Source organism: Leucoraja erinacea, chromosome 29, assembly GCF_028641065.1.
Source record: "Leucoraja erinacea ecotype New England chromosome 29, Leri_hhj_1, whole genome shotgun sequence".
NCBI classification, from domain to species: domain Eukaryota; kingdom Metazoa; phylum Chordata; class Chondrichthyes; order Rajiformes; family Rajidae; genus Leucoraja; species Leucoraja erinaceus.
This window is the reverse complement of record NC_073405.1, coordinates 4,705,020-4,848,766: the sequence shown is the minus strand read 5'-3', so window position 1 is coordinate 4,848,766 and position 143,747 is coordinate 4,705,020. Positions and strand designations below refer to the sequence as shown.

Genomic DNA, 143,747 nt, shown 5'->3' with positions numbered 1-143,747 from the left:
TCCTCCTCATCTCCATGCTACAGGTACATCCTTTAATCCTGAGGCTGTGGCGTCTGATCCAAGACATGCCGGTGAGTTTGTCAGGCGAGTGGCTGTATCTCACTCTCACCTGTGGGAAAACATCCTCACCTATTGGAAACATCCTCTCTATCCAAGCCTTTCACTACTCTGTATGTTTCAATGAGGTCACCCCTCCCCCCCTTCCCCCACTCTTCTAAACTCCAGCGAGTAGAGGCCCAGTGCCCTCAAACGCTCCTCATACATCAATCCAATCATTCCCGTAAATCTCCACTGGACCCTCTCCTCCAGTGCCAGCACATCCTTCCTCACCTACGTACGTGGAGCAATGCCACTCCTATCATTAAACAGTTTGATGGGCCAATGTAGAGGGAGCATAACTCAGTATCTACCTTGCCTAGGGAGAGTTTATTGAACACTGAACATTAAAATGGATGCCGTCCATGTTTCCTGGGTCAACAATATGAGGTCAGTGTGCAGAGATGCCATACCTCCATGGTCTTCACCACAGGGTGGCCCAGCTCGTGCCGGTAGTAACCCACTCCGTTCACCGTCATGTTCACCGTCAGCCTCCCCGACACTGGTTTACCAAACGTGTACCTAAAGAGAACACGAGAGAGGGAAGGTGCACGGTGAGGGAGGCGTGGTTTGATGCAGCCACACGCGGTGGAACACTTCCAGCCTCTCTTCTCGCCCAATGCAGGCGGCACAATGATAGAAACATAGAAAATAGGTGCAAGTGTAGAGGCCATTCGGCCCTTCGAGCCCGCACCGCCATTCAATATGATCATGGCTGATCATCCAACTCAGTATCCTGTACCTGCCTTCTCTCCATACCCCCTGATCCCTTTAGCCACAAGGGCCACATCCAACTCCCTCTTAAATATAGCCAATGAACTGTGGCCTCAACTACTTTCTGTGGCAGAGAATTCCAAAGATTCACCACTCTCTGTGTGGAAAAAAAAAAAAATCTCATCTCGGTCCTAAAAGACTTCCCCTTTATCCTTAAACTGTGACCCCTTGTTCTGGACTTCCCCAACATCGGGAACAATCTTCCTGCATCTAGCCTGTCCAACCCCTGAAGAATGTTGTAAGTTTCTATAAGATCCCCCCTCAATCTTCTAAATTCTAGCGAGTACAAGCTGAGTGTATCCAGTCTTTCTTCATATGAAAGTCCTGCCATCCCAGGAATCAGTCTGGTGAACCTTCTCTGTACTCCCTCTATGGCAATGATGACAAAGCGCCAGTGCTCACTGTCCTGCCCGTTCCCCTGTACACCGGAGAGCCGATGAGGTGGGAGCCGCTGGAGACGTCGGACACGAGGAGCAAGAGGGTCATATGAGGGCGGACCGGATCCTGCGCCTTCAGGGTCGGCTGCAGTAGGCGCCCCCGGGACACTAATGAGGCCGGGCGAGGAGAGGAGAGGGACTTCAGTTCGCGGGCCGTTCCTGTCAAAGGCGACGGGGGAAGGCCGTGCAGGAGCCTGGGGCTCGCCTGGATCGGGAGCCGCTCCAGTAGACCAAGCGCGCGGGCCGACCGGACTTGTGAAACGGCACCAAAACATGGCGGTGCACGCACGTGTAAATATGCAAAGAGAATTTCACTCTGCAGTTACACATGTAACAAATAACTATCTTTGGAGGTGTCGAGGTTCATAAGTGATTGAAGCAGAATTAGGCCATTCGGCCCATCAAGTCTATGCCGCCATTCAATCATGGCTAATCTCATTCCATCTCAACCCCATTCTCCTGCCTTCTCCCCATAACCCCCAACACCTGTATTAATCAACAATCTGTCTATCTCTGCCTTAGAAATATCCATTTTTGACCGCCTCCACAGCCTTCTGTGGCAATGAATTCCACAGATTCACCACCCTCTGACTAAAGACATTTCTCCTCATCTCCTTCGTCCATTAAATTCTGAGGCTTTAACCTCTGGTCACAGACTCTCCCACTGGTGGAAGAGTCTAGTGGAGGAGTGGAAGAGGTCAGAGTGTTGGGGAGGCCTTTGCCTCGTGCTCTGTGCTGAGAGGCTCTAGATTGGGCAGCCATTTAACGGGAGGAAGTGTAGCTTACCTGGCATGGACAGTTCCCTCCTCACACTTGCTCAGATCCTGGATGTACCTGGGAGGATCGATAGTGAGCTCGAACTTTGGTAACACTATACGCAAGAATGAAAACGTTCAACGTTACAAAACATAAATATTCCCACATTAGTAAAATTGTTTTTTTGGAGACACAGCGCAGAAACAGGCCCTTGGGCCCACCCAGTCCGCGCCGACCAGCGATCCCCGTACGTCAGCAGTATCCTCCACGCTAAAGGGACAAGTTACAATTTTACCGAAGCTAGTTAACCTACACACCAGTACGCCTTTGGAGTGTGGGAGGAAACCGGAGCGCCTGGAGAAAACCCACGTGGTCACAGGATGAATGTATAAACTCCGTAGAGGCAGTACCCATTAGTCAGGATCAAACCCGGGTCTCTGGCGCTGTGAGGCAGCAACTCTTTCGATGGGCCACTGTGCCACCCTATTGTCAATTAAAATTGGGCGACAGAGTCTACACACAAGCTGGGATGGAACAGCCTGGGGCACGGCTGGACCGGGCGTCGCACCAAGAGGCCGAACACGTGGACCTCACATGGTTTACAGCAGTGGAGGAGCAACCGAGGCCACCATGGTTATACTTTTAAAAACAATCAAAAAAATCAAGTATTAAAAATAATATTTACTATACAATAAAACAAAACAGAACCCACCGCCATAGTACAAGGCAAACAAATATACTAAATAAACTGCTATATAACTACTATGTTACAATCCTTGTCAAGGATTCATTCGACGTAACCCTGGAAAAGGGGCAGGCAGCTGGCTCGGTCAGAGCCCGCTTCCGCCTGGTGCTGTGATTCGCGGATGGCCAGCTTGGCCAGGCCCAGGAACAACCCAACCAGGACATCTGCAGCCCTACCCTCTCCCCTACGCACACAGGGTGTCCAAAGAACGGTTACACTTGGCCAGGCTGACCCTGCAACGCCGCCAGGGCTCAAAGGGCCAAATGGCCTACTCCTGCACCTATTGCCTATTGACAATGGGCCTTCATGGTCAGGCCAAGAATCCTGCACAGACAACAACTGGGGCTTGAAAGTGGCGCCTAACTAGCGACTCTGTATACTGTCTCTCGTATACTGTATACTTCAGCACTGTAGTCTTTGTATACTGTGGTACTGTCTATACTATTGTATTGTAGCTGAGATGCTTATCTAATATGTATCGAAGTAACTCAGCGGATCAGACAGCATCTCTAGAGAAAAAGGCAGCATAATGGTGACATTCTTAAGACTAAAGAAGGGTCTCGACCCGAAATGTCACCTATTCCTTTTCTCCAGAGATGCTGCCAGACCTGCTGAGTCACTCCAGATTTTTTGTGTCTACCTTTGGTTTAAACCGGCATCTGCAGTTCCTTCCTACACATCCTGCTCATGTGTACTGATACTTGGAGGGAACTGTCTATAAAATGTCACTGTACCACCGTACGTATGACCAATAAAGTACCATGCCAATATTCACTAGAAATAACAGAATGAGACAGGATAGGAGGCCACTCAGCCCATCGTGTCTGTGCTGGCCCTTTGATAGAATTATCTCTCGCTCCTCTGTTCTTCCCCCATCAACTCTGCAAAATAGTTTCCTCTTCCAGTTATTTGTTCAATATCCTGTCGAACGTTTCTGTCAAATCTGTTTCCACGTCTCCTTCAGACATTGCGTTTCACATCACGGCAACCAAACGGCAAAGAAATATTTCTCATCCCCTGTGATCTGGCGCCAATTCTGTGAAGTCTGGTTACCAACCTCCCGCCAGTGGAAAACATTTCTGCTCCATGTACACTGCCAGGAAACGCTCAAAATTGCCAACGCTCCTGGATGAATGATACACGTTGACCCAACCACCTCTGGCACATGGGACCCACAACCGGCCCAGGAGGACATTTTGCCAGCTGCTAAATACTTGGGGAGCTGGTTGATTCTCAGCCAAGAGCCACATAACACAGGGCAGCCACGGTGGCTCAGCGGTAGAGTTGCTGCCTTACATAGAAACATAGAAAATAGGTGCAGGAGTAGAGGCCATTCGGCCCTTCGAGCCTGCACCGCCATTCAATATGATCATGGCTGATCATACAACTCAGTATCCCATCCCTGCCTTCTCTCCATACATCCTGATCCCTTTAAAAAAAAAAATCTCATCTCGGTCCTAAAAGACTTCCCCCTTATCCTTAAACTGTGACCCCTTGTTCTGGACTTCCCCAACATCGGCTAAAGGGATCAGGGGGTATGGAGAGAAGGCAGGGATGGGATACTGAGTTGGATGATCAGCCATGATCATATCGAATGGCGGTGCCGGCTCGAAGGGCCGAATGGCCTCTACTCCTGCACCTATTTTCTATGTTTCTATGTTTTCTATCTCGGGGAAAACCCAAGCGGTCACGGGGAGAACGGACAAACTCCGCACAGACAGCACCGTAGTCAGGATCGAACCCGGGTCTCTGGTGCTGTAAGGCAACAAATCTACCGCTGCCCCACCGTGCCACACTTATAAGATCACCCCTCATCCTCCTTGGGTTCCTTGAGAGCGCACCAAGGATGAAGGTCCCAGCATGCTTAACCTCTCCCTAAAGCCCAGACCCTCGAGTCCTGGCAACATCTTCTCTTCTCCCCCCCCCCAAAGTCAAATACTTCTTTGGTTTTCCTCTTTTAAGCTCCCCCCCTCTTTGGCCACAGTTTCAATGTCCCTCACACTCAATTTCTGACTTTAACTAAGATCGCTAAAGGTTCTTCCTTTATCCTGCACCTGTACACTGCGAATGACTCAATTGCAATCATGTATTGTCTTTGCGCTGACTGGTTTGCACGCTACAAAAGCTTTTCACTGCCCCTCGGTACACGTGACAATAAACTAAACGGAACTGGACTGAGTTTGAATGAGCTGATGAAGTGGGTGACAGAGGAGATAACGGGGTGGGGAGCAGTGGTCGGGAGATGTCGTTTGGATATGTACAGGGAAGGAGATGCCTAAGAGAACAAGCACCCCTGAACCGAAGCGAGGGGGGGTGACTCCTGCAGCTATCTCCAGCGGTCCCGGCCCTAAACCATTCCCAGCTGGATACGAGCAAAGGGATTAGGACTCCTCCCCCACCTCACGGCAACCACCCACTCAATCTGGAATCATTCCTCAAGGAATCTTTTCAATTCCCTGGCCCAAATTCCTGACATAGCTTGCATGCCGTGCAGAGAGAAAGGGAGAGAGAGAGAGAGAGAGAGAGAGAGACAGGAGGCGAGAGTCAACCTGTGGGGCAGAGAGGCAACAAAAGCACGTGAGGTCAAAATGGTGCGGATCAAGGGTGAAAGAAAAGAGAAGAGTGATAGACTGAGAGTGGGAATAGAAGGAAAACAGAGAAACAATGGGAGAGGGGAGTGGGGGAAAAGAGGGGGGTGAGTGGGGGCGGGGAAAGAGAGGGAAGGAGAGAAGGGGGGAGAGAAAGAGAGGGAAGGAGAGAGAGGGAAAGAGAGTGGGGGAAGGAGAGAGGGGAGGAGAGAGAGGGGGGGAGGAGGGGGGAGAGAGAGGGAGGAGAGAGATGGGGGGGAGAGGGGGAGGAGAGAGATAGGGAGAAAGAGGGAAAGAGAGAGAGGGAAAGAGAGAGAGGGGAAAGAGAGAGAGGGGAGAGAGAGGGGGGAGAGAGAAAGAGAGAGGGGAGAGAGAAAGAGAGAAAGAGAGAGAGAGAGAAAGAGGAAAGAGAAAGAGAGAGAGAGAGAGAGAGAAAGAGGGGGGGGAGAGAGAGGGAGAGAGAGGGAGAGGGAGAGAGGGAGAGAGAGGAGAGAGAGGGGGAGAGAGAGAGAGAGAGAGAGAGAGAGAGAGAGAGAGAGAGAGAGAGGGAGGAGAGGGAGAGAGAGAGGAGAGAGAGAGAGAGAGAAGAGAGGGAGAGAGAGAAGAGAGAGAGGGAGAGAGAGGGAGAGAGAGGGAGGGAGAGGGAGAGGGAGAGAGAGAGAGAGAGGGAGAGAGAGAGAGAGAGAGAGAGAGAGAGAGAGAGAGAGAGGGAGGGAGAGAGAGAGAGAGAGAGAGAGAAAGGCAGCACAGGAAGGGAAGAGAAGGCAAAGTGTTTCGGGAGAACATTTCAAGTATTATGTTGGCATGTGAAGATACAATTTTGAATTTATCATGATTGAATTTGTGGAGGCCGGTATTGGAGCAGCACAGGCACTACATGTATGTGCAGGTGAGGTTAGATGGAGTCGGGTGAGGAATGGCAACGTTTCAGCACAAGGTGGGGACGTTTGAGGTGGATGATGCAGCATGAGCTGGGCCCATGCTTGACACAGCAGCAAAGGCCATGTGTGTGAGCTTGGACTGTGACAGGAGCTAAGGCTGTGAGCATCTTGTGTAGAGAAGCAGGCGGTCAGAGTTGGTGTGCGGGCAACTCTGCTCCTCACCAGCAACCTGCCCGCGGTCCCTGTGTGGGTAACAGCCAACATCTTTCTCCCCTCCCCAGCACCATCTGGCCACCAGAGCAACACGCTTTTCATGAATAAAAAACAGATCCTGCCTCTTGAGTAAAAAAAAAAAACGTGCTAAAATAACTGGAACCTGATAGAAACCCATCAGCGTTTGTCTCTGTACTGTGTTCCAGCCAGGGACTGTTGGCAGCTCCGGTCCTAGACAGCAGCTATACGCAGCCAGTCCGCATGTGAGGCCGTGTGGATGCATGCAGCCCACGTGTGGGGTTGTGTATAAGCACTGGCAGTCTGCGTGTGGGGTTGTGTACAAGCCCTGACAGTCCAAGTGTAGTGTTGCGAATAAGCGCTAGCAGTCAGCGGGTGCAGCAATATCCTCTCTCGCTGCTCCCCCTCTGTGATTACATTTTCCTTGATCTCCATCCCCTTTTCCCCATTTTCACACCTCATTCATCCTTATCTATGTATCTCCCTCTCCCCCAACATTCAACATTCTGACGTCCCGAAACGTCACCCATTCCTTCTCTCCAGAGGTGCTGCCTGTCCCGCTGAGTGACTCCAGCGTTTTGTGCCCATCTTCCGTACAAGCACTGGCAGCTACTGTGTGTGGGGTTGTGTAAGCTCCTATGATCTGCACAGGGGACTGTGTATGGACAACCAGTCCTTGCATCGGGCTGTGTAGCTGCCTGCAGTCTGTGTTGAGCTTTGTGCAAGTGCTGGCAATCTGCTTCGGGGATTGTACTTAGCGCTGCAGGTTTGCTCGTACGACAGCGTGTCAGTGCTGCCAGGCCTCACGTCGGGCCGTGAAACATCTACCGGTCTGCGTGTGGGTCTGCTGAATTGCTGGTAGTGTACGAGTGGCGCAGCTTAAGTGCCGGCCATCTGCATCTGGGGTGGTGTCGAGCTGGCGTTCCAGGGACAGTGAACAGTGAGGGTGCCACACTCACCGTATTTCTGCACCTCAAACGTTTTGTTGTACGTGTACCCTTGAAGCTCCACAAAGATTAACCATTCTCCAATCACAGGTTGGTCCGATAGAGGGAAGCTCATATTTACAATGCCTGAAATGAAACAAAATGGGTGTCAGGGATTATGGGGAGAAGGCAGGAGAATGGGGTTAGGAGGGAGAGATAGATCAGCCCTGATTGAATGGCGGAGTAGACTCGATCGGCCGAATGGTCTCATTCTTCTCCGAATGGTCTAATTCTTATGAAAGGCTGGCTGATGCTTTATGAAGCTCTATGCAGAGCGGGCGGGGGGCAGTGCTGGACACAGGAGCCCATTAGATTTACTTTCAACCACTTAGATACACCGCAGAGACAGGCCCTTCGGCCCACCAAGCCCGCGTCGACCAGCGATCACCCCCATGCATAAACAATATCGTACACACCGGGGACAATTTACAGAAGCCAATTAACCTACAAACCTGTACGTGGGAGGAAACCAGAGCACCCGGAGAAAAACCCACGCCGTCCAGACAACATTGTAAGGCGGCAACTCTGCTGAACCTGCCGATCATTTTACGGGAATTTCAGGGAATGGGTGACACGACTTACCGCAACACACCGGCTTCAACTCGTTCCACTGGATCATCCGTGACCCTCGGGGGTCCTGAGGGAGAGAGAGCAGCGGTGAGAGAGATGTTGAGGCTCAGGGCAGCTCAAGCGACAACGGAACCGACATTGGCCCAAATAACATCCGCTCTTCACTAAACACATTGAAGGGAGAGGGTGTGTGATTCCCCCCACCCCACATGCTGATGGGACAGGATTCACCATCAGCCCAACACAAGGAACTGCAGATGCTGGTTGACACAAAAATGCTGGAGCAACTCAGGCAGCATCTCTGGGGAGGAAGAATGGGGGGCGCTCCGGGTCGAGACCCTACTTCAGATTGAGAATGAGGGGAAGGAGAGAGACTAGAGATATGGAAGGGTAAGGTGTGAAAAAAGACATATCAAAGCAGAAGGTGATAAGGAAATGTAGGAGGGTTCATCATTGGCTGAGGGGAAGGTGACAACGAGGCACACGAACAGTGAAACTAATCAGGAGGACAGCGAAACTGGCCGGTGAACTAGGGTGGGGGAGGGACGGAGAGAGAGGGTACTTGCAGTTAGAGAAATCAAGAATCATGCCAATGGGTTGTAAGCTGCTCAAACGAAATGCGAACTGCAGTTCCTCCAATTTGTTTCTTAGCCCCCACAAGCTCTCTTGATTTCAACCAAAATTAAGATTAATTTTCTGTTATCAATCTTAAACGTGTAATCCCTCACAGAGACCGGGACAGACACTGCTGACCATCGATTTCCTTCCAGTGGAACAATCCATGCTGGGTGCAGTGTAGCCCAGTCAACGTCTCCATGCTGCTGCAGTAGGGAACATCGAAAGTGGGTGCTAGCCACTCGGCCTCAGAGATGGCAGCAACACTCCTGGAGCCATTATGTGTACTGGAATCTTGCATGTTTGGGAACGACCCCATTCCAAGGCCGCAGGAAATTGCACAGCCACAGACATTGCCCAGACCATCACGCAAACCAACCTCCCTCCCATTGACTCCATCCACACTTCACGCTGCCTCGGCAGGGCCACCAGCATAATCAAGGACTAGACCCACCCTGGTCACTCCCTCTTCTCCCCTCTCCCATCAGGCAAGGAGTGTGAAAACGCACATCTCCAGATTCAGGGACAGTTTCTTCCCCGCTGTTATCAGGCAGCTGATCCATCCTCTCATCAGTTAGAGTGCGGACCTCCCATCTATCTCATTGGAGACTTGAATTCTCTTTCATCTGACTTTATTTTGCACCAAATGTTGTACCTTTTATCCTTCACTGTTTATTAAAAGCATGCAACAAAAGCTTTCCCCTGTACCTCAGCACACATGAAAAGAATTAACTCAAACGGTTTAGTTTAGCTTAAGGATGAACAGGCAGAGGAAAGAGGCAGAGCGCTGGGAAGACAGAGGACAAGGACGGAGAAAGTGTACACAGAATCAAGAGTGGAATCCCCGTGTCAAACTGTACAGGTAAATTGATAGTGGGAGATGGCAGCACAATTGTTACACAGTGCCTCGAGAGAACTCAAGTAGACTTGATGGGCTGAATGGCCTAATTCTGCTCCTATCACTTATGGACAATTAGCTGCGGAACTCACCACGATGTAGGCCTCGACCTGAAAGAGAGAGGGAGAGAGAGTGGTGTCTGGAGAGAGAGAGGGAGGAGAATGTGGATTTAGACAATATACAATAGACAATAGGTGCAGGAGTCGGCCATATGGCCCTTCCAGCCAGCACCGCCATTCAATGTGATCATGGCTGATCATCCCCAACCAGTACCCCGTTCCTGCCGTCTCCCCATATCCCCTGACTCCGCTATTTTTAAGAGCCCTATCTAGCTCTCTCTTGAAAGCATCCAGAGAACCGGCCTCCACCAGAGAATTCCACAGACTCACCAATCTCTGTGACAAAAAGTGTTTCCTCGTCTCCGTTCTAAATGGCTTACTCCTTATTCTTAAACTGTGGCCCCTGGTTCTGGACTCCCCCAACATCGGGAACATGTTTCCTGCCTCTAGCGTGTCCAAGCCCTTAACAATCTTATATGTTTCAATAAGATCCCCTCTCATCCTTCTAAACTCCAGAGTGTGCAAGCCCAGCTGCTCAATTCTCTCAGCTCACTTTGACTCACTTTAGCAACATTCTTGAATTATTAAGGGTCAATCCCTGATATACATACAAAATTGGGAACGATTGTAAGAGCCATGGAGCCGTGGTGTAGTTCTACAGAACTCAGCTGTTGTACCCAGTTTTCCCATTTACTTTAGCCCCAACAGACCTCAACACAGCAATGAATAACAGGCATATGTGAACAGCACGCAGTAGCAACTGAGACAAACAGCAAAAGCATTGTGATACTTTAGTTACATTAGGCTGCTGTCTGTACGGAGTTTGCACGTTCTCCCTGTGACCGCGTGTGTTTTCTCCGGGTGCTCCAATTTCCTCCCACACTCCAAAGACGTACAGGTCTGTGGGTTAATTGGCTTCAGTTAAAAAAAAAAATCATAAATTGTCCCTAATATGTAGGTTAGCACTTGAGTACGGAGTGATCACTGGCCGGCACAGACTCGTTGGGCCGAAGGGTCTGTTTCCGCACTGTATCTCTAAAGTCTAAGGTAAATCTCTAAAGGGTAAATCAAAGACCACTATGGTGTGGAATTGTAAAAAAAAAAAAACATCTCTCACTATTGTTCTGTAGGATAGGAAAGGTACCATCTTACCAACAAATCAGCCATGAGAGAGTGGCAGAGTAGACTCAATGGGCTGAATGGCCTAATTCTGCTCCAATGTCTTATGGTATTTACCTCTATGTGGCTGAATGCTCCAGACCCACAACATAGAAACATAGAAAATAGGTGCAGGAGTAGGCCATTCGGCCCTTTGACCCTGCACCGCCATTCAATATGATCATGGCTAATCATCCAACTCGGTATCCTGTACCTGCCTTCTCTCCATACCCCCTGATCCCTTTAGCCACAAGGGCCACATCTAACTCCCTCTTAAATATAGCCAACAAACTGGCCTCAACTACCTTCTGTGGCAGAGAATTCCAGAGATTCACCACTCTCTGTGTGAAAAATGTTTTCCTCATCTCGGGTCCTAAAAGATTTCCCCCTTATCCTTAAACTGTGACCCCTTGTTCTGGACTTCCCCAACATCGGAAACAATCTTCCTGCATCTAGCCTGCCCAACCCCTTAAGATCAACCTGGCATTAAAATGAACAGGCTTTGCAAAGCCCTCAATTGTCTCAAAACTGTTTTACATTTATACCAAACCAATGAACCTACAACCCTGTACGTCAAGGATCAACACACAAATGAAGGACCATCACCAGCTTCCCAGAGTAGCGTGGACGTGGCCAAACATGTTGGTTTTGCCAGCTGTGCCCACAGGCAGAGAGAAAGAGAAAAACACCACCGCCTTTTTAAGAGGTACAAGGAACTGCAGATGCTAGAATCTTGATCAAAACACAAAGTGCTGGAGTAACTCAACAGGCCAGCAGCATCTGGGAAGGGGAATGACAGGCGACGTTTTGTGTCAGGACCTTTCTTCATACTCAAGAAAGGTCCTGACCTGAACCCTTGCCTATCCATTCCCGCTATAGATTGCTGCCTGACCAGCTGAGTTACTCCAGCACTTTGTGTTCTGTTCCATGGATTTGTATACTGTGGACGGTTTGATTGCAATCATGTATGGTATTTCTGCTGCCTGGATAGCACGCAGCAAAAAAAGCTTTTCACTGCACCTTGAAACACGTGATAATAAACCAAACTAAACTAAGCAAAGGTCTGAAGAAGGGTTTCGGCCCGAAACGTCGCCTATTTCCTTCGCTCCATAGATGCTGCTGCACCCTCTGAGTTTCTCCAGCAATTTTGTATACCTTCGATCTTCCAGCATCTGCAGTTCCTTCTTAAACTAAGCAATGTTTAGTTTAGTCTACTTTAGAGATACAGCGTGGAAACAGGCCCTTCAGCCCACCGAGTCCGTGCTGGCCAGCGATCCCCACACAATAACACTATCCTACACACTAGGGACAAGTTTTCGTTGAAACCAAGCCAATTAACCTAAGTACGTCTTTGGAGTGTGGGAGGAAAACGAAGATCTCGGAGAAAACCCACGCAGGTCACGGGCAGAACGTACAAACTCCGTACAGACAGCACCAGTAGTCAGGATCGAAGCTGGGCCTCCGGCTAGTTTAGTCTACCGCTGCACCACCGTGCCGCCCCAGTGGCTTTTTAAACCATGGCAGCAAATCAATAAAATTATTGATGAGGTCCAAGATCAATACGGATTGTTAACGAGGATGTGGCTGACAATGGCAGCATTTGTTCATCATCCCTACTCACCCCTAAACTGAGGAAACAGTCGAGAATCAACCACATTTGTAGATCTGGAGTCAGATTTGGGAAGGCTGACAGATTTCCTCCCCTGAAGGAGGATATTATTGGACCAGATGTGTTTTTTAAACAATTTGGCAGTATCATGGCCATCTTCAATTCCTTCAGACCAGATTAATTTAATCATTTGAAGTTGCATTCCACAGCTGCCAGGATGAGACTCAAACTGGCATCTCTGGAGCAATGATCAAAATCATGGCCTGCTGGCCCAGTAACTTAACCATCGCGATGCTATAGAAAGATAGAAAATAGGTGCAGCAGTAGAGGCCATTCGGCCCTTCGAGCCTTCACCGCCATTCAATATGATCATGGCTGATCATGCAACTTAGTATCCTGTACCTGCCTTCTCTCCATACCCCCTGATCCCTTTAGCCACAAGGGCCACATCTAACTCCCTCTTAAATATAGCCAATGAACTGGCCTCAACTACCTTCTGTGGCAGAGAATTCCACAGATTCACCACTCTCTATTTGAAAATTGTTTTTCTCATCTCGGTCCTAAAAGATGTCCCCCTTATCCTTAAACTGCGACCCCCTTGTTCTGGACTTCCCAACATCGGAAACAATCTTCCTGCATCTAGCCTGTCCAACTCCTTAAGAATTTTGTAAGTTTCTATAAGATCCCCCCTCACTCTTCTAAATTCTAGCGAGTACAAGCCGAGTCTATCCAGTCTTTCTTCATATGAAAGTCCTGACATCCCAGGAATCAGTCATGCCAGTCTAGTTTAGTTTAGAGATACAGCATGGAAGCAGGCCCTTCGGCCCACCTAGTCCATGCCGGCCAACGATCATCTGTGCACTCGTTCTATCCCACGCGCTGGGGACAATTTCACAGACGCCAATTTACCTGCAAACCCGCACGTCTTTGGGATGTGGGAGGAAACCGGAGCATCCGGAGAAAATCTATGTTGTCATATAAACTTAGGAAATAGGTGCGGGAGTGGGCCATTCGGCCCTTTGAGTCAGCACTGCCATTCAATATGATCATGGCTGATCATCCAAAATCAGTACCCCGTTCCAGCTTTTTCCCCCCATATCCCTTGATTCCGTTAGCCACTGGGAGAATGGGGTCACAATGAAAATGTGCTGGCTCCATACAGACAGTATCCGAGGTCAGGATCGAATCCGGGACTCTGGCGTTGTGAGGCAGCGGTTCTACCCGAGGGTTCAGCGACGGGGCCAGAGAAGGGCCCGAATGCCTTGTTGCCGACACTACTCCTCATGTTCGGCGGGACAACGTCATTCTTTCCTTTCATCGTTTTGGGCAAAAACAAACAGAAAGAAACTGGCAGCAACAGACTGAGGAATCCTACCTTCTGATTGGTGGGTCGCAGGTCGGGGGTGACGGTGAACACATTAATCAGCACTGTGTGAGGGAGAGAGAGAGAGGGAGAGAGAGAGAAAGCAGCAGTGAATATGTTGAACAGTTGATACTTAAACCAAACAAGTACTGAATGTTACCCTGATCCCAGGGAGAGATAGGTTGAATGGTGGGGTAGACTTGATGGGCCAAATGGCCTAATTAAACTCCTATTCCTTATGACCTGATGACTTTATGACCTTCCATTCAACCCTGTGAGCTTAACGTGCTCCTTCAATTCTTGCACCTCGATTAGATTCAAGATTCAAGAGAGTTTATAGCCATAGGGGACAATGAAATTCTTCCTTTGCTTCAGCACAACAGAATATAGAAGGCACGAATACAGAACAGATCAGTGTGTCCATATACCATTGTATAAATATATATTATCCCCAATTTAATTGATTAGTGCAGGTGTCAGAGGTTATGGGGAGAAGGCAGGAGAATGGGGTTAGGAGGGAGAGATAGGTTGAATGGTGGTGTGGGCTTGATGGGCCAAATGGCCTAATTATACTCCTATTCCTTTATGACCTGATGACTTTATGACTTTCTATTCATCTCCACCCCCCTTCCCCACCCTTTCTTCCTCCTGGTGTCTAAGACAAGGTGATGCAACAGGTGAGGGGGGTTGCAAAGGTGGGTGTGGTGGGCCCACCTTTCTGCTTTGGTTTATAGACGGGCTTGTCCGTCTGGATGAACACTGAAGATCCCTTGGAGTCGATGGTGACGGTTGTGAAGTTGTGGAAGATGTATCCATTGTCGGTGAGATGCCGGTTGCCCCACACCTTTAGCTGAGCCTGTCCACTGAAACCTTGCGGTACCTGGAAGACAAAGGAAAGAGGTTGAGTGGGGACATTGGGAGGGAAGTGATTGCATGGATGGTGGCGCAGCGGTAGATTTGCTCATCACAACGCCGGGTTCGATCCTGACCTCAGGTGCTGTCTGTATGGAGTTTGCATGTCCTCCCTCTGACCACGTGGGTTTTCTCTGGGTGCACAGGTTTTCTCCCACACTCCAAAAACATGCAGCTTTGCAGGTTAATTGGCTTCTGCGAAATCGTCCTACTTGTGTGGGATAGTACGCATGATTGCTGGTCAGCGCCGACTCGGTGGGCTGAAGGGCCTGAGTCCGTGCTGCATCTCTAAACTAAACTATATGACTTTACAGCACCCGACAATGAAGGGTCCATCAGATATCCAGACCCAACCCACCAGATACCTGTACCAGCCTCAGATCAACATTTGTAAGAAGGAACTGCAGATGCAGGTTTATACCGAAGATAGACAAAATGCTGGAGTAACTCAGCAGGCAGCATCTCTAAAGAAAAGGAATGGGGACTGTTGCCTGAGGAAGGGTCCCGACCCAAAACGTTACCTATTCCTTTTCTCCGGAGATGCTGCCTGACCCACTGAGGCACTCCAGCATTTTGCGTCTATCTTCAATGTAAACCAGCATCTGCATCTCTTTCATACGCACTTCATTAACAGTCTATTAATGGTGGCAATAAAGTGATTGCACACCACAAGTAGCCATAAATTACAACATGATTTGCCTTTTAATGGTGAGTGTGAGGAGATAACCGCTCGCAGGGCGGCACGGTGGCGCAGCGGTAGAGTTGCCGCCTCACAGCGCCGGAGACCCGGGTTCGATCCCGACCACGTGTGCCGTCTGTACGGAGTTTGTACGTTCTCCCCGTGGGTTTCTTCCGAGATCTCCACGCTGTATCTCTAAAACTAAAAACTAAAACTGAGTGTCACGGCCTCGTCTATAGCCCGCAGGGAGCGTAGTTCACTCAGCTGAGTGGTAACCAGCTTGTCGAGGGTTGTTAGACCTGTACTCATCCAGGCAAGTCGTGTGTTCCATCATACTGCTGGCCTCTGCTTTGTAGACAGTGGAAAGACGAACAGGAGCCAGACCGTGACTCACCCACTGAAAGGACACCCAGTCTCCCCTGTGTTCTCGTCTGTTCTCATTCCCACTGGTCCAGACGAGAACCTTGGGCGGGCGGCAGCATCTCCAGGATGTTGACGATGGGGGAACAGGCCCTTCGGTCCATGCAGTCCGCGCTGACCAGCGATCACCCCGCCCGTTAGTACTGCCGTACACACTTGGCACATAGTTTACAGTTTACAGAAGCCAAAGCTGTACGTCTGTAACATTGTTCCCGATGTTAGGGAAGTCCAGGACAAGGGGTCACAGCTTAAGGATAAAGGGGAAATCCTTTAAAACCGAGATGAAAAGAACTTTTTTCACACAGAGAGTGGTGAATCTATGGGATTCTCTGCCACAGAAGGTAGTTGAGGCCACAGTTCGTTGGCTATATTTAAGAGGGAGTTAGATGTGGCCCTTGTGGCTAAGGGGATCAGGGGGTATGGAGAGAAGGCAGGTACGGGATACTGAGTTGGATGATCAGCCATGATCATATTGAATGGCGGTGCAGGCTCGAAGGGCCGAATGGCCTCTACTCCTGCACCTAATTTCTATGTTTCTATGTCTATGTTTCTATGTCTTTGTGGAGTGTGGGAAGGAAACAGGAGCACCCGGAGAAAACCCACGCGGTCACGGTGAGCACGTGCAAACTCCACACAGACACAGCGACCGAGGTCAGGATCGAACCCGGGCCCCTGGCGCTGTAAGGCAGCAACTCGACCGCTGCCCCACCGTGTGCCGCCCTCTGCAAAAGTCAGGCCTTTGATCGCCAGATCTCCCTGAAATAGTAAAACTGACAAGGCCCCCCATGGCAACCAGCGATGGCCATCAAAGGTGGAGGGTGGTTGCCATGCAGATCCCAGCTGTGGCGCCACCATTGGTGGGAGGAATCAACCGCAACACCACATGTGTACATACAACTTCCAGCACAGCTACTCCTGCAGGGGATGTGTACACACACACACACCAGAAAGTAATGCAAACTTAACACAATCTTGTTTTCTTTGGGCATCCACTCTGTCTGTGCAGTTATTGCAGTGCTGTCATTAACTGCCTCACTGGCAACCTCTGTTGACAGAAATTAGTACCACAGGCACATTCCATCAATGCACCCAGTGTAGCTCCATCTGTTCAAGAGTCAAGAGTGTTTTATTGTCATATGTCCCAGATAGAATAATTAAATTCTTGCTTGCAGCAGCACAACAGAATATGTAAACATAGAACACTGTAAACAATATGATAAACGAGAGAATTAAAAAAAAAAAAATTCAGTGTGTGTGAGTATATATCCCCACAATCCTGTTTATATCAGAGGGTCAAAAACTTCAAATTCCTGGGCGTGCATATTTCCGAAGATTTTTCCGGGACCCAGCACACTGATGCAATTATATAGAAGGCACATCAGCGCCTCTACTTCCTGAGAAGTTTACGGAGAGTCAGTATGTCAAAGAGGATTCTCCTGGGCTTCTACATGTTCACGGTAGAGAGCATTCTGACTGGTTGCATCGTGGCCTGGTTCGGCAACTTGAACGTCCAGGATCGGAAAAGACCGCAAATAGTTGTGACCACAGCCCAGTCCACCATCGTCTCTGAGATCCCCACTATCGAAGGGGTCTATCGAAGTCGCTGCCTCAAAAAGGCAGCCAACATCATCAAAGACCCACACCATCCTGGCCACACACTCATTTCACCATCGCCATCGGGGAGAAGGTACAGGAGCCTGAAAACTGTAACGTCCAGGTTCAGGAACAGCTTCTTCCCTCCAGCCATCAGGCTATTAAACACGACAACAAATAAGCTCTGAACTACAACAGACTATTATTATTATTGCACTATATTTGTTTATTTATTGAGTATGTGCGAATATGTGTATACACACACTGAACTTTTTTTCTCCCGTTAAGTACTGTGTTTACATATTCTGTTGTGCTGCAGCAAGCAAGAATTTAATTGTCCTGTCTAGGACATATACAATAAAACATTCTTGACTCTTAACTCTTGATATACATATACTCACAAATACACATATATACAGTAGATAAATCATATATAGTGGGAAGATGCTGGTTTCAACCGAAGATAGACACAAAATGCTGGGGTAACTCCAGAATACTGCTCAGAGAATCACCTGAAATTTTTCTTATTTTAAATAACCCCGTTAGAAGCAAAATATAATGTCAGACACAGGAAATTGCAGATTCTGGAATCTTGAGCAAGAAGACAAGCAGCCGGAGAAACTCAGCGTGTCGGTCAGCATGCATTGAGGGAAATGGATAGGCAATGTTTCGGGACCTGAAAGACTATCTGTTCGTTTCACTCCACAGACGCTGCCTGACCCGCTAGGTTCCAAAATGCAATGTCAAACTATGAGAAATGTTATGTCAGCCTCAGATTGTGTATGGTTTATAGAATCATAGGTATTTCAGTACATTGGCTCATCGTATCCAACATAAGCAGAGTTTAGTGAATTCCACTTCCCAGCTTTAGGTCTGTTAAGGGCCTGTCCTACGAGCTTGCGACCTGCGTGCGGCAAGCTCGACCAAACCGGAAGGGGGGACCGCGTGGAGGCCGAGTGAGTGACGTGAAGTTCGAGCAAAGTCCGCGGGAAGTTCACGCGTGACGTACGCCGTCAAGATGGCTGCGGGCCGTTGCCGCGCGGAATTTTTGAACACGGTCAGTTTTTCGGAGCCCCGCGAGATGTCGGGACCAGCTCCGCACAACTCCATACGGCTCCGGCGATCGAAGTGGGACCGGCCCCGCGAGGCCGTACGGCTCAAGCGACCACGTTAGGTCGCGCTCGCCGCCTGGAGTCGCATGCTCGTGGGACAGGCCCTTAAGTCTGCAGGTCATCGCTCAGTTTACCTTAATATTACTTTAGTTTAGAGATGCATTGCAGAAACAGAAATAGATGGAGAGTGGGAAGATGAGTTGAGTTTATTGTCTCGTGTACAAAAGTACAGTGAAAAGATTTTGTTGCGTGCTGACCATTCATCGGCCTCTACTCCTGCACCTGTTTTCTATGTTTCTAAATAGGTAGACAGAAAAGGATGAATTGGAGAAATGTGAGGTAACGTATTAGTGGGGGCCATGCTGTTCTCGGAGTGCAAGCGAAGAAATTGTTGACAGGAACATTACGTGTCAATAAGTTAGGAAGGGTTAGGGACGGGGACTTGCTTTTATTAGCTGAGGCTTGTAATGCCAGAGTAGGAAGACCTTGTTAGAATAGAATAAAACTAGTTTGGCCACAGCTAGAGCAATTTTATTGTTCTGGTCACCACATTACAGAAGGACATATAAAATGATGAGAGGCCTAGGCAGGGTAAACAGGACATTTCCCTTAGCAGTGAGATGAGTAACTTGGAGGCATAGACTTCATGTTTAAGAAGGAACTGCAGATGCTGGATAATCGAAGGTAGACAAAAGTGCTGGAGAAACTCAGCGGGTGCAGCAGCATCTATGGAGCGAAGGAAATAGGCAACATTTCGGGCTGAAACCCTTCTTCAGACTCCTGAACTGCCATCTACCTCATTGGAGACCCTCGAACTATCTTTGTTCGGACTTTATCTTGCACTGAACGTCTTTCACTTTATTCCCTTTGTAATGTACCTGTAAACTGTGCATGGCTCGATTATAATCACGTGTTTTTTTCCGATGTTGGGGAAGTCCAGAACAAGGGGGTCACAGTTTAAGGATAAGGGGGAAGTCTTTTAGGACCGAGATGAGAAAAAAATTTTCACACAGAGAGTGGTGAATCTGTGGAATTCTCTGCCACAGAAAGTAGTTGAGGCCACAGTTCATTGGTTATTTAAGAGGGAGTTAGATGTGGCCCTTGTGGCTAAAGGGATCAGGGGGTATGGAGAGAAGGCAGGTACAGGATACTGAGTTGGATGATCAGCCATGATCATATTGAATGGCGGTGCAGGCTCGAAGGGCCGAATGGCCTACTCCTGCACCTATTTTCTATGTTTCTATGTTTCTTCCCCATTTTGAGCAGACATGGGCCAGGGAGCTCCAGGAATGTGTGAGGTCAGTTATTCCCCCCCCCCCCCCAGTCTATATTGAAACTTGAAGGACATGGCTGAAGTGTTTTCTCCTTCATCCTAGTAGTCTCCTGGTGTGACAGAGTTTGGCGAAGAGTGGAGGCATGTTGAGAAGATCACTTGTCTACTGGGGCTCCTTGTGGTTGATCGGAGCCCAAACGCTGAGGATATTGGCCCAGAGAGGGTGTCAACTTTGGTTTTGCCACTCCACAATGGCACTTGAAACGACTTATCCGGTCGCTTGCGATGCCTTTGCAGGCAAGAGGGTGGGGATCACTACTGCTCTACAGGCCACAAGATCAATGCCAGTTTTAAGCACTCTTTCCCCTGGTTGACCCAAAGTCGTGCTTGCACGCTGGAGGCGAAAGTGAGTTTCCTCATCGATATCTGCCTTCAACCACAGATCCTTCCTGAGATATGGAAAGTGATCCGCATTTTCCGAGGACTAGTCTTGGACCTTGGTCATCGGTGGCGGGCAGTGGTGGTGGCTGGTGGATCAGCTTGGCAGAGGATCTTTGTCTTCCAGTGGTCTAATGCAAGGCCCGTTGATTCATAGGAATCTTGGAACTAGGTCTCTGAATGAACACATACACACATACACACGTCATCTGTAATTCAATGATTGATGTAGGTTGGGCAATTTCTTGTTCGTTTGTAAATTAACTCCAAGTCAGCATCAACCATCTATACTTACCAAGAAAAATAAAGAACTGATCCCTATGGGGCTCCACTATAGTCATTAAAACTCTCAACTATAGCCCCGTGCTTTGTTGTTGAGCCAATATTAATAAAAGATGCAAACTTTCCCTTAGACTCTGTGGGGATTAAACTTTGTGAACAATCCGTCAAGTGGAAAAGGCCAAGCACTTGCTAAGAGTTACTGTACAGCCGTCCACCATTGCCCTTCAGTTTTGTTTAGTTTAGTTTGGAGATACAGCACATAAACAGGCCCTTTGGCCCACCGAGCCCGTGCCAACCAGTGATCTAGCACTATCCTACACACTAGCGATCATTTACAATTTTACCGAAGCCAATTAACCTGTAAACCTGCACGTCTTTGGAGTGTGGGAGGAAACCAGAGCACCCTTCCACACAAGAGCCGTCGTCTGGTTAGAACGCAACAAAGGCTTTTCACTGTAACTCGAGACATGTGACAATAAACTAAAACTGGACTGGTCAATGGCTGTCAAATGGCTTCTGCCACAGCTAAGTAAGTATGTGTGTGTGTGTGTGTGTGTGTGTGTGTGTGCATGTGTATGTGTATGTGTATGTGTATGTATGTGTGTGTGCGTGTGTGCGCGTGTGTGTGTGTGTGTGTGTGTGTGTGTGTGTGTGCTTGTGTGTGTGTGTGTGTGTGTGTGTGTGTGTGTGTGTGTGTGTGTGTGTGTGTGTGTGTATGTGTGTGTGTGTGTGTGTGTGTGTGTGTATGTGTGTGTGTGTGTGTGTGTGTGTGTGTGTGTGTGTGTGTACGTGTGTGTGTGTGTGCGTATATATGTGTGTGTGTGTGTGTGTGTGTGTGTGTGTGTGTGTGTGTGTACATGTGTGTGTGTGTGTGTGTGTGTGTATGTGCGTGTGTGTATGTGTGTGTGTGCATGTGTGTGTATATGTACGTGTGTGTGTGCATATGCATGTGTGTGTATATGTACGTGTGTGTGTGTGTGCATATGTGTGTGTTTGCATATGCGTGCGTGTGTGTGTGTGTGTTTATATGTGTATATATGTGTGTGTGTGTATATATGTGTGTGTGTGTGTGTGTGTGTGTGTGTGTGTGTGTGTGTACATATATAAATTTCTTGTTTATTGTATTTCTGACACAGGACCACATTTACTGTTGTGCTGCTGGGAGTAAGAATGTCATTGTTCTGTCGGGGACAAATGGCAATAAAACATTATTGACTCTTGACTCAATAGTGAGAAGACAAAGTTAATCTTTTCTTGGGTTCCAAATTGGTTTCAAGTGATCTCCATGAAAACACTTTGCAGGGAGTCTGAATATCACAAGACCATGATCAAAAGGAATAGCCGTGAATATGTTTGGGATTACAGGAGCCATTAGGGCCTGACCTGAAGGAATTCAGGCTGTGCTACTTGTCACAAAGCATCTGAGATGAACAGGCTCCGTTTAGTATACAGGTTGGTGCACAACGTTAGGTTGAGGTTTGTCTGTTTGGGGTTGGCAGTGACGTTCATGAAGCTGTGATTACACTCACAGTGGTCAGTAATTCATGCCTTGGACACAATCAGCCGTGACATGCGGTCAAAGTCAAACCCAACCCGTAAACAAGCAAGCTTGCGATCTAGCATCTAACAGGCACCGACACTCCCTGCAACAGATACCACCTCTACCCTGGGACGGGGGTCCACAGACCCTGACACTCCCTCTGACAGACCCCAACTCTACACTGGGACAAATCCCAACTCTCTTCTGGAACAAGGAATGCACAAACCAACTGCCTGAGGTGCAAGTACCTAACGTTCACGAGATTGATCCCTGGGATGGTGGGACTGTCATATGAGGAAAGATTGAAAAGACTAGGCTTGTATTCACTGGAGTTTAGAAGGATGAGGGGGTGATCTTATAGAAACATATAAATTTATAAAAGGACTGGACCAGCTAGAAAAATGCAGGAAAAATGTTCCCAATGTTGGGCGAGTCCAGAACCAGGGATCACACACGGTCTTAGAATAAAGGGGAGGTCTTTAAGTCTGAGGTGCGTAAAAACCTTTTCACCCAGAGAGATGCGAATTTGTGGAATTCCCTGCCACAGTGGGCAGTGGAGGCCAAGTCACTGGATGGATTTCCGAGAGAGTTAGATAGAGCTCTAGGGGCTAGTGGAGTCAAGGGATATGGGGAGAAGGCAGGCACGGGTTATTAGAAACATAGACATAGAAACATAGAAAATAGGTGCAGGAGTAGGCCATTCGGCCCTTCAAGCCTGCACCGCCATTCAATATGATCATGGCTGATCATCCACTTCAGTATCCTGTTCCTGCCTTCTCTCCATACCCCCGGATCCCTTTAGCCACAAGGGCCACATCTAACATCTGAGTGTAATCACTGTGAGTGTAATCTATTGATAGGGGACGATCAGCCATGATCACAATGAATGGCGGTGCTGGCTCGAAGGGCCGAATGGCCTCCTCCTGCATCTATTTTCTATGTTTCTATGTTTTTATGTTCTCCTTCCCTGGCCACGGATCCCACCCACACTCCATTTGCATTAACCAAGCGATCACCAGTCTGTAATGAGGAAGGATCTTGCCCAGCCCAATTAGGACATCCATTATTACCCAGGCTTCAGCTACGAGCCATTGTGCAAATGCAGTCTCTCCACGGCTTCAGCAAGGTGATTACTATTGCACTGGCTGCCACACACACCTCCTACAATAACCATATAACATATAACAATTACAGCACGGAAACAGGCCATCTCGACCCTTCTAGTCCGTGCCGAATCTACAATCACTGTACAAACAGCCACGGGGGAATCAGGCCTCCTATGCTGCCCTGTCTGTGCTCCTCACTTTCTCCGGCCCACTCCCCATCTCCAACCCACCTGGTGCAACATATTTGGGATCAGAGGAAAATGTTCCATGACCCAGGCTATTGGAGAGGAATAGATCGGATAAACGCGCAGAGTCTTTTGGTCAGAGAATGGAATCGAGAACCAGAGGAGATAGGGGAAAGATTTAATAGAAACCTGAGGGCCAACTTTTTTTTTTTTTTACACAAAGGGTGGTGGGTGTACGGAACAAGCTGCCAGAGGAGGCAATTGAGGCAGCTACGTTTAAGAAACATTGAGACAGGTACATGGATAAGGCAGGTTTAGAGGGATATGAGTTAAATGCAGGCGGGACTAGTGTAGACGGGACATGTTGGTCGGCGTGGGCATGTTGGGCCGAAGGGCCTGTTTCCACACTGTATCACTCTATGAGAGATCGCAGGCACAGCTCGGCTGATGGATGGAAGAATAGAAGCCTCGGCTTCAATTTCACCTTTAGCTTTCTTCTCCAGATGCCGCTGAAGTCGCATGAAAGTGGCCAACAATCTCAGACCAGCTGCACTCTGGGGGGGGGGGGGGGGGGGGGGGGGGGGGGGGGGGAACAATGAAAGGATGGTAGATGCTACAGTGAGCGCCGGTGTCAATCCGTGCCTCTCTCCACAGGAGGAAGATAGAGACACAAAATCCTGGAGGAACCCGGCACCTTAGACGGTGGCGCAGCGGTAGAGTTGCTGCCTTACAGCGGCTTGTAGCGCCGAAGACCCAGGTTCGATCCCGACTACGGGTGCTGCCTGTACGGAGTTTGCACGCACTCTCTCCGTGACCTGCGTTGGGGTTTTCTCCGAGATCTTCGGTTTCCACCCACATTCCAAAAGATGTACAGGTTGTAATTGGCTGGGTAAATTGTCCCTAGTGTGTGTTAATGTGCGGGGATTGTTGGTCCGTGCCGACTCAGTGGGCCAAAGGACCTGTTTCCGTGCCGTATCTCTAAACTAATCTAAACTAAGCTGTTAGGAAAAGTGATCAGCAGGGAGGTATAGAGGGAGTAAGACTGAGAATAGACACAAAAAAGCTGGAGTAACCCAGCGGGTCAGGCAGCATCTCTGGAGCGAAGGAATTGGTGACGTTTCGGGTCAAGACCCTTCTTCAGACCGAGAGTCAGGGGGAAAGGAAATTAGATATGGACGGTGATTATGGAGAGATGTAGATCAAATGAATGAAAGATATGCTAAAACGTATCAACGAAAACGGAACCAGGCCATTGTTAGCCGAGGGCTTGGTGAAAACTGAGAAACAGACAATGAAACTCAACAGGACAACTTTGAACCTCGTAGAACAACTTGGGTGGGGGAGAGAGGTTGGGAGGGAGGGAGGGGCGGAGAGAGAGAGAGAGGGGATGCAATGGTTACTTGAAGTTAGAGAAACCAATATTCATGCCACTGTAAGCTGCCTGAGACTGAGATGGTGAGATTGACAATAAACTAAACAGAGAATGAGAGGACAAGATACTAGAATGTTGCCTGGGGTTTCAACATAACAACTAAGTTACAGAGAAAGGTTGAATAAGTTAGGTCTTTATTCTCTGGAGCGCAGAAGGTTAAGGGGGGACTTGATAAAGGTCTTTAAAATGATGAGAGGGATAGACAGAGTTGACGTGGACAAGCTTTTCCCATTGAGAATAGGGAAGATTCAAACAAGAGGACATGACTTCAGAATTAAGGGACAGAAGTTTAGGGGTAACATGAGGGGGGACTTCTTTACTCAGAGGGTGGTAGCGGTGTGGAATGAGCTTCCAGTGGAACTGGTGGAGGCAGGTTCATTGGTATCATTTAAAAATAAATTGGATAGGCATATGGATGAGAAGGGAATGGAGGGTTATGGTATGAGTGCAGACAGGTGGGACTAAGGGAAAAAAGTTGTTCGGCACGGACTTGTAGGGCCGAGATGGCCTGTTTCCATGCTGTAATTGTTATATGGGTATAAGATGGTGAGGCCAGAGAGAGCAGGGATGAATCAAGAGGCGGGGGGGGGGGGTCTTCGTGAATTACAGGGAAAGATACTGCAGATGCTGCAATCCTGAGCAAAAATAAATGTGTTGGAGTAAACTCAGCGGGTCAGCCAGCATCTGCAGAGGGAAATTGATAGACGGTGTTTCGGGTCGGGACCCTTCTTGAGACTGATGAGAAACTTTGGAAGTAATGGGATAATCTGAGGGTGGAAAAAAAAGGTATTCTTGGAGAGAAACATAGAAAATAGGTGCAGGAGTAGAGGCCATTCGGCCCTTCGAGCCTGCACCGCCATTCAATATGATCATGGCTGATCATCCAACTCAGTAACCTGTACCTGCCTTCTCTCCATACCCCGTGATCCCATATATTCACAAGGGCCACATCTAACTCCCTCTTAAATATAGCCAATGAACTGTGGCCTCAACTATCTTCTGTGGCAGAGGATTCCACAGATTCACCACGCTCTGTGTGAAAAATGTTTTTCTCATCTCGGTCCTAAAAGATTTCCCCCTTATCCTGAAACTGTGACCCCTTGTTCTGGAGCGAGGGACAACAAACGTCACACCCAGAATAATCAGCACGGATCTGCATTGTTGCCAATTTCACCACAAAAAAACCTCTGGCCAAAGCCTCTAGGCTCCTTCTCCCAACACCAATCTGTCTGTAAATAACTGCAGCCTTACCTTTAATGTGACCGTCCCCTTTTCTGCAAAAGAAGAACAAACAAATATGTGTTTTGATTACCCGAATACTCCACAAATACAGAAACACCCTTCATTAAAGTTGGGGATGAAGCAAACTTTCTGTAATCCAAACTCACCATAGACGGAGCCCTGACTATGAGCCACAGTTTCTCCTTTCACCACCAGTTGGACATGGACATTGGTTTCTGATAAAGGCTTGAATATTGTAAAACTGATGATGGCATCGACCCCTGCCCTGAGGACTGAGGGAGCAGTTACCAGGTAACCCCTAGAACAGAGCAGCAGAAATCCGGGTCAAACTCTGCCGTGCACACACACACACATGCGCAAGCACACACACACACATTCACACGCACACACATACATGGGCATACGCACACACACACACACGGGCACACACATGCGCACGAACATTCGCATGCACACACATACATGGGCATATGCACACACACACGGGCACACACATGTGCACGCACATTCGCATGCACACACATACATGGGCATATGCACACACACACACACACACCAGAACGTGCCCCAATGCAAACTTCCCTTTCTCTCTCTCTCACTTTCTCTCAGCATGCACGAGTGCACACACACACACCAGAACGTGCACCAATGCAAACTTCCCTTTCTCTCTCTCTCTCTCACACACACACACACACACTTTCTCTCAACATGCACACACTTTCACATTCACATTTTTTGTCACAAGACACACTCATTCTCAAACACACCCACAATATCTCACTCAAGCGCTAATTCCACACCTTTCCTTACACACACACGCACACACTCATATGCACGCGCTCACTTTCTCTTGCACACTTCTCTTCATGTGCACATACATGTTGTCTTGCATGCACACGGTCTTTCACACGCACACTCTCACGTGCACTCACTTTCTGTCACACACGTTCTCCTGCACACACACACACACACACACACACTTCACACTTTCTCTTGGACAGGCACACACACCACACACACCTCACACACACACATGCATTTTCTCAGGCACATGCACACACACACACAGACAAACCTTACAGACACTCACTTTCATCTGCACATGTACAGCTTATGCAAACTTTCTCCTAAACTGCCTCACACTCACCCTTTCTCACACACAAGCCTTCTTGCACACACACATCTTATGATGCACACCAGCATTTTTGCATGTGCACAAACTGTCTTGTACACATTCTCACACACATTCTCACTATTTGCCCACAATCGCACAGCCATTTCCCCACACATGCACACGTTCCCACACGCATTCACTCACATATGCACACACATGTTTGCACACACACTGGCACTCACACTTTCCCACATAAGCACCCACTCTCACGTTTTAACACACGTTCCCACTCAGGGTCGCATTTCTCACACACATGTACACATTCGCACATTTTCTCACATGCATTCACACTTTTACTCTAAAACACTCAGACTCACATATACTCACAATTGCACAGAATCACTTTCACTCACACACATTCTCTCATAGGCCTCCCCACCACTCTCTTACACACATTCCTACACTCTCCCCCATACATCCACTCATTCACGTGAACTCGTACACACTCACACATTTGCACTAACTCTCTCACACACACGTGTTCACACTTACTCTTTCGCACCCATTCACACTTACTCTTCCATACACACTTATTATCTCACACCCATTCACACTTATTATCTCACACCCATTCACACTTATTATCTCACACCCATTCACACTTATTGTCTCACATCCATACACACTTACTATCTCACGCCCATTCACACTTACTCTCACACGCCCATTCACACTTTCTCACACCCATTCACACTTATTCTCTCACGTCCATTCACACTTTCTCACATCCATTCATACTTATTCTCTCACACGTATTCACACTTACTCTCTCGCACACACGCGTTCCCAAACACGCGTACATTCTCTGTCTCTCTCACACACACAGACACACACACACACACAGAAACACTCACTGTTTCTGTTGGCACCAGGAGAGGCAACAGTAGCCCACGAGATTGGCTAAAATCCACCAGCAGCGGCTGAGGCGCCTCATTTCCAGAGCTGGGAATGAAACGCGTTTCCAACGCCGTCGCTCAGCGAGTGCCGAGGGCCATGGAGAGCGGACAAGCCGCAGCCCAGAGCCACCTCGGCTTTAGCTCCGCGGCTTCAGCTGCTCGCTGCGGGAACCAGCGAGGAGGGGAGGGGGGGGGGAGGGAGGGGGGGGAGAGGGGGGAGAAGGGGAAGGGGGAAAGAGAGAGAAGGAGGGGGGCGAAGGGGAAGGGGAAAGAGAGAGAAGGAGGGGGGGGGGGGGGAGGGGAAAGAGAGAGAAGGAGGGGGGGGGAGAAAGGGAAGGGGGGAAAGAGAGAGAGGGGGGGGGGAGAGAAGGGGAAGGGGAAAGAGAGAGAAGGAGGGGGGTGGTGGAGAGAGAAAGAATGGGGGGGGGGGGTAGAGAGAGGGAGAGAGAAAGAAAGAATGGGAGGGAGAGGGAGGGGGAGAGGGAAGGAGAATGAGAGGGAGAGAGGGGGTGGAGAGGGAGAAGGAGAGAGAGGTGAGAGAGGGATAGATAGCTAGAGAGAGTGAGATAGAGAGAGAGAGAGAGAGAAGAGAGAGAGAGAGAGAGTGGGAGATAGATAGAGAGGGGGAGTTATTTTTCGCGCAGAGTCCCGGCCTGTCTAGATGCTACTCGCGAGGCTGCCCGCAGTCGCTGTGTGTGTGCGGGACAGAGGAACCGCTCGCCGGCGCAAAGTTGCAGTCTGGGCTCAGTCCGCTTTGGGATGGGGGGAAAGGGCTATTGTTTCTGCGGATGTCTCTGAGCTTCCGTGCGGTTGGTTGGCTGCCTGTCCCCGGGACCGATCCTTCTGCCCGGCCACACACGTCCCATTGGCTCTGGCCCGTCCCTTTACGCCAATCCCAGCCCCACTGGCTCCAGTTGTCTGCCCGCCCCCGTAGCCGGCAACTTTTACTCAAGTGGAAACTGACCAGTAACTGACAGGCGGCGCCGCCGGGGAACCCCGAGCCCCTCACCGCCCCGGGACAACCCCGAGCCCCTCATCGCCCCGGGACAACCCCAAGCACAAGGCTCCCGTCTGTGGAGCTGTTCATCTTTCCCCAGAAAAAAAAGGGGGGATCTTATAGAAACTTACAACATTCTTAAGGGGTTGGACAGGCTAGATGCAGGAAGATTGTTCCCGATGTTGGGGAAGTCCAGGACAAGGGGCCACACACAGTTTAAGGATAAGGGGGAAATCTTTTAGGACCGAGATGAGAAAAACATTTTTTTTTCACACACAGAGTGGTGAATCTGTGGAATTATCTGCCACAGTTCATTGGCTCTATTTAAGAGGGGGTTAGTTGTGGCCCTTGTGGCTAAAGGGATCAGGGGGTATGGAGAGAAGGCAGGTACAGGATACTGAGTTGGATGATCAGCCATGATCATATTGAATGGCTGTGCAGGCTCGAAGGGCCGAATGGCCTCTACTCCTGCACCTATTTTCTATGTTTCTATGTCTAAGAAGGGTCTCAGGTCAAGTCAAGAGAGTTTTTAGGAAGGAACTGCAGAAGGTACACAAAACTGCTGGAGAAACTCAGTGGGTGCAGCAGCATCTATGGAGCAAAGGAAATTTATTGTCATGTGTCCCAGATAGGACAATGAAATTCCGCAGCACAACAGAATATAGTAGGCATGAATACAGAACAGATCAGTGTGTCCATATACCATTGTATAAATATATACACACACATATGGATAAAGCCGAAACGTCACCCATTTCCTTCCCTCCAGAGGTGCTGGACAAAAATGCTGGAGAAACTCAGCGGGTGAGGCAGCATCTAAGGAGCGAAGGAAATAGGCAACGTTTCAGGACAAAACCCAGTTCTTCAGACTGAGTAACTCGGCGGATCGAACACCACTGATTTCTCTAACTTCAAGTAACCCTTGCATTCTCTCTCTCTCTCTCCCTCTCTCTTATCTCTCCCCCAGCCTAGTCCATGTACAAGTTTCAATGTCGCCCTGTTTAGTTTCATTGTCTGTAACTCATTTTCACCTCCTCTCCCACAGCCAACAATGACCTGCTTGTGTTTCCTTGATCATCATCACTTTTTTTTTGCATATCTTTCATTCATTTGTTCTCTCTCTCTCTCCCTTTCTATCTCTAGTTTCCCCTTTCCCCTCGACTCTCAGTCTGAAGAAGGGTCTCGACCTGAAACGTCACCTATTCCTTTTCTCCAAAGATGCTGCCTGACCCGCTGAGTTACTCCAGCATTTTTGTGTCAAGAGTTTTATTTATCATGTGTCCCAGATAGGATAATGAAATTCTTGCTTGCTGCAGCACACACAGAATATGTAAACATAATACAGAACAGGAGATAAAAGTTCAGTGTGTCTATATACTATGCTAGCTTCCTTAGAAGACTTGGGAAGTTTGACATACCTCCCCCACCCCCCCCCAAAAAAAAACCCTCTACAGATACACCCTGGAAATAAAACATGCTATTGGAGAGAGACACAAAGTGCTGGAGTAACTCAGCGGGTTCAAGCAGCATCTCTGGAGAGAAAGAACAGTTGACATATCGGGTCAAGACGTCACCCGTTCCTTTTTCTCCAGAGATAGACAATAGACAATAGGTGCAGGAGTAGGCCATTCGGCCCTTCGAGCCAGCACCGCCATTCAATGTGATCATGGCTGATCATCCCCAGTCAGTATCCCGTTCCTGACTTCTCCCCATATCCCCTGACTCCGCTATCTCTAAGAGCCCTATCTAACTCTGTCTTGAAAGCATCCAGAGAACCCGCCTCCACCGCCCTCTGAGGCAGAGAATTCAGACATGCTGCCTGTCCTTCTGAATTACTCCAGCATTTTGTGTCTTTATATTCGGTAAAAACTAGCATCTGCAGTTCTTTTCGAAGCGATTTATCAGGCTGCATCGCCCGGGAACAGCTCCTTCCCAGAAATTGAAGAGAGCTGTGGACGCAGCCCAAACCATCACAAAAACATGTCTGAAGTCTGGTTTTCTCCAGGGATGCTGCCTGACCTGCTGAGTTACTCCAGCACTTTGTGTCTATCTTTGGTATAAACCAGCAGCTGCAGTTCCTTTCCACACACAAGCCAACCTCCATTCCATTGACTCCATCTACACTTCACTCTGCCTCGGCAAGGCCAGCAGCATCATCAAGGACCAGTCTCGCCCCGGACACTGCCTCTTCTCCCCTCACCCAACAGAAGTGTGAAAACGCACACCTCCAGATTCAGGGGCAGTTTCTTCCCGGCTGTAAATCGGGCAACTGAACCAACTGTGGGATTCTCTGCCACAGAAGGTAGTTGAGGCCACAGTTCATTGGCTATATTTAAGAGGGAGTTAGATGTGGCCCTTGTGGCTAAAGGGATCAGGGGGTATGGAGAGAAGGCAGGTACAGGATACTGAGTTGGATGATCAGCCATGATCATATTGAATGGCGGTGCAGGCTCGAAGGGCCGAACGGCCTACTCCTGCACCTATTTTCTATGTTTCTATGTTTCTATCCTATCACCAAATAGAGAGCGGTCCTGACCCACTATCTACCTAGACAAAATTGCTGGAGAAACTCAGCGGGTGCGGCAGCATCTGTGAATCGTGGCCTCTTTCCTTTGCTCCATAGATGCTGCCTCACCCACTGAGATTCTCCAGCAATTCTGTCTACCTTCGATTCTCCAGAATCTGCAGTTCCTTCTTGAACACCACTATCTACCTCATTGGAGACCCTCGGACTACCTTGCACTAAATATCATGTATCTGTACACTGTGGACGACTCGATTGTAATCATGTACAGTGTTTCCGCTGAGCGGTTGGCACACAACAAAAAGCGATTCTCTGTAACTTGGGTACACTGGGTGATTAAAAAAACTAAACTAAACTAAACCCCTCTGCTCCTTTTACCAGGGCTGGACCAAACAACCGAATCTCCTCCACGCAAAATAAAGGACACAAAATGCTGGAGTAACTCAGCGGGTCACACAGCTTCTCTGGAGAACATGGATAGGTGACGTTTCGGGTCGGGACTTGGACAATCAGTCTGAATTAAAGTCCCAGCTTTACCTGCCTGTGTTTGACCCTCATCTCTTTGTCTGTATCCGTGTATCTGTCGCAATGTTTCTTAGTCACTGCCTCAACTACCTCTTCTGGCAGCTGGTTCCATTCACCCACCACCCTTTGTGTAAAAATGACACCCCCTCAGGTTCAGTATTAAATGATGGGTCTTTGTCTGGAGATGAGGAAAAGCCTTTTTTACCCAGAGAGTTGTGAATCTGTGGAAATTCTCTGCCTCAGAAGGCAGTGGAGGCCGATTCTCTGGATGCATTCAAGAGAGAGCTAGATAGAGCGCTTAAAGATAGCAGAGTCAGGGGATATGGGTGAGAAGGCAGGAACCGGGTACTGATTGGGGATGATCAGCCATGATCACATTGAATGGCAGTGCTGGCTCGGAGGGCCGAATGGCCTCCTCCTGCACCTATTGACTATTGTCTATTATGGAGGGCACTGTATAATAAAATGAAGACAATAATTTACTTGCATCTTCGTTGATCTCTATGGCACAGTCTGGGACCTTTCTCCATTGTCAAAAGTGTTTTATTGCCATTATGTCCCAGATACAACAATGAAGTTTTTCCTTGCAGCAACACACTGCAAACAATATAATAAATGAGGGGGAAAACAGATGCAAGCAGCGGGACTAATGCATCATATCGCTGCTGGAGTATCTCGAGTGAGCCTCCTACTTGCCCGATTGCTCAGACTGAACATGGCACCCACTCACCTCCCTCCCTACCCCACGACCTGTTCTGGTTTTGTTTCAGCTCCACTGCCCTGTGTACAAGTTGAACATTTAAACAAGCAAACTTCAAGCTCCAGCAGTGCCACAGTCTCCCCCTGCTGCCCAACTGCTGTAACAACGAGCGGCAATCCGCCCCTCTGCTCTGTGCTGGCCCTGACACTCTACACAGCCACCTGGGAGGGAGGGAGGGAGGGAGCGGCTGGAGATGTCGGGCAGGAGGAGCAAGGAGCCGGGTGGGAGGGTGAACCAGGGTGAAGCCTCCAGCGCCTTCAAGTTCGACTGCGGGAGCCGCCCCCGGGAGACTGAGATGGCCGGGCGAGGAGAGGAGAGAGGAAGGGACGTGGGTTCGCAGGCCGAGCCGGCCAAAGGCGACGGAGCCTGGGGCTCGCCTGGACCGAGCGGGCGGACGTTGGAAACGGCGCCAAAACATGGCGGCGTAAATATGCGGTAGAACTGCTGCCTCACGGTGGATCTGCAATCATTCATTACAATTGCTCCACTGTGGTGAAAGGAAGAGCATTCACGTCGTGGTCCTGTTTTCACCAATCTTTCCATCACCACGCACAAGAAACACAGACAATAGGTGTAGGAGTAGAGGCCATTCGGCCCTTCGAGCCTGCACCGCCATTCAATATGATCATGGCTGATCATCCAACTCGGTATCCTGTACCTGCCTTCTCTCCATACCCCCATACAAGAAGCGACAAGACAGGCACCATTGTACGCAGATGCCGAGAAGTGCGTTCAGCTCTGACTGAACAACCTCTAACCGTGTGCGTGTACTCGATAAGAAGAAGATTGCTCCACTCTTGTATGCATCTCCTCCAAAAGCAGCATTTCCTACTCTAACTATGCTCTCCTTTATCCCTGTATCTGCAGACTATGGACTGTTTGATTGTGATTATGTACAGTATTTCCGCTGACTGGATAGCACGCAACAAAAGAGCTTCTTTCCACTCTACCTCGGCACACATGACACGAAACTAAACCCCGGGTGCCGTCTGTAGGGAGTTTGCACGTTCTCTCTCGGTGACCACGTGGGTTTTCTTCAGGCGCTCCGGTTTCCTCCCACAACCCAAAAGCGTGCAGGTTTGTAGGTTAATTGGCTTTGGTAAATTGTCCCTAGTGTGTAAGATAGAATCAGTGTAGGGGTGATTGCTGGTCGGCATGGACTCGGTGGGCCAAAGGGTCTATTTCCGTAGTGTATCCCTGAATAAAAACACCTCCAATCACCCTCTCCCACCATTCCCTTTCTCAAGTTTTTGCATCTTTGCTTCAAACATCCCTCTGTTCACCTCAACCCCTCCTTACACATCCACAATGAGTGTGCAAGCAAAGAATTGTACTGTGCCTTGTCACATGTGAAAATAAAGTGTTCCATTCAATAAAGTATTCCATTCAATAGACAATAGACAATAGGTGCAGGAGTAGGCCATTTGACCCTTCAAGCCAGCACCGCCATTCAATGTGATCATGGCTGATCATCCCCAATCAGTACCCCGTTCCTGCCTTCTCCCCAAATCCCCTGACACTGCTATATTTAAGAGCCCTATCCAGCTCTCTCTTGAAAGCATCCAGAGAACCTGCCTCCTCCGCCCTCTGAGGCAGAGAATTCCACACTCACAACTCTCTGAGAAAAAGTGTTTCCTCGTCTCCGTTCTAAATGGCTCACTCCTTATTCTTAAACTGTGGCCCCTGGTTTTGGTCTCCCCCAACATCGGGAACATGTTTCCTGCTTCCAGCGTGTTCAAACCCAGTGTGTCCATCCATCCTTCCTGCTCCCTGGGTAAACTTCTTCTTGCGAATGAAACATTAATAAACCAAAGGAATAGTTAGATCTCTAGCCGGGTGTTGTCCCTGGGTAAAGTAAATTCCCCATTGGACATCCTGATTGATTTAGACAGCATTGAGTCCAGATCTTCCTGAATCTTTACTGAACTATCCGACCAACAACTAGAGAGCAGTGTTTAAGAAGGAACTGCAGATGCTGGAAAATCGAAGGTACACAAAAATGCTGGAGAGACTCAGCGGGTGAGGCAGCATCTATGGAGCGAAGGAAATAGGCAACGTTTTGGGCTGAAACCCTTCTTCAGACTCCTGAACTGCCATCTACTTCATTGGAGACCCCCCGAACTATCTTTGTTCAGACTTTATCTTGCACTAAACGTCTTTCACTTTATTCCCTTTGTAATGTACCTGTAAACTGTGCATGGCTCGATTATAATCACGTGTTGTCTTTCCGATGACTGGTCAGCACGCAACGAAACCTTTTCACTGTACTTTTGTACACGAGACAATCAACTCAACTCATCTTCCCACTCTCCATCTATTTAATTTATTCAATCACATCAATTGGACGTTCTACCAAGATCACCATCTATTGTCCATCACTAACAAGGCTGGTTGTTTCGTTCAGTGTTGTTCATTATTGTCATGTGTACCGAGGTACAGTGAAAAGCCTCTTTGTTGCGTGCTAACCAGTCAGCGGAAAGACTATCATAATTACAATCAAGCCGTGTACCGTTTAGTGCAAGATAAAGTCTGATTTAAGATAGTCCAAAGATCTCCAATGAGGAAGATGGGAGGTCAGGACCGCTCTCTAGTTGGTGAGAGGACGGTTCAGTTGCCCTGATAACAGCTGGGAAGAATCTGTCCCTGAATCTGGAGGTGTGCTTTTTCTTGGCTGATGGGAGAAGGGAGAAGAGGGAGTGACCGGGGTGGGTCTGGTCCTTGTTCATTGTTTATCACCTGCTCAGTTTTACAGCACTTTGTGTTTTTATAGTAAACCAGTGTCTACAGCAATGTTCAGTGCAAGGTAAAGCAACTTCCTTGTGTCTCTTATTCAATTCCTGGTGTGACAGCTCCACCTACTGTTGACTACAGGCAAGGCAGTATAGAGGGCAGGATTACTGGCACACTTTGTTGGCAATCCAATTTATTTAAAAATATCCAGATATAATAATAATAATAATAATATATTTTATTGTCATTGCACGTCAGTGCAACGAGATTTAGTATGCAGCTTCCAACCGATGTAAAAGAAAAGTAAAATAAATAAATAAGCTGTGTGCCGTGACCATCCGAGGGAGACAGTCCAGGGGGGATGGGGGCCACTCAGCAGGGCCGGTTCAGAGCCGCTATAGCTCTGGGAATGAAGCTGTTTCTGAGTCTGGAGGTTCGGGCGTAGAAGGTCTTGTAACGTCTGCCGGAGGGAAGTAGTTCGAACAGACCGTTACAAGGGTGCGATGTGTCTTTATGGATGCTGACTGCCTTCCTGAGGCACCGTGTGTGGTAGATGCCCTCCAAGGCTGGTAGCTGTGTCCCAATAATCCTCTTTCCCCACACATCCCTGTTAAACTTTCCCTCCTCGCATCTTATAGCCATGCCCTCTAGTGTTGGACGTTTCCAACCAGGGAAAAAGCTTCTGACTGTCTACACTATCTACTTACTTTGTTGGCTGCCAAATACACAGTTTCTCTGCGGGTGTTAAAATATTTTCAGTTATAGGGAGATACCACATGGAAACAGGCTCATCATATTTACACCACCCATACATTTTTACACCAATACTACCCTAACTCATTTCATTCTCCCCACAGTTTTAAATTAGAGATTAAGTGTGGAAACAGGCCCTGCAGCCCAGAGTCTGCACAGACTATTGATCGCCAGCTCCACTTTCTCATCCACTCCCTACACACTAACGACAATTTACAGAGGCCAATTAACCTACAAACCCACACAAAGTCTTTGTGATGTGGGAAGAAACTGCAGCATCCGGAGAAAACTCGGGCCTGTTCACAGGGAGATCATGGAAACTCCACACAAACAGCACCCGATGGTCAGGATTGAACCTGGGTCTCTACCTGCTGCACCTCTCTGCTGCCCAAATTCACCCTGTCACTGACGCATTTGGGGTAATTTTCAGTGGCAAATGGACCTACACAACCTGTACCATTTTGGAGGGTGAGAGACATTCAGACAGCACCAGAGATGGTGCAGCTCCACTAGCTGCGCCACTGTGACACCCACTGTGCCATTTTTCATCTCAATGGCCATTTTCCAGGAGGGAGCATTGGCGTGCAGGGTGGTCCGTTTTATTAACATCACGCAACAAACATTAAAAGAAACAATAAAAGTTTACCTTAAAATATTTTTAACAAAACAATTTTTGTACAAAGAGAAGAAAGTACTGAGAAATCAAAAATTATGGGGAGAGCCATTTAAATTGACCTCTCCAGTCTCGGGGCTATCTGGATGGTGTTTAGGGCAGTAGGTGAGGAGAGCCCGTTCAGCGGTCGATTGATGGCATCTTGCACCCCTGGATGATGCTTGACCTCGTCCTGCCTCTCTGTTTTATCGTCACCAGTTCCAGCAATTCCGGTGCGGGCTGGATGTCGGGGTCGGGCTCCACGTAACTGCTCTTCTGGAAACACACCGAGTCCCCGTTCACCTGCTGCCCATGCCGCCGGCAGAGGTCGGCCGCTGTGTCCCCGGTGTCCACGGCCAGGATCTCTGCCAGGGCCTGCAGCGGGAAGCGGCAGTTGCAGCAGCTGTAACCGTGGCTGAAGGCGCGGAGGAGCCTGTGCCGCAGGGTGGCGATGTGCCGGTACACCGCGCAGCTCTCCACGAAGGGCAGGCTGCGCACCGCACGCAGGCAGCGCACGTAGTTGCCCTCTGTCAGCGCACGGTTAATGCCCAGTGCCGTCTGCATCTCCGGCGAGTCTTTGATGTGGGAGGGCAGCTGCAAGGCGTGATGGAGGGCTTGATCCGAACCTGTGGGGGGGACAGGCAGAGTCTGTGCTAACTGCATACAGAGGTAGCCAGGATACACATTCCCACTAACACCCTCTCCCTTTACCCCACACCTCCACCTCCACCCCTCCCACCCTATCCCCCTCTCCCTCACCTCTCCATCCCCACCCTACACACCCTTCCCTCCTCTCTCCCTTACCCCACCCCTCCCTCTCATTCTCTCTCTTCACAGATGCTGCCTGACCCACTGAGCATTTCCTGTTTTTATTTCAGTTGCCAACATTTGTAGATTTTTTTTATTTTTCACTTTCCACTGTCCCTGTGTTCCCCTCACTCCCCCCTTCACCGCACTCTTCCACCCCCACCTGCCTCCTCCACCACTTCCCTTCTCATCTACCCCTTCCACCCATCTCCATCTTGCTTGCCCACCGCCCACTCCCACATCCACCTCACACTCTCACCCCTCCCCATCAACTCCTCCATCCCATCACTCTCTCCAATCTACTCCCCACCCATTTTCCACCCCCATCCCTCCCCACCTCCCTCACCCACTCCATTCTATAGACTATAGGTGCAGGAGTAGGCCATTCGTCCTTTCGAGCCAGCACCGCCATTCAATGTGATCATGGCTGATCATCCCCAATCGGTACCCCGTTCCTGCCTTCTCCCCATATCCCCTCTCAGCTATTTTTAAGAGCCCTATCAAGCTCTCTCTTGAAAGCATCCAGAGAACCCGCCTCCACCGCCCTCTGAGGCAGAGAATTCCACAGGCTCACCACTCTCTGTGAGAAAAAGTGTTTCCTCGTCACCGTTCTAAATGGCTTACCCCTTATTCTTAAACCGTGACCCCTGGTTCTGGACTCCCCCAATATCGGGAACATGTTTCCTGCCTCTAGTGTGTCCAAACCCTTAACAATCTTATATGTTTCAATGAGATACCCTCTCATCCTTCTAAACTCCATAGTGTACAAGCTCAGCTGCTCCATTCTCTCAGCACATGACAGTCCCGCCATCCTGGGAATTAACCTTGTAAACCTACGCTGCACTCCCTCAAGCAAGAATGTCCTTCCTCAAATTAGGGGGCAAAAACTGTACACAATGCTCCAGGTGTGGTCTCACTAGGGCTCTGTGCAACTGCAGAAGGACCTCTTTGCTCCTATATTCGATCCTCTTGTTATAAAAGGCCAACAAACCATTCGCTTTCTTCACTGCCTGCTGTACCTGCATGCTTACTTTCATAGACTGATGAACAAGGACCTCCAGATCCCGTTGTACTTCCCCTTTTCCCAACTTGATGCCATTTAGATAGTAATCTGCCTTCCTGTTTTTGATACCAAAGTGGATAACCTCACATTTGTCCGCATTAAACTTCATCTGCCATTCATCTCCCTCCTCCACCCTCTCCCCCCCTACCATAGAAACATCGAAAATAGGTGCAGTAGGCCATTCGGCCCTTCGAGCCTGCACTGCCATTCAATATGATCATGGCTGATCATCCAACTCAGTATCCCGTACCTGCCTTCTCTCCATACCCCCTGATCCCTTTAGCCACAGGGGCCACATCTAACTCCCTCTTAAATATAGCCAATGAACTGGCCTCAACTACCTTCTGTGGCAGAGAATTCCAGAGACTCACTACTCTCTGTGTGAAAAATGTTTTCCTCATCTCGGTCCTAAAAGATTTTCCCCTTGCCCCTTATCCTTAAACTGTGACCCAGGAAGATTGTCCTGGACTTCCCCAACATCAGCTTAAGGAACAATCTTTCCTGCTTTTTCTAGCCTGAATCCAACCCCAGAGGGTAGTTAAGAATTTTGTAAGTTTCTATAAGATCCCCCCTCAATCTTCTAAATTCTAGCGAATACAAGCCGAGTCTATCCAGTCTTTCTTCATATGAAAGTCCTGACATCCCAGGAATCAGTCTGGTGAACCTTCTCTGTACTCCCTCTATGGCAAGAATGTCTTTCCTCAGATTAGGAGACCAAAACTGTCCCAGTCCCATATTTCTCCCCCACCCTCACCCCATCTCCCCCTCACTCCCAGTCCCTGCCCCATCACATACCCAGGTCGTAGAGCAGCGCCAGGGCCTGGAACTCGGCCTGGTTCTCGTACACGTCCCGGCCCTGGCTGTAGGCGGCCAGCAGGCGGCTGAAGCACTCGCGGACCTGGGCCTCGACGGAGCCGGGCTGGCTGTGCCGGGGACGGGGTGAGGGCGGCGGGCGTCCGAGCCAGAGTTGCCCGCAGAGCAGGAAGCGGAGGCTGTGCTCCAGGATGGTGGCGGCCGGGCGGCCCCCGAGGCGCTGGGACACCATGTCCTGGCGGACGCTGCGCAGCCGGTCCATCACGAACTCGTGGACAAGGGGCCAGGGCTCGGGCAGAACTCCAGCCCCCGGCTCGGCTGCGGCCTTGACCCAGGCCCCGACCTCATCCCCGGGCTCGTCCCTGACTCCAGCCCAGGCTCGGCTCCTCCGACCTCATCCCCGGGCTCGGCCCCGACTCCAGCCCCAGGCTCGGCCCCGACCTCATCCCCGGGCTCGTCCCTGACTCCAGTCCAGGCCCCGACCTCATCCCCGGGCTCGGCCCCGACTCCAGCCTCGGGCTCGGCCCCGACCTCATCCTCGGGCTCGGCCCCGACCTCATCCCCGGGCTCGGCCCCGACCTCATCCCCGGGCTCGGCCCCGGCTCCAGCCCAGGCCCCGACCTCATCCCCGGGCTCGGCCCCGACTCCAGCCCGGGGCTCGGCTCCAGTCCAGGCCCCGACCTCATCCCCGGGCTCGGTCCCGACTCCAGCCCAGGCCCCGACCTCATCCCCGGGCTCGGCCCCGACTCCAGCCCGGGGCTCGGCCCGCGGCACCACCCTCGCCACCAGGTGCCGCACGGTCCGCAGCAACACGTCTGGCGGCCTCAGCTGGTCTGGAGCCGCCGCCTCGCTGCCCGCCGCCGGCCGCCGCCACTCCTTGACCGCGGCGCCGGTAGCGACCTCCAGCCGGTGTAGCCGCGCCTGGCCCTGCCGCTCACAGCGCTCCCTCTCCGGGCACATCCCGGGGCAACGCGCGGCCCGCATCCCCCTTCGGCCCGGCGGCTGCGGGCGGACCTGTGGCTGTTGCCGCCGCCTCACAGCGCCAGAGACCGGGTTCGATCCCGACTCCCCCGCCCCGGGCGCCTGTCTGTACGGAGTTTGTATTCTCCCTGTGGCCCGCGTGGGTTTTCTCCGGGTGCTCCGGTTCCCTGTCACACTCCAAAGACGTGCGGGTTTGTCCTCACTGTTTCATAGAGGAAGGGGACTTAACTTTCTGGTGCCTTTCCCCACCTTGGAAATTGCTCTGGGGCAACGTTTGTGTTGAACTCTATAGGGAGGTTGCACGAAAGGTCACTGGGTCATAGGGCTCAAAGCACGGAGCCACTAAATCCAACTGGAAGACATCCGTCACTGCCGGTATATGTTATTAATGCTAGAAACGCGTGCTTTCCTACCTGTTAAAAACCGACAAAATGTTGCATTTTTGCGCTGAAAAAAATTGTGGGAGTCGGGGTAAGTGTGAGAGACATGTACCCAACTTTAGAATTCCAAACGTGAAGCGAAATGAAGGTAAAGAGAAGCGAGAACTGAAGGGTCTACAGCAGCTAAAGTGCTTAGTAAACATTGAAAATATTGGGAATTATCGCGTTTTCTCGCTGCATTTCATCAAGTAAGGCATTATTTGTGTTTTTCTTGATTCCTTTGTAAATTTTTCTTCAGATGCGTTTTCATTTTGTTTGTAAAAACCCACGAGAACCATGGGCGATTAAAAAAAATTACAGCCAGATTTATCACTTCTGAAACTTTTTAGATGCCAAAGGAATCAAGGAAAAACACAAACAATGCCTTACTTGATGAAATGCAGTGAGCAAACGGCCAATGTTCGCCAAGCACTCTGGCTGTTGTTGTCCCTTCAGCTCTCGTTTCTATCTGCCGTCATTTCTCCTCACTTTTGGAATTGTGAAGTAGGCTAAATGTCTCAAACGCTTATCCTGATTTCCATAATTATTTACAGCGCAAAAATTGACAATTTCAGCGGGTTTTAACGGGCCCGCTACGCTGGAAACAATGGTCAGTGCCTCCCTGCAGTTCATCGCGTGTAATCCATTTGGAGTAGCCTAGCAACAGTACGGGTCATGGGTCGTGACCCGACTGCCGTGAAACCTCCCTATAATGTTTGTGTCCATTTTTTACATTTTATTTTAACCTTTTTCTATGGTTTGTATGGAAACTTATCTATTTTATGTAAAGCACTTTGGTGTTAATGCGAGTTGACTTAAAATGTGCTATATAAATAAAACTTACTTACAGTGTGTGTGTGTGAGTGTGTGGGATAGTGCCAGTGGACAGGATGGTCGCTGTAACTCAAATTAAATCTAAACCTAGAGGGAAGATGATGGAGTAACTCAGCGGGACAGGCAGCACCTCTGGAGATAAGGGATTCCTTCTACACACTAGAACTAGACTGAGTTGGATGATCAGCCATGATCATATTGAATGGCAGTGCAGGCTCGAAGGGCCGAATGGCCTACTGCTGCACCTATTTTCTATGTTTCTAGACGGGGCTGGAAGTTTCCCAAAGCCAATGTTTGATCAAGCCTCTGCCTTCACCCTCCTGTGGCAGCGGCAGGAATGGCTACCCCGATCTCTTTTTACCTATTCCCACCTTCTCACATACGCCGGGCAAGAGTTGACAAAAAGGTTCTGACTGTATCCAAGGACTCTCATCATTTGTATCAGGTCTCCCCTCAGCCTCTGACACTCTAACGAAAACAATCTTAATTTGTCCAGCCTTCTGCGTGCAGCTAATATCCACTAATCCCAGTGAAATTCTGGTAAACATCTTCTGCACCTTCTCCAAAGTCACCACATCCTTCCGGTAATGTGGCGACCAGATCTGCACACATGCTCCAAATGTAGCCCAACCAAAGTTCCCATAAAGCTGCAACATGATTTCCTGACTCTTCAACTCAACTCTTATAAATGCCCCAACAGCTGAAGAAAAGCATTCCATATGTTTTCCTTACCACTTTACAAGTTTCCACTTTCAGGGAGTTATGGACTTGGGCCCCAAGATCCCTTTGTATATCAATGCTGTCATCAGCCAGAATAAAACCCTCCAAACGTCACAGTGAATCGCATGCTTCTTAATCTTCTGGATGCGCCTACCATGAGGGACTTTATCTAATGCATTTTAGAGTATTTCCCTTGCGTTGATTTTCACCCAATCCTGCGATCCTTCACAGTGGGAATTCTCCACTGCCTCAGTCTCTCAACGGTTCAAATAAGACTTTTAGCGGGGGGGGGGGGGGGGGGGGGAAGAAACTGCTGGAGAAACTCAGGTGGAATCTCTTGCAATCTCTTGCCTTTGATGCAGCCAAAATATCCCAAGATGTTTCATGGGAGCGGTTAGGGCGGCACAGTGGCGCAACGGTAGAGTTGCCACCTTACAGCGCTTGCAGCGCCAGAGACCCGGGTTCGATCCCAACTATGGGTGCAGTCTGTATGGAGATTGTACCTTCTCCCTGTGGTTGCCCAGGTTTTCTCCGAGATCTTCGATTTTCTCCCACATTCCAAAGAAGTACAGGTTTGTAGGTTAATTAGCTTAGTACAAACGTAAATTGTCCCTAGTGTGTGTAGGATAGTGTTAATGTGCGGGGATCGCTGGTCGGTGCGGACTCGGTATCTCTAGACTAAACTAAACAAATGAGCAACCAAGCTTGGGACTGAGGCAGCTAAAGAGATATTGAGTCCATTGATAAAAACGATGGGGTTAAAGGGGCCATCTTAAAGGAGGAAGAAATCAGAGAGAGGAGGGAAATCCCAAAATGTAAGGCCCGTGTCACCAATTTTACTTTATACACAACAGGTGCTGTAGGCAAATTGGCCCTTCGAGCCAGCACCACCATTCACCGTGATCATGGCGGATCATCCACATTCAGTAGAGATACAGCGTGGAAACATGCCCTTCAGCCCACCGAATCCGTGCCGGCCCCGTACACTAACACTATGCCACACACAAGGGACAATTTACCGAAGCCAATTAACCTACAAACTTGTACGTTTTAGGAGTGTGGGAGGAAACTGGAGAAAACACACGTGATCACAGGGAGAACATACAAACTCAGTACAGACAGCACCTATAGTCAGGATCGAACCTGGGTCTCTGGCGCTGTCAGGCAGCAACTCTACCGCTGCACCACTGTGCTGCTCTATTTGGAGCTCGAAATGGTTAAATCTGATTAAAAAAAAATTATAGGGCTCTCTACAATAGAGGAGCATAACCAAGGACCAGTCTCACCCCGGCCACTCCCTCTTCTCCCCTCTCCCATTGAACAAAATATATAGAAGTGTGCAAACGCACACCTCTGGATTCAGGGACAGTTTCTTCCCAGCTGTGATCAGGCTAACAACAACTAGAGAGTAGTCCAGAACTATTTACCTCATTGGTGACCCTCAGACTATCTTTAATCTGACTTTAATAGCTTTATCTTGCACAAAATGTTATTCCCATTTTTCCCTTTATCATGTATCTGTACACTGTGGATGGTCGATTGTAATCATGTATAGTCTTTCGCCTGACTGGATAGCACGCAACAAAGCTTTTCACTGTACCTCAGTACACGTGACAATAAACTAAACTCGACGAGCTGTCGGAGGAGGTAGTTGAGGCAGGTACTGTCACAACTTTTAAGAAACAATTAGACAGGTACATGGGTAGAAGGGTGAGTTTAGAAAGATGAGAGGGTATCTCATTGAAACATATAAGATTGTTAAGGGCTTGGACACACTAGAGGCAGGAAACATGTTCCCGATGTTGGGGGAGTCCAAAACCAGGGGCCACAGATTAAGAATAAGGAGTAAGCCATTTAGAACGGAGACGAGGAAACACTTTTTCTCACAGAGAGTGGTGAGTTTGTGGAATTCTCTGCCTCAGGGGGGCGGTGGAGGCAGGTTCTCTGGATGCTTTCAAGAGAGAGCTAGATAGGGCTCTTAAAAATAGCGGAGTCAGGGGATATGGGGAGAAGGCAGGAACGGGGTACTGATTGGGGATGATCAGCCATGATCACATTGAATGGCGGTGCTGGCTCGAAGGGCCGAATGGCCTACTCCTGCACCTATTGTCTATTGATAGGACAAGTTTCGAAGGATATGGGCCAAACGCAGGCAGGTGGGACGAGTGTAGATGGGACATGGTGGTCGGTGTGGGCAAGTTGGACTGAAGGGCCTGTTTCCACGCTGTATGAGCTACAACCCGGAGTCCACCTGGACAAAGACAAGTTGACCACCGAGGCTTTGTATTTATTTGTTTATTCCAAATGCTGTTTTGTTAAACTTGCATTGCTATCTCTAGAAAGGAATAAAGTACTAAGAGAGGCCCCGCCTCTTCCCCCCTTCACTCTAAACCTCTCCCCAGTTGCACCTTTGCGATTGGTAGACACTCTCATATTGTAGCACGGGGGTGGGCGAGTAGACTTCGACAGGAGGGGGATCCTCTCGGCTGGCTATGTCCGCCCCGCAGCTGCCAGGACTGCCCACGATCACACTGACCGGCGAGTCCAGCCAGTCGTCGCCCGAGTCCGGCTCACTCTCGCTGTAGTCGCTGTGTGATATCTCCTCCAGGAAGATCTCTGGGTACTCCGAGTCCTGCCAGTGCCCGTCCTGCGCCTCGTTCAGCTCATCCGTTGCATTCACACCCATACCATCTGTTAAAAACTTTCTAATCTGGTAGCCCCGGTAGGCGGCTTGGATAATCACGGCGGCCTCGGCCTGTTTGCGGATCTGTGCCCGGGTCTGGTAGCCCTTCCAGGCGGCCTGGATCATCAGCGCCGCTTTCACCTCCTCCTGGTAGCGTTTGCGCGTTTGCAGGGACCTCTTTTGGCATTCCTGGTGCTGCTGCTTGAAGTGGCCGCACTTGGTCCAAATCTTACTCGAGACTATCTCGTTGCCGTACGGCGACATCCCGGCCAGGTTGCTCCGAGATGCGGACACGATCGGCCTGGGGATGTCCACGCACATGTTGCCGTCGGTTAAGGTCATTCCCAGCGAGGGCGCGGCTCGGTGGCGCAGCGAAATATTGGAGTGAGTGGACACCAGCTTAACATCTGCCGGAGATGTCTCCTCGCGTCCCCGATCCGTGTCTCCATCGGGGAGATGGTGCAGGAGCGGTTTGCAGTAAACGCCTCTCTGGCTTTCACGACGCCGCCTGGCCTGAGGGTGAGTGGCGCACAGCTCCACCTGGACCCCGGGGTCCGACTCCTTGCGCGTTAAAGAGGCGCCGTCCATGTCCGCGCCGTTGCACATGCCCCGTGGACCACCCTTGGTTGGGCCCGCTGGCCCCAAGGGAAAGGGTTTGCTTGGTAACCCGTAGGCCGAGACCGGCTGCATCGACGTGGCAATCTCCAACTGTTTGGCTTTGTTGATGAAATTGGACAGAGTCGAGGGCTGCTCGGCCAGACAGCTGGTGTATTTAATCAGTTTCCTGTTGCTCACGGGGCTGCTGGATGAAGAGGCCACCATGTACTCTGATTTGGTGACTCGGAGAACAGAATCCACGGGCCATTGAGAGTAGGAACTGATACTTTTGTTCAACGGGTAGAAGCCTTCATCTTCCATGTCTATATTTGTGCCATAACTGTAGCGGGGTCGCCTCGAGTTGGGGGGTCTATTTCCTTGACTGTTCTCCCGTTTCTCTGCCTCGGGTGGGCCGACCCCGTGTTTTGCTTCGGGCTGGAGCTCCGGCGAGACCCTCTTGCCCCAGCTATCGAGGCCCTTCACGGCGTTGCCCTCGCCGTTACTCGCCGCGGCGGTCCCACTGTCCTGAACTTTGCACGACTCTGGAGAAGCGCTGGCGGCCACCGCGCCCTTGTTGTCCCTGGAGCTTTTCCTCGCTTTTCTCGCCAGCTGCTCGGGCTGCAGAGGGACGTCCCCGACTCCGCTGGGCATCTGCTCGGCGGCCGGGGGAGGCTTGGGGTGGTGCGTCTTGGACGGCGCGGCGAGGTCGGGCTCCGCGCTCCCCTGCAAGCCTTGGTCGGGCTGAAGGCCGCTCTGATCCTTCGCCGCCGCCGCCTCCTCCTCGCCGTTGGCCTGCTGCTGCTCCTTGGGCAAGCTGCTCTTGTGGTGCTTCAGATGCTTCCGCCTCACCTCGGGGCTGATGACGTTACTCATCACCGTGTACTCCATCTTCTGCGAGGTTCTCAGGTTAGGCTCGGCGGGCATGCAGTGGGGACCAGCGCGTTTCTCCAAATCGCCCCTGGTCTCTCCTTTCTCCAAGCTGGCCCGATAGCTGTACTTGGGGCGGCGCGACGAGGGGTTGATGGAGGAGCTTTCCGACACGTCCCTGTCCTCCGACGAGGTCATCTTGTGCTTCTCCGGCCCACCCTGCCTGCACTCTGGGGGGTCTCCCGGGAGAGAGATCTCCCAGCGGTCGTCAGCCTTCTCCCCGCCGCCCTTGCTATCCCTCTCCCCCCTGTGGGCGATGATGCACCCTTTATCTTCCCGCGACCTCCCCCGGGTGCCCACCACCTCTGCCGCCCCCCTGTCGCCGGGGGCGTCTGAGACCACCTTCACCTTGTCATCGTCTCGACCATCCGCCATCTCCTCCTCGGCGGCGCGGACCGTGTGCGCGCTGTTGCCAGTCCCACTGTCCTCCTTAGCGCTGCTCCTTCTCGACCTCCTCTTGTGCTCTCCCGGTGCCCGGCTGTCCTGGTGCGGGGTCGGGGCGAACATCTTGGTCTCCAGGGATGGCGGAGCCAGCTCGGACATGTAGAGGTGGACGTTGGGACTCTGCCGACTCTCCGACCGCTTCCTATTCGAGTCCCTGGCCTCGGAGCGCGGCGTCTTGTCCGCGCCGCGATGCTTGCTGTGATTCCCTTTGGGCTCGGCGCTGGAGAGCAGGATCTGGGCCGTGTGGTAACTGGGCTCCGTCAGGGACTCCGGCGACGGGTACCGTTTCCTCTCGTGGTGGTGATGTTTCTCCACTCCATCTTCCTTCTCCATGCTCTCCCGATAGCTGTACTTGGGTCGGCACAGCGGGGGGCTGATGTAGGGGTCCACCCAGCTCTCCCTCTCCTCCGACGCCGGCCTGATGTTCTCCGACCCTCCCTTCCTCGACTCCGGGTGCGCCCCGGGGTGAGACCCCTTGTCCGACCGATCTAGGAGCTTCTCGCCGCCGGCCTTGCTGTCCCTCTCGCCCCTGTGCTGGGTGTGAGCCGAGCCGTGCCTCTCCTCCCGCGACCTCCCCTTCGACCCCGAGTCGACTGTTGTCCCTCTATTATAAGCCACGCCAGATCGGATGGACTTCCCCGATTTCTCATCCTTGATGATCAGGTTGTCCTCGCCGCAACTTAGTGGAGTTTGCGTGATGATCACCGAATTACCATGGTCCATTAGTTGCCCTATAACACACACGCAGCATCCCGTTAGCAAGTGTTATTCAAGTCGTCTAAACACACCCCTGTCCCACGGTACGAGTTCATTCCAAGAGCTCTCGCGAGTTTGCCCCGATTCGAACCCGGAGATTTACGGTAATGGCCACTCGTCGGTACTCGGGGCTCTCGTGGAGATTTTTCAACACGTTGAAAAATCTTCACGAGTCTTCCCGTGCTTACCTGCCGTTAGCGAGTCTTCCCGAGTACCTGCCGTTAGCGCTAAGAGACGTCCCCGAGCTCCGACGTACCAGCTACGTTCATTCTCCGTGCTTACCACGAGTTTGATTTTTTTTTTAACTCGTGAGAGCTCTTGGAATGAACTCGTACCGTGGGACAGGGCTACAGCATCTGTGGAGAGAAGGAATGGGCGACGTCTGAAGAAGGGTCTCCATCCGAAACGTCACCAATTCCTTCTCTCCAGAGATGCTGCCCATCCCGCTGAGTGAGTCCAGCTGTTTGTGTCTATCTTCGGTTTAAACCAGCATCTGCAGTTCCTTCTTACACAGAACACAAGGCGATATCTTCTAACCCAATTAAAGATTAAAGGGCCGAATTCCACCAGAGGTCACAGCCTCAGAATAAAAGGATGGACTTTAGAAAGGAGATGAGGAAGAATTTCTTTTGTCAGAGGGCGGTGAATCTGTGGAATTCATTGCCACAGACGGCTGTGAAGGCCAATTGATACTTTTTTAAGGTGGAGATTGACAGATAAGTACGGGTGTCAGGGGTTGTGGGGAGAAGTCAGGAGAATGGAATTGAGGGGGAAAGATACATGATCCATGATTGAACGGCGGAGTAGACCCGATGGGCCGAATGGCCTAATGCTGCTCCTTTAACTTACCAATTTGAGGCCAATAGTAATGTCATATATTGCCGAAATTAACGGTGGTAATATTGGGAAAAGTTACTGTAGACTAAAATGATACCTCCCTAAAAGTAGGTTTTTAGGTCGATAGGGCGGTGAAGAGAGATCCAGCGTGGAAACAGGCCCTTCTGCCCACCGAGTCCTTGCCAACCAGCGATCACCCGTACACTAGTTCTTTTTTCCCCCAATATCGTATCCTGCACACTGGAGGTAATTGGCCGAGACCCATTAACTTACAAACCTACACGTCTTTGGAATGTGGGAGGAAATCGGAGCATCTGGAGCAACTCACACAGTCACTGGGAGAACGTATAATGTCCATACAGGCAGCGCCAGTGGTCAGGACCGAATCCACGTCACTGGCATCGTTGCGCCACTGGACTGTTCAGCGCTGTTGAATTGCTTCCTGATCGTCCCCGTCCCCCTCCCCAGTGTCCCATCCCTGTCCGGGGGTGACCGGAGATGTCTGGGGTGACCGTGGACTGACGGGACACCGGCCCGGAGCAGTGGCGGCACAAGGCACCATGGGCAGCGCGGAGAAGAAGGGCTAACTTCACTGCTCCGTGGTGGTGTCCCGTCAGTCCAGGGTCACCCCGGACATCTCCGGCTGCCCCCGGACACGGATGGGACACTCGGGAGGGGACGGGGACGGTCCAGTAGCAATTCAAATATGCTTGCAACGCCGGAGACCCGGGTTCGATCCTGACTGCGGATGAAACGCAGGTCTGTAATGCTTATCGCGAGTGACCTTGGACGAATCGAACGAATCCTTGCGTTTTTCAGAATACCAACCTCACTTATTGTGTTCAGCTGTGATCTCCCTGCTATGGAAATGGTGTCTTTAGCTGGAGAGAAGGCAGAGACTTACAAAGGGTGTTGCCAGGACTTGATGGTCTGGGCTATAGGGAGAGGTTAAGCAGGCTAGGACTGTGGATTGAAGGAGGTTGAAGGGTGATCTTATAGAAGTGTGTAAAATAATGCCAGGAATAGATAGGGCGAATGCGTAGTCTTATTTCTCAAGGTAGGGCTTTCTCAGAACTAGAGGGTTTACGGTTAAGGTGAGAGGGGAGATATTTAATAGGAATTAGAGGGGAAACTTTTTTACACATAGGGTTGTGGGTAAATGGAACGAGCTGCCAGAGGAAGTAGTTGACGCAGCTACGATAAGATTTTAAAGACACTCAGACAGGTACATGGATAGGTAAGGTTTGGAGCAATAGGGGCCAAAGGCAGGCAAATGGGACTAGCCTGGATGGGACATTTTGTTGGCATGGACCTGTTGGGCTGAAGGGCCTGGTTCCACGCTCCATGACTTTGTGACTATCTATCTAAGCTTGGGAGCCTTCAATAACATCTCTGCCAGTAATGCACCCTCGGAGATCCATTACTTAATATACAAACTCGGTTTGAGCTCCCTGGTTAGATTCCAGTCATAATGGTATTTGTTGCTGTCTGTTAATCCTAAAATAAAACCCACAAACTTCTAAATAGATTCCAGGCAGGATGTACCATCAGGAGGTAAGTTAGATGATAGGTCCCTCAGGCCCCGATTTCGATCGCAGCCTTTAACTTACCTGTAAGTGTCAGATTATTCCAGAACTAACTCCTAAAATTTGATCCAAGTATAACTCATTCCTGTGTAAGAAGGAACTGCAGATGCTGGTTTACACCAAAGATAGACACAAAATGCTGGGGTAACTCAGCGGGACAGGCAGCATATCTCTGGGTAGAAGGAATGGGTGACGTTTCGGGTCGAGACCCTTCCTCAGACTGAAAGTTACAGGAGAGATCTAGACAATAGATAATAGGTGCACTTGGCTCTTCGAGCCAGCACCGCCATTCAATGTGATCATGGCTGATCATCCCCAATCTGGAGATTGAGAGGGGATCTTATAAAAACTTACAAAATTCTTAAGGGGTTGGACAGGCTAGATGCAGGAAGATTGTTCCCGATGTTAGGGAAGTCCAGGACAAGGGGTCACAGCTTAAGGATAAGGGGGAAATCCTTTAAAACTGAGATGAGAAGAACTTTTTTCACACAGAGAGTGGTGAATCTCTGGAACTCTCTGCCACAGAGGGTAGTTAAGGCCAGTTCATTGGCTATATTTAAGAGGGAGTTAGATGTGGCCCTTGTGGCTAAGGGAATCAGGGGGTATGGAGAGAAGGCAGGTACGGGATACTGAGTTGGATGATCAGCCATGATCATATTGAATGGCGGTGCAGGCTCGAAGGGCCGAATGGCCTACTCCTACACCTAATTTCTATGTTTCTATGTAAACAGTACCCCGTTCCTGCCTTCTCCCCATATCCCCTGACTCCGCTATTTTTTAAGAGCCCTATCTAGCTCTCTCTTGGAAGCATCCAGAGAACCTGCCTCCACCGCCCTCCGAGGCAAAGAATTCCACAGACTCATCACTCTCTGTGAGAAAAAGTGAAATAAAAGTGAAAAAGAGAAATATAGACGATGAAGTAGAGAGATAAAAAACGAATGAAAGATGTGCAAAAGAAAGTAATGATCTTAAAGGAAACAGACCATAATCTCAAAGGCCTTTTATAAACGTCACCCATTCCTTCCCTCCAGAGATGCTGCCTGTCCCGCTGAGTTACCCCAGCGTTTTGTGTCTATCACAACTCATTCCTAGTTCCTATTTAAAATCCCTTTGAGCCCCACAGATAAATATTACACTATAACATTCCAAATTTTGCAATATCATTATTTTTTGGGGGAAAGTATACCTTCATAGTCAATCCTTTTAAATTCTTCATCTTTCTTGTCTATTTGGACCTCCTCTCCAATCGCTCGTCTCTGGATATGCTCTTCCCTCTCCCTGCCTTCCTTCCTTTCCGCCTTCCTGCTCTCTTTGTGCTTGCTTCTCCGCCGTTCTCTATCTCTGTCCTTCTCTTTGTCTCTTTTCCGTTCCTTTTCTTCAATCCTTTTGTCGTCTATTTTCTCTGCACATATTTCCACAAATTGCTCTTCTTCCATCTTGCTTTGCGAAGTGTTCTTCTCCATGGCAAAGAGAAATTCAGATCATTCTTAAGAGTGCTACACAGCATCTAAATCAGTCATTATTAACGTGTCATTGAAACATTAGAAAATAGGCGCAGGAGGAGGCCATTCGGCCCTTCGAGCCAGCACCGGCATTCATTGTGATCATGGCTAATCGTCCCCTATCAATAACCCGTGCCTGCCTGCCTTCTCCCCATATCCCTTAACTCCACTAGCCCCTAGAGCTCTATCTAACTCTCTCTTAAATCCATCCAGTGACTTGGCCTCCACTGTGCTCTGTGGCAGGGAATTCCATGAATTCACAACTCTCTGGGTGAAAAAGTTTTTTCTCACCTCAGTCTTAAGAACAAGGGGTCACAGTTTAAGGATAAAGGGGAAATCTTTTAGGACTGAGAAGAGAAAAGCATTTTTTACACAGAGAGTGGTGAATCTCTGGAATTCTCTGCCACAGAATGTAGTTGAGGTCAGTTCATTGGCTATATTTAAGAGGGAGTTAGATGTGGCCCTTGTGGCTAAAGGGATCAGGGGGTATGGAGAGAAAGCAGGTACAGGATACTGAGTTGGATGATCAGCCATGGTCATATTGAATGGCGGTGCAGGCTCGAAGGGCCGAATGGCCTACTCCTGCACCTATTTTCTATGTTTCTATGTTTCTAAATGACCTCCCCTTTATTCTAAGAATAGTGTCAGTTTACACCCGTTTATATCAGGGCGGAGATGCTGATCTCCTCTCAGCTCTTCAGAACACCCTCAATAGACAACGATGAGACGGGGGATTGGATGCCCCAACCTCTCCTTTTCTGGCGTGGAACTGCAGATGCCGGTTTATACCGAAAATAGACACAGTGTGCTGCAGTACCTCAGCGGGTCAGGCAGCATCTCTGGAGAAAAAGGATGGATGAAGCTTCGGAGTGGAACCCTTCTTCCTATCCTAACCCTAAGCCTAATCCAAGGTACAATCGGGACGAAACGTTGCCTATTTCCTTCGCTCCATAGATGCTGCTGCACCCGCTGAGTTTCTCCGGCATTTTTGTGCACCTTCGATTTTCCAGCATCTGCAGTTCCTTCTTAAACACCAAGCCAAATCCAGTCTGAAGAAGGGTCCCCCACCCGAGAAACATCACCCATCCTGTTTCTCCAGAGATGCTGCCTGGCCCGTTGAGTTACTCCAGCACTCTCTGTGTCCAGTTCTTTGCTCTGGGTCTGTTAACAGCCATTGGTGTAACATCCATTGAAAGCAGCAAGCTAAAAAAATCTGAAGAAGGGTCTCCACACCCAACTAATCACCTACCTCTGTTTTCCAGTGATGCTGCCTCCTGACCCGCTGAGTTACCTCCAAGCACTTTGCTCAACTTTTAGCAGGAATGATGTATCAGTTTTAACACTAAAGATCCGCCCATGCTATTTTGCAGCAGATGGCTAGAGATTGGAGCAGATGACTAAAGGTCTGGTCAGTCAATTAGACCTGAAAGGCGGAAGATGGATAGATTTAGGGAGGGAATTTCAGAGTTCAGGGCTTCGGCTAACCAGGGCAGAAATGTTTGCGGTTTGGAGGATACCCCTGTGAGAGGGATGGTTGAGGCTATGAAGGGATTTGAACATATGACAGACATAAGTTTGGTGTGATACAGTGTGGAAACAGGCCCTTCAACCCAACTTGCCCACACCGGCCAACATGTCCCAGCTACACCAGTCCCGCCTGCCTGCGCTTAGTCCATATCTCTCCAAACCTGTCCCATCCATGTACCTGTCTAACTGTTCCTTAAATGCTGGGATAGTCCCAGACTCAACTACCTCCTCTGGCAGCTTGTCCCATACACCCCACCACCCTTTGTGCGAAAAAGTTACCGCAAAGATTCCTATTAAATCTTTTCCCCTTCACCTTGAACCTATGTCCTCTGGTCCTCGAGTCCCCTACTCTGGGCAAGAGACTCTGTGCATCTACCCTATCTATTCCTCTCATGATTTTATACACCTCTATAAGATCACCCCCTCATCGTCCTGCGCTGCAAGGAATAGAGACCCACCCTCCTACTCAACCTCTCCCTATAGCTCAGACCTCTCTAGTCCTGGCAACACCCTTGTAAATCTCCTCTGAACCCTTTCAAGCTTGACAATATCTTTCCTACCCAGAACTGAACACAATATTTCTAAATGTGGCCCTCACCAACGTCTTGTACAACTGCAACATGACCTCCCAACTATTAAACTGCTTCATAGAAAATAAAACTAAATAAATAAGATGGGCATATTGAGAAAGGATAAGCTAAATAAAAGAATAAAGAACGGTGAAAGCATGGGAGAGGACCAAGAGGGTATAATGAGGTTCAAAGTCGATCAGCAGTCGAAGGTATTAAAGCAGATGTCCCAGGACTCCGATAGAAGGGGAATGATAGGGGGGAGGGGGGGGGGGGGGGGGGGGGGGGGGTTTAGGGATGGGTAATAATACAGAGAGAGATAGAAACTCTTCTGCATTGCTTGGGGAATGTTGGACTGGGCAGAGTCTAAGAATTACAGCAGACATTAAAACAAGAAACTGTAGATGCTGAATATTTTAAAGGGAAACTGGAAATACTCTATGTGTTAGTTTTTAGTCTTAGAGATACAGCATGGAAACAGGCCCATCGGCCCACCAGCACGTGCCGACCAGCGATCACCCCATACACTAGCACTATGCAACACATTAGGGGCAATTTACAGAAGCCAATTAACCTAAAAACATGTACGTCTTTGGAAAGTGGGAATTGGAAACCTGGGCACCTGGAGAAAGCCCATGTGGTCAGGTACAAAACCCGTACAGACAGCACCCGTGGTCAGGATCGAACCCGGGGTATCTGGCGCTGCGCCACTATGCCGCTCCTTGTGTTCCCCACAAGATCCCAGTATCTGCAGTTCCCTGGTGGCCACACTTCCAAGCTGGGAATACTCTGCAGGCCAGACAGCATCCGTTGAAGGAAACACAATGCTGCAGATGTTAAAATAGGAACTGGAAGTTGAAAAGTTCTGACGAAAAGCCATCTAGCTGAAACGTTGGGTAGATTTCTGTACAAAGATGCTGCTCAATCTGCGGAGTGCCCCAACAATTCGTGCCCTCACCCCACACCCAGCCTGGCAGAACCCAGCTATATGTGTCGGCTTTGGTCGGGCCTTGGAGTGCAGGTTCAGAATTTTATACAGGTCACTAAAATCTCTTACATGGTTTGCATCCTCCTCAGTTTTAGATCAATATTCGGTGATATTTGCTCAGCCAGGGCAACAGCATGTTTGAGATTGTGATATCATTGGCATTAGCTGGGTTGGGCAAAATATCACAGGGGAATTTTATGATATTAAAATGGCTAAATCACTGGAGGAAATTGGGATCGGATGGCAGTGGGATAGGTTGGGATGTTAGATGTGAATTGGGTTTTAATATTATACCAGAGATAACAAGGGTTATTTATTTAGCGAATGCAAAGTCCTTTAACCAAGCAGTTGCCTCTTGATCTGCTGTATGAAGGGTGACAAGTCCTCCATTGAGTCTTTGTTGAGGGCATGCTTCAATGATGTGTTGCATTGTTTGCTGCTCTCCACAAGCACACCGTGGGGTTGGACTGCTGCCCCATTTGTGAAGGCTGGCCAAGCAGGGGCCATGTCCAGTCCTGAATCTATTCAGCGTCGTCCACTGCTTCCTTGGGAGATTGGTGCCAGGGACCGGTAGGGTGGGGTCTGACACCAGATGTTTATTTGGGACGTCCTTGGACTCCCATTCCTTTTTCCAAGCTGATTGGATGGTGAAATCAGCTGGTGGTGGGTTCTTCCAAATTGGTCGTCTAGATGGAAGTCGAGCAGTGGGTGGGTTGAAGATGTCCATGTGAATTGGCAGGTGAGGGGAGTTTTTGGTCTTTTGGAGCATCCTTTGAGTGAGGACTACTCGCCGGATGTGTGGAGGGGCTGTGTTGGATAGGACAGGGAGCCAGGGGAGTGGTGTTGAGCGGATTGTTCCTGTGATTACAAGGGTGACAGAAGGCCTGGGATCTCTCTCTGCGACCCGACTGGTCCCGACCCAAAAGGTCATCTATCCATGACCTCCACAGATGCTGCCTGACCCGCTGAGTTACTCCAGCACTGTGTTTATCAACTAGCATCAGCAGAGTTCATTGTGTCGACAGTAATAGAGCCAGGCAGACTGACAAAGATGAATATCGGTTCAAGAAGGAACTGCAGATGCTGGAATATCGAAGGTAGACAAAAATGCTGGAGAAACTCAGCAGGTGAGGCAGCATCTATGGAGCGAAGGAAATAGGCCTATGTCCTCCAGCATTTTAGTCTACCTAAGATGAAAATAGGTGTTTGTAGGATACTAACTGAAACCTCATCTTAAGATCATTCATCACAGAACAGTAACAACATGGGAGGAGGCCATTCAGCTTGTTGAGTCCGTGATAGATATTTTTGTAAGGGCTAACGACTAGTTCCAGCCCCCATCCTCTACCCCCCCCACACCTTGAGTTTGGCCGTGTCTTTTATCACCCGTCCTAATAATACCTAGTTCAGTATCGATTTTAATTTGTTAACCTTCCTCACTTTTACCTTGTCTACTTCATCTGGACGCCCGCAGCGGTGGTTGCGGAGGGTGGATGTCCCGACCAAGGGGGAAAATGGAGGAGGACTGGCCAAATTGTGTGTCTTCTTTATGTGCAAGTGACGAATAAACCTGATTGAATTGAATTGAATTGAATTGAATTCCTGTGAAGCCCCCCTCGGATGTTTTCAATGTGAAAGGCGCTATGTGAATGCAACTAGTTGTAGTTGCAGATGCGGCAAAATTCATCATGTATTATCAAAGGTGTAGGGACATGTATTGTCTTTCCGCTGACTGGTTAGCACACAACAGAAACTTTTCACTGTGCCTTGGTACACGTGACAATAAACTAAACTCAAACTCATCAGGAAAAGGTGGGGTGAAGATTCACAATTGCGCCTTCAAGACAAAACGTTGCTACTGTTTGGTGTGTCTGGTGGAATCCGAGTTATCCAGAACAGGTTGAAACACTAGGATGGCACAGTAGTGTTGCTGACTTACAGCGCCAGAGACCCGGGTTCAATCCTGATCTCGGGTGCTGTCTGTATAGAGTTTGTACCTTCTCCCTGTGACCATGTGAGTTTTCTCCGGGTGCTCCGGTTTCCTCCCACACTCTCCAAAGACGTACAGGTTTGTAGGCTAATTGGCTTTGGTAATAAATTAGGTTCAGGAATAGCTACTTCCCCACAGCCATCAGGCTACTAAACTTGGCTCGGACAAAACTCTGAACACTAATAGCCCATTATCTGTTATTTGCACTTTACCAGTTTATTTATTCATGTGTGTACATGTTTATATAATGGTATATGGACAGGCTGATCTGTTTTGTAGCGCCACTTTCATTTCACTGCACATCTCGTATGTGTATGTGACAAATAAACTTGACTTGACTTGACTTGACTTGACTACTATGTTCTGTTGTGCTGAAGCAAAGCAAGAATTTCATTGTCCTATCAGGGACACATGACAATAAACTCTCTTGAATCTTGAAAAAAAAAAATTGTAAATTTTCCTGCGTGTGTGGGATAGTGCTAGTGTGCAGGGTGATCGCTGGTCAGCACGGACTCGATGGGCCAAAAGGCTTGTTTCCGCGCAGTATCTCTAAGGTCTAAAGCTGCTCACACTAGTTCGCACCTACCTGGAATTGCTGGATCTACCACTTCAGGTGTTCCGATTCAAGTTCTATCCACCAACAGCACAAACCTTTCCAAAATCTCCTGGTTCAATGAACGAGGAGACTATGAATGCAAGCAGGATGGGAGTTGCCCCAACATGGAGCATGGATTTGATGGATGCCACTTGGTTCAAGGCATTTCACCTTCAACTTCTCTCTGAAGAAATTAGCCTGAGTTCAGGGAGTCTTTCTGCAGAGTTGATGCCCGTTTAGGAAAATGCTAGCAGAGCGAGATGTGGGGACTAGTGTCCTCGTCTCATGATATGACTTGCAGTTTGCTGGCTGCAGACCGCATGTGTCAGGGTGAGGTCACAAGGTGACAAGTTGTTACATTCGATGAGGTCACAAAGGCCAGGAAGCGTGTCATGTTGGCCATGAGGTCATCGCTTTGTCGGAGGTCGGCACGACTGCTTGACCTCCACAAGTCCATAGGCAGAGTGCTGGCGGAGCTCGGCGGAGGGAATGGACGGGCGACCTTTAGGGTCGGGGGGTTATCTTCAGGCAGAGGTGGGAGTGAGGTTTTGTAAGAAGTGGGGGGGGGGGGAGCTGGAAGCAAAGACGGGGTTGACGAGATCAGGGTTGCCATTCCTGCCATTGCCAATGGAGAGGCATGCATGGATCAGGCCTTGGCTTTGATCCAAGGATCTGGTGCAGAGCTGGATACTATCCAGCCTAGATCCCTCCAGCCCTGTCCAGGCCAGGGAACCCGCCCTAGCCCTGTCCAGCCGAGAAGATTCCCCCACTCCTGTCCAGCACAGGAGATCTCCCGCTGAATACTGTTACATTGTTGGTTACATCGTGTGCTCTGGGGTAGGATCAGGTGCGCTGATTATGATCCACCATGGGTGAAAGTACGCCACAGCTTCATACTTTCACACCACCCCCAGTCCATCAGCCCTTGAACAACGCAGATCACGGTTGCAAAAGCCATGAACTGGAACAAAGTTAAACTTTCTTCTCTGTGACACAGTCTCTGAGCCTAACTGAGGCCCTCTACAATGTCCCCCATGTTGGGGGGTGGGGGTCCAGAACCAGTGGTCACAGTTTGAGAATAAGGAATAGAGCTATTTTGGACTGGGATGAGGAAAAACATTTTCACCCAGAGAGTTGTGAATCTGTGGAATTCTCTGCCACAGAAGGCAGTGGAGGCCAATTCACTGCATATTTTCAAGGGAGAGTTAGATTTAGCTCTTAGGGCTAACGGAATCAAGGGATATGAGGGGGGGGAAAAGCAGGAACGGGTACTGATTTTTGATGATCAGCCATATTCGAAGGGCAAATGGTCTATTCCTGCACCTATTTTCTATGTATCAATGTTACATTGATCATCAGTAAATCATCAGACCAATGTAGCTGGTTCAGTCCTGTCCAGATGCGCCATTCCCTGAACCTAGACAAGACTATTTCTTGCTATTGCCATTTTATCAACGACTTGTTCTGTTAAAAAAAATATTTTAAATTCCTTTTGCGACCTGGCTCTTTACTGTGGCATCAAACATCACCGGTTGAAATATTTTTTTACAGTCAGTAAAGCTGTGGTGTCCCAAAGGTAGAAACGAGGAATTCCTACACTCCCTACACATTAGGGGCAATTTACATAGAAGCATAGAAAATAGGTGCAGGAGTAGGCCATTCGGCCCGTCGAGCCTGCACCGCCATTCAATATGATCATGGCTGATCATCCAACTCAGTATCCTGTACCTGCCTCCTCTCCATACCCCCTGATCCCTTTAGCCACAAGGACCACATCTAACTGCCTCTTAAATATAGTCAATGAACTGTGGCCCCAACTACCTTCTGCGGGAGAGAATTCCATTCCTGATCATGCTGGTATGGCCTTGACAGGATGAACGTGAAGATGTTTCCTTTTGTGCAGGTATTGCTTAATAATAAGGAGTCACTGATTAAAGACAGAGACGAGGAACTTTCTCTCAGTGGTGTGTGTGTCTGAAACTCTCTTCCTCAAAGGGTGGTGGAAGCAAAGTCTTTGAATATTTTGTAGACAGAGGTTAATAGATTCTTGATAAGAAAGTGGGTGAAAGGTTGCCAGAGACAGGCAGGAATGCAAGGGGTGTTGAGTACAATCGGACCAGCCATGAAATTGAAACAACAGGAGAAGACTCCAGAGCCATTCCTGCTCCTAATATGTACATATATCCTGGATCCGCTTAATGTCAACTCTTATTCTGAGGCACAACCCCAGGTGGTTGTGTTTCATGCACAAGAACGTACGGTTCAGAAGCAGGAATAGGCCATTGGCCCATTGAGTCTGCTCTGCATTCTGTGTGATCTCACCTGACCCTTTACTCAGACACAGCATAGTGTGCCAAGGCCATACGGCCCCACAGTCCCCTACTGACCCCACAGTCTTCTTTCTTAAGCCTGTTCTAGGTATCCATTGACAAACCTCCACATCAGTCAATTGTTGGCTTCTTTTTCTTACAAAATTCTTAAGGGGTTCTAGATGCAGGAAGAGTTCCCTGTTGCTCCAGGACAAGGGGTCACAGCTTAAGGATAAGGGGGAAATCCGTAAAACCCATTGAACTTTTTTTTCACACAGACAAGTGGTCCTCCTGGAATCTCTGCCACAGAGGGTTGTGAGGGCAGTTCATTGGCTATATTTAAGAGGGAGTTAGATGTGGCCCCCCAGGGTTGAGGCCCAGTTGGATGATCACACTTCTGTCGAAGGGCCGGCCACCTGCACCTTCTTCAGCTGTTCCTGAGGGCGACCTCTTCTTTCCTCTCTTTTCCTTTTTCCTTGGGCGTTCCATCATTCCAGGGCTTGCCGGGTGATGTTTGTGGCAGGTTACTGGATAGACTCGGTTGTACTCGCTAGAATTTAGAAGATTGAGGGGGGATCTTATAGAAACTTACATGATCAGCCATGATCATATTGAATGGCGGTGCAGGCTCGAAGGGCCGAATGGCCTACTCCTGCACCTATTTTCTAGGTTTCTATGTTTCCTGAGAGTGCATCCAACCCAACTCCATTTTCTCCTTCCAATTTGTAAGTCAATGGACTCCTGGCTTGTTCTTCTCCACAGGTCCACATTGCTTACTTTGTCTCTCCACCAGATGTTAAGTATTCTCCTAAGGCAGGTGTCAATGAATGTTTGCAGCCTGTTTGTAGTGTGTTTTGTTGTTTTCCATGTCTCTGATCCATACAGCATCACCAGCTTTCACATTTGAGTTAAAGATGTGTATTTTGGTGTTGATTGAGTTGTGTTTTTTTGGTTTGTTTGTTTTCAAAACTTTATTTATTTATTTTTTTCCAAAACTTTATTGTCATTCAGAAATACATCAATAATTGCAATTCTGAACAAATTTCGTTGCATCTGGAGCGAAATTTCGTTCCAGATATTCCTGAGCATGTTAAACACCACCCTAGCCTTATTGATTCTACTTTTTATGTCTGCCTCTGCCCCACCGGTGATGTCCACAACACTGCCTAGGTATGTGAATGTTTCTGCCTCATCTAGAGCAGTGCTGTGCGTAAGGATAGGGTTGCTGATTTTGAAGTGGATCCTCATCACCTGAGTCTTTGCTGTATTGGGTGCAAGACCAAGTTTTGTTGCAGCTTGTGAGAGTCTGTCCGAGTCTTCTCCTGCATTTGTATCTGTGTGTGTGTGAAAGGAAAGCTATGTCTGTGTGGAGTTTACACGTTGACCGTATAGAGAAGCGGGAGCTGAAGGGACAACAACGGCCAGAGTGCTTGGCGAACATTGGCCGTTTGCTCACTGCATTTCATCAACTAATTATTTGTGTTTTTTCTTGATTCCTTTGGCATCTAAAAAGTTTCAGAAGTGATAAATCTGGCTGTAAATTTTTTAAATCGCCCATGGTTCCCAAGTGGGTTTTTACATACAAAATGAAAACGCATCTGAAGAAAAATTTACAGGCAGATTGGTCACCTGAGAATTTTCAGATACCAAAGGAATCAAGAAAAAACACAAATAATGTCTTACTGTTGATGAAATGCAGTGAGCAAACGTAATAATTCCCAATATTTTCAATTCCGATATCTGCGTGGCCAATGTTTACCAAGCACTTTAGCTGCTGTTGTCCCTTCAGTTCTCGCTTCTCTATACCTTCATTTCGCTTCACTTTTGGAATTCTAAAGTTGGGTACATGTCTCTCACACTTACCCCGACTCCCACGATTTTTTTCAGCGCAAAAATTCAACATTTTGGTGGTTTTTAACAGGTAGGAAAGTACGCGTTTCTAGCATTAATAACATATACCAGAAGTGTTGGATGTCCTCCAGTTGGATTTAGCGGCTCCGTGCGTCAAGCCCTATGACCCAATGACCTTACGTGCAACCCCCCCCCCCCCCCCTATTGTCCAGGATGCTCCGCAGTTTGAGGAGAATCCTCTCCCCTCCAAGACCAACCTCCCATGAATCCAACTCCAACTCCGCCCCCAAGACAGAGCCAACCTTCCTGATGCGTTTGTTGGTCCCATGGGCGTCCGCAGCCTTCATTAAACCAAAGCCAAACCTACAAGTCTTTTGGATGCGGGAGGAAACCGGAGCATTCGGAGGAAGCCCTCGCAGGTCACAGGGAGAATGTATAAACTCCATACAGACAGCACCCGTAGTCAGAATCAAACACAGGTCTCTGGCGCTGTGAGGCAGCAACTCTACCGCTGCGCCTCCGTGTTGCTTCTTATTCCATCCTATTTCTACAGGGAACTGAGGTCCCAATGATAGGATGGAGGGTGCAGGAACTGGGACCCTGGCAAGGGGAAGAGCGTGCAGAAACATGAATTAATGAGCCCAATACCAAACCCATTGCCATTTATGGATTAATTACAATAAAAAGGAACTGCAGATGCTGGTTTATACCAAATAAATTGATCCAGAATGCTGGATTAACTCAGCGGGTCAGGCAGCATCTCTGGTGAAAATGGATAGATGACGTCTCGGGTCGGAACCCTTCTTCTGTTCTTCATTTGAAGAACTGTCCTGACCTGAAACGTCACTTATACATTTTCTCTAGAGATGTCGCCGACACCCTGAAGAAGGGTCTCGTCCCGAAACATTGCCTACTCCTTTTCTCCAGAGATGCTGCCTGATCTGCTGAGTTGCTCCAGCACTTTGTGTCTGTTTATGTAAACCATCATTTGCAGGTCCTAGTTTCTACTGTAATCACCCTTTGTATAGGGAAGCAATGGAGATCTTGACTGTCCTGTATGGAGTTGGTACGTTGGTTCTCCCTAAGCCCACAAGGGTTTTCTCTGGGTGTTCCAGTTTCCTCCAAAACACCAAAGACGTAAATGTTTGTAGGCAGAAGCCAGACACAAAAAGCTTGAATAACTTAACGGGTCAGACAGCATCGCTGGAGGAAAGGAATAGGTGACCTTTCGGGTCGAGACCCTTCTTCAAAGTCTGAAGAATGGCCTTGACCCAAAAAGTCACCTATTCCTTTTCTCCAGAGATGCTGTCTGACCCACTAAATTACTGTAGCTTTTCGTGTCTGTCTTCAGTTTAGACAATAGACGATAGACAATAAACCAGCATCTGCAGTTCCTTCATACACACGAGGTTTGGAGGTTAAAATAGTAAAATAGTCCCTATTGTACAGGGTAGTGTTAATGTATGGGGGTGGGGGTTGCTGGTAGGCGTGGACTCGATGGGCCGAAGGGCCTGTTTCCACGCTGTAAGTGAAGTAACCGGGGTAGTTAGTCAACGTGGGGATATCTAGAGGCCGGGTTACAGGAAAATAAGTGGAAGGATGGAAATGGGATTAGTGGGAATGCACTGAGAGCCAGGCTTGATGGATCAGACAACTTTCTTCTTGGTTGCAGTCAGAAATGAAGTCATTCTGGGCTGCATGACTCACTTGTCCCAGAGCAAGGTCTACCTCCAAAGTCTAAATGAATGAGTTCTGGTGAAACGTCAGACATCTGGACATTATTTCCCTCACGGCGACTGCCGAACTTCTACCAACACATCACGTGTGCCACCAGGGGGGAGAGAACTTTGGACCACTGCTACACGCCGTTCAGGAAAGGCTACAAGGCCGTTTCACTCCCTCCCCTAGGAAAATCTGACCACGCTGCCATTTTCCTGTTGCCGGAGTATAAACAGAGGATAGTTCGGGAAGTGGTAGAGACGAGGGACGTAAAGCGGTGGTCCGACCAGTCAGAGGCCATGCTGCAAGATGCACTGAGTGATGTCGACTGGAATATGTTCGAAGCAAGTTCCAGTGACGTCAGTGAGTTCGCGGAAGCAGTCACGGACTTCATCGCAACAGTAACCAACAACATCGTCCCCACAGTAAGGGTAAGCACCTTTCCGAATCAAAAACCCTGGGTAGACAGATCTGTTCGTGTGGCCTTGAATGCTCGCACCACTGCCTACAACTGGCATCAGGAAACATGGACATCGACAGAGTCCTACCGACTGCGAAGGGCAGTGAAGGATGCAAAGAGGAGGTACAGAGACAAGATGGAGTTACAGATGGAGCAGCAGGACACCAGAAGCCTGTGGCAGGGGCTACGGATTGTAACCAACTACCGGAGCACCCCTCCCTCATCCGCAAGTGCTGGCACCTTCCTAGCTGATGACCTGAACTCCTTTTACGCTCATTTCGAGAGGGGCAACACCACCCCAGGTCTGCCGACTATCGACAATACCGCCAGCAGGCTGGCTATCGAAGCTGCAGGGAGGAATGTGCACACACTCTCGCTGTCCGAGCACGACGTGAGGAGGGCTCTGACACAGGTGAACACGAGAAAAGCTGCAGGCCCCGATGGCATCTCGGGGCGAGTACTCAAGTCCTGTGCTACGCAGCTAGCTCCAGTGCTCACTACATTATTCAACCTCTACCTGGACAAGTCCGTGGTCCCTGCCTGCTTCAAAAAATCCATCATTGTACCGGTACCAAAATATGCCTCCCCAGCCTGTCTGAATGACTACCGTCCGGTGGCCCTTACCTCGGTAGTCATGAAATGCTTTGAGAGGCTGGTGAAGAAACACATCTGCGCCTTCCTCCCTCGGAACATGGACCTGTTACAGTTTGCATACCGTCCGAACAGATCCACGGACAATGCGGTCTCCCAGGTCTTGCACACCGCTCTCTCCCATCTGGACAGCCAGAAGGGGGGCTACGTGAGGATGCTGTTCATAGACTACAGTTCAGCCTTCAACACGATAATCCCCACCAGACTGGCCGAGAAGCTAATGGAATTGGGGTTCGACACCTCCCTGTGTGCCTGGGTCCTGGACTTTCTCACCGCCAGGCCCCAGGTAGTCAATATGGGAGGGAATACATCGAAGCCCCTCACCCTGAGCACAGGATCGCCCCAGGGTTGCATCCTCAGCCCCCTATTGTACTCCCTGTACACACATGACTGTGTGGCTAAGTTCAGCTCCAACTCAATAATTAAGTTTGCTGATGACACTGTGGTGGTGGGCCTGATCTCAGACAATGATGAGAAGGCCTACCGGGAGGAGGTGGCTGATCTAGCACTCTGGTGCCAGGATAACAGCCTTCTCTTGAACATCAAAAAAATGAAGGAGCTGATCATGGACTTTAGGAGGGCACATCATCCGAGGACGTACACTCCATTGAGGATAAATGGGGATCCTGTGGATAGGGTGAACTGTTTTAAATATCTGGGAGTCCACATCTCCGAGGATATGACATGGGCATCACACGCCTCAGCACTCATGAGTAAGGCAAGGCAGCGCCTTTACCACCTCAGGCAATTGAGGAAATTCAGAGTGTCTCCAAGGATCCTCCAGTGCTTCTACGCAGCGGCGGTGGAAAGCATCTTGTCCGGGAACATTACCATCTGGTTTGGGATTTGCTCTGCCAAGGACAAGAAGGCTCTGCAGAGAGTAGTGCGTTCGGCCGAACGCACTATGGGAACTTCACTCACCCCCCTGCAGGAACTATACATCAGGAGGTGCAACTACAGAGCCAACAATATCATGAGAGACCCCTTCCACCCCTGCAACGGACTGTTCCAGCTGCTACGGTCAGGCAAACGCCTCCGTTGCCATGCGGTGAGAAAAGAGAGGTTGAGAAGGAGTTTCTTCCCAGAGGCCATTCGGACTGTAAATGCCTATCTCACCAGGGACTAACTCTACTGAACGTTTTTCCTTCCATTATTTATTATGTAAAGGTATATGTGTGTTATGATTGTGTTTGTAGTTTGTTTGGTTGTTTGTCTTTTGCACAAAAGTCCGCGAGCATTGCCACTTTCATTTCACTGCACATCTCGTATGTGTATGTGACAAATAAACTTGACTTGACTTGACTTGACCAACCTTTCCAATATCCTTTAAGTTTCAGTCTTCCTTCACCTGGTTCCAGATCAGAGGTCACCACAAACTGTAGTGGAGTTTTAAGCAAAGATCCTAGAGTATCTTTGGTTTTAAGGAAGTCACCTACAATACAATACAATTTATTTGTGTCATTTGAACCTCATTGAGTCGTCTTTCTTACAGTTTGGCTTTCTTCCAAACCAATTGTTCAAGCGCTTTTGATTGCAACATGCGCCTTAATTTAGTTCAACAAAGAAACTGACAAGTTACTAAAGAACTTGTCGCCTGTGTTGGGCGCCATCTTGGGAAGCAATCTTGGGAACCTCATTGAGGTTCAAACGAAATTTGGTTTCTGCAGTCATACACACAAGAAAAAGAACCAAGACACAACACAATTTGCACAAACATCTTGGCAGAGGTGGCCAAATCTCATTAGATTCTACCTGGAGGGTTAAACGGGCAGCATCCTACCTCCCCACTGTGCACTAGCACCCTGACTCCCACCACACACATTGCCAAAGGTGAGGACTTTGCTTTGGTGACACAAAGAACTGCAGATGCTGGAATTGATGTTGTAAACGATACAGCATGGGAATGGCCCACCGAGTCTCTGCCAGCCATCAATCACCCGTCACGCTAGTTCCAGGTTATCCCACTTTCTCATCTGCCCCTTGCACACTCAGGGCAATTTACAGAGGTCAAATTAACCAGCAGACCCGCACGTCTTCGGGATGTGGGAGGAAACCGGGGCACCTGGAGAAAACCCACGCGGTCACAGGGAGAACATGCAAAACTCCTCAAAAACAGCACCCGAGGTCAGGATCAAACTTGGGTCTCTGGTGCCATGAGGCAGCAGCTCCACCAATAGGGAATGGGGCCGAAGATAGGTCCCGACCCAAAACGTCGACTGACATTCCCTCTGCAGATGCTGCCCGACGTTAGTTCCTCCAACACATTGCGTTTTGCCCCAGGATTGTTTCATTACCGTATTGGCTTATTCCTGGCTGCTGGAGTAGGAGGCCAACCTTTAATTGCAGCGGACTCCGGAAATACTGTGGGACAGGCAGCAACTCGGAATTGGGATAACATGAATCGCATTTGCAAGAAGATTAGAGGAAGCAGTTATCCCCAGAAAACAGAGAGTGTGGACCCCAGGCAACCGAACCATTCTATCACCAACTAGGGAGCGGTCCTGACCTCCCATCTTGCTTCCCAAGATGGCGCCCAACACAGGCGACAATTTGCGGACCAACCACAGAAGCAGATCTACAAACTCACATAACAATCACTCCACACTTTTAAATCTGTAATACACTGTAAATGGATCGATTGTAATCATGTATTGTCTTTCTGCTGACTGGTCAGCATGCAACAAAAAGCTTTCCACTGTACTTTAGGTACACGTGACCAGAATAAACTAATCTGAAGGGACCCAACTCCTGCAGGTGAGGAATAAATATAGAAACATATAAAATAGGTGCAGGAGTAGGCCATTCGGCCCTTCGAACCATCACCTCCATGTAATATGATCATTGCTTTCTCCTCATATCCCTGGATTCTGTTAGCCCTAAGAGCTATATCCAACTCTCTGCTGAAAACATCCAGCGAATTGGCCTCCACTGCCTTCTGTGGCAGAGAATGCCACAGATTCACAACTCTCTGGGTGAAAAGGTTTGACCTCATCTCGGTCCTAAATGGCCGACTCCTTATTCTGGAGCCGGGACCCCTGGTTCTGGATTCCCCCAACATCGGGGGACATTTTGTCCTGCACCTAGCCTGTCCAATCCCTTTAAGCATTTTATGTTTCTACACGACCCCCTCTCATCATTCTAAATTCCTGTGATTTCCATAAGAGACGTGGCTTGAAAGACCTGAATCGACACGGGAGGGTGAAAGGAACAGAGGATGGGGAGAGAGGGGCAGATGTTGAAGGGAGATGGAGGTGGAGGATTCAATCACACCCATCCATAGTCTCCAAGGACAGGTTTATGAGTGGATTGGAAATGAGTGGATAGAGAAAGGTTGAACAAGTTAGGGCTTTATTCTTTGGAGCGCAGAAGGTTAAGGGGGGACTTGATAGAGGTCTTTAAAATGATGAGAGGGATAGACAGAGTTGACGTGGATAAGCTTTTCCCATTGAGAGTAGGGAAGATTCAAACAAGAGGACATGACTTGAGAATTAAGGGACAGAAGTTTAGGGGTAACTTGACGGGGAACTTCTTTACTCAGAGAGTGGTGGCTGTGTGGAATGAGCTTCCAGTGGAAGTGGTGGAGGCAGGTTCGATTTTATCATTTAAAAATAAATTGGATAGTTATATGGACGGGAAAGGAATGGACGGCTATGGTCTTGAGTGCAGGGAGATGGGACTAGGGGAGAGTATGTGTTCGGCACGGACTAGAAGGGTCGAGATTGCCTGTTTCCGTGCTGTAATTGTTATATGGTTATATGGAAATTGTCTAGATTAAGTTGGTGGCCCAGTCACAGTGAGAGAGGCATAAGGGGGAGAGACGGCAGAGGTTGCCAAGCCACTGGGTGTTGGTAAAGTGGAGATTGGTGAGCCCTTGATTAGGAAAGGGTTACGGAGAGAAGACAGGAGAATGGGGTTGAGAGGGAAAATTACATCAGCCAGTTTGACGAAAGGTCTCGACCCCGAAACGTCACCCATTCCTCCTCTCCAGAGATGCTGCCTGTCCCGCTGAGTTACTCCAGCTTTTTTGTGTCGGCCTTTGGTTTAAACCAGCATCTGCAGTTCCTTCCTACACATAAATGACGGTGCAGACTCGATGAGCCGAATGGCTGAATGGGTGGTGAATCTGTGGGATCCGTTGTCACGGGCACGTTATTGGGTATTTTTAAGGCGGAGATTGATGAGTATGGGTGTCATGGGGAGAATCCAGGAGAGTGGGGTTAGAAGGGAAAGATCGATCAGCCATGACTGATGGGCCGAATAGCCTAATTCTGTTCCTTTGTATTATGGTCTTATGAAAGGTACGAGCAGAGAACAACATGCTGGAGTGACTCAGAGGGTCAGTCAGCGTCTGTGGAGGGAATGGATATAAGGTCAGGGCCGGGACCTTTCTTCAGTCTGAATCACTCCATAACTTGTTGAGCAAGATTCCATCACTTGCAGATTCTTGTGGCTTGGATGGACAATAGACAATAGGTGCAGGAGTAGGCCATTCGGCCCCTCGAGCCAGCACCGCCATTCAATGTGATCATCCCCAATCAGTACCCCGTTCCTGCCTTCTCCCCATATCCCCCGACTCCGCTATCTTTAAGAGCCCTATCTAGCTCTCTCGTGAAAGCATCCAGAGAACCTGCCTCCACCGGTTCTCTGGAGGCAGAGAATTCCACAGACGGTTCACATGTTTTAGACGTAGGGTCAGAATAAAGCCATTCGGCCCATCTAGTCTACTCTACCATTCAATCATGGCTGATCTCTCTCAACCCCATTCTTCCCCCCGTAACCCCGACACCCCGGGTTGGGTGGAAAGCGGGCGTTGAATTTCAACACGTCTCAACAATAAGCAGCGCGATATTTGTAGGCTCATTTGCTTTTATTAGTATAGGGCCAGTGGGGTTGCGAGCTCCCTGGGTATCTGTGGCCGCCTCTCTCTCAGCTCTGCTCGGCCGCCGTCGCTTTCACGTGGATGGTCACTTTGCGGGGGTTGTAGCAAGGGTTACGCTTGACATAGATGGCCGGCTTGTCGCCCTTGAGCTGCGCCCTCCAGCCGGTCTCCTGTGGCCGCTGGCCGCCGCCTCCCGCCGCCGCCCGGTGGGGCCTGGCCGCCTTGGGGTGCGGCTTGCCCCCTCCCCTCTCCCTGCCCCCCTGCGGGTTCCTGCCGATGCTGCCCAGGAACTTCCTGATCTGGTAGCCGCGGAAGCAGGCCTGGATCATGACCGCCGCCCGGGCCATGCGGGTGATCCGGCGCCGGGCCAGGAGACCCCTCCACACGGCCTGGATGGCGGTGGCCGCTCGGTCCCTCTCCTGGTGCTGGCGCCGGGTCCGCACCGAACGCCGGGCCCACTGCTCGATGCGGTTGTGGAGGCCGGAGGCGGCCGCGCTCGGCACCGGGATGCCGGGCGTGCAGAGCGGGGCGAAGACCGGCGCGTCCCGCTCTCTCGCCTCCATCTCCACCGCTGCTGGAGGTGCCGGCGGCAGGGGCGGGGGGGTCTGCTCGTTGTGGACCCGCGGTTCTGGCTGCCTCGGGGCGCGGTGGGTGGGGGGGAGAGGCGGGGAGGGGACGGTGGTCTTGGCCGCCTTCTTGCCCGCGGCTTTGAGGCTGACCAGCGGGAAGATGCCTTCGCTTTCAAACTCTCTCCGCGTCTGGTAGCGCCTGAAGGTGGCCTGGATCTTGGTGGCGGCCGACACTTGTTCCTGCAGCGCCCGCCGGGTCCGGTGGCCCTTCCACGCAGCCTGGATGGTCCCGGCCGCCGCGCTCTCTTCCCGCAGCCGCTTGAGCGATCGGCGCGCCGGCTGCCCGGGGGGCGGAGGACATCCCGCCGCGTCCTTCGGCACCTCCAGCTCGGACAGGTCGAAGTCCGACAGCTCGGGATAGGGGTAGGGGTGGGGGTGAGGATGGCCACCCCCCGGCCTGTGCTCCTGGTAGCGGATCAGCTTGCGGGGGCCCGAGGTGTTGTAAGGGGTCGAATGCACCAGGTACTGGGAGCCGGGGCCCGGCGGCAGCAGCGTGTCGGTGTCGGCTCCCGGCGCCCTGAAGGCGAACCTCGGGCGCCCGTCCTCGCCGCGCTCCGCTCTCACCACCACCACCTCCTCCACGCTGCGCTTCTTCAGCAAGCGAGCCGAGGCGAGGGAGACCGGGGCCGAGGAGCAGCAGGACACGGTGTCCACGCCGCCCCCGCCCCCGGTGTCGCCGCCGCCGCCGCCGCCGTTCATCATGTAGCCGGGGAGCAGCTCGTCCGATTTGGGATCCTCGTCGATGATGGAGAGCGGTTCGCGGAGGACGCTCTGCTCGCCGGAGCCCGGGCCCCAGCCGCGGGTGAGCCACGTACCGACCTCCGCCGGTCCCGCCCCGCTGCGCGCCCCCTCCGGGTGCGGGATGGAAGAAAGCTCGTTGACATCGCCGGCCTTGTCGCCGTTAACGGGGCGGGTGGGGCCGCAGTTGTCGGGGCCGGCGCTGCCGCCGTTGAAGGAGCGAGGGGGGTTGCCGCCGTTAACCGGGAGGTCGGTGCCGCCGCCGCTGCTGATGCTGGCGTTGGTCGAGAGGAAGCTGCCGTGAACGGCGCGGATACTGTCGTGGTTGCCGCTGTGACCGGAGCGGACGCTGCCGTTCGCGGAGCGGGCGCTGCCGGCGTGGCCGCCGCCGCCGGTGCTACCGGAGCCGGTGCAGTCGTTGTTGTAGTTAACGGCGCGGACGCGGTCGTGGTTGTGGTTGATGTTGTTAGCGCAGCGCACGCTGCCGGTGTGGCCGGCGCAGTCGTTGTTGTAGTTGGCGGAGCGGACGCTGTGGCTGCTGCTGCCGGTACCGGAGCGGACGCTGCCGGCGTGTCCGGTGTGGCCGCCGGTACCGGAGCCGGCGCAGTCGTTGTTGTAGTTGACCGAGCGGACGCTGTGGCTGCTGCTGGCGCCGGAGCGGACGCTGCCGGTGCGGGTGCCGTCGTTGCTGTTGCAGTGCACCGAGCGGATGCTGTCGTTGCTGCCGGTACTGACCGAGTGGACGCTGCCGGCGTGACCCCCGTTACCGGGGCGGACGCTGCCGATACCGGCGCAGATGCAGTAGCTGATGCAGTCGCCGGAGCGGATGATGTTGCTGTTGTCGTTGCCGGAGCGGCCGACGCCTGTGTTGGTGGGGCCGGTACCGGGGCGGCCGACGCCTGTGTTGGTGGGGCCGGTACCGGAGCGGGCGCCGCCGGCTCTGTTGTTGTTGGGGCCGGTACCGGGGCGGGCGCCGCCGGTGTTGTTGCTGCTGCGGGTGGGGGCGTAGAGGGAGCTGGGCAGCGACACGTCCAAGCCGTCCAGCGGCATCCCGGACGCGGCTCCGTGGGACCGGAGTTGGCCGTGTTCGTAGGACAGGTTGAAGTCCACCATGTCCGACTCCTGGTCGAGTGGCTCGGGTTGGTGGGGCCGGGGCGGGTTGATCTTTTTGCGGTCCAGGTAACCCCTGAAGAAGGACTGGATGTAGACCACGGCCCCCAGCAGGGTGGACATGTCTTTGCGCACCTTGTAGCCTCTCCAGTTGGTCTGGATCCTTGTGGCGGCCACATCGCACATCATCCCGGGCAGGCGGTTCTGCTGCGTCTGGTCGCAGACGAACCTGGGCGTGCGGGCTCGGGGGGGTTGGGGTTGGGGTTGAGTTGGGGGTTGGGCGCAGATGTCTCTCAAGCGGCGGCTGGGCTGGCAGCGGATGCCGTCCGGGTGCTTTTTGATGGGGAGAGACTGGGCAGTGGAGGCGGCCGGGCGCTTCTCCGGCACTGGTACTGGTACCGGCCACCGCCTGCCCTCCCGGCTCCGTGGCCGCGGCGGCGGTGGTGGCGGCGGCGGCGGCCCCCTCCGTGGGGCTGGGGGCGGCGGGGGACACAGGACCCTGGGATCCTCCCAGCTCAGGTACTGCCCGTGTATGCGGAGGCGGCGGCTGACGGGTTCCCGCAGCACATGGCGCACCCGGCAGCCCCGCCAGAAGGACTGCAGCAGGATGGCGGCTCCCTGCTCGATGTACTGCTGCTTCCTGGCGCAGTAGCCGCGCCACAGCGCCTGGATCTTGGCCGCCGACAGGTTCATCAGCTTCAGCAGCTCCCCGGCGATGAAGGCGTCCTGCACCGCGCAGCAATCCACCGGGGCCCCGAGGGGCGGCGTGGTCGGCGGGCAGCGGAAATCCAGCGGCCGCGGGCCGCGGTTCACCGGCAGAGGGATGGGGCGTGCGGGCTCCATGCAGTCAGAAGAAGGGGGGTGGGGGAAGAGGGAGAGAGGGAGAGAGAGAGAGAGAAAGAGGGGGCAAAGATCTGGCGGTTCACACGGAAATTAGAATCTGAAAAATAAACAGAAAGGTTTGGAAATGTCAGGTCCACAGTTTTTACGCGAAACATCTCTGGCGCTGGGGGGGGGGGGGGGGGGGGGTGAGATGGGGATGGGGAGAGGGCGAGGTGAGGGGGTTGGTAGGGAGGGAGTGAGGTGGGGGGTAGGGGGGGGGTGAGGGTCAGGCGGGGGGGGGGGGTGAGGGGGGGGTGGGGAGAGGATGAGGTGAGGGGTTTGGTAGGGAGGGGGTGGTGGGGGAGGGCGTGGGGGGGGGTGCGATGGGGGGGGGGGGAGGTGTGGGGTGGGGGAGGGGGGGGGGGGTGGGGGGAGGGGGTGAGGTGTGGGTGAGGGTGGGGAGAGGGCGAGGTGTGAGGGGGTTGGTAGGGAGGGCGTGAGATGTGGGGTAGGGGGGGAGGTGGGGATGGGGGGGTGAGGTGGAAAGAGGTGAGGTGAGGGGGTTGGTAGGGAGGGGTTGAGGTGGGGGGTTGGGGGGGGGGGGGGGGGGTGGGGGGGGGGAGGGGTGAGTGAGGTGGGGGGCGTTGGTTCCCCGCTTCCTCATGAGAACCAACGCGCCAGAAGGACACACAGTGCCGGAGTTAGTCATACTGCCGGGCCCGAGTGTGTGGAAGTTCTAGTGTGCGGGTGATCGCCGGACAGCCTGGGTTCGCATTGACTGACCAGCTATAAACCCCGTATGGTAGCACACTGGGGGGCAATTTGCAGAAGCCAATTAAACTGCAAGCCTACATGTCTTTGGAGTGTGCGCCCGGAGAAAACCCACGCGGTCACAGGGTGGGGCATATTTACGCACCTTAGTCGGGGCTCACACGAAGGCGCCTGTACGGACGCGGGTCGAGCACGTTTACTAGTCTACAAGGGCCGCGCACTTATATATCTGCAAACGGGCCGACCCTTTTACACCCACTCGGGTACGCAGCCTTGCCGGCACCCGGGGCGCGTATTCTTCAACCTGCGAGCAATAGGGGGCCGCGCAGCCATTGCCATTACTCGCACGGGGAACGCACCCTTCCACGTCTAGACTCGCACCAATACACACCTGCACGCGGGGAGCGCATCCTTACACGCGCGTTCACACGGGGTACGCATGCTTAAACGACTGCACTCACACTCAGGAATCTCCTAGTCCTTAAACATACTATAATAGGCGGAGTAGACCGTTCGGCCCTTCGAGCCAGCACCGCCATTCAACAATGATCAAGGCTGATCATCCAAAATCCGTACCCCGTTCCCGTTTTCTCCCCATAACCCTTGGTTCCGTTAGCCCCAAGAGCTAAATCTAACTGCCTCTTGAAAACATCCAGTGAATTGGCCTCTTCTGTGGCAGAGAATTCCACAACTCTCAACTCTGGAAAAGATTCACAACTCTGGGTGAAAAAAGTTTCTCTTCATCAGTACTAAATGGCCCACCCCTTATTCTTCTACTGTGACCCCTGGTTCTTACTATCAGATTGTTTTGTCATCAGGCTTCTGAACGGTCCTCCCCACATGCTAAGATTGTGTCCAAACCACTCCTCCTCCTCCCCCCCCCCCCCCCCCCCCCCCCACCCCCATTGCGGACATTGGACTTTGTCCATAGAACCAACGCGCTACAATGCTGAGAACTACATTCTGCCGTCTATCTTTCAATCCGCTCTAACTATTGCGCTTGAGTTTAACTTGATTGTATTTATGGATATAATATCAGATTTTTTTTAAGTTAGTTAGTTTAGTTTACTGTCTCGTGTCCCAAAGTACAGTTAAAAAAAAAGCTTTTGTTGCGTGCTAACCAGTCAGCAGAAAGACAATACCCGATTACAACCGAGCCATCCACAGTGTACGAGAGGGGAATAACGCTTTGTGCAAGGTAAAGGCAGTAAAGTCCGGTCAAAGATAGTCTGAAGCGAGGGGGATGGTAGCTCGGGACTTGGTGGTAGGATGGTTCAGATGACTGATAACAGCTGGGAAGAAACTGTCTCTGAATCTGGAGGTAGACAAAAAACAAATGCTGGAGAAACTCAGCGGGTGAGGCAGCATCTATGGAGAGATGGGGTAGGTGACGTTTCGGGTCGAGACCCTTCTTCAGTCTGGAGGTGTGTGTGTGTGTTTTCATCTATTCACCGATGGGAGAGTGGAGAAGAGGGAGTGGCCTGATCTGTTTGGAGAGCATGCAAAACAAGGTTTTGACTGACAATAGACAATAGGTGCAGGAGTAGGCCATTCGGCCCTTCGAGCCAGCACCGCCATTCAATGTGATCACGGCTGATCATCCCCAATCAGTACCCCGTTCCTGCCTTCTCCCCATATCCCCCGACTCCGCTATTTTTAAGAGCCCTATCTAGCTCTCTCTTGAAAGCATCCAGAGAACCTGCCTCCACCTGAGGCAGAGAATTTCACACACTCACCACTCTCTGTGAGAAAAAGTGTTTCCTCGTCTCTGTTCTAAATGGCTTACTCCTTATTCTTAAACTGTGGCCCCTGGTTCTGGACTCCCCCAACATCGGGAACATGTTTCCTGCCTCTGGTGTGTCCAAGTCCTTAACAATCTTATATGTTTCAAGACTGTACCTCAGTACCTGTGACAATAATAAGCCTAAACCTAGATTGTCCCCTGATCTTTACCTCAATTTACCCCCAATATTCCCTTTATCTATGATCTTTGAAACGATTTCCAAGGCCCGCTTAAAAGACCGCCCCGTTTCCATGCTTTGCCTTGTCGACCGCTATCCCAGTAATCTTTGGTGGCAAACTGATTGGCTGCTTTTCGGGAATTCGCAGACAAATTCATGATCTAATTTCCCAAACTGGATTACAACTGAAATTTCGAGGCAAGATTTAACCACGCAGACTCATTCTGACCAGTTCATATTTGCTGAAGGAGGTGGCTTTCCACCGGCGGCGGTGGTCTTTGGGCACAGAGGTCACAGAGCGACGAGGATATAAAGCGCTGGGGCAACTCATCGGGTCAGGCAGCGTCTCTAGGGAGCATGGATGTGGAACATGGAACTATGACAGCATTCTAAACACATTGGACAAGCACTTGAATAGGAAAGGTTTAGAGGGACATGTACCAAACGCAAGCAGGTGGGACGAATGTAGATGGGACATGTTGGTCAGTGCGGGCAAGTTGGGCCAAAACGCCCGTTTCCCTGCTCTTTGACTCTATACAAGTGCCTCCGAGAGGCAACTTGGTTTAGTGATGCAGAATGGAATTAGGCCCTTCGGCTCACCGAGTCCACTCCGGCCATCCCCCTCACACTAGTTCTATGTTATCCCACTTCGTCATCTACTCCTAACGCACGAGGACCAATTTATAGCTGTCAATTAACCCACAAACCCGCAAGTCTTTGGGACGTGGGAGGTAACCGGAGCACCCGGAGGAATCCCACATGGTCAAAGGGAGAAAGTATAAACTCCCCACGGGCAGCACCTGAAGTCAGGATCGAACCTGGGTCTCCGGCGTTGTGACATAGCAGCTCTACCAGCTGCGCCATTGTGGAATTCAGAATCTTGGGCTTGTTCAACTCTTGGGCTTGTTCACAGTTGTGAAATGCTTGCAGCCCGAATGGCGAAGAAGAAGGTGAGCAAAGACCAGAGTGGGATTAGCAAACTGACCAGACCACCCTGGCACAGAGGGACATTCAAACTGGGGGGGGGGAGTGAAAAGTGCAGGGGAGAATATATTGGGAAGGATAGATAATATTCTCCACTGTCGCAAGTATAAATCCTAAAGTGTTTAAGAAGGAACTGCAGATGCTGGAAAATCGAAGGTACACAAAAATGCTGGAGAAACTCAGCGGGTGCAGCAGCATCTATGGAGCGAAGGAAATAGGCAACGTTTCGGGCCGAAACCCAAAGGAAATAGGCAACGTTTCGGGTCGAAACCCAAAGGGTTTCGGCCCGAAACGTTGCCTATTTCCTTCACTCCATAGATGCTGCTGCACCGGCTGAGTTTCTCCAGCATTTTTGTGTACCTATAAATCCTAAAGACTGCGTTATCACCTCATTCCTGAATATCTCCCTGGGACTGGAAAAATAACTTGGAAAAGATCCAATTGTTTTGGTATATGTGGTAATCAATGATATTGATGCAATCAAGAGAAATGCTGAAAGAAAATAAGTATCCAGGGTCCAAGTTAAAAAGCAGACTCCAAAGGTAATATCTTCTCTATTACTACCTGGAGTGCAGTTTTGGTCCCCTAATTTGAGGAAGGACATTCTTGCTATTGAGGGAGTGCAGCAAGGTTAATTCCCGGGATGGCGGGACTGTTATATGCTGAGAGAATGGAGCAGCTGGGCTTGTACACTCTGGAGTTTAGAAGGATGAGAGGGTATCTCATTGAAACATATAAGATCAGTCTGAAGAAAGGTTTTGGCCCGAAACATTGCCTATTTCCTTCGCTCCATAGATGCTGCTGCACCCGCTGAGTTTCTCCAGCATTTTTGTGTACCTACGATTGTTAAATGGTTTGGACACGCTAGAGGCAGGATACATGATCCCGATGTTGGGGGAGTCCAGAACCAGGGGCCACAGTTTTAAGAATAAGGAGTAAGCCATTTAGAACGGAGACGAGGAAAGTTTTTTCTCACAGAGAGTGGCGAGTCTGTGGAATTCTCTGCCTCATAGGGCGGTGGAGGCAGGTTCTCTGGATGCTTTCAAGAGAGAGCTAGATAGGGCTCTTAAAAATAGCAGAGTCAGGGGATATGGGGAGAAGGCAGGAACGGGGATACCAACTGCACCTAATTTCTATGTTTCTATGACATTAGCAAGGATCTAAACGAGTAGTACAATTTCCAAACCAAAAACAGCGTTGCAAAGTCATGTTCAACATATGCACATCCCTTAACTTCACAGCCCGAGGTAAAAAGGTCAGGTGTTGGGAGATTTATCTACCCAAAATTCCACCCCCTAAAGGGTAACATAAGGTACCCTGAGAAGACTTAGGAAGTTTGGCATGTTCCCTACAGCTCACTCCAACTTCTACAGATGCAACATAGAAAGCATTTTATCACAGCTCGGTTTGGGAACAGCTCCATCCAGGACCCTGAGAAATTGCAGCGAATTGTGGACGCAGCCCAGACCATCACACTCCCCTTCTATCGATTCCATTTGTACCCCATGCTGCCTCGGCAAGGCCAGCAGCATAATCGAGGATGAGTAGCAACCTGGCCACTCCCTTGCTTCTCTACAATTACATTTTTTGGGGGTTTATCCTAGAGAAACAGCGTGGAAACAGACCCTTCGCCCCACCGTGTCCGCCCCGACTAGCGATCCCCGCACATTAACCCTACCCTACACACACACTAGGGACAATTTTACATTTATTACTTCTCCTTGGCATCAGCTCCACCTACAACAACCGACTCCAACTGGTCCAGAACGCAGCCGCCCGACTCATCACCCACACCAAATCCTGGCATCACATCACTCCAGTCCTCAAACAACTTCACTGGCTTTCCATCTCCCACCGGATCACCTACAAAATCCTGATCCTCACCTACAAAGCCCTCCACCATCAGCCCCCCCATCTCACTGACCTCCTCTCCCCCTACCAACCCTCACGGTCCCTCAGATCCACATCAGCCGGTCTCCTCTCCATCCACAAGTCCAACCTCCGCAGTTTTGACGTGACAGAGCCTTCTCCAGGGCAGCTCCCAGGCTCTAGAACTCCCTCCCCCAACTGATCCGTAATTCAGTGTCCCTCACCATCTTCCAGTCCCGCCTCAAGACCCATCTCTTCACCTCTGCCTATCCTTAGCCTCACGTCCCCCTCCCTTTTCATCTGTGCATTAATTGCCTCATATTGTGTTTTGAATTGTATTCTGTCTTTACTTTGTGTACTAGTCATGCCTCTACTATTTATTTCATTCCCCTTACATGTTTTTCCTCTACCTGCTAAATTTTTGTAAGGTGTCCTTGAGACTCTTGAAAGGCGCCCATAAATAAAATTTATTATTATTATTATTATTTACACCAAGCCAATTAACCGTACACACCTGTGCTTCTTTTGAGTGTGAGAGGTAACCCACACGGCCACGGGGAGAATGTACAAACTTCGTGCAGACAGCCCTGCAGTCAGAATCGAACCTGGGACTCTGGTTCTGTACGGTCGTGCTGTAGCTCTTCTCCTACCCAATCATGCCACTAAAAATGCTTTAATACCAGCCATTACATTACTTACAGGTTGGTTCTGTAGATTCTTCCTACAGTCTTTAAATACTTTGTCAGCTTGTTATTTTCTTATATTTCTCCCTGGCCCCCACGGAACCTTGCTGGCATTTGAAATTAACCCCCTGCAAACCACTGTCATTAAAATAAACCTCAAGAAGCACTGATCTCTCTACTGTCAACCTCCCTTGGAAACAACAACAACAACAACTGCCAGAGGTTATGGGGAGAAGGCAGAAGAACGGGGTTAGGAAGGGAGAGATAGATCAGCTATGATTGAATGGCGGAGTAGACTTGATGGGCCCGATTGGCCTAATTCGGCTCCTATCACTTATGATAACTATGATCATGATTCTGTTTTCTGTCACCTGGCCAATTTCTTATGCTGCCCAGTTTATACCATTGTTGACAAGCCTACTTTGTGCACTTTATCAAATGCCCCTTCTCTCTCCAATGTGGCCCACATAGACCACGTCAACATTTTTCTCCTCTTGCCTCAAGCAAAATACTCAGTCATCTTAGTTAAAGACCTTCTACACATCGGTGCTATTAGTCAATTGTCTCAGATTCTTGGTTCAAATATATTTCTCCCCATCTCCTCTGTTCTTTTGCTAATTATCTCGCACCCATGTCCTCCGCATTTCAACATTCTTCCCATTGGTAACTTTATTTATTCTTTCAAAACAATTCAATGTTTCAAATATCTTTGTTGACTTTAGTAACTAATCATCTTTTAACCTCCTCGTATCAAAGAATTCCAGCCCCACTTCCTTCCCACTTACCTCCCTCATTCCACAGTCTCCATGTATAATGGAAGCCCCCATCCCCCTCCATTTCTATAACCATCCAGATAAATCTTCACTATACACTAGGTACTGGACATCCTTCTTAAGGTGTAATGCGCAGAACTTGATTCTTAACCCAGATTTATTACTCATTGCAAAATATAGTACCGACATGTCCCTTGGTAACACTGCTATAGGTTTCTGAGCCTTGTCACAGACTCACTCACCATTACCTCCTGTGAACGCCCACAATCTGCCACAGATTTCAAAAGTTTCAAGGAGTTTAACTGAAAGTCATTCTATGCAATCGCTCAGCAGTTGCTGCCATTGGACGGCTCGGCTTCTAAATTGTTGTTACATCATAAATAGCATCGCACGGACAGCCTTGATTGACACCAGTGGCATTCCCTCAGTGATGTCAGTGAAAGTACGAGGGGGGGAGGGGGAGAGGAGAACCAGCATTGTTAGATTAGTATTAATGAGAGCAACAAGGTCCCGACCAAAACATCACCTATTCATTTTCTTCAGGGATGCTGCCTGACTGGCTGAGTTACTCCACTATTTTATGTCCCTCTTCAGAAAGATAATAGTTGTAATCAGTGGAGTTGGAGTAATCTTTATATGCTCCTCCTAGCATTTGATTCCAAACCCAGATTTGAGCCTTTAACTCAGTAGTTTAGTGAAACAGGCTCTTCTGCACCGACTAGCGATCCCTGCACATTAGAAACATAGAAACATAGAAATTAGGTGCAGGAGTAGGCCATTCGGCCCTTCGAGCCTGCACCGCCATTCAATATGATCATGGCTGATCATCCAACTCAGTATCCCGTACCTGCCTTCTCTCCATACCCCCTGATCCCCTTAGCCACAAGGGCCACATCTAACTCCCGCTTAAATATAGCCAATGAACTGGCCTCAACTACCCTCTGTGGCAGAGAGTTCCAGAGATTCACCACTCTCTGTGTGAAAAAAGTTCTTCTCATCTCGGTTTTAAAGGATTTCCCCCTTATCCTTAAGCTGTGACCCCTTGTCCTGGACTTCCCTAACATCGGGAACAATCTTCCTGCATCTAGCCTGTCCAACCCCTTAAGAATTTTGTAAGTTTCTATAAGATCCCCTCTCAATCTCCTAAATTCTAGAGAGTATAAACCAAGTCTATCCAGTCTTTCTTCTTAAGACAGTCCTGACATCCCAGGAATCAGTCTGGTGAACCGTCTCTGCACTCCCTCTATGGCAATAATGTCCTTCCTCAGATTTGGAGACAAAAACTGTACGCAATACTCCAGGTGTGGTCTCACCAAGACCCTGTACAACTGCAGTAGAACCTCCCTGCTCCTATACTCAGGGTTTGTGTCCCTCTTCCCTGCACATTGATACTATCCTACCCACAACTAGGGATAATTTACATTTATGCCAAGCCAATTAACCTACACTCCTGTACATCTGTGGGAGGCAACTGAACATCTAGGAAAAAGCCCGCTCGGTCACAGGGAGAACATACAAACCCTTAGTCAGGATTGAACCGAGTCTCTTGCACTGTGAGCGTTGTATGGCAGCAACTCTACCACTGGGCCACCCTTCAGTTAATAGAAGGAATTGCAGATGTTGGTATACCAAAAAAAAAGACAAAGTACTGGAGTTACTCAGGAGGTCAGGCAGCATCTCTGGAGAACATGGATGGTTAATGTTTCAGGCCCAGAACCAAAAGGTCATACTCATTTTCTCCAGAGATGCTGCCTGATCTGCTGAGTCACTCCAGCACTTTGTGTTCTTTAACTCTGTGTTGCGTTTGGTAGCATATTTTCCTATTTCCTGAAAGGCACAAGTGTTTAAATCTGGGGTCTTGTACACCTCTGAGAGTTAGTGTCTGTAGGATTAGACTCCAGTGATAATCTGTGTTTGCAAAACAGTGCTGTCCAAACTCACACACATCGATGGTTACCACCGCAATCAACCGTTCTAACTTGCCATCCATTGTGAAATATAAACTCACCTTAACTTGGCTGTGTCCCAACTTGTACTGAAACATCATTCCTGTCTTTGCTTACCAATTGATGAATCAACAAAAGACAAAGTGCTGGAGTAACTGAACAGGTCAGCCATCTTCTTCTTCTTGCGATTGGCGTGCAAAGCCTAAAGTTGTTTGTCAACTTGTTCCATTTGATCTTGTTTGTGCACGTCGGGATGATTGCATTAGTCGAGACAGGGTGGATCCCGTGAAGGTTGCAATTTCCCACCCCAGGTCAGCCATCATTCTGGAGAACGATACAGCCGATAAAACATTTAAAACGAGAAAAGAGAATTTGAGTTTGCCACCCAAGATAGTTAAAGCAGTTTGAAACTTTTGGGGGGGGGGATGGCATTTTAGGGAAAGGAGATACAATGTAATTGTGCTGCTCCTCGGTGAATCTGTGTAGGAAAGAACTGCAGATGCCGGTTTGAATCGAAGGTAGAAATAAATGCCGGAGTAACTCAGCGGGACAAGCAGCATCTCTGGAGAGAAGGAATGGGTGACATTTTGAGTCGAGATGCTGCTTGTCCCGCTGAGGTAGTCCCGCATTTTGTGTCCACCTTGTTGAATCTGTGGTGACATTCCAATCCCTGAGAAAATCAATTTCAGGCATTCCAGAGTTCCTGCTGGAATGATATCTACTGGAAGAGAAGACACCAGGCAGTGACTGTTATTGTAACATTATCTTAATTGGAGCTCAATAAATAATAGCGTCACTAGACTATCCCCAAGACTAAGTGTTTAAGAAGGAACAGCAGATGCTGGAACAATCAAAGGTAGACAAAAATGCTGGAGAAACTCAGAGAGCGAGGCAGCATCTATGGAGCGAAGGAATGGGTGACTTTTCGGGTCGAGACCCTTCTTCAGACAGATGAGGGGATGGGGGGGCAGGAAGAAGAAAGGAAGAGGCGGAGACATCGGGAGAGCTGGGAAGGGGAGAGGGAGAAAGCAAGGACTATCTGAAATTGGAGAAGTCAATGTTCATACCGCTGGAGTTGCTGCCTTACCCAAGCGAAATACGAGGTGCTGCTCCTCCAATTTGTGGTGAGACTCACTCTGGCCATGGAGGAGGCCCAGGACAGAAAGGTCAGATTTGGAATGGGAGGGGGAGGTGGGGGGTTGAAGTGCTGAGCCACCGGGAGATCAGGTCGGTAAGGACTTAAGTGGTACATTTCCCTCCTGGGCTTTGGGAATGTGAATTTCTCCAACTCAAACTAGCTTTTAAGTGAGATGGGCAAAGTTTAAATGATACGTGGAAGGCAAGTTTTTTTAAAATCAAATAGTGGTGGGTGCTTGGAACATGCTGCCAGGAGGGGGGTGGGATAACTGATCCACACATTCATCTTGCCCTGATGGTGAACATTGGGCACAGTAGGCCACATCTGGCAGGCTGATCAGAATCTTGCCCAGCATTGATCCTGCCTGTGGCATTGATTGCCTGTAGATCCCACACATTCCTTCACCCACAACCTGTTCTTGGAAGAAGCTTTGCTCAACTGGGGAATGCAATAGCATCCCTAGAGTCGGCTATTACAGCACTGAAGCAACACATTTCACATCTGTTGCCACGGATCTGAAACACCACCACCCACATGAACAGTAATCAGGAATCCCACATTCTAAAACAACCCACTACTGCTCCATCTAGACCAGACAACACCAGCCGTTCTTCAGATATTGTCTCGTTTTATTTTTCACTTAATCTTATTTCAGATATCTGGAATTGGATATCCAGTTCCAATGGATTTGGAATCCAAATTTTTGCAGCAAGTTGTACTTTGAAGTGCAACTAAATGCAAATGAAATTAGTTTATAAAGGTACTAGACAAATATAAAATTATAGGATGATATAGAGGAAAAAACAAGGGGGTCAGCTAATTTCTAGGAAAATTAACTTTTGATTTCTAACGATAGAAAGACAGGTCAGGGAGCATCGTTGGAGAAAATAGATAGATGTTTTATTTGCCCTGCTGAATGGCTGATAATTTGTTTGAAAGGAAAATGAACAGCCTCCTAACCGATTTTTTTATCAGACAATTTGAATAAGCGAACACAGGATCGAATTACTTTCTATTAGACAGCAACATTTCACTTCCTCTACCTTCACAGACCAGTGCAAACTTATTGTTTTGGCTTTGCATAAAGTTGGCCAGGAAGTGCCTCTGGTATCATTTAATGATTTGGGAATTACTTTCAGTAGGGGTTAAATCCACAACTCTCATCAAGTGTGTGGGAAGGGACTGCAGATGCTGGTTTAAACCAAAGATAGACACTAAAAAAGTGGAGGAACTCAGCGGGACAGGCAGCATCGCTGGGGAGAAGGAATGGGTGACGTTTTGGGTCGAGACCTTTATTCACACTGGTTAGGGGATAAGGGAAACGAGAGATATAGACAATGATGTAGAGATAATGAACAAGGAATGAAAGATATGCAAAAAAGTGAGGATGATAAAGGAAACAGGCCATTGTTAGATGTTTGGTGGGTGAAAACGGGAAGCTAGTGCGGGGGTGGGGGGGAAGATGGAGAGAGGGAATACCGGGGATACCTGAAGTGAGAGAAATCAACACTCATACCACTGGGCTGTAAGCTGCCTAAGCAAAATTGAGATGCTGTTCCTCCAATTTGAGTTTAGCCTCACTCTAACAATGGATGAGACCTAGGACGGAAAGGTCTGTTTAGGGAAAACTGCAGGTGCTGGCTTAAACCGAAGATAGACACAAAAAGCTGGAGTAACTCAGCGGGACAGGCAGCATCTCTGGAGCGAAGGAATGGGTGACGTTTTGGGTCAAGAACCTTCTTCAGAAGAAGGGTCCTGTCCCAAAACCTCGCTCATTCCTTCTCTCCAGAGATGCTGCCTGCCCTGCTGAGTTACTCCAGCTTTCTGTGTCTATCACAGTCTGTGTGGGAATGGGAAGTGTTGTCTACCAACCTATTTCTGACAATGAAGGAGGCAGCATGGCTAACAAAGTGAATACAAAGTGCTGGAATAACTCAGGGGGTCAAGCAGCATCTCTGGAGATCATGGATAGATGATAGATTCGGGTCTGAAGAAGGGTCCCAACCTGAAACATCACCTTTCCATGTTCTTCAGAGATGCTGCCTGTCCTGATGAGTTGCACCAACACTGTGTCCTTTTGACAGTATTTAGTTGGTGTTTGTAATATTCAACATCATGCTGGTCGTGGCCTCAACCTAAAACCTCACCTATCAATGCCTTCCAAAGATGTTGTCGGAGCTACTGAGTTATTCCAGCACCATTTTGGTTAATAAACAAACCCCATCCCGGTTCCCCGACTAGTTGCACAGTCCTCCTGATTTAATTTTACTGATTGTATGCCTCGTTGTCACCTTCAGAGCTAACAATGATCCATTCGACATTTTCCTTAATCAACGTCCCCTTTGATATCTCGTTCTCACACCTAACCCTTCCATATCTCTATGTCACCCTCCCCCTTGACTCTGAAGGGTCTCGACCAGAAACGTCACCCATTCCTTCTCGCCAGTGCCGCTGCCCCTCTTGCTGAGTTACTCCAGCAATTTGTGTCTATCTTCTGTGCAAACCAGCATCTGCAGTTCCTTCCCACAACATCTGTCAGTCCTTGCAGTTGACATGGTTAACAAAGTGCTCTGAGCATCAGACTGCATTGCAGGTATAATACAACATTAGCAACAACACTTGAAAATGTTTGATCAACCTCTCAAGACAGCCACATGTACGCAATACCAAAAATACTTGGTCACAGTAGCTTATCAACTCTCATCAGAAAGTACCAACGCAGCTTTGCCTTCCCATCTCCCAGCTTCAGGCTTAGAATGTGAATGATTATACGTTTATGTGATAGGAGCAGAATTAGGCGATTTGGCCCATTAAGTCTACTCCGCCATTCAATCAAGGCTGATCTATCTTTCCCTCTCAACCCCATTCTCATGCCCTCTCCCCATAACCTCTGATACCCTTACTAATCAATTGCTTTCTGCAATTAAATGCAAAACAAATCTAACATCTTAGACATAAAATACTTTTATTCAAAAAAATCACATTGTGGCAATACATATCGGAATGTATAGCAACCAGGAATCTAATCAGACTGTTCCCATTACTGTATATAAATAGATTATCTTTCAAATGGTAAAAACATACATTCGAACAATATTGTAACAGAGTCAGATGCTTATTTACAATTATTTATAAAAGTTTGCACCTGAATGCAAACACGAACACGGCACAAAACGAGCAGGCATCTGATGTTAAGAGTCTGCGGGTGGTTGAAGGCCACAGCTATAGTCCATGCATCAGCTTTCGACAAACAGCAGAGACCAACACACTGAGCGCGTGGAACAGGGACTCAGACATGCAGTGCCAGACACATCTATTGGCTTTTGGTCAATTGAACTCAATCAAGTTACTGTCAATGTAAGTCAATATTGATCTGTCCACTCAGACAGCACTATCCAAGAGTTCTTCCAACTCAATTTCAGTGGTGGTAAAACAGGAGGCATGGTCCACACCCCTTCAGTCGTGTTGGTCAGGTGAGACAAACCATGGATCTGGGGGACTTGTAGATGGCCCACACGGGAGGCGAATGCACAGAACCCAGGGAGACGTGCTCCACAAGTCTAATGGGCTTTCACCAGGTTAACAGATAGTCGCGGACTGGATTGTCCCCCAGGCATCTTGAAGGGTTCAAAACGAGGGTTCCTCTGATGGCTTACGTGTGGTGTCCTGTCCCGGGTTTCGGGCAAGGACACGAGGCGGGGAGGGAGGGCGGAAGGGTTCCTCGGCTGGTCCACGGAGTAGAAGGTGTGCCAGACCTGGGGTTAGTAAGCTTGAACCTGCGGACTCAGTAGCAACTGGCAGCCGCTGTTGACATGGGTCAACACCTTCTGTTTGAGCTGGGCCACCTGCTCCCGCAGCAGGCTGGCAGTGGAGGCTAGCTCTGAGTTCTGGCACTTGAGTCCCTTCACTTTGTCCTCCAGCCGGGAGATGCGCTCCAGCTTGCGTTTCCTGCACTTGGAGGCGGCGATGCGGTTCCGCAGGCGCTTCCTCTCCGCCTTGATGCGCTCCTGTGTGTCCATGTCGATGGGCGAGACGGGCGGGGTGTCGCCGAGACCCGACACGTCGGGCACGGTCTGCGGCTCGTCCTTGGGGGCTTGGAGCCGGCCCTGCGGGCACAGAGGGTGGCCGAGCGGTGGGTAGGAGATGGCGGGCGGCTCCGGGCTGTAGCTGACGGCCGGCGCCGGACCCGGAGTCCCGCTGAACGGGCTGAGGTTGGTGTAGACGGGGGGCTCGGGGTGTGGCAACCCGCCAGAGTTGCCTCCGGCTCCCGGTGCCGGACCGCCGGGGGCAGGGAGCGGAGCCTGCGGGCCAGCCGGGCCGTTCAGCTGGTTCTGTTTGTGGAGATCCTCCAGGGCTTTGACGAAACCCTCGGCGAACGAGTTCTGCTCGTCGGTCACGCTGCGGGGGAAGAGGTTCTGTCCCGGCCCGGGGCTGGTGGTCACCAAGCCGCTCGACTGGATGATGAGGCGTTCGAGGTCGGGGGAGGCGAGCTTGAGGAAGCTCAGGTCGGGCGAGTTGAGCGGAGCTTCGGCGTCTCGCTGGCTCTTGAGGCCGTTGTCGGACACGGGCAAGCTCAAGCTCTTCTTCATGCTGTACACCGTGCTCAAGGTATCGTCATGGTAGAAGGGCGTTTCCATGCCGGGTCCAGACTGCCGGCTGGGGAAGGACGGGGGATCGAACCCGGGTCTCCACGTCTCGGTCAGCTCTCAGCTCGCCGTGCGTCCGTCCACCACGTCCCAGGGCCACTCCGCTCACGGCCGCTCGCCTGCCGCCGGCCCCTTTATATACACTCGCCCACGTGTTCGCCCCATTGCATGATGTCACCTTCGCGCCCTCCCATTGGACGCCAGTGACGTCGTCGCCTCCGGCTGCTTTGCATGCGGCGCGGCCATTGGCCGCCCGTTGCCATGCCGACGCATTGTGTACTCCAAATAGGGTGACGTAATGGTTTCGGGGAGGACCGCGTCGGGGCACGTGACCCGCCGCTCACTCAAGGTGGAGCCCGGAGCCCGGAGCCCGGAGCGGGGGGGAGACTCCAGCAAACGTCCCATCCACACACACCCCCAGTCCCATACAAGTCTGGCGGCTCACTTTAAACTATTTATCACACACTTTTGGATAAATTAAGTACACGTTAAAGAGTGCTCATTAATTACTTCGTGGTTTTGGTACAAAATTTTGCAGTGAAACTGGCATGTATGTTGAAATAAAAAATACTAACGTGTTGTAAAACAAAACAAGCAGTCCCCAGGGTTTGGGGGGGGGGGGTGAGAGAGGAGCGGAGGTGAAGGATGGTGGTTGAAACCTCTCAAGCATCTAACCTTCACCTTGGAGTGAGCAGCTTTGCTGCGCTACAATGTGTGGTCAAGGACTCGCTTCCTTCACAACAAGGCGGATGAGGAACGCGTCGCTTGGCGGCTCCTGCTCGGCACATTCATGCCTTGGGTGGAGGCTTTTTTTTCTCTCAACAGCAAAGCAAAAGGGGAGGCCACGAAACTTCCTTCACAACGCGAAACACAAGTCCTCTTTCAGCCAAACAACTGGTGCGCGCTCCACTTCTGTGAAAAGCTGTTCTTAATTTGCTCGTTCATTTCTCGGTATATGGGGATTGTTGGTAAGCCCAGCTGTTACTGATCATCCCTACTTGGACCTGCATAGACCCATGCAGCGCGGAAACAGGCCATTCTACCCAACTATTCCATGCCAGTGATAGACACAACATGCCGGAGTAACTCAGCGAGACCCTTCTTCAGAGTTTAGGGTTTCGACCAGAAACGTCATCCAGAGATGCTGCCTGTCCCGCCAAGTTACTCCAGCATTTTTGTTCCTTCATTTACAGTTCCTTCACACAAATTCCATTCCAGTCACTGGACACCATTACATATTAATCCTATCTCCCAGCACTTGGTCCAATCCATAATCTTCTATGCCAAGGCGATTCAAGTGCTCATGTAGACATTTCTGACGTGTTTTCAAGAGTGTTTTATTGTCGCATGTCCTGAAAAGGAACAATGAAATTCTTACTTGCAGTGGGAACTGGCTTGTCAATAATCCAGCTTTAGCCTCCTAGGCAGTGCATCCCATATACTTGCTACTCTCTGGGTGAAGAGGGCTCTCCTTCATATCGCCTTGAAAGTCCTCTCCCTTCCCCAGGCTATCAGCTGCTCACACTGCTGACGCCCCAATAGGGTAGTTGCTGAACAAAGCCACAGGAATGGTTACAATACAAGATTATTTGACCTATCAAGTCTGGTCCAGTTCCATGTAAAAGCCGGTCCCACTCACCCCCTTCCCGCAGCCCTGCACATAATTTCCTTTCAGATATTTAAATGCTTCCCTTTTGAATTCTTCATTTGAATATGCCTCCAACACTGCCCCTCACTGGCCACTTTTGACCCTGACCACTTGTGTGTAAACAAGCATTTTCTCACGTAACTGCAAAACCAACATATACAAATCAGTGCTGTCTGTGTGGAGTTTGCATGTTCTCTCAACGACTGCCTGTGTTTCATCCGGGCGCTCCGGTTTGGGTGACGTTTGGGTCAGGACCCATCTCGAGACCCAACCTGAAACGTCACCCATCCTTTATCTCCAGAAATGTTCAAGAAGGAACTGCAGATGCTGGAAAATCGAAGGTAGACAAAACTGCTGGAGAAACTCAGTGGGTGTGGCAGCATCTATGGAGCAAAGGAAATAGGCAGCGTTTCGGGCCGAAACCCTTCTTTAGACCCACTGTCTGACCCACTGAGTTACTCCAGCACTTCATGACTATCTTCGGTATAAACCAGCTTCTGCAGTTCCTTCCTACTCAGTTAGCTCCAAGCTGGTTGTGTGGTTGTGGATCCCTAATGTGCAATAATAGAGTGAGCAGAGTGTCACAATGTGGTACAGTGTAGAAATAGGCCCTTCGGCCCATCTTGCTCACACCGGCCAACATGTCCCAGCCACACTAGTCCCACCTGCCTGAGTTTGGTCCATATCCCTCCAAACCTGTCCTATCCATGTACCTGTCTAACTATTTCTTAAACATTGGGATAGGCCCAGCCTCAACCAGTTTGGGTGAAAAAATTACCCCTCAGATTCCTATTAAAATATTTTCCCCTTCACCTTAAACCTATGTCCTCTGGTCCTCGAAGCGAGGGTGATGTGAAAAGGGAAGGATAGTATAAAAGAGAAGAACATGAGACAAAGAACATGACGCCTTTGATCGGTTTCTTTGGTAACCTCAGGACTTCCCCAATAGCTCTTTACATTTTTGAGTTGCAGTCACAGCTGCAGTGAGGGGTATGTGCAGTCCAATTTACTCACAGCATGCACAAAATAGCAATGAAATAAGCAATTAAGTTGAAAGAAACGGGGTCACTGGAAAATGTTAAAAACCATTTCCAGAGTGTTATCAGAACCATGTGGTTATAACTATCAGGAAACATCAAACTGGTTGAGAGTCAGTTCTCTCGAAATGGAGGCCTATCTGATCGATGAGGAACTTACAGATAACTAGAGGGTTCGACAAGCCAAATGCTGAAAAAGATGTCTGCCTGCGGTAGAGAACTACACTGGAACTCAACCAATGTGTTTGATATTTCACCAGCAAGCTGAGCCTGATCTGCTGGAATAAGAATTTTTAAAGTTTAAAAAAAAAGTTAAATCAAAATAAATAACTTTCTCTCTTCTTAGTCCAGTTATCTGTGACTGACTCCAGCTTTGTGTTCTATCTCGTATCTTCCCTTCTGCCAGACCCCTGACTCCTTTCTACCCTCTCAGGCATTCTCATCTCATCTTAAACCTATGCAATTACCTCTTTAAAGTCATCCCTTTTTAGTTTAGTTTAGTCTAGAGGTACAGTGTGGAAACAGACCCTGTTTCATGGAAACAGACCCCAACGAGTCCATGCCAAAGAGTTATCACCCATATACTAAGGTAGACAAAAATGCTGGAGAAACCCAGCGGGTGAGGCAGCATCTATGGAGCGAAGGAATAGGTGACGTTTCGTGTATTTTTGTCCACCTTTTTCCAGCATCTGCCGTTCTTTCTTACACATTCACCAATATACTAATTCTCTTCTGCACACCGGGGAAGTCGATTAACCTACAATCCTGCACGACTTCGGAATGTGGAAGGAAACCAGAGCACCCGGTTTTGTGTGCTTTCTGTCCATCTGTTATATAACCATATAACAATTACAGCACGGAAACAGGCCATCTCGGCCCTTCTAGTCCGTGCCGATCACTTATTCTCACCTAGTCCCATCTACCTGCACTCAGACCATAACCCTCTATTCCTTTCCCGTCCATATAGCTATCCAATTTATTTTTAAAGTATAAAATCGAACCTGCCTTCACCACTTCCACTGGAAGCTCATTCCACACAGCTACCACTCTCTGAGTGAAGAAGTTCCCCCTCATGTTACCCCTAAACTTCTGTTCCTTAATTCTCAAATCATGTCCTCTTGTTTGAATCTTCAATGGAAAAAGCTTATCTCACCTTAAAAAATTTCTCTGCCACATTCTGTCCAGCTGCCTACTGTTGCAGTGTTTTTTCAACACCAAACAGCATAGGCATGGCTCCCCCTGAGTATATTCAACCCCTTTCTCTCCATCGCCCTGGACCATTTCAATATAAATATCGGTATAAATTCGTCACTTGCACATAAAGTGCAAGTGAAATTAATTTGCCAGCAGCGGTATAATGAAAAAAGAACACACAAAAACACAATAAAGATTTAACACAAACATCCACCACAGCATTCATCACTGTGGTAAAAGGCACAAAATTTGGCCAGTCCTTAGAAGAGAGAAAGCCCCCTCCCCACACCCCGTCACCCCTCCTTAAATAGAGATGTAGGAATCACATCAGCAATCACATCAGTGTTATTTATAGAGAGAGGAAAGTGAGTGCCGGGAACTAGAATCAAAAGCATTGATCCAGCCACACTATTCTGTAAAGAGCGTGCTTTCAAAACAACCCATTCCAAACCAAAGGACACATATTTTGAACATATCTGAAGAAGGGTCTTGACCCGAAACTTCAACTACTCCTTTTCTCCAGAGATGCTGCATGACCCGCTGAGTCACTCCAGCTTTTTGTGTCTATATTCGGTTTAAACCAGCATCTGCAGTTCCTTCCCACACAATACATATTTTGTTCCCTGTTTATATAGTGCATGTCAACCAAAGAACCTTTAAACAGTTAAAGGTTCAATGTCAATATTGCAGCCAGATATTACGTTAGTTATGGGTGTGGTGATTATTACTGGCGTAGCAAGGCAAACAGCGAGGGCGGGGGGGAGGGGGCAGCTCCTGCTAACCCTTTCACTCGAAAAGGGCAAAGCAGAATGATGGGAATTACATTCCAAAAGCATCATTCCTCTAACGTGTCACTCGCAGCCTACAAACTACCAACCTCCTTTCCAGAATAGGAAAGCTTTTATTTTATTTTGCAGCCACAGGCTGTGAGTCAGAGCACAGCGGAGCGCCACACAGAGCGTGAGTGGGTGAACTGTTCCATGCGTTGACTACACAAATATCATCCCAAAGATTCCAAAACTCACAGCACACACAAGCCCAAAAACACTTTTCAAAACTTCGTAACAAAGAGGAGCAGAATTGGGCCATTCAGCCCATCGAGTCTACTCCGCCATCCAATCAAGGCTGATCTATCTCCCCCTCCTAACCCCATTCTCCTGCCTTCTCCCCATAACCCCTGACACCCGTACTAATCAAGAATCTATCAATTTCCGCCTTAAATATATCTATCGACTTGACCCCCACAGCCTTTTTGTGGCAATGAATTCCACAGATTCACCACCCTCTGACTAAAGAAATTCCTCCTCATCTTTCTGAAGGTATGTCCTTTTATTCTGAGGCTATGGCCTCTAGTCCTAGACTCTCCCACTAATGGAAATATCCTTTCCATGTCCACTCTATCCAAGCCTTTCACGTTTCTGGACACAACTTACTAAAATAAACATTCTTTACTGTTCTTTTCTGAACCGCAGATCCGACAGAGTAACACGTTTTTCGGCGCCAGAAAGGTGGCGACTCTTGTGTACTGCCCAGGTGAGGTCTGCTGTATGATTTTACCGGGTTGAATGCAAAACAAAGCATTTCACTGATTCTAGGTACATTTGACAACAAAGTATCATTGAATCATTGAATGAACACTGCTGCAACCGGACACCTTCCCTGATACACCATAGAATAAATGTTGTAAGGAGATCACACCGATTAGGTGTGTGTAGAATGGGCTTTATTTTCCATTTAATACTTTTTTTTCAGCCTATATTCACAGGTCTCCATTTTCTGTGTTTTCTTGGGTAGTTTTTTTTTTGGTTTGTGGTTACATTAAAACATCAAGAAAAAAAATGTTATTCTCCGTGTCAACAAAGCACTCCAGTCCAGGTGGGGCCCACCAATTCTAGAAGATCTCCAGCTGGCCAGCAGCTCCCTCGCCTCCACGCTCCCTCTTGGAGGGACAAAGCTGGTGTGAACATAACTCTAAGCCTACCTGATCTCCCAGTTGCTAAACACTTTAACTCCCCCTCCCATACTGACCTTTCTGTCCTGGGCCTCCTCCATTGTCAGTGAGTCCCAGCGCTAAAAGGAGGAACAGCACCTCATATTTTGCTTGGGCAGCTTACACCCCAGCAGTATTAACATTGACTTGTCTAACTTCAAGTAACCCTTGCTTTCCCTCTCTCTCTCGCTCCATCCCTCCCCCTTCCCAGTTCTCCCACCAGTCTTACAATCACCAACTACATTTTATCTGTTTGCGTTGTTGTTACCTTCTCCTAGCTAACAATGATCTATTCTACATTTTCCTTCATCTCCATCCCCTTTGTCCTTTTTTTCACACCTAACACTTCCTTATCTATGTATCTCCCTCTCCTCTGACATCAGACTGAAGAAGGGTCTCGACCCGAAATGTCACCCATTCCTTCTCTCCGGAGATGCTGCCTGTCCTGCTGAGTTACACCAGCATTTTGTGTCTATCTTCGGTATAAACCAGCATCTGCCGTTCCTTCCTACACCTTAACTCTAGCGAGGGCAGGTAGTCAACATGAAGAGACATCATGAAGGATCCACTACCTAGACTTGTCAATGGTCACACTGTCCAGGACCCAGCTTCATGAGGGAGGTTCCTTGATTGACCAAAACCTTTCTGCACTAGATGAACAAATGACATGATTGTATGGGTTGACATGCTTCTAAAATATGATAACCATTCCCCATTTTGGGTGATGTGAGTGTTGGAATAAGGTAAGCAGCAAGAACGTCACCCTTCATGTTGGCATTTCCTCCTCTCCCCCCAAATATGCTTCCCTTCCCACCCCCCCCCCCCCTTTCCTAAATTACTCTCCCAACTGCTTCTCCCAAATTGGGTGGCGATATTTATTGTGTGATTGGTTCACTGAAAAACCTTCTCCAAACATGACAACATCAAAGCCCAAAACCACACCATCTCTCACAGATGGTCTGATGCCAACTAGTTCACTATACACAGCAGTCACAGTGGCGAAGGGTCTCGACCCAAAATGTCACCCATGCCTTTTCTCCAGAGATGCTGCCTGTCCCGCTGAGTTACTCCAAACATTTTGTGTCTATCTTCGATGGAAACAACTTTTTGGCCCAACTTCTCCATGCCAATCAGGATGCCCCACCTACACTAGTCCCACATCCCTTTAAATCTTTCATATCCACGTACTGGCCCAAATATCTGTTAAATGATGTTATAGTACCTGCCACAACTACCTCCTCTGGCAGCTCATTCCATACACCATACACCCTCTGAGTGGAACAGGTTGCCCCTCAGGTTCCAATTAAATCTTTCCCCTCTGCCCATAAACCTATATAGCCTGGAGGGAAATCAGGATGACCTCATTCAAGCCAAATGCAGGCAGGTGGAACTAGTGTAGATGGAACTTGTTGGTTGGTCTGGGCAAGTTGGGCGGAAGTGAACTGAATGGGTCAGGCAGCATCTTTGGAGAACATGGATAGGCGATGTTTCAGGTCGGGACCCTTATCTGGATGAAATGTGAGGTGGGGGCGGGAAGAAAACTGGGATGATTCTATGATTCTCAGTCATCACTAAAAATATATATATATATCTCCGAGTTAGAATAAAGTATTGTAATTGCGAGGATCTGGAGTGAAATGTAATGAGTTTCTCCAGCTTTTTTTGTCTGCACCCGTTGGGTAAAGTGACTGGAGTATTTTTTTTAAGTCACCTATTCTTTCTCTCCAGACATGCTGTCTGACCCGCTGAATTACTCCAGCATTTTGTGTCGACTTCTCTCTGGAATTGAAGCCAAGTCAATGTGAAAGGCAGGTCCATTTTTGTAAACATGTGGTCCCTGGAGAAGTCTCCCTGCCCTTGTGAAACAAAAACAAAGTGTGTGTACGCAAAGCATGTGTGAGTCCCCGTGAATGTGCGTGTATGTGCATGTCGGTGCGGGAGTTTGCGTGCGCGCCCCGGGGAAGCGAGTACAGAGGCAGAGACACATCAAGCTAGACATTTACATTATGTGTGGGATGAGAGTGGGAGAGCTATTTGCATCTCGCCTTCCGGGAAGACACCGAAAGGAAAGTTTCCCTGGACTCGTCAGAAGGTGAAATATGATCCATTTGCGCCTCTCGTTCGAGTATTGAGGCAGCGGCGATCTCTCGGTGGCACTCGGTCTGTGTTCTCCCCCCCCCCACCCCCCCCCGACCCTATTTGGTTTTAAGTTACAGCAGAGCGCTTCATCAGCACACACGCCTATATTTAGGACGAAAGGAATGCGAGCCAAAAAAAATCACACGCCCTATATTTAGCCGTGAGATTTTGCATGGCGTTCACATCGGAAAGACTTCAAAGGACTTTGATTAAGGAAGTGTGGTGGAAAAGACAGCAACAAGTTAGTTAAGATTCGGCTGTAGCTCTGTCGATGTCTGCCTCCCTCTTCACCCTCCCCTGATGGTCTCCGCCGTTGCAGCTCTCCGACTTATCGCCTCCGGACAGAACGGTTCCTTCCAGACCCCGTCCTCGGTAACCCACCCCACTCCCTGCCGTCTCTCCCACTCTGCACCCTCATTCTCTCTGACCCCTCCACCCACCACCAACCCCAAACGTTATTCCTCGCAACCCCCATCGCTCATATTCATAACGTCATCCAGCACGGAAACAGGCCGTTCGGTCCAAATTGCCCATGCCGACCAAGATGCACCATTTTCATGCATTTGTCCCATATCCCTCTAAACCGTCCCTATCCATGTACCTGTCCGAGTGTTGTTAAAGTACATGCCTCTCATCCTGGACACTCACTCATCTCCCCGCTACCTTCAGGTAGAAGGTACAGGAGCCTGAAGACTGCAACGTCCAGGTTCAGAAACAGCTGCTTCCCCACAGCCATCAGGCTATTGAACTCAACTCAAGCAAAACTCTGAACATTAATAGCCCATTATCTGTTTATTTGTACTTTTTCTGTTTTATTTATTGACTTGTGTATATATTTATACAATTGTATATGGACACACTGATCTGTTCTGTATTCATGCCTTCTATATTCTGTTGTGCTGAAGCAAAGCTGGGACACATGACACTCTTGAATCTTGAATCAACTACCCCTTCTGACATTTACCTATCCCTGTACTCTCTCTCCCCGCCATTCAGTGTATATCTCTCCTTCCACCTCACACTTGATTTCCCTTCCCTCCATCCTCACACCCTATGCCTCCTCCCTCCACTCCAGGTGCTCTCCCTCCACCATCACCCCTATATATCCCCCCTCCATTCACTTTCCCTGCATCATCTCCCTCCACTCCCTTAACCCACAATCTCCATAAAAGCGCAAGAAACAGAAGTACGAGCTGCTCTGCTCTGCCTTCAATAAAATCATGGGATGATTCATTCCGGGCTGAAAGACCACTCGCCTGCTCTCTCCCGTGCCCTTTGACTACACTGTAGTTCAAATGCCTTGTCATTCTCCACACTGAATACATTCCATGACTGTGCCTCCAAAGCTCACTGGGGTAGAACATTTGGAAGAGACCACACTCCAGCCAATACAATCTTTCACTATTTATACTATCCAGTATTATCTTTATTTATTTTTCGATATTTCCCCCTGGACCTGCTTTGTGAATCCTGACTTTTCATTCTCCCTTACAATGCGATATTCTGGTGCTCAAGTGATAGTTGGGAGGAGAGAATTGTCATTGGACTCTGGAAATGACAATGGGGAGGTGGATTGGCATGTTGCTGGGTTGGGAGATTTTCAACCTGAAGTTGCTGTGTTAGTGGGCTGTGTGCGTGTTGCTATGTGCTGTCAGCATGGTAAAACAGTTTCTTAAGGCGGGTTTAAGTGATCAGAGACCTTGTCATTATCTGTGTAATAAACTCTGGCAGAAGACACACCCTTTTTTACAGAACACATTACAGTCTGGTCCAATGGTAAATTCCTGTTCCCTCCAATGGCTCAGATCTATTGATTCGTGCTGAACGAAACTCTTCCCATCCATGTCAATTAATGCGGGTGATCGGTGGGTGATGATTGACCGAGATACCTTCGCTGATTTGTCTCTCCAGTGAACACAAGAAAATAGGAGAATGGAGACAAGGAATTGCAGATGCTAGAGGTACACAAAAATGCTGGAGAAACTCAGCGGGTGCAGCAGCATCTATGGAGCGAAGGAGATAGGCAACGTTTCGGGCCGAAACCCTTCTTCAGATGCTGGAATCTTGCGGAAAAACACAAAATGCTAGAGAAACTCAGTAGGTCAGGCAGCATTTGTGGAGGGAATGGATAAGCGACGTTTCAGGTCGGGACCCTTTTTCACACTCAAATACGAGAATATTTCTTCTCATGTGATGGTTCAAGCCCATCCCACCATTCAATATGATCATGGCTGATCTACCTCAACTTCCCTCCACTGCCAAAGATAGACACAAGATGCTGGAGTAACTCAGTGGGTCAGGCAGCATCTCTGGAGAAAAAGTATGGGTGACATTTCAGGTCGGGACCCTTGATTCTACATTCTCTTCAGTGCCAGTTGCCCATTGTCTTCAACCCCCCCCCCCCCCCCCCCCCCCCCCCCCCCCCCCCCACCCATACCTTGGAACCTTTTGGCACTTTCTCACCCTCTATAATTTCAGTCATTAGCTTGCTCTCAGTTTCCACTGAATCTCTCTATTGTGTAAGATCCCCACCTCTATAATTGAGCCATCTTGGCCTCGTGACACCCATTGTCTCCCACGTCACAGTTTCAAAATAAGGGGTGGTCTCTTTCGGACAGGAAAGAAGAGTGATTTTGTCAGGCAGAGGGTGGTGAGAGTTTGGAATTTTCGTGCTAAAGAGGACTGGGGATCCTCAGTCACTGTCTGCATCCAAAAGAAAAAAACATTACATTTCTCGATTGTAGAGGAATCAAAAGACATATGCAATGGGCTGGAGTTCATGGTCCTGAACTAGTCATTTCCTCCGGCCTTGCCTTGTCTCTCCTTTAACCTCTAATTTTCCCCATCTTAAAAGAAAATTCTTAAAGCCTCTGACCAAGCTTTTGATCACATACTGTAACATTGCCCTAAATGCACTTCAGTTAAATTCTTGTTTGTTCATGCTCCTACAAAGCTCACGTGGTTCTCCTCTCCGTTAAAGATGCAATGAAATCGGAAAGATGATGATGTTCCTTCTCTTGTCTCCCCTACCCCTATGCCATTCATTCACCACTCTCTGTTTTTTCACACAGAGAGTGGTGAATCTCTGGAACTCTCTGACACAGAGGGTAGTTGAGGCCAGTTCATTGGCTATATCTAAGAGGGAGTTAGATGTGGCCCTTGTGGCTAAGGGGATCAGGGGGTATGGAGAGAAGGCAGGTACGGGATACTGAGTTGGATGATCAGCCATGATCATATAGAATGGCGGTGCAGGCTCGAAGGGCCGAATGGCCCACTCCTGCACCTAATTTCTATGTTTCTATGTTTCGGGAGTCTAGACATGGTTTTTAGATACAGCATGGAAACAGGCCCATCAGCGCACCGAGTCCGCACTTCTTCTTTCGTGTGGCGTGCACAGCCTAAAGTTGTAGGACAACTTGTTCTATTTGATCTTCTGTTTGTGCACGTCGAGTTGATTGTATTAGTCGAAACAGGGCGGACCACGTGAAGATTGCAATCTTCCACCCCGAGTCCGCACTGAGTAGCGATCACGTACTCTAGTTCTATCCTGCATGGGGACAATTTACCAAAACCAATTAACCTACAAAAATGCATGTCTTTGGAATGTGGGAGGAAACCGGAGCACCAGGGGGAAACTCACCAGGTCACAGGGAGAACGTATAAACTCCGTACAGTCAGCACCCGTAGTCAGGATTGAACCAGGATCTCTGTCACCACTGTGCCGCCCTATTCTTTCCTGTTCTTAGACCCGTGGAAATGTGATAACAGAACAGGTGCATCAGGGTGTGGGAATGGAACCTGCTGAAGTAATTTAGGTACTTTTCCAATATCTCGTAAGAGATCAGACAGGATACAGCAGAGAAAATATCGGGGTAAGAGGGCAAGCAGAATACAAGCCAAGAGCAAGAAAATATATGCTTGAGGTAACAAAGTATATGCTTAGACTTAAGCAAAAGAGTACTACCAGAGGATACCGGAGCAATATCCACAGGCAAAAGGACTAACTCATTAATATTATCATAGCGCGGCAGAATACCTACACAGAATAACAAAAGGCGACAGGGCAACACAGAGCACTATCTTAGCAAATCAAATCAGATCAGCCCAGGTCAGATTCAGATTCAGATTCAATTTTAATTTAGGTGAGAGCATTCTTAATCTAGCACAATGGAACAAGATCCCAAAGCATCAATTTATCAGAGGGAGTCAAGCGTATTTGACCAAAGCAATGAAACACAAGTCCAAGGAAACAGAGAACCAGCTTAGAGTAACACCAGCTAGTGTACACTTATAGAATATTAGCTCAGAGAACCCAGGGCCTTATTTCCTTTCAGTTCTCCGGTTCACTGGATATATACTCTCTTGTACGGAAGCTATAAACTACGACTCTGATGATCGAAACTAACACTCTCCTCTATTATAAGTACACTGGCATTTGGAGCGTTGCGATATTACTGGAATAGCACTTTGATTTGACCATCAATATGGACCTTAACAACACTGGTGCCTCAGTGCCTGTCGTGGTTTAAATGTTGCTAAAAACATCCTGGGTGTACATGCCTTGTCCATACCCTGCTGTTACGCTACTCTTCAGTACGTCTGTACCTCCAGCTACTGTGGTCAAAGCAATGAAAGGTCCTCCATACAGCTCACCACTTTTCTACCTCTTTTTGCCTTTAAGAATCTGCTCAACCTTGACTTTGTTGCTATTAGAAGAGGAAGGCAGAGGATCCACAAACCTGTCTTCATCGACATGACAGTGGTAGAGAAGGTCAAAAGCTTCAAAATCCTGGATGTGCATATCTCTGAAGCATGGGCTGAATCCCAGGGGGGGGGGGAGAGACAACACATCCCCTCCATGTTTTGAGAGGTGGGGAACAATCCGGTTTTGTAATCCGAATTTTGAAACTTGGTGAAAAAAAATCTATTAAAAATCTCTGCTTTCAGCGAGACAGTGGGTGTGGGACTGATGATCGAGGACGGCGATTGGACGAGAGAGACGTTGGTCGGCAGGCAATGGGGGGGGGGGGGGGGGGGGGGTGGGGTGGGGGACACAAGATTCAACGCGATGATTGGAGGTGGGAGGTGTCGGTCAGAGGCAGAGGTAGGGGGGTGGGATTGAGGATAGAGCGTGGTGATTGGAGGAGGGAGACGTCCCGGTGGAGCAAAGATCATAGAGCGGAGTTTGAATCGGCCCGTTCACTGGCCCTTTCATCGCCCGGCGTGGCTTAAAATTACGCCAGGTGATGTCAGACGAAGCTGCTGTTGCTGGAGTTCGGAGTCGGCCACCAACCAGGTCAGCTCCCAATGTTATCCGATCGACCAGAAACATCACCTATTCCTTCGCTCCATAGACGCTGCCCCACCCGCTGAGTTTCTCCAGCATTTTTATCTACCTTCGATTTTGCCAGCAACTGCAGTTCTTTCTTAAACAGAAGGAGATTCTCTATGTCAGCAAATACTCTCTTGAACCTCTACAGGTGTAGGGAGCATGACTGACTGCATTATGGCCAGGTTCGGCAACTCAAAAATGCCCAGGAAAGCAGAAGATTGCAGAAAGTGGTGAACATTATGGGTACTGACCTCCCCACCATCGACGGGATCTTCAGGAGTCACTGCCTCAAAATGGCAGCCAGCATCACCAAGGACCCACAACACCCTGGTCATGCACTCATTTCACTCCTACCTTCGGGAAGAAGATACAGGAGTATGAAAACTGTAACATCCAGATTCAGGAGCAGCTTCTTCCCAACTACCATTACAGTATTAAACACTACAACCTCCAACTGAGCCCCAAACTATATAGATTTGGCGATGTTGCTTTTATTGGTTTTGTTGTTGCCCAATCAGTTTATTTTTTTACACACTGATTTTTTTTGTTTGATTATTATAGTGTTCACAGAATACTGTGTACATATCTGTTGTGGTGCCACAAGTAAGAATTTAATTGTTCTGTTACGGGACATATGGCAATAGAACACTTTGACCGACATCAAGGGCAGAACTTCTGGTTTCCTTTCCTTTCCCTTAATTCAGTGTTGCTCATTCTCGGATCAACTTTGTGAACGCTTGAAAATACTTTCAATATTTACTTACTTGAAGTTTTACTTTTAATCACAGTTCTATCGTTGAATTCTCAGCTAAACTTTAGATCAGGAGAGATTCTCTCAAAACGTGGGGCTGCCTGCCCATGCACGGCTTCTGCACGGCAACTCATATATCAAGATTTGTTGTGATCTGCACATGGAACTGAAAGCAATTTCGTAACCGTGAAGTACAGAAACCTGACGCGGTTGTGGCAAGAACAATTTTGTTTGTCACACACCCCGACATAGGTCTCTGTGGCCGAGTTTCAAGAAGGCTTGACATTATCTGCATTTCCATGCTAACTGGTTTGGGGATTCCCGAACATCTGTTCCACATTCAGATAAGCTTGCACTTCGGCTCTGGGGGTGGAGTGATATTTACTCACAGGGCAGGCCCGACAGGCACATCATATTAATATTTTGCTTAACCCTTTCATCGCCGAACTTGTACACAACTATGATCAGAGAATCATGATAACACAAAATGTTACTACCTTTGAGGTCTTAATCTCAGCAACGCTGACTCTGCCTGAGTAAAAGCCCTGCCCCACGGTACGAGTTCATTCCAAGAGCTCTCCCGAGTTTGCCCCGATTCGAACTTGGAGATTTACGGTAATGGCCACTCGTCGGTACTTGGGGCTCTCGTGGACATTTTTCAACATGTCTTCACGAGTCTTCCCGTGCTTACCTGCCATTAGCGAGTCTTCCCGAGTACCTGCCGTTAACGTCCCCGAGCTCCGGCGTACCCGCTACGTTTGATCTCCGTGCTTACCACGAGTTTGATTTTTTTTAACTCGGGAGGGCTCTTGGAATGAACTCGTACCGTGGGACAAGGCTATTACAGGCCTCACAGACACCAATTCTTACTGAGGGATGGGTTCCACACATACACACATTCACATTCAAGTTCTCTCATTCATCCAATAATACTGTGTAGGGAGGAATACTGGTTTACACTGAAGATAGACACAAAATGCTGGAATAACTCAGCGAGATAGAGAGTATCTCTGGATAGAAGGAATGGATGTTTTGGGCAAGACCCTTCTTCAGAAACCTTCAGGATTCTTCATGATCACCCGAAACGTCACCCATTCCTTCTATTCAGAGATGCTGAGTCACTCCAGCATTTTGTGTCCATCATTCAATAATACTACTACAATGTAGTAGCACTTGATCCTCGGCTCTGACTGCGATTTAATTTAATCTCTTAATTTTGCTGTGGTCACAAGGTGTTAAAAAAGGAAACTAATTTCACACTTATGTATGTGAGGCAGTCGGTGACGTCCACAATGGCAATAAAAACCTTTAGGTGCCAATCAATAGGTTTAAACATTCAGGGAATAATTTACTCCAGTGAGATCTTGTCAGAATGTCGAATGGCCAAATTCACTTGGTACACGCTGGCCTCCGATCCTCAGAGGTAAAGATGCCATAGACATCAATTGGTAGGGTGTACTCCCAGTCACATACACTGGATTTGTGCATCCTCCCAACTCATTGCCCTCCAGAATACTCCTCCATTTTGAATGGTTATGGATCATGGATTTTCACAAGTTGGCTGCGGAGTTTTTACTTTCTCAAGTCTTTGAGAACATCCCAGAAAGAAAATGCACTGTTCATCCGATAACCTCTTGTCATGAAGGAGCTTGGAATGGAGTTTGTATTTTGGGAGTATGGTGTCAGGCATGCAAACAATGTTATTGACCCAGCGCAGATAAATGAATGTAATTGTTGGGGAAGTTGGCAACTGAAGTTGTTGGTTCACTTTGCCCGCCATTAACTCGGGGGCAATCTGCACATATATTTGCTGGCACCGCCTCCAAGTTGTCTGTGCGGCAGGACAAAGATCATATTTGCCCAGTAGCCTATGAGATTTGTGTATTCTTGCTTCGGTGAATAGGCTAATGACTCTGACCTGGTCCTCTGGATGCATGCATATACATATAACCATTGTCTACACAATGCAGTTTGATGGCTGAAGATAGATTTACTTTGCTTCTGGAGTGGAGGCGTCTTGAAGTTTTCCATTTGTTCTGTAGGATAGTCCCACATTAGCCAGTGAGACACGGCAAGAGGGTGAGAAGGAGCAAGAAGATTAGCACGTTTGCAGATGATACAAAAGTATTTGGTGTTCCAGATAGTGAAGACGGTTGTCAAAAATTGCAGCAGAATCTTGATCGTTTGGCCTGGTGGGCTGAGGAATGGTAAATGGAATTCAATACAGTGTAATGTGAGGTATTGCAATTTGGTAAGTCCAGCATGGGCAAGACCTACACAGTGAATGGTAGGGGTCTGGGAAGTGTTGCAGAGCAGAGGGAATGGACAAGTGCAGGTACATAGTTCATTGAAGGTGGCATCACAGATAAATGCGGTGGTCAAAAAGGTTTTTGGCACATTGGCCATCAATGGTCAAGAGCATCAAGTAGACGTTGGGAGGTCATGTTGCAGTTATACAAGACCTTGGTGAGGACACTTTTATGTATTGTGTTCAGTTCTGGGCACCCATGTCATAGGAAAGATGTTGTTAAGTTGGAAAGGGTGCAGAAAAGATTTACAAGCATGTTGCCAGGACTCGAGGATCTGAGCTATAGGGAGAGGTTGAGCAGGCTGGGACGCTATTCCCTGGAGCACAGGAGGATGAGGAGTGATCTTACAGAGATGTCTAAAATCATGAAGGAATAGATCGGGTAGACGCGCAGTCTTTTGCCCAGAGTAGGCAATTCGGGAACCAAAGTGCATAGGTTTTAGGAGAAGAGGAAACGATTTTATAGGAATCTGAGGCATAACTTTTTCACACAAAGGGTGGTGGGTGTATGGAACGAACTGACAGAGGAGGTAGTTGAGTCGGGGACAATTGCAACGTTTGAGAAACAATTAGACACGTACATGGATACGATAGGTTTAGAGGGATGTGGGCCCAACGCAATCAATTGGGACTATTCTAGATGGAACATGTTGGTCGGTGTGGGCAAGTTGGGCCTAAGGACCTGTTTCCATGCTGTAGGACTGACTCTAAGAGTTTCGGGACAGTGACTCATCCTTGCTTGCCATTTGTCTACACGGAGGTTGGATTGAGACTACTGTGATTCATCTTCCACGGCCTCCTGGAATGGTACATAGCTCCAGAAATAAGAAATTCCTTCCTTGTCTCTTGATTCTGAAACAATGCACCAGGGAAATAATAAACCAAGTTCCTTCACCCCGGAATTCAATGTTGTGAACCTCTCTCTCTGGACATCATCCAAGTAACGAGACCAAAGTGCTCTGGTTGTGATTTCACTCAAGCCCTGTTATTGTAGCAAATCCTTTGCACTTCATTCATCTTTCAATGAAGACTAACAAGCCACTCATTATCCCATGTACATGCTGTACGGGCACACTAACCTTGTACTTCTTGATCAAGGACAGCCAGATTTTGTTCATTAGTCTCAACCATTTAAATTTTCTGTTCTTCCTACAAAAAAGAACAATCTGTACCCTCACTTTTCCCCACACAATGGTCTCCATCTGCTATGTCTTGGCCCACCCTGTGACTTAACAACAACTAATCCTGGCCACATGATTCTGATCTGCCGGCGATACTCATTGAGCGGTTTAAATAACGAGAAGAGTTGAACTTTGTTTTCGGAAAAGTTATATTAAATGCAGAAGTCTGGTGAATTCTGGTGGGCTGACAGTTTGTGGCCTGATCCCCACATCATTCTCTAGACACATTCTATGAATGGAACGGGCTCAGACGTCACCGATTGCGTCAGATTCAGACGTCATCCGACAAAGGGCCATTTCTGAACCGAAGCTAATAATAATCTGTGCCCGGAGACTGTTACCTTCAAACTCTGCTTGCATCAGCAGCAGCAGCCTCCTATGACAGAAAAGCCAGCGCCCATCGCCATGGCAACACTGACATCTTCTGATGACTGCATTCTCTGCAGCAGGGGGTGTGAGAGGCTGCAGATCCCACTCACTCAGGAAGCCAAGTGGAAGCACAGACTGGAATTGAAAACCCAGCGCACTGCAGCAATTATGTGAACACATCAGGAGTACGTCATTCAGCTCCCCGCGTCTACTCCGCCAGTAAGACGATATCCGATCTTTTACCTCACTGCCATGTCTGAACGCCACCTGGTATTAGTAAGAGTATATCTGACAAAAATTCAAGCCAAATCGCTCCTTATCCCGCTACTCGCCTGTCCTAACCCTGACTGCACAGGCATGACTGACATCCACCTGAGATGTGTAGGAAGGAACTGCATATGCTGGTTTAAACCGAAGATAGACACAAAAAGCTGGACCAGTTCAGCAGGTCTGGCAGCATCGATGGAGAAAAGGCCTGGGTGATGTTTCAGGTCGAGACTGAAGATTCTTTTCACAATGGCAGGCAGTGACTAGTGGGGTACCGCAAGGCTTAGTGCTGGGACACCAGCTATTTACAATATATATTAATGATCTGGATGAGGGAATTGAAGGCAATATCTCCAAGTTTGTGGATGACACTAAGCTGGGGGGGCAGTGTTAGCTGTGAGGAGGATGCTAGGGGACTGCAAGGTGACTTGGATAGGCTGGGTGAGTGGGCAAATGTTTGGCAGATGCAGTATAATGTGGATAAATGTGAGGGTATCCATTTTGGTGGCAAAAACAGGAAAGCAGACTATTATCTAAATGGTGGCCGACTAGGAAAAGGGGAGATGCAGCGAGACCTGGGTGTCATGGTACACCAGTCATTGAAAGTAGGCATGCAGGTGCAGCAGGCAGTGAAGAAAGCGAATGGTATGTTAGCTTTCATAGCAAAAGGATTTGAGTATAGGAGCAGGGAGGTTCTACTGCAGTTGTACAGGGTCTTGGTGAGACCACACCTGGAGTATTGCGTACAGTTTTGGTCTCCAAATCTGAGGAAGGACATTCTTGCCATAGAGGGAGTACAGAGAAGGTTCGCCAGACTGATTCCTGGGATGTCAGGACTGTCTTATGAAGAAAGACTGGATAGACTTGGTTTATACTCTCTAGAATTTAGGAGATTGAGAGGGGATCTTATAGAAACTTACAAAATTCTTAAGGGGTTGGACAGGCTAGATGCAGGAAGATTGCTCCCGATGTTGGGGAAGTCCAGGACAATGGGTCACAGCTTAAGGATAAGGGGGAAATCCTTTAAAACCGAGATGAGAAGAACTTTTTTCACACAGAGAGTGGTGAATCACTGGAACTCTCTGCCGCAGAGGGTAGTTGATGCCAGTTCATTGGCTATATTTAAGAGGGAGTTAGATGTGGCCCTTGTGGCTAAGGGGATCAGAGGGTATGGAGAGAAGGCAGGTACGGGATACTGAGTTGGATGATCTATCATATTGAATGGCGGTGCAGGCTCGAAGGGCCGAATGGCCTACTGCACCTAATTTCTATTTTTCTATGAAACAGGGTCTCGACCCGAAACTTCACCTTTCCCTTTTCACCCGCGATGCTGCCCAACACGCTGAGTTACTACAGCCTTTTGCATTTATCCAGTATTGCGTTTATTGGTAAATCTCCAACGTAGAATTGTCAGTATTGGGGTAGACGAGGAATGATTAAAGACATTTTTAATTTGGTTAAAACAAATTGGATTCAGGAAGAGGAGAGGTTGACTAGATGGTATGTTTGAAGGTGGCACCAGGGGTTATAGTGCCACAGAGTCACACAGCACAGAATTCCCTCGTTGTTTAACCAGTTCCACAGTTCTGCACATTGTTTCCGTCTCGAGGTCGCACCTTCCCTAGTTAACAATGTGCCTACTAGGGCACCACCCAGCCAGAGGTCGTTTGTGGCCTCCAGCTCCTTGAACCACCCTCCACCCCCACCCTCAATCTGAAGAAGCCTCGTCATCTGAAACGTCACCCATCCTTTTTCTCCAGAGATGCTGTCAGACCCGTTAAGTTACTCCAGTATTTTGTGTCTATCTTTGGTATTAAACAGCATCTGCAGTTCTTTGTTTCTACAGAATCTGGCCATTGGCTCAACGTGTCGATGCGGACCAGGTTTTAGAACTGAGCCAGTCCCACTAGCTTGCATTTGACCCTTATCCCTGGAAATTTTTTTCATCCATGTACTGACTAAATGTCTTTTAAACATCACCAGTATACCCATCCATCAGGCTTCCTCTGGCAGCTCAATCCATCTACACACCACCCTCTTCATGAGGAAAGGCCCCTCTTTAAAAATCTTTCTGCTTAAACCTACGTCCTCTAGTTCTGGACTCCTCTAACCTGGGAAAAAGACTGCGGCCATTCACCCTTTATATGCCTCTCATGCCTTTGCATACATCACCCCTCATCTTCCCGTGCTCCAGAGTAAATAATCCCAGCCTATCCAGATAACTGAAGACCTTGAATACTGGTAACTTCCTGGTGAATATTTTTAGCACCCTGTCAAGTTTAATGATACAGGTGCACAACCTTTTATCCGGTGTTCCAGAAACCGAAAAGCTCCGAAAACCGGCCATTTTTTCCAGATGTCGTCTGCGCACCAAAGCTCGCGTTTGGCGCCAAACCTGACCCAAAACGACCCACGGTCAACCCAGGTCTGTACTACTGTAGCGGCTGCCTCCTCCCTGGAGACCGGGAGACGCTTAAACATCTGTAAATCATTGCTTAAATGTTAGTCAGTTAGTTTGGAGGGCTTTTATGTGAAGGGGGGTGAAGGGGTAAACTTTAATTCTTAGTCCCCTACCTGGTCGGAGAGGCGGGGAGCGGTCAATGCCTTACCGGGTCGCTGTGCAGTAAGCTCCGCAGCGCTGTGGCCGGTGGGGCCGCGGGCGGCGCAGGTTGTAGCTCCGACCCCGGCAACTCTACCCCTGGCTGCGAGGCGCTCCAAATCCAGCGCGGCCCGCGGCCGGACGCCCCAGCTCCGCGAATGTCGGGAGTCGGCGGCGTCGCAGCGCAATGCCTTACCGGGTCGCCGTGCGGCAAGCTCCGGAGCGCTGTGGCCGCCAACACACAACATCGCGGAGCGTCGCTGGATTTGGAGCCACGCAGCCAGGGGTAGAGTTGTCGGGGTCGGAGCTCCAACCGGCGCCGCCCACGGCCGGACGGAGCCCCCAGCTCCGCGGCTCCAAATCCAGCGACGCTCCGCGATGTTGTGTGTCGGCGGCCACAGCGCTCCGGAGCTTGCCGCACGGCGACCCGGTAAGGCATTGCCCGCTCCCCGCTGGTATCCCAGCGCTGCGACGCCGCCGACTCCCGACATTCGCGGAGCTGGGACGTCCGGCCGCGGGCCGCGCTGGATTTGGAGCGCCTCGCAGCCAGGGGTAGAGTTGCCGGGGTCGGAGCTACAACCGGCGCCGCCCGCGGCCGGACGGAGCCCCCAGCTCCGCGAGGTTGGGAGTCGCCGACCAGGTAGGTAGGGGACTAAGAATTAAAGTTTCCCCCTTCACCCCTACACCACCACCACCACATAAAATCCCTCCAAACTAACTGACTAACATTTATGCAATGATTCTCCCGGTCTCCGGGGAGGAGGCAGCTGCTCCAGACTTTTCAAACCGCCCGCGCTACCTACCTAATCTACGCTAAAAATCTTCCATTCTGAAATCCGAAAAAGTCCGAAATCCGACAAGTGTCTGGTCCCAAGGCTTTCGGATAAAAGGTTGTGCACCTGTACCTTTATTATGACAGGATGACGAGAAACGCATACAATACTCCGAATAGGGTCTCACCAATGTCAGGTACAGTATTGTAATGTCTTCTGTTTTTCCACTTTAAGCAACTTGAGTTCTAGCCCCTACTCCTGTGACATTCTTGCTGCTAATCCAAGTCTTAGTGATGGAGCACGGGAAGATGAGGGGTGATGTAGTACAATATTTAGTTTGTTTTGAGATACAGCGTGAAAAGACTCCCTTCGGCCCACCGAGTCCGTGCAGAGAAACGATCCCCGTACACTAGCACTGTCCTACACTCGAGGGCCAATTTATATTTTTTACTGAAGACAATTAACCTACAAACCTGTATGTCTTTGGAGTGTGGGAGGACACTGGAATACCCGGGGAAAACCCACGCGGTCATGGGGAAAACGTACAAATTCCCTATAGACAGCACCCATATTCAGGATAGAACCTTGGTGTCTGGCGCTGTAAGGCAGCAACTCTACCGCTGATTTATGTAAATAATTTGATTGTAATGTTTTGATTTTAATTTACTACATAACTCATCACCACTTATCTTTCAAGAATCCCAACCCACACACACACACACACACACACACACCAAAGGTGTAGGAAGGAACTGCAGTTGCTGATTTACACCAAAGATAGACACAGCGGGTCAGGCAACATCTCTAGAGAAAAGGAATAGGTGACGTTGAGACCTTTTTTCGGACTGAGAGTGTGGGGAGAGGTATGAAAATATATAGGTCAAATCAGAGCCAGCACAGATGATCAACGAAAGGTCGAGCCCACGAAGGACCATAGTTGGCTGTGGAAGAGGTAATAACGAAGAGATATATGGATGCAAACAATGGAACTAGCAGGATGACTGGGTTGGGGATGGGAGGGGGAATGTGTGGGAACATGCAGGGTTGACTTGAAATTAGAGAAGTCAATATTCACAGCACTGGGTTGCAAGCTGCCCGAGTGAAATATGGGGTGCTGTTCCTCCAATTTGCTTGTGGCCTCACTGACAGTGGTGGAGGCTCAGGAAAGGTCAGTCTGGGAATGGAAAGGCGAGTTAAAGTGTTTGGCAACCGGAAGATCAGGTAGGCCGAGGCAGACTGAGCGAAGGTGTTCAGCAAAACAACCGGCCACCAAACCCATTTCTTGCCTGTGCTATGGGTTACCGAGATGTCAAGAAGTCAAGTCAAGAGAGTTTATTGTCACAGATGTACACACATGCATTGTAACTGATGCAGAGGAGACAACTAACCAGGCGAACAACAAGGATGTGAGTAAATTACAAGTGGGATGGAAAATATTGCGTGAAGTTAAGGGGAACAACTGGAATTATATTACAAAATGAAGTCAAATTCTCACTTCCCATTTCAAAAAAACTAGAACAAACAAAGGGGAATTTCTGGTCTGATTAGTGAGGCAATATCAGAAACATCGGTCCACTATCTTAAACTGCCTGGTTTTAACAACTGGAGCTTCTCTGCATGCCCACACAAGCTGAACTGGACACACATTGAAAACACTCAAAGGTTAATCTGTATCTGAAAGTACACATGGCCTTTGGCCTCAAGAAGCCTGGCCCTGGTCAGAATTTAAACCTGGTTAGAGGAGTCATGTTTAAACTAGAGTTCTCTTTCTCAGTCCGAAAATAGCTCATTGGTCTTTTCAACCGTAAGTGCCAAGCAGTGATCAGATTTGTATCATTGCGCTAAATTGTGAGATTAGATTTCAGACTTTGGACATACAGCATGGAAACAGGCCCTTCGGCTATCGAGTCCGCACCGACCAGCAATCACACCGTACACTAGCACTATCCTGCACACTAGAGACAAGTTTACCAATGCCAATTAACCTACAAACCTGTGCGTCCTTGGAGTGTGGGAGGAAACCGTATCACCCTGGAAAAGCCCATGTGGTGACAGTGAAAACGTACAAACTCCACACAGACAGCACCCAGTCAGGGATGAACCCGTGGTCTCGGCATTGTAAGGCAGCAACCCTACTGCTGCGCCACTGTGCAGTCCTGAGATAATTATCGTCTACATACCTCCTACTCCTCCGGGTACAAACAGCCTGCCCCAAACTAGTTTATCTTGAGCAAAATATGCACGATGTGCCTGGGAAATGAAGGCTGGGGCGTGGCTACAGTTCTCAGCCTCAGGCTGTTGCAAACATGCAGTTTCACTCGATCACACGGTGACAAAGATCCAACGGCGAGAGACGCAAATTTGGTTGAAATCAAAAAATAATGTTTTTTACAAAGCAGCAGGGAAATGGAAGAAATAGAGAGCAGCGAGCCAGGAGATAGACATTTATATAAATAAGCAGCATCCTCCTGCTGACTTCATCCACAGCATACAAACTGCAAGGCTTGAAGGTACAACCCTGGTCTTTGGCACTTCAAGATGACAGCTTTACCAGCTGTGCCACTGTAGCACCCTTGGGCTGTCTTCTCTGCTCCCCATATAGCCTTCAGGCTAAAGGGGGGGAAGTCTTTTAGAACCGAGATGAGAAAAAAAAAATTCACACAGAGAGTGGTGAATCTGTGGAATTCTCTGCCACAGAAGGTAGTTGAGGCCACAGTTCATTGGCTATATTTGAGGGAGTTAGATGCGGCCCTTGTGGCTAAAGGGATCAGGGGGTATGGAGAGAAGGCAGGGATGGGATACTGAGTTGGATGATCAGCCATGATCATATTGAATGGCGGTGCAGGCTCGAAGGGCCGAATGGCCTACTCCTGCACCTATTTTCTATGTTCCTTGAACATGCCTCATCCATTTTTTTTTTTTTGAAATTGGAACTTTTAGTTGTTTTGGTTAAAATAAATAAAGTTTTGGAATGGATGGAACTGAGGGTCGGGTTACCTGCAGACTAGTGTCTAGCGTGATCCCGTTCTAGTTCCTCTCTCTTAGTTGTTGTTTCTTATTGTGCTTACTTCAGTGTGAGTGATCTCTGGAAGTGTCCGAGCATCCTTGGATCATCGGGGGGGGGGGGGGGTTATAGGACTACAGCTGGACCTTTTGTGTGTGTACAAAGTCGTACGCTTATGTACCAGTCAAGTTCTGCTGTTCAAAACATGTATTCCATTCATTAAAAAAAGATGAAGGAGAAACTGTTACTACCTGTGGTCTTTGGAACAAGCAGCAGAGGTAAAAGGCCAAGAAGGGTTTCCAGGCCAACCAATGCAGGGGACGGGTTGTGCGGGCTCTGAGGGAAACATAGAAACACAGATTCACCACTCTCTGTGTAAAAAATGATTTTCTCATCTCGGTCCTAAAAGACTTCCCTCTTCTCCTTAAACTGTGACCACTAGTTCTGGACTTCCCCCAACATCGGGAATAATCTTCCTGCATCTAGCCTGTCCAACCCCTCAAGAATTTTGTAAGAAGGAACTGCAGATGCTGGAAAATCGAAGGTAGACAAAAAATGCCGGAGAAACTCGGCGGGTGCGGCAGCATCTATGGAACGAAGGAAATAGGCAACGTTTCGGGACGGAACGTTGCCTATTTCCTTCGCTCCATAGATGCTGCCGCATCCGCTGCGTTTCTCCAGCATTTTTTGTCCAAAATGGACGAGGCAACTCGAAAACATCCCTCGAAAACTAACTCCGAGGCACAAGATTGCACCGATTTATTTCAAGGGTTTACCTCTCAGCTCGCTGCCGAATACAAGGTAAGAGCAGGCTTCAATAAATCAAACATTATTGCAGCACACAAGGCAGCTGTTGGGCGCCTACATTAATCACAGTGACTTGTGATTGAGTTATCTCGAGATAAGTGGGTGAGTGAGAGCGACAGCAGGGGAACGGGTGGATGTTCAGCGTTTCAGAAGGAGGTGGGGGGGGGGGGGATGTGAGGAAATAAGCTTGACTTGGCCCACAAACAAATTCTAAGCCCAACCTCCCACCTCGAACCCCAGCACTAGATATCGCATTCACCCCCCACCTGTGTCACCAACTCCTCAGGCACTTATTTTTGGGGCAAAGATCAAAAGGCTGGTTAATGGCATCTCAACCCGTGACGGAGCAGAGACTTTATATAGATGAAGAAGCCACAGTAGACTTGGCGAGTGTGCTGGGAGGCAGCTGCGCACACAAGCAATGGGCAGGTGTCACATCACTGTGACTGACAATAGACAAAATGCTAGAGTAACTTAGGCTTTTATTCACTGGAGTTTAGAAGGATGAGGGGGTATCTTATAGAAACACATAAAATTATGAAAGGACTGGACAAGCTAGATGCAGGGAAAATGTTCCCAATGTTGGGCGAGTCCAGAACCAGGGTCCACAGTCTTAGAATAAAGGGGAGGTCATTTAAGACTGAGGTGAGAAAAAACTTTTTTTCACCCAGAGAGTTGTGAATTTATGGAATTCCCTGCCACAGAGGGCAGTAGAGGCCAAGTCACTAGATGGATTTAAGAGCGAGTTAGATAGAGCTCTAGGGGCTAGTGGAATCAAGGGATATGGGGAAAAGGCAGGCAGGGGTTATTGATAGAGGACGATCAGCCATGATCACAATGAATGGCGGTGCTGGCTCGAAGAGCTGAATGGCCTCCTCCTGCACCTATTTTCTATGTTTCTATGTAACTCAGTGGGACAGGGAGAATCTCTGGAGAGAAGGAATGGATGACGTTTCGGGTCGAGACCCTTCTTTGGACTGAGAGTCACAGGAAAGGAAAACAAAAGATATAGACGTTGTCGCAGAGAGATATAGAACAATGAATGAATGATATGCAAAAAAAGTAAGGATGAGAAAAAAAAGAGGCCATTGTTAGCTGTTTGCTGGATGAGAACGAGAAGCTGGTGCGACTTGGTTGGGGGAGGGGGTGGGCGGAGAGAGAGGGAATGCAGGGGTTACTCGAGGTTGAGTGGCACACTGCATTCAGTTAAGGGAGGGGGGTGGGGGTGGGTCTTCAACTCGCGCTCCTGCTTTTAGTCTGAAGCAAAACACCAACCCAACGCTGACATATCTTGGAGCACTGGAGGATAAATACAACAACACACCCAGATGAATCATGGCCTGGCAGCTGCGCCCGTCTAAAATTCCCTGAATAAACAGAGGGTGTATGGTGACAGTGGGCCGAGGTGCAGCTTGATCCATGGGAGAGGCTGTAATAACACAGCAACAATTGACAGCCTTGCTGTAGGATTAGCACTCCCAACAGGCCACCCAGGCACCACAGCACGCCGAGCTCTCTCCACACGCAGCCACTGGAGGCGGGAGTGTCAGAACCTCAAAGCAACCGGGCGCACAACCCAGACACAGCGCACCAAGATCCATCTCTCCACCACAGGCAACTATTTTACACTCGCTCAAGTTCAAAAACAAGCTGGTATCACGTTCAAATTGCCAGTAAATAAATATGCTCTTTAGATTCCCTCAAACATCATTTATTTATAATTTACAAAACCTAGGTAACCGATCTCCAGTCGCGGATTTGTCACTCATTCAGGTAATCTGTACAGAAAGCAAACACCATCAAAATCCATTGGATGGTACGCACGCACACAAACAAAACATACAGCATGGACAGACGCGCGCACACGCACACACACACATTTGCTGTTCTTCTCACTGCTTCTTCATTCCGGGTGGTTTTCCTGGTTTCTTCTCTTGCCCTCGGCCAACTCCGCCCACTCCTCGTCCACGGCCACCGAACACTCCTGTTGACAGCGAACAGCACTGGGTTACACCCGGCCAAAACGCCACACCTAAACCTGCCACCTTTTTAGTTTAGTTGCGAGGCACAGTGCGGAAACAGGCCCCTTGGCCCACTGAGCCCGCACCAACCAGTGATCCCCGCGTACTAACACTACCCGGCACATGCTGGGGAAAATACACCAAGCCAATTAAGCTGCAAAGCTGTACGTCTTTGGAGTGTGGGAGGAAACCGAAGAACTCGGAGAAAACCCACGCGGGGTCACGGGAAGAATGTACAAACTCTGTACAGGCAGCAACCGCAGTCGGGATCGAACCCGGGGCTGGAAGGCAGCAACTCTACCACTGCGCCACATTTCCTTCTTCACAACATCCAGCACGAGGCCAAGTTCAGCTTTGGGGAGAGCAGATCATGCTACAAACTACTGCACGGTGAAATGCTGGCTGGGACCCACCAACTTCTGTCACCAAATGGGATGCATGGTTCTTCTGAACACTGGTCTGATGCACGTTTCACCCCCCCCCCCCCCCCCCCCCACCCTTGCCTCTCCTCACAATGAAGTATGGCTCCCACCAAGGTCAAGTTTATGGTCACAGAATTATAAGGATCAGAAGATCTCCAATCCAGGAAATTAGTACAGTTACCCAGGCTGACACTTCAGCTGGGGGGGAATAATGCCACATCAAAAGAAATATTAAACTGTAATGAAAAGCATTTAAAAAAATGTCAATGTTGGAAATCAGAAACAAAAACAGGATATGTGGGAAATACTTAGGTCAGACAGCTTTTATGGGGGAGAAACATAAAAAACATGTTTCCCTTTTCAGTGATTTGTTTCACAATTTCCTGTTTTTATATTAAACCGAGGCCTCAACTCTCAGTGGTATCAAACCTCCGTCATGGTGCAATTTCAGGGAATGAGCATTTACACGGGCTGTGTTGGGGCTAATCCTTTATCTTCATTGCTGAAAAGAGTCTGTACTGTGTACTGTCACTTTAGGGGGTGCTACAAGCACATTGCCTATACTATTTGCTATATTCCAGTATTGATGGCATGGGCTACAAGGGGGCCTTGATACACCCCGAGATTGTACATCCTGAAGCTTTTCAAAACCAGAGAGCTCTGAGAAAGTGATCTGGAGCACTGTAATCATTTCCCTTTAAGGTCTTGATGGAGTGGATATGAGAGGATGTTCTCACGAGTCTTAGAGTCTAGGACCAGAGAGGCCATAGCCTCAGAATAGAAAGAGGTGCCTTTAGAAAGGAGATGAGGAGGAATTTCTTTAGTCCGAGGGTGGTGAATCTGTGGAATTCATTGCCACAAACGGCCATGGAGGCCTTCAATGTGTATTTTTAAGACGGAGATTGACAGATTCTTGATTAGCACGGGTGTCAGGGGTTATGGGGCAAAGGCAGGAGAATGTGGTTGAGAGGGAAAGATAAATCAGCCATGATTGAATGGCGGAGTAGACTTGATGGGCAAAAGGGCCTAATTCTGCTCCTGGAACTCAAGAAAGAATGAATATCAGAGATAAGAGAGTATTTTGAGTGGTGAAGCCTAACTCATGGTGACAAAGCAGTAAGGGAGGCTTGCTTCCATTCACTCCTCGTCACTGAGCCCAGGGTGAGGATCCTATTCATGTTCCCTATTTCCAGTTACAAATGGAGCATGGTCTTTCACCTTAGATGACCCGAGCTGCAAGTGGTGAAGCGCATATAAGATTGTTAAAGGTTTGGACACACAAGAGGCAGGAAACATGTTCCCGATGTTGGGGGAATCCAGAAGCAGGGGCCACAGTTTAAGTATAAGAAGCAAGCCATTTAGAACGGAGACGAGGAAACACCTTTTCTCACAGAGAGTGGTGAGTGTGGAATTCTCTGCCTCAGAGGGCGGTGGAGGCAGGTTCTCTGGATGATTTCAAGAGAGAGCTAGATAGGGCTCTTAAAAATAGCGGAGTCAGGGGATATAGGGAGAAAGCAGGAATGGGGTACTGATTGGGGATGATCAGCAATGATCACATTGAATGGCGGTGCTGGCTCAAAAGGGCCAAATGGCCTACTCCTGCACCTATTGTCTATTGCGCTGTAAAACTGTTCTTAGTCTAATCACACATCCTTGAGCTCGGGCAGTAAGGAGGGAGCTGGGGAAGGGATGCTGCAAATGGAGTCGTGCATCAGGATGAAGCCCTACCTCGTCCAGCCCCACCACTGGCACCGCGACCTTTCTGCTGCTGCTGCTGCTTCTGCTGCTGGAGGCCACCGCGACCTCTGCCCTTCGACAGCACCTCCTCCTTCACCATGTCGATGATCTCATCGGGGATCCGGAGATACTTGATGGTACTGCCACGGATGTAGCATTCCGGCATCTTCCAGAACTTGTCTCCATCCTGTAGAAAGGAGGGCAAACAGAAATCAGAGGTGCGGGGAGGAGATTCAGGAATAGCAACCTCTTCTATCAGGGGGATGGAGGAACGTGGTCTATCGTTATAGGTTAGGATTTCACTCCAAACACCGAAACGTAATCAACTTCAGTTTAGTTAAGAGACACAGTGCAGAAACAGGCCCTTCGGCCCACCAAGTCCGCGCCAAACAGCGATCCCCACACTCTTACACTATCCTATACACACACACTAGGGACAATTTACAATTTTACAAGCCAATTAACCTACAAACCTATATGACCCGAGTGTGCGAGGAAACCAGAGATCCCGGAGAAAAACACTTGACACTTGAGAAAGCACAAACTCCGTGCAGACAAGCAGCCCTAGGCAGGATCGAACCCAGATCTTTGGCACCGCAAGGCAGCAACTCTACTGCTGCGCCACCATGCCATTAACAGGAAAAGGGGCCACACCACAATAACAGTTATTGCAGTGCGTTGTGTACTTGTGCTGTTGGAAATCGCACATAACACCCAAGTATTTTACAAGAGTGTTTTATGTCCAAATTCGGAACAATAAAATTCTTACTTGTGGCAGCACAACAAGTATGTAAACATTATACTCTGTACATTGTACATAGTGTAGCTATCAAATTTTTATTCACACATCCAGATATTATTTGCAGAAAAGCTGCCCTGTCCTTAAAAGTGACAAATCGCTGTGTTACCCAGTGAAGAGACTTCTCCGAGTATGGAATTTTTGATTCATTGTTTGATTGCAAGATAGTCCCTTGAGTCCATGCTGACTATCAATTGGCCATTCACACTTTTTCTATGCTATCCCACATTCACATCCACTCCCTGCACACTGGGGAGAAATGTTACAGAGGCCAATTTATCCTACAATCCAGCACGTCTTTGGGATTTGGGAGGGAAACCGGAACACCCGGCGGAAACCCACGTGGTCACGGAGAATGAGCAAACTCCACGTGGACATCAGCCGAGGGCACTCTGGCGCTGCAAGGCAGCAGCTCTGCCAGCTCTGTGGCCTGATGAAATGAAAAGGTGAAAAAAGGAGGAAATTGTGGTCTTATATAGCGTTAGACCTGCCCCCAGCAGTACTGTAGCCCAGTGTTGTACAGTGACAGAATGTGGGAAAGGAACTTTTTTTTAAATCCAAAGATACTATGGCTTGGGGTTTACTTGCTACCTTTCATAATCTCAGGGTGTTGCAAAAGGTTGCGAGTCCACGAAGAAGTCACGAACTGCGGTCCCTGTCTAATGCAGCATCCTGATGGCATGTCAGCAGAAAGATCATTGGTACCACAAGGAAATCTGTCTGACTGGACCCGAGGACTCTTCTGCCACCCAGTGCCGACACCAAGAGGTAACAACATCTCAACAAGACTCATTAAAATAACTCTTGCTCAATAAAGTAGCCAAGTACTAGGAGAAGAGTGCTCATGTGCCAACTCCATCCACTGGCAGTCGTTCCACACATCGCAATACAACATAGAATATTAATGTACCCTATTAAATAGGGCCATCGGCCCTATATTAGTGGCGTGGTCCTGAGATTTTGAATCGGGGGATGGATTACATAAAAACCATAAAAATATAGAAAATATGTGCAGGAGGCCATTCGGCCCTTTGAGCCAGCAATGCCATTCAATATGATCATGGCTAATCATCCAAAATCAGTACCCCGTTCCGGTTTCCCCCCCCATATCTCTTGATTCCCTTAGCCCCAAGTGCTAAATTACCAGAGAAAGGAGGTTTAGGTTAGTTTTAGTTTAGAGATACAGCATGGAAATAGACCCTTCGGCACCAACCAGCGACCATCTGTACACTAGTTCTTTCTGATGCACTTGGGGCGATTTACAGAAGCCAATTAACCTACAAACCTGAATGTCCTTGGAATGTGGGAGGAAACCGGAGCACCCGGTGAAAACCCAAGCGCAGGGAGAACGTACAAACTTCATAAAGACAGCATCCATAGTCAGGGTCAAACCTGTCGCTGTCAGGCAGCAACTCTTCCGCTACGCCACTGTGCCACCCGAGAGAAAACAGGTCCCGTCTGCGTTATGGCCAGTGTTCCACACAAAATGCGACTGTGCTTCCTGCACTGAGGAAGTTGCATGTGACCATTGAAGCAAGGTGGGGGGGGGGGGGGGGGGGGGGGGGGGGGGGGGGGGTTGTCACGCACCGTGCTGCTGATGGGTTTCTAGGTAACAATCCAATCTTAAACCCGATATTACCGATCTTGCATTATTTTGCGGGCAAGCAAGATATCTGCTATTTGCCAAGCGATTAGATTGTTTCGAACATCACCTCCTCCAAAGCTGAGATATTTTCCAGGCAATAAAATGATAAACATTGAAGGACGAAGGCAAAGAAATTGAAGAGGGGAAACTTTCATTTGCGGGGAACTGCAATCTGGAATACACTGTCCCTGAGCATGTTCAATAAGACTTTTCAAAATGGAATTGGAGAAATGCTTTAAACTGATAGATCTTGGGTGAGAGTGTACAGGGCTCTTTCTGTGCTACATATTTCTCCGAGTAAAGAAAGAGAAACAATCAGGAATGGAGCTAGAAGTGACCAGCAGGCACGAGTGGCCAACTGGGTCTCAAGAGTCGGCTCCTATACTACGATCGTGTAAAATGAAGCAAAGGTTTTGCACAGGAGGTAAATAAAGCTACACCCTAAAGCAGCGCGAGCAGAGTTCCAGGAACAGACCTCACGGAAAACACACCTATTACTGAAAGTCTCACTTTCATACCAGACTGTAACGGCAGTTTCCAGATTTGAAGACAGAAGGGCACAGAACTGGAGACAACGCAGGCCCCTCACCAGGCAGCCAAGAGGTGGAAGCCTTGGCACATTGACAGAGAATATATTTCCACTTGGTGAGGAATCCAAAATAAGGGATCATATATAGAGGATAGTCACTAATAAATCCATTGTGATGTGCAGGTGAAATATCCCCGCCTCAAGATTAGAACTCACTATTTAGGTAATTGGCAGAAATTAAAGTTAAAAACAAAGTAGTAGTATAGTTTTTAATTAAGACATAGTCAAAAGACTAATGAGAGATAATAAAAGGATGTTCCTTTGGAATGGAGAGGAGGAGGAATTTCTTTAGTCAGAGGGTAGTGATTCTGTGGAATTCATGGTGGAGGCCATCGCTGGTAATTTTTAAGGCACAGAATGACAGCAAGCATGTCTGGGGTTATGGGGAGAAGGCAGTGCCTGTGCTTGCTGGACTTTAGAAGAATGCGGGGGGACCTAATTGAAACATACAGAATAGTGAAGGTTATGGATAGAGTGGATTTAGAGAGGATGTTTCTACTAGTGGCAGCGTCTAGGACTGGAAGTCATAGCCGCAGAATTAAAGGACATTCTTTTTGGAAGATGAGGAATTTCTCTCGTCAGAGGGTGGTGAATCTGTGGAATTCTTTGCCACAGAATGCTGCGTAGGCCGTCGGTGGATATTTTTAAGGCAGAGATAGATTCTTGATTAGTACGGGTGTCAGCGGTCATGGGGAGAAGGCAGGAGAATGGGGTGAGGAGGGAGAGACAGAGCAGCCATGATTGAATGGCAGAGTAGATTTGATGGGCCGAATGGCCTAATTCTGCTCCTATCCCATGATCTTATGAAAATAAGAGCAGGATGCATTGAGAGCAAGATTGAAAGGAAAAGGAAAGTCATTACTTGTCAGTCTGAAGAAAGGTCCTGACCAAAATCAAACCAATGGTCACCTATCTATTTTTTTCCCCCAGAGATGCCGCCTTACCCACTGAGTTACTCCAGCACGGCAGCACCGCGATAGAGTTGCTGCCTTACAGCGAATGCAGCGCCGGAGACCCGGGTTCGATCCAAACTACGGCTGCCGCCTGTACGGAGTTTTACGTTCTCCCCGTGACCTGCGTGTGTTTTCTCTGAGATCTTCGGCTTCCTCCCACAGTTTAAGAATAAGGGTTAAGCCATTGAGAACAGAGATGAGGAAACACCTTTTCACACAGAGAGTTCTGAGTGTGGAATTCTCTGCCTCAGAGGGCGGTGGAGGCCGGTTCTCTGGATACTTTCAAGAGCGAGCTAGATAGAGCTCTTAAAGATAGCGGAGTCAGGGGATATGGGGAGAAGACAGGAACGGGGTACTGATTGTGGATGATCAGCCATGATCACATTGAATGGCGGTGCTGGCTCGAAGGGCCGAATAGCCTACTCCTGCACCTATTGTCCAAAGACGTACAGGTATGTATGTAGGTTAATTGGCATGGTAAATGTAAAAATTGTCCCTAGTGGGTATAGGATAGTGTTAATGTGTGGGGATCGCTGGTCAGCGCGGACCCGGTGGGCTGATGGGCTCATTTCCGCGCTGTACCTCTAAAACTAAAAATGTTTATGTCTGTCTTTGGTATAAACTAGCATCTGCAATTCATTTTTTATTACATTTTGCTCTCAATGTAGTCCATTTGTCTCATTCTAATGGATCAAGTGGCGGGACACAAGCATTGAATTGAATACTTCTCAACTGTATATTCTGAGAGAGTACCTGATCAAGATGCAAAAGGCTGAAAAGGCATTTATAAAATTCTAGATTTAATCACATTAAGTCGTGCACTCCAGTCATCAATGTGATACTTCATGCAAAAGCACCCTTATTTTTAAATAATCAGTCCAAGATGCTTTGGTGGAGTAGCCACCCAGTTCCCATCCACTGCACATTTCCTCTTTCCCCATTCACAATCAACAGAGCCTCCTTTATACCTTTAGCAGCCATCAAGGCAAGCAAGTGAAAGGGGAACTGATCAGTGCCTGGAGTGGTTCGCATTTCCCATTGCCTGGTGCGTCAGTGGCAGGATATCGCTTGCATTCATTCCCACACCAATCCAACAAGGAACTAGCAATGTCATGTGGTGTCATTTACACAGACAGATCACATTGTCAAGTCATTTGCCAGAAAAAAACAAGTGTGCTCACAACATCTCAGTGATCTACTACAGTCATTTGTGAGTCGTGGGCTTTGCCAAACTGCTTCTGAAAGATTATTTTCTTACACAATCTTGTTAGCAACAAACAGGAAGGGACCTTTCACCATATTTAAGCCTGTTCCATAATTTGATCATGTAATGGTTGGTGCTCATTTTAATTCCATACCCTTCAAGATATTTACCCCACAAAAATGCATCATTTCTCAATTGACGACCCCCCCCCCCCACCATTTCTTGATTTAGGTTTCTACTGCCCACTGTGTCACCATCCCCACCCCCCTTCTGTCAACTACCCCCTGAAACCTTGCTCTGTGCTGACGTCTTCATTTTAAGTGAACAGATTCAATAAACGGAAAGTAGACACAATATGCTGGAGTAACTCAGCGGGTGAGGCAGCATCTCTGAAGAGAAGGAATGGGCGACGTTTCGGGTCGAGACCCTTCTTCAGACTCTCTTTCAGATTAAATAAACAGATACACTGAATGATGTGCAACCTACCCTGGATGTGCAAATCACCTCCCGCAGGTTGATGTTCATCCAGTTGTCACAGCTGACCAGGTGACCATTGTATGTCTCTCCGTTCTTCAACTCCACAAGCTGTTAAACACAAACACACATTTTACTCAGTGGCACACAATTTCTCAAGCACCGTTAATTTACATCATATCCTGGTATCGCCCCTTTGGATGGACCTCAGCAGCCCATTCCAATTGATGTACGGTCTTTAATTTGACCTTCTTTGGTGAACCTCACCCTGGAGCCAGCTCCTGTCAAAGTCAGCCTCTTTTCCTGATACCAAGATGTTATAATGGCCATGTTGTGTGTGTGTGTAGGGATGACAGCACAGTGGCGCAGCAGTACAGTTGCTGCCTTACAACGTCAGAGACCCGGTTCCAATCCTGACAATGGGTGTTGTCTGTGCAGAGTTTGCACGCTCGCTCTATAACTGCACGGACTTCTCCAGTTTAACAGAAAAGCACCGGTTTCATCCCAATCACCAAAGACATGTAGGCTTGTAGGTTAATTGGCTTGTGGAAATTATCCCGTGTGTAGGATAGAACTAGTGTGTGGATGAACGTTGGTCGACTGGGACTCGGTGGGCCAAAGGGCCTGTGTCCACACTATCTCTAAAATAAAACTAGGGACAAATACAGAAGCCAATTTACTTACAAACTTACACGGCTTTGGAGCATGGGAGGAAACGAGAGCGCCCAGAGGAAACCCACGCAGCCACAGGGATAACGTACAGTCGTTCAAATGAGACCATAAAAGACTGGTCAAGAGTGGGATGGAGGGCTCCACACCAAAATCTTGCGCCATGAACAAAGCATTCAAACTAAAGCACCTTCAGCATCCAGTAATTCTCAGAGCATGGCAAGGCTCTAAAAGCACATCGTCAGCAGCAGCTGAGCGTGGGAAACTGGTATCAAAACAAAACTAGCTGCCACTTTTCACACAGTAAATATGATCTGAGAACATTTTCATTGGCTGCACAGACTATTGGGAAGCCCTGAGATTCTGAAAAGTGATACAGACTCAAGAATCCTTTCCTGGAGTTCCACATGTGTTTCTCATCACAAACAGGGTGGGGGGAAGAACCTGCACAGGACCCAGAACATAGGAATGGCTGAGAGTTGGGTGATAAGTAAAATCAGTGAGGGAATGAATTGCTGATGTTCTCAAATGTTCCAGAAGATTCCACAACCCCCCCCTCCCCTCTGCTTTTCCTTCATCTATCTCACGGGGCATAGGTTCAAGGTGAAGTGAGAAAGATTTTATAGGAATCCGAGGGGTAACTTTTTCACACAAAGGCTGGTGGGTGCATGGAAGGAGCTGCCGATGGAGGTAGTTGAGGCAGGTTTAAGAACCAATTAGACAGGATCACGGGTAGGACCGGTTTAGAGGGATGGTGCCAAACACAGGCAAGTGGGACTAGTATAGATGGGACATGTTGGTCGGTGTGGGCAAGTTGGGCCGAGGGGCCCGTTTCCACACTATGACTCCCTCCATTTCCTTTCTGATTATCAGCATGTGGTGTGAATGGATAAAAAGGCCACCTGGAATGGAAACTGCTTGCAGCAATTCTGAGCAGAAGGGGTGGGCATGGCGGCGTAGAGGAAAAGTGGCTGCCTTACAGCGCTTGCAGCGCTGGAGACTCAGGTTGGAACCCGGGTCTGTATGGAGCTTGTACCTTCTCCCCGTGACTGCATGCGTTTTCTCCGAGATCTTTGGTTTCCTCCCACATGCCAAAGGCGTCCAGATTTGCAGGTAAATTGTCCCTAGTGTGCGTAGGATAGTGTTTGTGCGCTGGGATCACTGGTCTGTGCGGACTCGGTGGGCACGTTTCCTCGCAGTATCTCTAAACTAAACTGAGCAATGCTAACTTATGAAACTATGTATTGACTCAACGTAGGCAGGCAGCCTGACTGCAACTGTTCCACAAACAAACATTAATAAACACAAACTCTCCAGACAGGCTCAGCAACATCAAACTCCACCACAGAACACCAAGGGTGGGGATTTTCGAGACATGCTGCAGTAAAGTGGAACACCCAGAGACAGTTGTCTGAGTGCATTGAAGGAGCCCGATTCACAAAGAAACAGGATTGGAGGCTGGAATTAAGCGCTTCAGTGTATGGGTTAAATTTCCTGCAAATTCCAACTTGTTTGAACAGCACAGACTGCCATCTAAACAAAGCAATTCAATACACAGCGCCCTCCATAATGTTTAGGACAAATACCCATCATTCATTTATTTGCCTCTGTACTCTGCAATTTGAGATTTGTAATATAAAAAAAATCACATGTGGTTAAAGTTCACATTGTCAGTATTTAATTAAGGCCATTTTTATACATTTTGGTTTCACCATGTGGAAATTACAGCAGTGTTTATACATTGTCCCATTTCAGGGCACCATAGTGTTTGGGTCACAGCAATGTCATGTAAATGAAAGTAGTCATGTTTAGTATTTTGTTGCATATTCTTTGAATGCAATGACTGCTTGAAGTCTGCGATTCATGGACATCACCAGTTGCTGGGTGTCTTCTCTGGTGATTCGCTGCCAGGCCTGTATTGCAGCCATCTCAATAGTCAATAGTCAGATTTATTCGTCACGTGCACAATAAAGTGCAGTGAAATGAACTTGCCAGCAGCAGTACAATAAAAAAAACACACAATACACAATAAAAATTAGCAATACACAATAGCATTCATCACTGTGGTGGAAGGCACAAAGTTTAGTCAGTCCTCCTCCATATTCCCTCGTGGTCGGGACCACAACCCTCCGCAGTCCCCGCTGCGGGAGGCCAGATGTGCAGACAAGGCAAGTCCTGAACCCCCCACACAAGACACACCGAGAAACATTAAAAACACACATTGGGACATACTAAAAAAAAATTTAAATGTGCAGAAAATGACTAACAGGCTGGCAGGGCAGCCGGCTCACAGCACCCCCACCGACCTTTAGCTTATGCTTGTTTTGGGGGCTAGTCCCCTTCAGCTTTCTCTTCACCATATACTGTAAAAGGCATGCTCAATTGGGTTCAGATCGGGCGATTGACTTGGCCACTCAAGAATTGATCATTTTTTAGCTTTGAAAAGCTCCTTTGTTGCTTTAGCAGTATGTTTGGGATCATTGTCTTGCTGTAGAATTAACCACTGGCCAATGAGTTTGGAGGCATTTGTTTGAACTTGAACAGATAAGATGCGTCTATGCACGTCAGAATTCATTATGCTACCACCATCAGCAGTTGTATCATCAATGAAGATAATGAGCCAGTACCTTCAGCAGCCATACATGCCCAGGCCATGTTTCACAGATAAGGTGGTATGCTTTGGATCTTGGGCAGTTCCTTCTCTCCTCCATACTTTGCTCTTGCCATCACTCTGATACAAGTTAATCTTCGTCTCATCTGTTCACTAGACCTTTTTCCAGAACTGTGGTTGTTCTTTTAAGTACTTCTTGGCAAACTGTAACCTGGCCATCCTATTTTTGCAGCTTACCAGTAGTTTGCATCTTGCAGTGTAGCCTCTGTATTTCTGTTCATGAAGTCTTCTGTGGACAGTGGCCAAATCCACACCTGACTCCTGAAGAGTGTTTCTGCTCTGTGGGGCAGGTGTTTGGAAGTTTTTCTTTATTATAGAGAGAATTCTTCTGTCGTCAGCTGTGGAGGTCTTCCTTGGCCTGCCAGTCCCTTTACGATTAATAAGCTCACCAGTGCTGTCTTTCTCCTTAATGATGTTCCAAACAGTTGAATAAACCTAAGGTTTGGCTTATGTCTCTAACAAATTTATTCTTGTTTCTTAGTCTCATAATGACTTATTTGACTTTCATTGGCATAACTTTGGTCCTCATGTTGATAAACAGCAATAATAGTTTCCAAAGGTGATGGAAAGACTAGGTGCTGAGAGCTCTTTGATACCTGCAGGAAGGAGGCAATTAAACAAGCCTGAGCAATTACAAACACCTGGGAAGCCATGTGTCCCAAACATTATGGTGCCCTGAAATGGGGGGACTATGTAAAAACACTGCTGTCATTTCTACATGGTGAAAACAAAATGTATAACAATCCCCTTTAATAAAATTTGACAATGTGCACTTTAACTACATGTGATTTATTTTAATTACAAATCTCAAATTGTGGCATACAGAGGCAAATAAATAAATGATGGGTCTTTGTCCCTAACATTATGGAAGGCACTGTACTTCCCAGTTCCACCACCATGCATTTGGTGGAGCCAGCTCCAGTCTACACACCACAAGTGACTCAGCTGGTAACCCTTACAAACACCAGATTATCAATCTGTTGGGATCTTCCAGAAATTAAAGTCTAATCTCATGGATAACAGGCCTCGTGGCCTCTTTAAAATTGTCCCCAGTGTGTAGGGAGGGGATGCAAAAACATAGAACCAGTGCAAATGAGTGGTTGATAGTAAGCGTTAATTTGGTGGGCCAAAGGACCCATGTCCATGCTGTCACTTTTAATTCAAATTTGAATATAGGTGCAAATACTTGGGGACAAACCCTGCATGCCATTAGAAAAGTGGTTTGTATTATTTTCTTTAAACAAGCGGCATTTCTACAACATTTGTACCAGACTGAAAAGCGGAAGGTGAATTCTTAGTTTATTCAGGAAAAAAATTATACCATTCGATGTTCAGAAGCTCAGACAAACAAGCAATTAATGGGTTACACAAAAAAGCTGGAGAAACTCAGCGGGTGCAGCAGCATCTATGGAGCGAAGGAGATAGGCAACGTTTCGGGCCGAAACCCTTCTTCAGACTGATCGGGGGCGGGGGTGGGTGGGGACAAGAAAGGGAAAAGGAGGAGTAGCCAGAAGGCTGGGGGATGGGAGGAGACAGCAGGGGGGCTAAGGAAGGGGAGGAGACAGCAAGGACTAACAAAATTGGGAGAATTCGATGTTCATGCCCCCGGGGTGCAGACTCCCCAAACGGAATACGAGGTGCTGTTCCTCCAATTTCCGGTGCTGCTCGCTGTGGCCATGGAGGAGACCCAGGACAGAGAGGTCGGAGGCGGAGTGGGAGGGGGAGTTGAAGTGCTGAGCCACCGGGAGGTCAGCTTGGTTATTGCGGACCGAGCGGAGGTGTTCGGCGAAACGATCGCCCAACCTCCGCTTGGTCTCACCGATATAGATCTGCTGACATCTAGAGCAGCGGACGCAATAGATGAGGTTGGAAGAGATGCAGGTAAACCTCTGTCGCACCTGGAACGATTGCTTGGGTCCTTGAACGGAGTCGAGGGGGGAGGTAAAGGGACAAGTGTTGCATCTCTTGCGGTTGCAAGGGAAAGTGCCCGGGGAGGGGGTGGACCGAGAGGGAAGGGAAGAATTGACAAGGGAGTTATGGAGGGAGCGGTCTTTGCGGAAGGCAGATATGGGGGGAGATGGGAAGATGTGGCGAGTTGTGGGGTCACGTTGGAGGTGGCGAAACTGACGGAGGATTACTTTTTGTATGTGACGGCTGGTGGGGTGAAAGGTGAGGACTAGGGGGACTCGGCCCTTGTTGCGAGTGCGGGGATGGGGAGAGAGAGCAGTGTTGCGGGGTATGGAAGAGACCCTGGTGCAAGCCTCATTTATGGTGGAGGAGGGGAACCCCCGTTCCCTGAATAGTGAGGACATTTCAGATGTCCTGGTGTGGAACGCCTCATCCGTGGAGCAGATGCGGCGTAGACGGAGGAATTGGGAGTAGGGGATGGAGTCCTTACAGGAAGCAGGGTGGGAAGAAGTGTAGTCCAGAAGTGTAGTCTCCTCTCTAACTGTCCCCCATCTGCCTCCTCTCAAGCAATCAATGGGACAAGGTACAAGTAGGTGAAGTGGAGTTATCGCTCTCCAAAATGATATGCACATGATGCAGCATTCAACCAGACTCACCATGGGATGATTCTGTGCTGTCTTCAGTAACGAGAGGGGAAGCTGAAACACAAAAATAATTAAATTAAACCTAAGAATCGGCTTTGCATGATATTGGAGTTTAAAATTAAGATACACCTCCCACTAAAAACTCCCCGTTCCCTCACAACGGCAGACTTGTGTTCGATCCTGGCCTCGCTTGTTGTCAATGCTGAGTTTGCATGTTCTGTGACCGCATGGGATTCCACACGCATCCCAAAAATGTGCAGGTTTGTAGTTTAATTTGCTCCTAGTGCATAGGAAGTAGATAAAGAGAGCCGAGATAGAACTAGTACGAATAGGTGACTAGTGGTCGGCCTGAACTCGACGGGTTGAAGGGCCGAATTCCATGCTGAATCTCTAAAACTAAAATCCAGCAGCATGTCACAATAATTAGAGTAACTAAATGCAAGGGAGGATTTATTTCGGTGTAGTTTGGTTCGCGGGAAGCAGCACAGCAGAGAAGGTGGCGAAGAGAGGTGTAATGTGAGCTCTTCCAGCCACTAATGACCATATATAACAGTATACATAAGAGCAGAAACCTCAGCATTGCACAGACTTCAATATGATTTCTCCCTTCATTACATCAACCGTCAGCTTTAATCGGACTTGCGCATTCGCACCCTAAACCTCCAATATCTCTTCAAATCTGGTGGAAAAGGTCTGATGTTGCACTCGAATTTATATAAACCTGGTTAAAAATTATCTGGAGTTAGTGTACTCATTTGTGACCACATCACAGGACATGGAGGACACAGATCTGTCAATAATCATTGTGCGGGTCAAATAAGTCAATTATGAATGAAGCAATTACAGACAGGTACACGGGTAGGACCATTTTAGAGGGATAGAGGTCAAACACAGGCAAGTGGGACTAGTATAGATGGGACATGTTGGTTGGTGTGGGCAAGTTGGGCCGAAGGGCCTGTTTACACACCGTATGACTCTCTCCATGTCCTTTCGAATTAGCAGCATGTGGTGTGAATGGATGGAGAGGTCATGTGGAATGGAAACGGCTAGTAGCAATTCTGAGCAAAAGGCAACATCCTTTTCTGCAGGGATGCTGCCTGACACGCTGAGTTACTCCAGCATTTTGTGTCTTGTTTTATAAACCAGCATCTGCATTTCCTTGTGTTTCAGTCAATTATGAGGACAGGCTTCACAGATCATTTGAGATTTTTTTAAATATAGAAAATTAAAGGTGATCTTATTAAAATTGTGAAATTATAACATTTTATGATGGAGTTCAACCAGAAATATTTTTCAAAGAGCAATCACTCCCACAGGCACATCGACTCAAATTGTCTCCTGCTCGGTCATTCTATGATTCATTCTGGTGGCGTGTGGGGGCACCTAGTGTTGCAGAAGCAAAATGTAAGGAAACAGGTTCTGAAATCGTCCATTCAGCACCTGGGAACCAGTGCACCATTGAAACATAGAAAATAGGTGCAGGAGGAGGTCCTTCGAGCCAACAACGCCATTCATTGCGATCATGGCTGATCGTCCCCAATTAATAACCCATACCTGCCTTCTCCCCATATCCCTTGATTCCATTAGACCCCATCTAACTCTCTCTTAAATCCATCCAGTGATTTGGCCTCCACTGCCCTCTGTGGCAGGGAATTCCACAAATTCACAACCCTCTGGGTGAAAAAGTTTTTTCTCACCTCAGTCTTAAATGGCCTCCCCTTTATTCTAAGACTTTGGCCCCTGGTTCTGGACTCGCCCAACATTGGGAACATTTTTCCTGCATCTAACTTGTCCAGTCCTTTGACTGGGCAAGCTTGAATGAGATCATGATAGAACAATCAATCAGAACTCAATTGTCTTCACTCATTAACCATATCCCTCACTTTAATTGGTCTCAGAGACAACAATAAGTGAAGAAATTCTACAACTAAATCCCAAATGGCCAATTCCTTGCTTTGAGTATCAATCTTTTTAATCCTCAAGAATCACTTCTTTCCTCTGGATCACTCTGCTTAATTTCAAGAATTACAAACCTGGCCCGTTTAATCTTTCATCATGAGACAACTAGATCAGCCCAAGCATAATGTAGTGAATCCTATTTACCCCTAGACAAATATATCCGGAACAGGTTATTTTAGAACCAACGCGCATCAGGAAGCACTCCTTCACACAATGGTCAGTGGAAATTTGGGGCTCTCTGCCCCAAAGAGTTGCTGAAGCTCAGTGGGGTGGGATCAATGTAAAATACTGAGACGAGTAAAAGATTTGTGTTGGACAGGTAAAAGAACTACAGAGGTAAAGCTAGTACATGATAACTGAATGGTTGAATGTGCTCAATTTGATTTGAGTTTATGTCATAAGCTTTGATCCTATACATTGTCCTCTTTACAAGTTTTCTCAATTTTTAATTAGTAGTTTAGTTTAGAGCGTGTCAAAACAGGCACTCTTCGGCCCACCAAATCCACGACAACCAACAATCACCGCGCACACTAGTTCTATCCAGGGGCCACAGTTTAAGAATAAGGGGCAAGCCATTTAGAACGGAGATGAGGAAACACTCGAGTGGTGAGTGTGGAATTCTCTGCCTCAGAGGGCAGTGGAGGCAGGTTCTCTGGATACTTTCAAGAGGGAGCTAGATAGAAACATAGAATTTAGGTGCAGGAGTAGGCCATTTGGCCCTTCGAGCCTGCACCGCCATTCAATATGATCATGGCTGATCATCCAACTCAGTATCCCGTACCTGCCTTCTCTCCATACCCTCTGATCCCCTTAGCCACAAGGGCCACATCTAACATAAATATAGCCAGTGGCCTCGACTACCCTCTGTGGCAGAGAGTTCCAGAGATTCACCACTCTCTGTGTGAAAAAAGTTTTTCTCATCTCGGTTTTAAAGGATTTCCCCCTTATCCTGAAGCTGTGACCCCTTGTCCTGGATAGGGCTCTTAAAAATAGCGGAGTCAGGGGATATGGGGAGAAGGCAGGAACGGGGTACTGATTGGGGATGATCAGCCATGATCACATTGAATGGCGGTGCTGGCTTGAAGGGCCAAATGGCCTACTCCTGCACCTATTGTCTATCCTACACACTAGGGACAACTTGCAGAAGCCTATTAGCCTACAAGCCACCATGTCTTTATAGCTGCAGGAGTTGCACTAATAAAGTCTGTGCATAATTATCTTTATTTGAATTAAGGCAGTTTAGACAACTTCATGTTTTTTTCCAAAATATTACTTCTCAACCTAATCTGCAGAGTTGAGATTCTTGAGATTTTATATCCGAGTAAATTGTTGCAAATTGCTCCAAACTAATGTAATACAATGACGCAGCAATTTAGAAATAATCTGCAAGCATCATTCATGGAACATTTAGGAGCGCCAGCTTTGGAAACACTGTCATTTCAGACAAAATGTACACATTCCAAACAAATGGAAAATATTTTGCCTGCAAGCCAGAACTTATTGAAACTTCTAATCACTCTCTAAAACATGCCAATCTCATCCTTACAGCTGTATCCTGCTCATTTTCACAATACAAGTTCCTCTGTCGTGAAACAGTGCCACCATTGGCAGAGGATGCCTTTACAGTCTGGGGATGCATTCCCAGGAACAAGTTCTGGTAGAATTGGTACTAAAATTGTTTAATAAAGCATAACCAAAAATGTGTTGTTGATGGTACTGAGATAAATGATCAGCCATAATAATATTGAAGGGCAGAACAGGCTCAAAGGACATTTGCTCTTATTTTCTACATTCCTTCCTGGGATGAGAGGATTGTCCTGGCAACAGAGGCTCAACCAGGTGATGAGAGGGAGTGTGAAAGGGTTACATGCAGTGTTTGTATGCACCCCTTTCCCCATCCCCTTTGCCCCCATTTTATCAGTGCAGCTCAACATAGAAAAAAAATTATTAGGTGCAGGGGTAGGCCATTTGACCCTTCGAGCCAGCTCTGCCATTCAATATGATCATGGCTGATCATCTAAAATCAGTACCCCCATTCCTGCTTCCCCTCCCCCCATATCCCTCAATTCCTTTCGCCCTAAGAGCTAAATCTAACTCTCTCTTGAAAACATCCAGTGAATTGGCCTCAACTGCCTTCTGCGGCTGAGAATTCCACAGATTCACAAATCTCTGGGTGAAGAAGTTTTTCCCCATCTCAGTCCTAAAAGGCCTATGCCTTATTCTTAAACTGCAACCCCTGGTTCTGGAACCCCCCCAACATCGGGTACATTTTCTTGCATCTAGCATGTCCAATCCTTTAAGAATTGTATATGTTTCTATAAGATTCCCTCTCATCCTTCCAAATTCCAGTGAATACAAGCCCAGGCGACCCATTATTTCATCATATGTCAGTCCCAGCATCACGATAATTAACCTGGTGAACCTACATTGCACTCCCTCAAAAGCAATAATGTCCTTCCTCAAATCAGGGAACCAAAATTGCACAAACTACTTGTTCTGCCATTTCTTTGTTTTCCCATTATAAATCCACCCATCTTCTGTCCTCCTTTTGTGCCCCTCTGTCCCCTAGCATTGGTTCCCACACCCCCGCCCTGATTAGACCATATTTAATTAACTGTATTGTTGGGTTGTACTAAGCACAATGTGTTACGCCTGTACTCATGGATCAGAAACACCCAACAAGTCTGAAGATGGGACAGTCAGCATCTCTGATGAGAAGAAATCTCCAGAGATGCAGCCTGTCCCGCTGAGTTACTCCAGCATTTTGTGTTTGTCCCCACAAGTACCAGCGGCCTTTCCTTCACAACCAGACGGCGTCATCCTCCTCTCGTCTAGTCTCGTCTCCTCCTTCAACCCATCGCCTGCCCCACCCGCATCCACTCACTCCTTCCTTCCTTTCTCTCTGTCTCTCCTCTTTCTCCCTCCCCTCCCCCATCCATCCATCCTTCTACTTTCGCTCCCGCCGACTTCTCTCACCATTTTTCCGCCGCTTTTCTTCTTTCTCCGTGAAACCCCCGGACCGGCTACAACCAAACTTGCTGAATCAGTCCGCCCCCTGAGTGACGGCCGGCCTCGCCAATCATAGAAGGCGCTCGCAGCACCGCCCGTTCTCCGATTGGCTGAGGCCAGGGAGCCAATCAGCGAAGGCAGCATGTTTGGTCGGCCGGCGGGGAGGAGCCGTAGATTGTATTGGCGGACGTCGCAGTGGCGGGAAAGAGCAGCTGTCGCGAAGTGCGGCCTAGTTCAGTGCCCTTCAGCCCTTCAGCCCTTCAGCCCTTCAGCCCTTCAGCCCTTCAACCCTTCAGCCCACCAGCCATCCCCGTACACACGAGGGACAATTTACAATTTTCACCGAAGCCAATTAAACATCAAACCTAGTTTTAACCCTTGTATAGGTGCCAACATCATATTGGCACATTTTTATCACAAGAAAATTACTGAATGTTAGTAACAAAAGAATTGAGAAATTCAGGTGAAAACGTAACAACTGGTGAATCTTGGGGCTTGAAAATCCATATTTAAGAGTTGAAGATGGCAATATTGAGAGTAATGACAATGGTGATTATGTCACATGAGGTGTATCATGCCATGAACAAGCTGTCCAACAACAAAAGTCTAAAGTCATCAACCTGAACGACTACCGCCCGGTTGCCCTAACTCCAATCCCAATGAAGTGCTTCGAAAGGCTGGTCTCTCCCACATCAAATCCAGCATCCCTGCCTCACTGGACTCTCATCAATTTGCATACAGGGCAAATAGATCAACAGAGGATGCCATCTCTCTGGCTCTTCACACTGTCCTGCCTCACCTGGACAGACAGGGCATGTACGTGAGGATGCTCTTCATTGACTATAGCTCTGCATTCAATACGGTCATCCCCACCAAGCTCACCACCAAACTCCACCAGCTAGGCCTCAGCTCGCCGATATGCGATTGGATCCTGAACTTTCTGACGGAGCGACCGCAGGCAGTGAGACTGGGCCCGCACCTGTCCTCCACTATCACCCTGAGCACCGGTCTGTAATAAGGTAAAATATCTAGGGCATTTTATTACAGAACAAATGACAGATGATGATATTTATAGGCAACGACGCATGCTGTATGTACAGGTGAATATTCTCTGGCGTAAGTTTGATGTGTGTGCAGATGTGGTGAAGATGTCGCTATTTAGAGCATACTGCACACCACTCTATACTGCGCACCGGTGGTCAAACTATGGAAAGACAAGTTTGCAGAGACAAAAAATGTCATATAAGGATGCCATGAGAACACTGCTAAGGAAACCTAGTGTGCTAATAACATGTTTGTGGCTGCAGGAGTCAGTACTTTAGAAGCTATCCTAAGAAATCATGTATAAATTCATTTGCAGGATAAATGACTCTAAAAATGTAATTATTGTGGCGTTGTCAAACATAAGATTTAGCGCTACACGCTATGAATCCCAGTTGTGGAGACACTGGTATCGTTGTCTCCTTGTAGGACGATCATTCTTTTATTCTGGATTTTAATTCATGTATTGTGGGTTTTTTTAAATACATAATTTATGATGCTTTTATAAGTGATATATTTCAGACCTTGAGTCCGAAATAAATGTTATTATTATTATAATGGATACACGGATGGTGCAGAAATTATCTTCTAAAATTCTGTGAATTTTATTATCAGGCAGGTTGGTGGGACAGAAACATGATTCCACTATTTATGAAAGAAGGGATCAAGAAAATGGGACCTGGAGACACGAGATGCAGTAAATACTGCATTCTTAAGCCAGAAATACAGTGACGGAAAGACTCAGCAAGTCAGGCAGCATCAGTAGAAGGAAATGAACAGACAACCTTTCAGACTGGGAGGCTTCCTCAGACTTAGGAGCTGTCAGCTTGACTGGTTGCATGAAAAATGTTGGAATCTAAAACAAAGGATTTTTTTCCAAGACGCATGGAAAATAATTGTGTTGTTGAGCAAAGCCAGCATGAATTTATCAAAGGGAAATCATGTTGGACTAATCGATTGGAGTTCTATGAGGACATACCAATGGAGCAAATGAGAGGGATCAGTAGGTATGTTGTATTCAAATTTTCAGAAGGCTGTTGATGAGAAGGTCTGTGAACAAAGTTAAAGCTTTCTAATTTGGGATAATACCATGGATGGACTGAGAGTTGGTTAATGTAGATCAGTGTCACTCATGTTATGAGTTAAGTTATGCTTTTGTATTTACGCCCACTTACTTTTACAGTAAAGATGGAAATCAAAGGGTAGGAATAAACCGGGTCCTTCTGGAGTTGGAAGAACGTAGAACCTTTAGAAAGGAGATGAGGAGGCATTTATTTAGTCACAGCAGGGCCGGCCTTAAGCCAATTGGACCAATTGCTTCCAATTGGGCCCCGTGCTTAAGGGGGCCAGCGCTAGGCTGGTGGGCAACACACTCTATCCCCTCAGCAGCGACCTCAGTAGTGAAATTCCTCACCGACAACAACAGAGCCCCACGGTTAACTCTCAATACTGTCACCACTTTCCGGGATACTATTCCCATATCCCTTTCTGCACCCACACTTACCGGTATTTTACACCCGGGGCATGGGGGACCGTTACTAAAACTTTACTGTAGACAGTTACGGTGAGCCCACCAGTGGATGTGTACACACGCCTGATGTTACCAGGACAGTCACTGACCAAGCAGTTGACTCTTATCTGGAAATAGTCAGTCAAGGTGCATCTGAAGCAAACAGCGCTGTCCGCTTCCAAAAGCTGCAATTGCCAAATGGAATAGCATTTGATGTATGCCACACACTCGCATGCATAAATGTGTGGACACAATTGTTCCTTCATTGTCACGTCTACCAAGGTACAGTGAAATTATTTTGCATAGAGATCAGTGCGATTATTGCCATACCCAAGTACACTGCCCGGTTAGCACATAATGCACAGAAACAGGCACTGAGTCTATATGCAATAGTCGCCAGGTGTTGGTGTAATTTCACGGTCCCAACTGCAGGTGGCTAAGAAGGCCTGTTGTAGCCGTCGTATCAACAGAAACATCACGACCCTTCTCCCCCCATTCGCACACAAAACATGTGTGTGTGTGCATCATACAGGACCCAGTGGTAAGCAATGGCTGAGATTGGTACGTGTAGTAACTAACAAGTGTGGCGGGAAAAAAGTGGTCAATGTCAGCTTCACAAGGCAGCCTTGAAGGCTGAAGCTTGAGATGCTGCCGGGAGCAGTCGTGCGGCGAAAACGTGGTGGCAGTGACAGCATTCCCCGCTCCCTCCCATCATCAACCACGGGGCCTTCGATTCTCGTCCTTCATTCCCACCCATTGGGAGGGAGCTGCACAGGGACGACATTCTCCCTGACCACAGACTGAAACATTGATTGCAAGGAGCAGGTTGCAACCGCAGAGCCCATACAGAATAATAAACCTTCATTAATAACACGTGGAATAATGCAGTTTAATGGTAATTAGCAGTTACGGTAAAGGTTGGAAGCCAGTGGAGGTACTGACAGTCAGACAAGAGCAGGAGAGATTAAGACAGTGTATAATCCATAGCACCTTAGTGTACAATTTCATAATTATATATTTAATAACAGGGCTGACAGACCTTGGCTGGGAACATGGGGCTCACCAAAATTGTTCCCAATTGGGCCCCGCATCTCCTAAGGCCGGCCCTGAGTCACAGGGTGGTAAATCCATGGAATTCATGGCCACAGACAGCTGTAGAGGCCGAGACAATGGATATTTTTAAGATGGAGATTGACAGCTCTTTGATTAGTAAGGGTGTCACGGGTTATGGGGAGATACAAAAGGATACAGAGGATACAAAGGACGTTTCAGATTCAGATTCAGATTATTTAATGACCACACAGTCAAGCTGGTGGAATTCATATTCAGTACAGGATGTTACACAATAGGCTGATTCCCGTCAAACATAACATAAAACACAAACAACATACAGTATACAGTACATGCACGAGGTGGCTTTGTGATATTATCATAGAGTGTTCAGAGTTCGAATTGCATATGGATAGAAACTGTTTTTAAATCGTGATGTTTTGGCAGGCAGTGAGCTGTAGCGCCTCCCTGAGGGCAGCAGGTGGAAGATGTGGTGAAGGTACACAAAAATGCTGGAGAAACTCAGCGGGTGCAGCAGCATCTATGGAACGAAGGAAATAGGCAACGTTTCGGCCCGAAACCCTTCTTCAGACTCTAGAGTGATGTGGTGAGCTGGGTGGGAGGGATCATAAATCACTTTATTATCACATACACCAATTGGTGTAGTGAAATTTGACTTGCCATTGCAGCACACGAACAAAGATAAGACACAACATTAAAGAATCTAACAACAAACATAAACACATCCCCCCACAATGGTTCCCACTGTGGGGGAAGGCAGCAAAGTCCAGTCCCATCCCTTGTTCACCCATAGTCGGTCCTATTGTGGCCTCCGCAGTCGCCGCTACGGCAGTCCGATGCTTCAGGCCCTCTTGCCGGGAAGATGGAACTCCGGCGTCGGGTGAACAATTCTCAGCGGCTTGGAATTTCTGGAATCTCTGGAGCGGCCGCCTCCTCCCCGGAGACCGCGGCTCCCGAAGTCCTCAGGCGGCGCTGGTTGGAGCTCCGACTCTGGCGATCTCGGATCCCAGGCTCCGCGGTGTTTTAAATCCAGCACCGCCCGCGGCTGGACGCCCGCAGCCACAGCTCCTCGGATGTTGTAGTCGGCGGCCACAGCACTCCGGAGCTTACCGCACGGCGACCCGGGTAGGGCATTGCCCGCTCCGTGTTGGTGTCCCAGCGCTGCGCCGCCGCCGAAGCTGTAGTCCCGGCCGGTCCTGACAGAAGACGCCGCTCCAGTCTGACGGTAGGCTGCGAGGAGGGGGGAAGAAGCAGCTCGGAGGGAAGCCGTCTCTCCGACCAGATAGGGACTAGGAAACAAAGTTTCCCCCTTCCCCTCCCCCCACACAAAAGACTAGAAGACCTCCAAAACAAACACTTTAAACTCACTCAAATTGTTTAAAAAAGGGTGAACGGACTAACAGCTGCTGGCAGAGCAGCCATACATAGGCGCCCCTACTACTCTAGAGAAGGCAGGAGAATAGGGTTGAGAGGGAAAGATAGTTCAGCCATGATTTAATGACTTGATGGGCCAAATGGCCTAATTCTGCTCCAAGAATGAACCATTCAAAATTCTGCACTATGAACTTAGAACAGTACAGCAGAGGAATAGATCCTTCAGCCCACAATGTCCATGCCAAACAATGCATGTAGAACCTATCTCCCTTGCCTGGACATGATCCATATCCTCTATTCCCTGCATATGTGCTACCTAAAAACTAGCCACTGTCATAGCCGTCTCCGTCACAACCCCTGGCTGTGCATTTCAGACACCCAGCACTCTCTGTGTAAAAAAAAACTCACCCCGCCTATTTCCTTTAAACTTTGCCCCTCTCACCTTAAAAGCTATACCTTCCTGGTCTTTGATATTTCCACGCTGGGAAAAGGTTCTGAAAGTCTACCAAGCTGTAGACTTCTTAGTCAAGGAAACCTCCACCCTGTCAAGCACAGCAAATTTTGTATGATTCAATGAGGTCACCACTCATTCTTCTGAACCTTTGAGAACAAAGTTAACATCTCAAATGACAATGACCCACCGTTACTCGTAACTATTCCAGTGAATCTTTACCACACTCTCTTTATAACATGTATATCATTTTTCAGGTAAGCACACCAACATTTTGTGTAATACTCCAGGTGTGTCTCACCAAGACCCTATATAACTAACACATCTTTACTCTTGTACATAAATCTCTTTGCAGTAATACCTTCAACAAACCATGCCTTTCTAATTGCCTGCCACAGTTACATGATAATTTGCAAAGATTTATGTTCAAGGAAATCCAGATCTCTTTAAACATCATTATTTTCCTATTTAAAAAGTACTTAGAATTTCTGGGGGAGGGGGGGTAGTTAAGAATGTTTGACCCCATTTAGGTCTGCTATATTTTTTTCCTCAGTCATTAACCTTATCCATTTCCCCTTGAAACCTCTTTGCATCCTTATCACTCATAGCATTCTCACTTAGTTTTGTAGGATGGATGGGATTTTTACATGAGAAAGTAAGAAGTCTAGGCCTATACTCTGTTATGTTTCAAAGGGTAAGAAGCAAAATCACTGCAATGGAAATGGTGGCTCCAATGGTGCGAGGGTATCTCGATTTATTTTGTAAAAGTTATATTATTTCATTAATAAGTTTTCCATCGAATAACATGTGCACATATAGTTCATGTTTTACATGTATGCAGTCAAAACATTCCTATTTTATATGATGCAGTGAGCAATTTTAATTTTATCCTGCCTCTCACTTCTTTGTACACTTTATGAAGGAATTTTGGTGATGGCATCATCTCTGGCCTTTGTCCAGCCAACTGCATATCAAAAACCCCTCTCGCTTTTGTTCACCTGCTGCACTCTGTTCTGTCCCTCCTCTCATCTAGCTTTCCTCCCCATCCATCTCCCCTACAAATGGTTTGAACAAGGATCCCCGACCCAAAACCGTAACCTATTCATGTTCATCAAAAACGTAACCTATTCAGCCAGGGATGCTGCCCAACCTGCTGTGTTACACCTGCACTTTGTATCTTATTTTTGGTGACGGTAGTCTTGGGGCAAGGTCGTGTACAGGGCTATCATACAATACTCTTTGGAATGGAGCAGCTGGGCTTGTACACTCTGGAGTTTAGAAGGATGAGAGGGGATCTCATTGAGACATATAAGAATGTTAAGGGTTTGGACACGCTAGAGGCAGGAAATATGTTCCCGATGTTGGGGGAGTCCAGAACCAGGGGCCACAATTTAAGAATAAAGGATAAGCCATTTAGAACGGAGACGAGGAAACACTTTTTCTCACAGAGAGTGGCAAGTCTGTGGAATTCTCTGCCTCAGAGGGCAGTGGAGGCAGGTTCTCTGGATGCTTTCATGCTAGATAAGGCTCTTAAAAATAGTGGAGTCAGAGGATATGGGGAGAATGCAGGAACGGGATACTGATTTGGGATGATCAGCCATGATCACATTGAATGACGGTGCTGGCTCAAAGGGCCGAATGGCCTACTCCTGCACCTATTGTCTATTGTTTATTGACTTTCCCCAGAGAACCCACATGCAGATTGAGTCACATCGTGCATGTCCCATATAATGCATTGTGGGATCCTGGACTGTGTTCTTCAATATTATTTGGACATTTGGTTACAAACAATTCCTTTTGCTGGAAGACCAGTAGGTTTCAGATGGATCGTGCTTCTTTTATTGAGTTAACTTTCCCATAGCAACTGTTGGTCCCAGCACATGACCTTGTTATCTCCTCAAAAATGATCAATCAAATTAATTAGCCACGATCTGTCGTCAAAAATCCATGCCAGTCTCATTATTGATCTGTCTAAGAAGGAACTGCAGATGCTTCTTTAAACCGAAGATAGACACAAAAAGCTGGAGTAACTCAGCGGGACAGGCAGCATCTCTGCAGAGAAGGAATGGGTGACGTTTCGGGTCAAGACCCTTCTTCAGATCTGTTGCTTTAGTTTAGTTGCTTTGCTTTAGTCTAACTTTAGTTTTAATACTATATTTTTTTTTTTAGAAATACAGCGTGGAAACAGGCCCTTCGGCCCACTGGGTCCGTGGTGACCAATGATCACCCGTACACTGGTTCTATCCTCCGCACTATGGACAATTTACTGCAGCCAATTAACCTGCAAAGTCTCTGTAATGCGAAAGGAAATCAGAGCACCCGAAGAAAACCCATGTGGCCACAGGGAGAACATACCTTATCCTACAGAGACCCTACAGACAGCACCCGTGGTCAGGTTCGAACTCGCGTCTCTGGTGCTGTAAGACAGCAACTTTACTGCTGCACCACTGTGCTGCCCTTAATTGATTTCAATTATTTGCCTTTTACTAAAATTAAACAGCTTTTCTCCATTTATCCCTTTTAATTCATCTGCACCATTCGTGTAGCCTCTTCAGGCACTGGGATGAATACAAGTCAAGGTTCTAGTTAATGCACATATATGCAGAGCCCGAACTGCTTGTAGATGGGAATGACCAGTTAGTGAAGAGCTACCTGAACAGAATTTTCTTTGTGGGAGTCTTTTATTTTTACACACTGATTTCCCGGCATTGTTATTTTCTTTTGTCAGAGATGTTTAAAGACTCGCTATGCAGAGGTAATGGACTGGATTTGATAGAACGTGGTCTGTCCTTTGCTGATATGCATTAGACCATGAATTGTAAGTTATCATTAGGTTCTTCATTGGTATGAAGGTATAATCGAGCATTTGCCAATGTTTGGGTCAAATTGTTGCTCTGTGTGCTAGTGTATCTGTTGAACCAAGGTATTGGTCATGACAAGATCACATTTCAGGTGATGGAGTTGGAGCTAACTCCCTCCACCCCATCATTGCCATTCACAACACCTTCCAGCCTTCTTCATCCATCCTTCCTCACTCTCCCCATCCTCCTTTCCATTCTCTTATTCCCTTGCCCCTCTCTTCTCCACCCACTGCCCATTCCTCTACCCGCTCTCCTTCTCACATCATGTTCTCCACCTTCCTCCCACAAACACCATCCAGTTTCCCTCACATTTTCTCCTCTTGCTCTCCTCCCTCTCCCCTATCCTTCATCCTTCTGTCATTCCTGCCTCCTCTCACTCCACCCTCTCCCCATCTATCTCTCCTCTCTCCCCACTCACACCCTCTTTCCCTCAGCCCACTCTCTTCTCTCCCCCTCACCTTCAACCATTTTCCCCTTTTCCTCGTCTCACTCATTTCACTTTCCCATGCGAGGCTATTCCTCACTCTCTACCCCCCCCCCCCCTCCCCACTACCCACCCCCCCCCCTCCCCACTCCCCTCCCTCATGCTGCGCCTCTCCCAATCCCATGTTCTACACCACTCCGCACCTCCCTCCCACTCCATGCCTCCCCCAGGACCATCTGTTCTAAGTCAAGAGAGTCACGAGTGTTTTATTGTCATGTCCCTGATAGAACAATGACATTCTTACTTGTAGCAGCACAGCAGAATATGTAAACATAGTACTCTGTAAACAATATAATAAGCCAGAGAAAAATAATATCAGTATGGGTATACCCATACATATTATTTTTCGCTCCACTCGCTCCTCTTCCTCTCTCTCCCTCAGCCCCCACGTTCCTTGTCACTATGCACTCCCCTCTCCCTAGTTTAATGATATGTCTATCTCGATCTCTCTCTTTCTGTCACCAACACACACTCACTCAATCTCTCTTCCTCTGGTAATATATATATAAATAGGTGCAGGAGTAGGCCATTCGGTCCTTCGAGCTAGCACTGCCATTCAATATGATCATGGCTGATCATCTAAAATCAGTACCGTGTTCCTGCTTTTTCCCCATATCCCTTGATTCCTTTAACCCCAAGAGCTAAATCCAACTATATATATACACACACACACACATATACAAAACAAACAATAATAGTGCAATAATAGTATATGTCGTTCAGAGCTTATTTGAGGTTGTAGTGATTAATAGCTGGAGGGAAGAAGCTCCCCCCCCCCCCCACTCCTTCCTATTTCCCCTCCTATCTCTCTCCCACTTTCTCTCTCCCACTACCCCTCTTTTCCTTCTATATAACCATATCCTCTTCCCATCTGTCACACCCTCTCTCCTTTCCCATCTCTTGCTCTTCTCCCATTTCCATTCTTCCTTCCCCCTCTCAACTTCACTCCCTTTCTCTATTCCCTTGCCCTATATCACCTTTTCACTCCCTCCTCTCCTGCCCTTTTCCCACTACCACTCCCTGCTCCTCTCCCTTTCTCCCTCCACTCCCCTGTAACCTCTCCTCCCACTCCCTCTCCTCTTCTTCCCCCTCTCGCTCCTCTTCCTCTCTCCCCCTCAGACTCCCACTTTCCTTGTCACTATGCACTGACCCCCCCTCGCCCTTGTTTAATGATATTTCTATCACAGTGTGAGTGAGGAGGAGATTCACTGTGAAGGATGTTTGTGTGAATTGAATTGTTTGTGTGTCTTGTAGGAATTGTCCTGTTTGTATGGCTGTAGAAAC

The 143,747-nt window shown here is 48.5% G+C and overlaps 6 protein-coding genes across 6 annotated transcripts in view; all 6 read right to left on the bottom strand.

Moving 5' to 3' along the window:
- cpamd8 (C3 and PZP like alpha-2-macroglobulin domain containing 8) overlaps positions 1–28,240 on the bottom strand; it is a 116,402-nt gene extending 88,162 nt beyond the window's left edge. Inside the window, 10 exon segments of the mRNA XM_055658393.1 lie at positions 510–618; positions 2,094–2,178; positions 7,468–7,581; positions 8,077–8,131; positions 9,670–9,687; positions 13,779–13,831; positions 14,481–14,646; positions 25,990–26,012; positions 26,127–26,278; positions 28,009–28,240. Of these exon segments, the coding sequence (XP_055514368.1) occupies positions 510–618; positions 2,094–2,178; positions 7,468–7,581; positions 8,077–8,131; positions 9,670–9,687; positions 13,779–13,831; positions 14,481–14,646; positions 25,990–26,012; positions 26,127–26,278; positions 28,009–28,088 (855 nt within the window). The 5' untranslated portion in view covers positions 28,089–28,240.
- Positions 28,241–36,980: 8,740 nt separating this feature from the next.
- sac3d1 (SAC3 domain containing 1) lies at positions 36,981–40,726 on the bottom strand. Its single transcript, XM_055658391.1, has 3 exons — positions 40,116–40,726; positions 39,657–40,017; positions 36,981–37,617 (listed from the first exon to the last, which is right to left on the bottom strand). Exons 1-3 carry the CDS (start codon positions 40,656–40,658, stop codon positions 37,133–37,135), a joined length of 1,389 nt encoding a protein of 462 aa, XP_055514366.1. The 5' UTR covers positions 40,659–40,726; the 3' UTR covers positions 36,981–37,132.
- Positions 40,727–44,535: 3,809 nt separating this feature from the next.
- Positions 44,536–53,253, bottom strand: LOC129711041 (uncharacterized). The gene is made up of 3 exons (XM_055658390.1): positions 53,210–53,253; positions 51,645–51,912; positions 44,536–48,010 (listed from the first exon to the last, which is right to left on the bottom strand). Exons 2-3 carry the CDS (start codon positions 51,892–51,894, stop codon positions 45,015–45,017), a joined length of 3,246 nt encoding a protein of 1,081 aa, XP_055514365.1. The 5' UTR covers positions 51,895–51,912; positions 53,210–53,253; the 3' UTR covers positions 44,536–45,014.
- Positions 53,254–69,488: 16,235 nt separating this feature from the next.
- LOC129711037 (uncharacterized) lies at positions 69,489–112,723 on the bottom strand. The gene is made up of 2 exons (XM_055658387.1): positions 112,412–112,723; positions 69,489–72,915 (listed from the first exon to the last, which is right to left on the bottom strand). The coding sequence occupies exon 2, from the start codon at positions 72,816–72,818 to the stop codon at positions 69,546–69,548; it is 3,273 nt and encodes a 1,090-aa protein (XP_055514362.1). The 5' UTR covers positions 72,819–72,915; positions 112,412–112,723; the 3' UTR covers positions 69,489–69,545.
- On the bottom strand, positions 85,871–87,705 carry LOC129711038 (transcription factor JunD-like). Its single transcript, XM_055658388.1, has one exon. It carries the CDS (start codon positions 87,557–87,559, stop codon positions 86,684–86,686), a length of 876 nt encoding a protein of 291 aa, XP_055514363.1. The 5' UTR covers positions 87,560–87,705; the 3' UTR covers positions 85,871–86,683.
- A 1,939-nt stretch (positions 112,724–114,662) lies between the features above and the next one.
- On the bottom strand, positions 114,663–133,777 carry lsm4 (LSM4 homolog, U6 small nuclear RNA and mRNA degradation associated). Its single transcript, XM_055658389.1, has 5 exons — positions 133,639–133,777; positions 128,716–128,757; positions 122,824–122,922; positions 117,139–117,334; positions 114,663–114,951 (listed from the first exon to the last, which is right to left on the bottom strand). The coding sequence occupies exons 1-5, from the start codon at positions 133,639–133,641 to the stop codon at positions 114,860–114,862; spliced, it is 432 nt and encodes a 143-aa protein (XP_055514364.1). The 5' UTR covers positions 133,642–133,777; the 3' UTR covers positions 114,663–114,859.
- Positions 133,778–143,747: the final 9,970 nt, after the last annotated feature.

What these genes read in the sequence shown, in the direction of transcription:
- sac3d1 (XM_055658391.1), bottom strand. Translation starts at nt 40,658, where the DNA reads ATGCGGGCCGCGCGTTGCCCCGGGATGTGCCCGGAGAGGGAGCGCTGT. An exon ending in GGGACGAGCCCGGGGATGAG is followed by an intron (nt 40,018 to 40,115) that starts GTCGGGGCCGAG and finishes CCCGGGGATGAG; the next exon opens with GTCGGGGCCTGGGTCAAGGC. An exon ending in GGCGCTGCTCTACGACCTGG is followed by an intron (nt 37,618 to 39,656) that starts GTATGTGATGGG and finishes TCCCCCCCACAG; the next exon opens with GTTCGGATCAAGCCCTCCAT.
- LOC129711041 (XM_055658390.1), bottom strand. Translation starts at nt 51,894, where the DNA reads ATGGAAGAAGAGCAATTTGTGGAAATATGTGCAGAGAAAATAGACGAC. An exon ending in TAAAAGGATTGACTATGAAG is followed by an intron (nt 48,011 to 51,644) that starts GTATACTTTCCC and finishes TGTGTGTTATAG; the next exon opens with GGCAACTAATGGACCATGGT.
- LOC129711037 (XM_055658387.1), bottom strand. Translation starts at nt 72,818, where the DNA reads ATGGAGCCCGCACGCCCCATCCCTCTGCCGGTGAACCGCGGCCCGCGG.
- LOC129711038 (XM_055658388.1), bottom strand. Translation starts at nt 87,559, where the DNA reads ATGGAAACGCCCTTCTACCATGACGATACCTTGAGCACGGTGTACAGC.
- lsm4 (XM_055658389.1), bottom strand. An exon ending in CAGCACAGAATCATCCCATG is followed by an intron (nt 122,923 to 128,715) that starts GTGAGTCTGGTT and finishes TGTGTTTAACAG; the next exon opens with CTTGTGGAGTTGAAGAACGG. An exon ending in AGGTGATTTGCACATCCAGG is followed by an intron (nt 117,335 to 122,823) that starts GTAGGTTGCACA and finishes TCCTTTCTACAG; the next exon opens with GATGGAGACAAGTTCTGGAA.